The sequence below is a fragment of the Mytilus galloprovincialis genome, chromosome 2, assembly GCF_965363235.1.
Source record: "Mytilus galloprovincialis chromosome 2, xbMytGall1.hap1.1, whole genome shotgun sequence".
Taxonomy (NCBI): Eukaryota; Metazoa; Mollusca; class Bivalvia; order Mytilida; family Mytilidae; genus Mytilus; species Mytilus galloprovincialis.
The window spans coordinates 22,791,759-22,910,927 of record NC_134839.1 but is presented as its reverse complement, the minus strand read 5'-3'; the positions used below and the strand labels follow the sequence as shown (position 1 = coordinate 22,910,927).

The 119,169-nt window shown below is 31.7% G+C and overlaps 2 protein-coding genes across 8 annotated transcripts; one reads left to right on the top strand and one right to left on the bottom strand.

Annotated features, from left to right (window-relative positions):
- Nucleotides 1–7,146: 7,146 nt before the first annotated feature.
- Nucleotides 7,147–50,091, bottom strand: LOC143063163 (ribonuclease 3-like). Its single transcript, XM_076235152.1, has 29 exons — nt 49,927–50,091; nt 47,318–47,659; nt 46,233–46,780; nt 42,956–43,144; nt 42,262–42,448; nt 31,750–31,918; nt 30,775–30,917; nt 28,892–28,972; nt 27,966–28,052; nt 27,558–27,644; nt 25,554–25,625; nt 24,649–24,796; nt 20,437–20,606; nt 19,831–19,964; nt 19,148–19,276; nt 18,496–18,574; nt 17,410–17,517; nt 16,808–16,946; nt 16,089–16,209; nt 15,423–15,522; nt 14,688–14,790; nt 14,139–14,311; nt 13,668–13,771; nt 12,215–12,320; nt 11,873–12,014; nt 11,215–11,297; nt 10,322–10,428; nt 9,381–9,526; nt 7,147–8,512 (listed from the first exon to the last, which is right to left on the bottom strand). Exons 1-29 carry the CDS (start codon nt 49,966–49,968, stop codon nt 8,436–8,438), a joined length of 4,116 nt encoding a protein of 1,371 aa, XP_076091267.1. The 5' UTR covers nt 49,969–50,091; the 3' UTR covers nt 7,147–8,435.
- A 9,225-nt stretch (nt 50,092–59,316) lies between these two features.
- LOC143063162 (breast cancer anti-estrogen resistance protein 3 homolog) lies at nt 59,317–114,906 on the top strand. Of its 7 annotated transcripts, none has more exons than XM_076235148.1 (7): nt 59,317–59,339; nt 98,724–98,841; nt 99,362–99,473; nt 100,341–100,389; nt 105,667–107,319; nt 109,508–109,676; nt 110,481–114,906. In XM_076235148.1, exons 1-7 carry the CDS (start codon nt 59,332–59,334, stop codon nt 110,982–110,984), a joined length of 2,613 nt encoding a protein of 870 aa, XP_076091263.1. In that variant the 5' UTR covers nt 59,317–59,331; the 3' UTR covers nt 110,985–114,906. The 7 variants fall into 7 exon arrangements, with proteins under 7 accessions (XP_076091263.1, XP_076091262.1, XP_076091266.1 ...); XM_076235147.1 differs by lacking the exon at nt 59,317–59,339 and adding an exon at nt 68,517–68,618; XM_076235151.1 differs by lacking the exon at nt 59,317–59,339 and adding an exon at nt 71,052–71,106.
- Nucleotides 114,907–119,169: the final 4,263 nt, after the last annotated feature.

Below are 119,169 nucleotides of genomic sequence, written 5' to 3'. Positions count from 1 at the left end.
ACAAGAATATGGACGGATTTTGAAAATGACCCATATAATAATAAAATAATTATTATTATATATGTATCAATAGCTGTACGTCCATATTATTTAAGGTGCAACATATTGGTGACTGACACAGGTGAGTAAGAAACAAGATTTTGTTTAGAAATCTTTAAATATACTGATTACAGTGTGTTTAGTTTATATCATACTGAATCGAATAATACGATCAGTGTACCCCATAATGGAGTGATCGTAGTAAGTGCAATAATTATCCACAATTTCGTCTGCTTGTGTATCACCGCACACAAATGCATCTGTAAAAACGAAAAAAATGAATGACAATTTTGATCCATGTTTGTGGTTTAGATTGAGAGAATTTACTGTTGTAATCTATGGTTAATTTTTGTGGTCCTTAATTCTCTATTTTTGTCCATTATTCACTTTTCGGTTAAACTTAATATTCAGACCCTGAAATCATGCGGTTGTTTTTTTTTCCTGTTTCACACACAAAACACTTGTACTATATTCATTTTGTACAAACAATCAGAAGTTGTAGTGATAGTTTTCTTATAAATTGAATTCTAAGTTTTACAGCAGGTTTTTAAAATATTATCTAGTGTCTTTGATATTTGTGACAGATAGCGATAAGATTGAACAGACATAAAATGTATTATATGTCTCTGGTTTGAGGTACTCAAATAATTTTATTATACCGTCGGATTATACATTTTTTATAAGAATGAAATTGACGACCAATGGAACACGGAAGGCCATATTGGGGATTTTCGTTTATAAAATAGGAAAAATGTATTTGATAATCATTAGAGAATCAGATTCTTACATAGTTACTTGTGGATTATCTGATTTATCCAATCTCGCTTCTTGATATCAATTTTAAAGTCATCACCAATGCTCAGAATTCGCTAATCTAACCATCTCAATTGGATGAATCTGAGACTACTTTGACAATCTGCAGTGGTACCAATGTAAGAATCTATATTTCTATGCTTAAATTGTGAGCTCTTACACTTGTATCCCAAGTCAGGAGCCTCTGGCCTTTGTTAGTCTTGTATCATTTTAACTTTTAGTTTCTTGTGTACAATTTAAAGTTTAGTATGGTGTTCATTATCACTGAACCAGTATATATTTGTTTAGGGGCCAGCTGAAGGACGCCTCCGGGTGCGAGAATTTCTTGTTGTTCTGCTGTTGTCTGCTCTAAGGTCGGGTTGTTGTCTCTTTGGCACATTCCCCATTTCCATTCTCAATTTTAATTACTTGCAACACGGGTGTACACGCTGAAATGTCTTACCTTCTTTACTAACCATGAATCTTATGTTTATAGTTCTGAAATATAAAGTTTACTACAAATATCACATACACTAAAAATGATCCAGGAAAATGAGGTCAAGGTCATATAAACCAAACGAGAAATACATGTACAGCTCACAATTCTTCCGTACAACAAATACAGTTGACCTATTGCTTTATAGTATAAGAAAAACTGACCAAAACACAACTTTTTTTAACAAAACACAAAAACTTAACACTGAGCAATGAACCCCGAAAATGAGGTCAAGATGAAATAAAACCTGTGAGACACATGTAGTACATCATAAAATATTTGACCGATTGCAAATAGTATCAGAAAAATGTCATCTGCTTGACAACAATATTTTTTTTCATTAAATTGGGGATCATGGCCCTATACTACATACCAAATATCAAATTAATATATCCAAGCATAGTGGAAAAAAAATGTGAACAAATGAATGATACCTTGTAAGAATTTTAGAAATTCCAAAGACCATTATTCAATGAAAAATCATCCGACAGAAACAAAATTAATGCTTGATCTTTTACTTGTCATGGTGAAACCATATACCAAATATCAACTTATTTGCCAAACTGATGGACGGACAGACAGACAGATGGTTGGAGTGCAAACCTAATGTCCACTCCTACTTTCTGGTAGGAAAGTAAACTAGAGGCTCTAAAGAGCCTGTGTCGCTCACATTGGTATATGTGAATATTAAACAAAAGAAGCAGATAGATTCATGACAAAATTGTGTTTTGGTGATGGTGATGTGCGTGTACATCTTACTTTACTGAACATTCTTGCTGCTTACAATTATCTCTATCTATAATGAACTTGGCCCAGTAGTTTCAGTGGAAAATATTAGTAAAAATTTACAAATTTTATGAAAATTGTTAAAAATTGCCTATAAAGGACAATAACTCCTTAGGGGGTCAATTGACCATTTCAGTCATGTTGACTTATTTGTAAATCTTACTTTTCTGAACATTATTGCTGTTTACAGGTTATCTCTATCTATAATAGTATTCAAGATAATAACCAAAAACAGCAAAATTTCCTTAAACTTACCAATTTAGGGGCAGCAACCCAACAACGGGTTGTCCGATTCATCTGAAAATTTAAGGGCAGATAGATCTTGACCTGATATACAATTTTACCCCAGTCAGATTTGCTCTTAATGCTTTGGTTTTTGAGTTATAAGCCAAAAACTGCATTTTACCCCTATGTTCTATTTTTAGCCATGGCGGCCATCTTGGTTGGATGGCCGGGTCACCGGACACATTTTTTAAAATAAATACCCCAAATATGATTGTGGCCAAGTTTGGATTAATTTAATCCAGTAGTTTCAGAGGAGAAGATTTTTTTGTAAAAGATTACTAAGATTTACGAAAAATGGTTAAAAATTGACTATAAAGGGCAATAACTCCTAAAGGGGTCAACTGACCATTTTGGTCATGTTGACTTTTTTGGAAATCTTACTTTGCTGAACATTATTGCTGTTTACAGTTTATCTTTATCTATAATAATATTCAAGATAATAAACCAAAACAGTAAAATTTCCTTAAAATTACTATTTCAGGGGCAGCAACCCAACAACGGGTTGTCCGATTCATCTGTAAATTTCAGGGCAGATAGATCTTGACCTGATAAACAATTTTACTCATGTTAGATGTGCTCTAAATGCTTTGGTTTTTGAGTTATAAGCCAAAAACTGCATTTTACCCCTATGTTCTATTTTTAGCCATGGCGGCCATCTTGGTTGGTCGACCAGATCACCGGACACATTTTTTAAACTAGATACCCCAATGATGATTGTGGCCAAGTTTGGATTAATTTGGCCCAGTAGTTTCAGAGGAGAAGATTTTTGTAAAAGATTACTAAGATTTACGAAAAATGGTTAAAAATTGACAATAAAGGGCAATAACTCCTAATGGGGTCAACTGACCATTTTGGTCATGTTGACTTATTTGTAAATCTTACTTTGCTGAACATTATTGCTGTTAACAGTTTATCTCTATCTTTAATAATATTCAAGATAATAAACCAAAACAGTAAAATTTCCTTAAAATTACCAATTCAGGGGCAGCAACCCAACAACGGGTTGTCCGATTCATCTGATAGATAGATAGATTTTGACCTGATAACAATTTTACCATGTCAGATTTGCTCTAAATGCTTTGGTTTTTGAGTTATAAGCCAAAAACTGCATTTTACCCCTATGTTCTATTTTTAGCCATGGCGGCCATCTTAGTTGGTTGGCCAGGTCACCGGACATATTTTTAGCTCACCTGAAGGGCCAAGTGAGCTTTTCCCATCACTTGGCGTCCGGCGTCCGTCGTCGGCCGTCGTCGTTAACTTTTACAAAAATCTTCTCCTCTGAAACTACTGGGCCAAATTAAACCAAACTTGGCCACAATCACCATTGGGGTATCTAGTTTAAAAAATGTGTGGCGTGACCCGGCCAACCAACCCAGATGGCCGCCATGGCTAAAAATAGAACATAGGGGTAAAATGCAGTTTTTGGCTTATAACTCAAAAACCAAAGCATTTAGAGCAAATCTGACACGGGGTAAAATTGTTTATAAAGTCAAGATCTATCTGCCCTCAAATTTTCAGATGAATCCGACAACCCGTTATTGGGTTGCTGCCCCTGAACTGGTAATTTTATGGAATTTTTGCTGTTTTTGGCTATTATCTTGAATATTATTACAGATAGAGATAAACTGTAAACAGCAATAATGTTCAGCAAAATAAGATTTACAAATAAGTCAACATGACCAAAATGGTCAGTTGACGCCTTTAGGAGTTATTGACCTTTATAGTCAATTTTTAACCATTTTTCGTAAATCTAAGTAATCTTTTACAAAAATCTTCTCCTCTGAAACTACTGAGCCAAATTAATCCAAACTCGGCCACAATCATCTTTGGGATATCTAGTTTAAAAAATGTGTGGCATGACCTGGCCAACCAACCAAGATGGCCGCCATGGCTAAAAATAGAACATAGGGGTAAAATGCAGTTTTTGGCTTATAACTCAAAAACCAAAGCATTTAGAGCAAATCTGACATGTAGTAAAAGTGTTTATCAGGTCAAGATCTATCTGTCCTGAAATTTTCAGATGAATCGGACAACCTGTTGTTGGGTTGCTGCCCCTGAATTAGTAATTTTAAGGAAATTTTGCTGTTTTTGGTTATTATCTTGAATATTATTATAGATAGAGATAAACTGTAAACAGCAATAATGTTCAGCAAAATAAGATTTACAAATAAGTCAACATGACCAAAATGGTCAGTTGACCCCTTTAGGAGTTATTGACCTTTATATTCAATTTTTAACCATTTTTTTGTAAATGTTAGTAATCTTTTACAAAAATCTTCTTCTCTGAAACTACTGGGTCAAATTAAAATAAACTTGGCCACAATCATCATTGGGGTAACTTGTTTAAAAAATGTGTGGCGTGACCTGGCCAACCAACCAAGATGGCCGCCATGGCTAAAAATAGAACATAGGGGTAAAATGCAGTTTTTGGCTTATAACTCAAAAACCAAAGCATTTAGAGCAAATCTGACATGCGGTAAAAGTGTTTATCAGGTCAAGATCTATCTGTCCTGAAATTTTTAGATGAATCGGACAACCTGTTCTTGGGTTGCTGCCCCTGAATTAGTAATTTTAAGGAAATTTTGCTGTTTTTGGTTATTATCTTGAATATTATTATAGATAGAGATAAACTGTAAACAGCAATAATGTTCAGCAAAGTAAGATTTACAAATTAGTCAGCATGACCAAAATGAGTAGTTGACCCCTGACGGAGTTATTGCCCTTTATAGTCAATTTTTAACCATTTTTTTGTAAATGTTAGTAATCTTTTACAAAAATCTTCTTCTCTGAAACTACTGGGTCAAATTAAAATAAACTTGGCCACAATCATCATTGGGGTAACTTGTTTAAAAAATGTTTGGCGTGACATGGCCAATCAACCAAAATGGCTGCCACGGCTAATAATAGAACATAGGGGTAAAATGCAGTTTTTGGCTTATAACTCAAAAACCAAAGCATTAAGAGAAAATCTGACAGGGTTTAATTGTTTATCAGGTTAAGATCTATCTGCCCTGATGTTTTCACATGGATCAGACAACCCGTTGTTAGGTTACTGTCCTGAATTGGTAATTTTAAGGAAATTTTGCCGTTTTTTGTTATTATCTTGAATATTATTATAGATAGAGATAAACTGTATACAGTAATAACGTTCAGCAAAATAAGATCTACAAATAAGTTTACATGACCAAAATAGTCAATTGACCCCTTAAGGAGTTATTGCCCTTTATAGTTAATTTTTAACATTTTTCATAAATTTTTGTAAATTTTTAGAAAATATTTTCCACTGTAATTACTATGCCAAGTTCATTATAGATAGAGATAATTGTAGCAACAAGAATGTTCAGTAAAGTAAGATCTACAAACACATCACTATCACCAAAACACAATTATGTCATGAATTTATCCCGTGTCCATTGTTTAATATGCACAAGACCAAGGTGAGCGACACAGGCTCTTGAGAGCCTCTAGTTAAACTAGATACCCCAATGATGATTATGGCCAAGTTTGGTTTAATTTGGCCCTGTAGTTTCAGAGGAGAAGATTTTTGTAAAAGTAAATGACGACCGACGAGGGACGCCAGGTGATGAGAAAAGATCACTTGGCCCTTCGGCCCAGGTGAGCTAAAAAAAAGACAAATCATAAGAATCAAAATATTAGTGGGCAAGGGGTGGCACCACAAGAAATTTATAAAAAAACTCATATATTTAGCCAAATGTGGTAAGTTTTAACAAAAGTCATTAATAAATCACTAATGACCAAATTGGTTATAATATTGCATGACTGAAACAATTGGATATTTGAATATACCTAAAATTGAGAATGGAAACAGGGAATATGTCAAAGAGAAAACAATCTGACCAAAGAGCAGACAACAAGTATCATTAATAGAATTTTCAAAACATTATCCCAGTTAAAAAATTCCTAATTTTTAGGCCAAAACTATGAGTTAGTAATTTAACTCCTTCTCTTATCATGATCCATTATTCTGTAAGAGTTCATTTATGTCTTAAACAATGATATGTTTCTCTGTTCACTAAGTCTTAACAAATGAAAAGATGGACATATTAAATACAGAACATGTATCAATAATATGTAAGCCATCATAGATGGATCCACCCCCCCCCCCCTTTGTGTGAAAAATTTGGTTGATTATATAGGGAATCACTGAAGCCCTTAGGTCAGTCAGTAGTTCTGGATCCACCAATGACCATGCAATGGTTTCAACTTTAGTGTGCCAATGCTGATACAACTACAGACCAAAAATCATAGAATTAGCATAACTATCTTTGTTATTTGTTACAAATTAAGCAAACAGTTTTCAGTTTGGATAGTTCACATTTTTTAAGTTGAGCCATATTATAGCGGACTATATACAATATGAGTTATTTCTCATTGGTTCAAGCTGAATGGTGAACTTCAATTGTTTTAATTGACCACAATAGACCAAACTGGGTTATTTGGCAATAATACTATGTAACTATCCTTAATTTTCTATGCAAAAGTTTCAAAGTCAAAGTCAATGGACAATGACTGAGGAAGCAGGGTCAAAAAGTCTATGGAAATCAGATGAGCAAATGCTTATACAACTGCATAAACAATATCATTGACTTCATATACATTGTTGTTGGTGTCCCCACTTGTACTGACTAAATCACAAAATCTATTACAATTAATGACCACTCTGCTAGCACTTGAAACAGCATGCCTTTCTCTTTCTTCTGTAACTATTCTCATAAATGAAACAAAACTTTGTTAACAACATCAAATACTTTTTATTTATAAATATTCAGCACCAAATTGCACATTAAACATGCTACTACAGGGGTGGTCAACAATTTTGACCAGGGGCGGATCCAGCCATTTGAAAAAAAAGGGGGGGGGGGGGGTATGTTCCCAACCAAGGACAAAGTGGGAGTTCCAACTATATGTCCCCATTCAAATGCATTGATTGTCCAAAAAAAAGGGCGTTCAACCCCCAGAACCCTCCCCCTGGATCCACCAATGCTTGACTACCCATTACGGTCTCCAATCTAGAACTTGCTTAAATTTGGGTACATGAATTTTATAAATTATTGAAGTCTTGTATGAAAAGAAAAATTGTTGTTATGGGGCAAAATATTTTAGCCTGTATTGAAGGAAAAAGACCAAGAAGTCAAAACATCCAACACAAATTCCTATGACGAAGATTGTATATGTTATTTGACCATAATTCATGAATTGGTGTAAGCTTTAGACCTCTTGAACTGCATCTGGCTATTAAAAAAAACAGATATTTGTAAAGCTTATAGGAAGCCAATCAATAGGAATTTGTGTATAAAATTATGTGTTACTGCTATGACCTTTCATCTAAAGGATATAAATGCATTATGGGGTCACTAAATTTTAATTTTTCCGAAAAAAAATCTGTTAGCATCAATATGAAGTGTCACAAAACCTTAAAAGACAAAATCAATGTCACAGTACGAAATTGATTGTATCCATGTTTCCATTAATTTTTTGTCCAAATTTTATACTTTTTTTTGGCTATTAATTGTTATAGTTTTGAGTGTCACTGATGGGTCTTTTATAGACTTTTTGGGTACAAAATTATAAACCTGGTATTCTTTTATGAGTTTTATTATTCTTCATAAATTCATGCAAAAGTTATCATTAATTCAAAAGCTATGAAAAAATCAATATCATGGAAATCATAAATATTATAAAAAATAATTGCACATAGTATTCTACAACATACATTCTCTACAACAACTCATACAGGAATCACTTCTCTTTATCAATCTTCTGATATTGTTCTTCATCTGAGAGAAACAATAATAAATTCATATATAAAATTAAACTTTACAGAAATAAATTTGTTGCACTCTACTTTTTCTTTAGTCATAATTTTTGTTTAAAATCCTTTAATAGCACTACATAATACATGGTTCACAAGATACACAACACTGGTATTCTTCTGTTACAATCATAATTGTTTAGCCTCATACGAGAGATAATTTCATCATGAACAGCTTGAATAATTGTCTTCATTTCTTACTGCTCACCTTCTTTGATTCTCTATACTTTTATATTTCCTCTCCAAAAACCTCTTTTGATGAGCCAATATTGGAAATAATTCTGGAATAAAAACAAAATCAAATTTAACAGAGGTCTAAAATTCTTTAAAAAAAAACATTAGCCAAGGGCTTTTTGGTTTTGATATTTTACCAAGTCGACAAGAAAAACTTGAAGTACAAAACAAATTTTTGTACATGTGTTATCCTCATATACCTTGTCTGACAGATGAGTTTATATTTAATGTATCTAATAAGGCAGTGTTGAAATGTTAAATGACTCTGCATCTCTTCATCATATGTTACACTTTGAAGATTTCTTGTGCTCAGGGGATTCACTTAGCAATTTAAAAGAGGGACAAAAGATACCAAAGGGACAGTCAAACTCATAAATCTAAAACAAACTGACAACGCCGTGGCTAAAAATGAAAAAGACAAACAAATAACAGCACACATGACACAACATAGAAAACTAAAGAATAAACAACACGAACCAAGTTAAATGTATCTCATTAACACTTTTCATGAATATATTCAATAGAAACACAGGATATTTAAGTCTAAGTGGGAATACCATTAAGTACTTATTGTTGATAGACTGTTGGTTATCTCATTTGAATTAATTTGAATTTTGCCATGCCTTAACCTGTTAAAGCTTACTGTAAGGTATTGTTTTTACTCATTGTTAAAGGCTTTTCAGTGCTCTATAGTGCAGTGGTTTGTGAAGAGGTGTGGATTGAAGATATTTTGATCAATCAACCATTTAAAAATCTCAAATGATGTGAGCAACTTTCTCCAATCAAATAACTTTATTAATGGCATCATTATCACACGGCTTCACAGTCTAATTTAAATGCAAACCATTACATGTATATTCTAAAATCGTTAACCTCCTGCTATTGCTAGTCAGGGGTATAATAAATCTGCCTAACCTGATCGTTCTTTAAGAGAGTTATGAGCAGCAGCCATTTCAGCCTGTTGTATACTATGTCCAGTTCCTGTGGCAAGTCGTTCACCTTTGAAGTATACTGCTACCTTGTAACGTCTTGTGTTAGTTGGACCAATAGATTCAATCATTCTGAGAAAAGGAAATAAAAAAACAATCTATATATAAAACCTACCAATATGTATTTATATTTTCCTTAGTACCCATATCAAATACCATCCTATTTGTTTCTTTATGTTTAACATCATGGAAAACCAAATTAGATATCTGTACCTGGAGGCTAAATTCCTGGGGCTAAATCATTCACCAATATAATAAACTCAGCAGAAGTAGAAATGATTTTATTTACTTGAATACAAGGAAATCTTAATTTTGTTCATGGCTAATCAATGAAATATATTCTCTTTGACTACTTTTTGCTCTTTGATCGTTATTGTCTCTTTGACACATTCAATGTTTCCATTCTCAATTTTATCTTCGTTGTAAACAAATTTCTTAATTTAATTACCTTTATAACAAATTATAAACACTTTCTGACCCAAAAATAATTTAATATAGTACAGTTAACACACAATATAAATTAATCTCCTTCCTCTTAAGGAGGTTCAATACTCAGTTTCAAAATAACAGGCTTTTTATAACACTAGAATATATTGATAGGGAAATATTAGCCATTGAAATTTTTGACGAGAAAATGATCTCTCTTGACTTTTCATAGCTTTTTCATTGACAAGTTTAAGTTCCCCAAAACTATTAAAAAATAACAAAGATTTTATAAGACTAGATGGCTTATAATTATATATGTAAAAGATTTATAAAAAGAAAAATTGGGGTCAATGGTCAAAATCAGAGGATTCCAAAAATCTGACAAAAATTCCAAAACATGAGAAGCGACCATCGTTAAAAGTTTTGGAAATGTAAACTTACTTATAGATTGGAATGTCAGGTTCACCACCATCAAGATCTCTCAGAGTCAGACAACATTGTTGTAATTGAGATTTAGGATCATTCCATACTTGGTTCTTAATGAAGTCCTGAAATGAATGATTTATTTTTTTTTTGACAAAGATCAGGATGGGTATAAAAAGTATCTACAACAATGTAATAGATAAATTTACACTTGTATGCAAATTTGTCAGCCATTACCTAAAATCAAACAAGTTCCTTGAAATTTGAAGCAACATTTAACATATTTGATGTCACAATAAAAAAGAAATTATTGCTTGAAGTCAGAAGATTATTCGGAGCAGATCTAAGGTCATTCAAAGACAAAATTCATCTAAATAACAAAAGTGTTAATACTTTTATTTAGGACAAATCATTAAGATTGATTGTCAGTATTCTTGGTAAATCAGTAAATATGTAATATGATCACCTGCAGTCCTTAACATTCATTACACTTTTGATTTTAGGATCTCTTCTGTTCTGGCAAATGATTATTAAAATATTTGATTTCATGACATGCAGTCTTTGGAAAAATCAATTTAATCCATTCGATATGATTACCTGTAGTCTTAGACAAACTTTTTTATTCATACATGGTCTTATTGCTGTGTCACATATTTATTTTTTTGATTATTATTGTGTTCAATAATAAGCCATTAGTCTTCTACTTTGAATTGTTTTACATATGTCATATGAGGTTATTTTTGAAGGCCGGACGGTGACCTATAGTATTTACTTTTTGTGTCATTTGGTCTCTTCAGGAAAGTTGTCTCATTGGCAATTATACCACACCTTCTTTTTCTTATAATTATACCATCATTAAACAATTAATAGGACCACCTTTAGTCTTTACGGAAGATATTTTAAGTGATTACCTGTAGTCGTGGGAAGAAACAGACATGACAGAAAACTCGACAATAAGTCAACCCTTTGTCCACATACAGACCTCCAATAAATGCTGAAAAATAAATACAACAATTCATTTGCAAAGAACAAGTTAAAAAACACTTGATTTTCCACTCAGAATTTTTTTAATTGTAACAACCATAGTAAGAACAGCACCTTAAAAATATTGTATATTTTATATATTGTAATTTTACAGAATTTTAATTTTTTTTTATATAAATTTACTTGAAGTCCCATTTTCAAGCTGATTCTGATTTTTTTCCAACAGCTGATGAAATAGGTGCCATTGCCATTCTCTATAGCTAGCCCAGAATAACCTTAAAGGATTGTCGAACAATGCAAAATAATTGACATTGCACATAGGAAATAGTGCTCAATAGAAATTTGTATATTGTTGTTTATTCCCTGTGCTTTTTGTTCAAATGTTTAAGAACAAATGTATGAAATAGTTCATTGCTTTACCAGAGGAAATTGTTCTCTGATTTAACATGATCAGGTTTGAAAGTGTATAAACGTGGGACTAAGTCATGTCTAGATATCAAATATTGTTGAATTTTTATAATCCCTTTCATTTCCTTTGATAACTGTTGAAAGAAAAACATTTTTAAGGTTAGAAAACCTTCATACCTTCCAATAAATCTGCCTTTTCTTTTGTTTTCATATCAATGCTCTCTCCCCTAGTTTCAGCATGAATGATATGATCAGACATTCCAAGGTCGTCTGAGACAATGGACTGTGTTCTGTTATTTACCAAGGAACTCCGCAATAACTAAAAATTCATATGTAAAATTAAGTTTGCTGATTTAACAGAATAAGACGTGAATACGGTAATTCCACCAAAATATGTCACAAGGAAAATTAAAGATATATTTACTGTATAATTTTTCTTAAAATGAATATAAAATATATATTTTTCAGTACTGAATCAAGTATGCCAGCTACCTGCAATTAAATAAGAAATAAACTTACAGATAAATGTCCTTCATGATGGTCAGGAAAATGTTTAAATAAATACTCTGAAGCAACCAACTGTAAAACTGTGTCACCAAGAAACTCAAGTCTCTGATTATGTCCCCTGAAAAAAAACAATGATAATTTAATTATTTAAAGAAACTTAAATCTCTGATTGCGTCCATTGAACAAAAAAGATAATTTAATAGTTTACAGGTTTTTCAAAATTATGTTTTACATTATACGGAACTACTGATAAGAATATCAGACCTGCCAACTTTTGAAAATCCCCATGGGGGATTTAGTGTGGGACCAGGTTTTTAAGGGTTACAGTTTTTGCGGCATTTCTGCATGCACTGTTTTTTACTCTTAAAATAGTCTCATATCTCTTCTTTTTTCTTTTGGTATACTGATGATAAGCTTATAAGCCTTGATTTCTTTTATTTGCATGATTCTTGTACTTATTTTAAAATTGACAAAACAATTTAAGAAAAGAGAAAAATGACAATAAAAAATGAAGGATTTAAAATGAAGACCCCCCTTTCGCCCCTCCAAAGACCTGCTTGTCTTTAGACCACGACTCAAAAGACATGAACCTATATGTCCTAAAGTTAGAAAAATAAATTCAGATTTTTATTAAGTCTGCCAGTATTAATGAGAAAATGGATAAAATTTGAGTTATCTTTCTTTGTGTTCAGAGGTGCTCTTACCGGCGGAGGCTAATATACAGTAGAAGTGTATACAAAATGGCATCGATTTTAAATCAACAGACTTATGTCTGATTTCAAAAATTAAATGGATTTCAAGATAAACGATGTTTTCTTAAGAGTTCATTACACTGTTCTCATCTTTTAGTTAATATGATTTTGTCATGGAACTACGGTAAACGTTGCAAATTGTGCTTATATGATAAATTGGTTAAAAATCAAAGGCCGTCTGACTGAATTTCTGTTTACAAATATTAACTAATTTTGAGGATTGTTATGACCTATCAGGTAATCCGATTACTTGCAACAACAAAATATGACACCTGTTGTGACCGTTGATTAGCACAGGGTTAATATAAACTTGTCATAATATGTCCCCAGGTAAAATTATAGATTTTTAAAAGTTGATCAGAAAAACTTCAAAATCGGTAACCAATAATTTTTTCGGGTATATTTTGTGAAAATCGGGTTTTTGACTTGTTTTACGATCCCAATATCGGGATTCGGGTTGAGGGATGAAAATCGGGATGATACCGCGAAAATCGGGATAGTTGGCAGGTCTGGAATATTCATTGTTTTAATAATTGTACTTATTTAGCAATTTTAAAATAAAATAAAAACAACTTTTCTATTTTTAAAAACATTGCATTTGATTTTTCAGACGGCCTTAAATTACAAAGCACAACCAATGATTTGCTAGTTATGTGAATTCATATTTAATATTCAGTGAAGAAACTTTAACCACGCCTTAAACGGATACTTACAATGTTAAGTTATTATAACCAACAGATCTCACTGTAAAAGCTCTGGCTAACAGTCTGATGTGATCAAACTGGATCCCTGTAATTTCTTCAAATTTGATCAGCTTCTGAAATGAGTAAAAATATAAAACTACATTAAATCTAAAGAACTTAACTTACAAAATGATGCTTTTGGACAATACTTTTCAAATTGGTATAACAAATATTTTCTAATAAGAGAACTTGTTTTAGTGTAGATCTTTTATTCCTCTGCAATAGCCCATCTAAGAAACTGGTAGGAAAAATAACATCTATGAAAGTTTGAATAGAATTAATGATTGTTCATCAGGGTGGTAGCAAAGGAATAAAAGGTAAATATTCCTGGAGAAAGTATGTAATGTACCAATTATCTGCTTGACACTGAATTAATACCTGTAAATCATAAATCAGAACTGGACTCTATCCATGTTTTCATTAGCAATCAATAAAGCTTACTTGTAAAGCAGGACTAGATTCTATCCAGTGTCTGTCTCCATTAGGTTCATCTTCTTGTAAAGGGTGTAGTGGTATCTCTTTCCATGTCTGTAGTAATTCGTCACTATCACCAAACAAAGTGTTAGAGAATATTCTATCTGTAACCTCAATACCACCATCCAAAAACAATGCCCCTGTAAAACAATGTTATAACGTTGCATATACATTTTAACTAGATTTATGGCTGATTCTGATTCTAAGCAGACATCATAATCAAAGATCATGGCTACTCTATATATTAAACAATCTTTAATCTGCCAACCATGCCTATTAGTTGTGAAGGATGAAAAAACTGCTGACCATTCCTTTATATTTGTTTGGCTTCTTGTGGCTCATTTTTTGGTATTTTGGTATTCTGAGTAAAGTTTCATTATTGGTTTTCTTTGGTCTTTGTGAAATAATTCAAAACCATTCAACAGCACTTGCCAGTCCCAAAACAGACCATTAGACAGAAGAAAAAATACTAATTAAGTATAGATTAAACTATTACCAAGTTGAAGTTCTACATACCCATTAATGCTTCAAAACAATTGGCCATAGCATGTTTGAGATCTGATTCGTGACACAGGTCAGGTCCATGAGCATATAACATGTACTCATCCAAATGGAGATTCTGGAAAATAATCAAACAAAAGATTGAAACCTTCAGACTTGTCTGATCCATTGACACACAACAAACGTACATAATTAGAAATAACTATGAAACAGCATGAAGACATTTACTGCCACACTTTCACAATGTTATAGAAGTTGACTATTTTTGGACTGAAACTAGTCAAATACTTACCAATGCAATTTAACTTCTTATGAATAAAAAAAAATCATGTTACAAGTACAATGTTTAAACCTATACCAATATCTGAATGACTCAAAGTTACAAAATAACTTCAGCATCAAATTTGACATATATACTAAAGATTCAAGAAGTATGTGATATCAAAGTTATCTAAATCATATTGTAAACATGTAATCTCACTAGGTAACTTTCTGCAGAAAAGTGCTTAGTTTATTAATGTGTTTGACAGTTGCCAGTATATAAGACATGCATCTGTAGTGTTTTAATTTACATTCAGATTCAGGATCAAACAAAGGATATATTCCTATATCCTTTGAGCCCTATGCACAATACTTTACCTATATAACCTTATTTTTATTTGGTAAATATAATAGTAGATGAATACTACTTTCAAATCAAATATTACCCGTAAAGTACAGTACGGTAAAATAATTTCAATGGATACTAACTTTAGCCAGTACTGCTAAGTGTTGATTCTGTACTAAAGCTGTCCTATAACTTGTCAGTCCACCTTCCTCCAGCCAAGGGAACATAAAGAACAGATGTACACTAGAAAGAGTTAAATACATGTCAGTCAGATTTTCTTTTCTTTACTTACAAAAATAATAGTTTCAATGATCTTACATACTGGAAATTGAAACAGAGCTGGTTAATGTGCAAAAACAAAAATTAAACATTGTAAATTTTTTTGTAAAAATCTGTTTTAACACTTTTCATAAGATATGTGTGAACAGACAGACAAATGATACATGGTATACCATAATGAATCTGTTTTCAATGGGCTATTTTTTTTTATTCTAAGCTTATCTAAGAAGTATTGTGACGTCATTTTCATGAATACCAATTTCCATTGATGGAGGAAACATTCAGCTTTTGTGGATAGTTGATTTAGTGGTTTTGTCAAAGTTTGCATACACTCCTGTAGGAATATTGTACTTAGTATAACATTTAAATTCGTTAACATTTCCTGAGATAATCACTTCTAATAAGTAACCTACCATATACCAGATACCTAAAATGTTATGATAGCTTTTACTGCAGATACAAATCAATGAAAAATATCTATTCCATCAAATTTTGAATTCTGAGTTTGCATTAACACCCTGAAATCTTACCTGCTTATAAATTCTACGACAGCATCTCCCAGGAACTCTAACCTTTCATTGTGCGGTATTTCTGATAACATTTCCTCCTTATTTCCCATTCTAGACATGATATTTATCAATATATTAATTCCTGAAATGTAAATGACATCATGATAGGGCTATTTAGTTGTTAAAAAATCATAATAATACATTTCCTATTTTTTTTAAAAAGAATATTCTGAAAGCACTTATTTCCCCATTAATTTATGTGTAGTCTATATAAAAACTATCAATCAATACCTTAGGACTATCTATGGTGAGAAGTATGAGTCTTGTATGCAGTGGATGTCTTCAATGACTATAGTTTTCATTACTCTAAAAGTTGTTTTTAATTTCTTTACCAAATATCACAAACAAAATCCAGCCCCATTTTTGACAAAAGAAAAATTCCTTCTCAATTTTGAATACCCTCTTTATTTATGGAAATGCATACCAGATCAAGAAGAAACATAAATGAATTACTCATACAAATTAACTGATTTTTTTATCACTTTGAGTAAAGGAGCACAATTATTCTCACATTTCATAACCAAAAAAATTAAGTCCAATATTTCCAGTATCATGACCAGTTAATAATAAACTTATTATATAAAACACTTGTGCATTATATTTTTTCTCAAATTATGTGTAATATTATCGTGATTTCTTTTATTAAAAATGTTAAAAGTTATTTAAGCATTTTGCAGTACCTCTTTTCCTAGTATGTTGGAAATGTATTTTTCTGTCCCCATACTCTAACTGTCTCATCCCACAGTTAGATAATGAATTCCTGGCATGATCTGTGTTGGTTCCATATTTCACTTTATAAGATGTATGTGTCAGGGCAAGCTAAAAGTATACATAAATATTCAATATTAAACAAAGTTCTTTGTGGCACTAGAAGTGGTACCTCATCAAAGCAAGGCCAGTGGAAATGAAGATAAATTTGCATATACATTATGGGTTATAATCATTATTGTTCACTTCTAAAAATAAACTGTTAAAAATAAAAAAATGTATGCAATTAGCAACCAAATCACAACCAAATATCTTCATTTTTCATAAAACATTTACAGAACTTTGCCTATTTGACCTTATTAAGCAGAGAAAGATGCTTTAAAAATATAAATAACTGGTTCGATAAAAGTTACTTTTTGTTAGAATTCTGAAATTCAACAGTGGACAATTAGAAAAGTTGTGAAGACAACACTTATTTCTCACTTTTTTAGGAAATAATTCACTAATACCCAATGATATATAAAAATGAGTTGTAACAATGATGTGTACATACCTGTAATAATTTTTTACATACCTGTAATAATCCTCTATCTTGGAAGTTATATTGTATATCTTTTTCTAGCTTTGTCAAAGCATTGTGAAATCTTAAATGATCTAGGAGTACTGGTATCAACATAGTGTGCTAGAAAAAAAAACAACTTTTATACCTATTCATGACCATAGCTCTCTTTACAAGGAATTTATTTTTATGTATTTCAAAAAATTCTAACTGTTCTTTAGTTGGAAATTTGTGTGAGGGGTGTTACCCAGGTGTATGTTCTCTGATTTTGTTATAAAGAAAAAATATGAAGTACTAATCTCAGGTTAATTTTGTCTGTCAGATGATTGGAATCTATTCTATGTAAAACCCATACATACAATTCTATCTACCTGGGTGACATCTGACTTTATCCCTGTACGAACGAATCCTTTAGCACTGATCTCTATTATTTAACCCCCTTACCTGGGTGATATCTGACTTTATCCCTGTACGAACGAATCCTTTAGCACTGATCTCTATTATTTAATCCCCTTACCTTGGTGATATCGGACTTTATCCCTGTACAAACGAACCCTTTAGCACTGATCTCTACTATCTAACTCCCTTACCTGGGTGATGTCGGAATTTATCCCTGTACAAACGAACCCTTTAGCACTGATCTCTACTTTCTAACTCCCTTACCTGGGTGATGTCTGACTTTATCCCTGTACAAATGAACCCTTTAGCACTGATCTCTACTATCTAACTCCCTTACCTGGGTGATGTCTGACTTTATCCCTGTACAAATGAATCCTTTAGCACTGATCTCTACTATCTAACTCCCCTACCTGGGTGATGTCTGACTTTATCCCTGTACAAACGAACCCTTTAGCACTGATCTCTACTATCTAACTCCCTTACCTGGGTGATGTCTGACTTTATCCCTGTACAAACGAACCCTTTAGCACTGATCTCTACTTTCTAACTCCCTTACCTGGGTGATATCGGACTTTATCCCTGTACAAACGAACCCTTTAGCACTGATCTCTACTATCTAACTCCCTTACCTGGGTGATGTCTGACTTTATCCCTGTACGAACGAACCCTTTAGCACTGATCTCTACTATCTAACTCCCTTACCTGGGTGATGTCTGACTTTATCCCTGTACGAACGAATCCTTTAGCACTGATCTCTACAGTAACCTCTCTCTTCATTGTGCTGAAAATATATACAAATGTAAGCATTTCAACACAGAATCAGCCATCTTTTTCTTGATTTGCTTCAATTTATCTTTTCTTATGCAACATTCCCGTTTGGATAATACAATAAATTTCAGGGCATTTATTCAAAGACTAATGATAAAAAATTGTGCATCCAAGTTTTGATTTGAAGGCATTTACTGGCTAGACGTACATGCTTGTACTGCCAGCAACCCAATTTGCACCCAATTAATCTCTCATTGAGGCCAAAAATACATTACTGTTTGTCCTAGTTATCCAGTTTATCATAACAAATTGCCAGTAGAATTTTGTTTGAATTCAGTAAATCAACTAAAAATTCTACTGTATCAATTGTGTTTACTCAGAAATCATCTTCCTTCAAGTACAAATACAAAGTCGTTAATACTTTTCATCGAACTCGGTCTACAATTTTCACTACAACAATGTAATATAAATACCTTAAACATTAAATACTTTTAAGATTTGATATTCAATATTCTGACCAAAAAAATCCTCTTAAACAAGGATCAAAACTTCCTTTTCTGTCCACTTTGCAAGGGTCATAACTTACTTTTTCAATCTTAATTCATTCAGCTGATCTTCTTTCTGTTGTAGTTTTTGTTTGTCTGTGAATAAGATTTTGGGTTTGCTGTTCAGTAAATGTTTGAACTTGACAAATTGTTTCCACAATTTCTGATAACTGAAACAAAATAAGGCAATGTTAATGACAATCTATGATTAAAAGGGGCAATACCATGTGATGCATTATGAGAATCATGGGACAATTGCCGCAGGGATGTTAATTGGAAAATTAAACACAATCAATTAGTTCATCTTATATAGCTCACTAAATAATATTAAAGGATTTACATAAATAAGCTAAGGCCATTAGTTTTCTTGTTTGAGTTTTTTTACATTGTCATTTTGGGGCCTTTTATAGCTGACTATGGTGTATGGGCTTTGCTCATTGCTGAAGGCAGTACAGTGACCTATAGTTGTTAATTTCTGTGTCATTTGGGTCACTTGTGGAGAGTTGTCTCATTATCAATCATACCACATCTTCTTTTTTTATCATTAACTTTGAGGGTACCAATAATCCTTCATACTTCATTTGATGTCTCTTCCAAATTCTACATAAGAGATGCCTTTTGGAAATTTTCATTTGATGAACACTTTTAACATTGACTTTACTACTTTTTTTGAATCCTTTATAAAACCAAACCTAGATAGCTATGTTGTATTTATTTAGCATACTTAGGATCTCCTGCATAACTCAGCTGTGCCGGTCGGATACCAAAATGTATAATTAGTGGATAAACTGAACCATCATCCTCAAAATCCTCCCCATGACTTCTATCTAACTGGTCTATTCGTAATGAACACGGTTTCTGAAAATTATACACATCTTGTTATAAATAATCTATAAATAACGTACAAGTTAAGCATGATTGCTTGAAAATGGTGTGGTAATGATCTGATATTTCTATAAAAAAAAACAAAAATTTCTACTTGTGTCCTGTGTAATTTCTTCTGTCAATCAAATAGTGTAATGTTAAATGCATTTTTTAGTATAATACATAAACTAAAAACATAATTCTAAAATCTTCCTTGGAATAAGTCTTCTGCTACATTTCAAATTTCATAAAATTCCATGAAGGTTTGACAATGTTATGAAGTCTGAATTTTTTTTAACCACAGACAGTTGACAGCATTGATGACAGAAATAAGAATCTCTCTCGTCTTTTTCCCCCCACTTTCATTTCAGGGTAAAAAGGAAAATATTCTTTAAAAAAAATAGTTTTACAGCATTTATGTTCTTTTCTTTATATTACAGGAATTTTGAAGTTAGAAATAACCAACCATTCCAGGGTATGTGACAACCATTCCTCTGACATCATCAACAATATTCTGCCAGTCATTGGCATCGTAATCCTGGACTTGTTTCAGCATAGTTTCATCTACCATAGGCTTAGAGCTTCTTAACAGATAATTCAGTACTTCATTCATGGATAAAATTTCCTTCCCATTTTCTACAAAACAAAATGAAAGAATTTGAGAATTTAAAAATTTTTAAATGATGTAAAAATATACATATGATCATGAATAGCTAGATATAATATATTTTCATGTATAAAATTTGTGTAGCAAAAGTTGACAATATATCTGAACACGTGGTAATAAACCAAAACAGCATGCTTTGTGAAAATGTACAGAATTTTGTCTCAAAATGCATTTATTACACACTTTATCACTTAATCATATGAATTTACATTTACAATGTCGAAACTTACCACATATAATTTTTAACTTAAGTTTAAGTTGTTCGTGAGTATCAATAAAACGTATAAATTAATCAACCAGCCTCAACGGTTTTCATCAATAAGGTTAAAGGTCAATGATCATAAAGTTTTAATCTTTAGAAACAAAACCAGACAAAACTGTACACTTTCCGTAATCATGAAACAATATAGTTTGTAAAATGTATGTAATAACCATGAATTGTAAAACTAACAAACTATCTATAAATATGAATTCACTGAATAAATTCCCTGGTTATCCAGTGACTAATTCACAGGGATACTCGGCCAACTGCTGTAGGTCGAGTAATTTGTAACAACAGCAAAGAAAAATGCAATAAAGATATTATTTTATAAAAAAAAAAAAAAAAAAGAATTTGAGAATTTAATGTTGAAAAAATAAGTTGTCAATAATTCAAAACATTCTTGAGGTATACAATTTTTTTAACTTGGTTCTTCTGAAAAAGTTTGAAGGATTAGAAGAAAAACAAGAATGTGTCCAAAATACAGGAATGCCCCATCCACACTACTATTTTCTTTTTTCAGTGAAAAATGGGGTAAAAACTCTAATTTGGCATTAGATGAATGGTAAAGATCTTGCAAATCTTGGCATAAAGTGGAATCTATTACAATGGTACATGATATTTATCTGGTAAAGATCTAGCAAACTTGGCATCAAGTGGAATCTATTACAATGTTACACGATATTTATCTGGTAAAGATCTAGCAAATCTTGGCATCAAGTGGATTCTATTACAATATTACATGATATTTACCTGGTAAAGATCCAGCAAATCTTGGCATCAAGTAGAATCTATTACAATGTTACATGATATTTATCTGGTAAAGATCTAGCAAATCTTGGCATCAAGTGGAATCTATTACAATGTTACATTGGCATCAAGTGGAATCTATTACAATGTTACATTGGCATCAAGTGGAATCTATTACAATGTTACATGATATTTACCTGGTAAAGATCTTGCAAATCTTGGCATCAAGTGGAATCTATTACAATGTTACATGATATTTATCTGGTAAAGATCTAGCAAATCTTGGCATCAAGTGGAATCTATTACAATATTACATGATATTTACCTGGTAAAGATCCAGCAAATCATGGCATCAAGTAGAATCTATTACAATGTTACATCATGATATTTACCTGGTAAATATCTAGCAAATCTTGGCATTAAGTGGAATCTATTACAATGTTACATGATATTACCTGGTAAATATCTAGCAAATCTTGGTATCAAGTGGAATCTATTACAATGTTACATGATATTTACCTGGTAAAGATCTTGCAAATCTTGGCATCAAATGGTATTTATTACAATGTTACATGATATTTATCTGGTAAAGATCTAGCGAATCTTGGCATTAAGTGGAATCTATTACAATGTTACATGATATTTATCTGGTAAAGATCTAGCAAATATTAGCATCAAGTGGAATCTATTACAATGTTACATGATATTACCTGGTAAATATCTAGCAAATCTTGGCTTTAAGTGGAATCTATTACAATGTTACATGATATTTACCTGGTAAAGATCTAGCAAATCTTGGCATCAAGTGGTATTTATTACAATGTTACATGATATTTACCTGGTAAAGATCTAGCAAATCTTGGCATCAAGTGGTATCTATTATAATGCTACATGATATTTATCTGGTAAAGATCTAGCAAATATTAGCATCAAGTGGAATCTATAACAATGTTACATGATATTACCTGGTAAATATCTAGCAAATCTTGGCATCAAGTGGTATTTATTACAATGTTACATGATATTTACCTGGTAAAGATCTAGCGAATCTTGGCATTAAGTGGAATCTATTACAATGTTACATAATATTTATCTGGTAAAGATCTAGCAAATATTAGCATCAAGTGGAATCTATTACAATGTTACATGATATTACCTGGTAAATATCTAGCAAATCTTGGCATTAAGCGGAATCTATTACAATGTTACATGATATAAACCTGGTAAAGATCTAGCAAATCTTGGCATCAAGTGGTATTTATTACAATGTTACATGATATTTACCTGGTAAAGATCTAGCAAATCTTGGCATCAAGTGGTATCTATTACAATGCTACATGATATTTATCTGGTAAAGATCTAGCAAATATTAGCATCAAGTGGAATCTATTACAATGTTACATGATATTACCTGGTAAATATCTAGCAAATCTTGGCATCAAATGGAATCTATTACAATGTGACATGATATTTACCTGGTAAAGATCTAGCAAATCTTGGCATCAAGTGGAATCTATTACAATGTTACACAGTGATTTTGCTAGCGCTTGTCACTTTCGTATTTTATGAAAGTGTTTTCTCATTGACGAAAGTATTTCAAATCAATTTCGTCACTTTAATTTTGAAAGTGTAAAAAAAAATTCTCAATAAAAACTATAAATCTACCTGTTTTTATGTTTTTGACAAGTTTAAGACCTCCAGGTAATTAACATCTTCAACAGGTGTTACAAGTTGTGATACAACTAATCCGCTTATCACCATCGGATGGGTCACTAATCCGTTAATTATTAATAAACCCCATAATTGAAAGACCATCATAATTATTTCCTCAGGAAAATCAGTCAGTCGGCATTTCGACAACCAGGAATATAGTTTCGTCATTTAATCAAAAATGTAACAACCCGGACAGTTCTTTTGACTATTTAGAGACATTAAAAACATAAAATACGAAGTCATTTAGAGTCAATTAAACGAGAGATACAAATATATATCTCTTACTAAAGGAATTTCAATCGAAAATGATAATTTCCTGATGAATCCGGACTCGTTTTGAATTTATTATCCATGTGTCACTTCCCGTTTTTGTTTCATTTTAAAACCGAAAGTAGTAAACGTGATCTATTGTTGATTTGTTTACAACCTCCTTTCAGGCATTATAATAGTTTCAAAAAGGATTTTACACATTTCCAACTTAATAGAAATGATTTCCAAATATTGATTTAGACCTTTTATAAGGATAATGATTATGCAGTGAAATAATCATTGCAAGTTAATTTCTGCTGTGATTCCTTGTTTAAAAAAAATAGAATCCATTTTTTGTTGATCAGGATTGGAACAACCCCTGGAATAAACTGAAGAGAAATTGTGAACTCAATTTCTGGATTCCATGTGAGAATCTTTCATAATAATGGCCAAAACAGTCAAATCATACAATAACTGCCAATCATGCTGGTGCCTCAATCCCTTAAAATCTGACAAAGTCAAAAGATGAAGCTAGTAATAAACATCATTGGTCCCTTGCTTTTACACAAAATAAGGTTGATTTAAATAGCATGCAAAAGTGACTAAAGCCCTCAAAATTCTACCTTAAACCCTGTGTTACATGATATTTACCTGGTAAAGATCTAGCAAATCTTGGCATCAAGTGGTATCTATTACATTGTTACATGATATTTAGCTAGTAAAGGTCTAGCAAATCTTGGTATCAAGTGGTATCTAATACAATGTTACATGATATTTACCTGGTAAAGATCTAGAAAATCTTGCCATCAAGTGGAATCTATTACAATGGTACATGATACTATACTTACCTGGTAAAGATCTAGCAAATCTTGGTATCAAGTGGAATCTATTACAATGTTACATGATCTTTACCTGGTAAAGATCTAGCAAATCTTGGCATTAAGTGGAATCTATTACAATGTTACATGATATTTACCTGGTAAAGATCTAGCAAATCTTGGCATTAAGTGGAATCTATAACAATGTTACATGATATTTACCTGGTAAAGATCTAGCAAATCTTGGCATTAAGTGGAATCTATTACAATGTTCTGAATCACCAGGACCTTTCCAATCAATATCCACTAACTCTAATATCTCCGTGAATAAAAACTTACAGAACAAATCCAAACTCCTCACTGTAAAATTCTGTAAAAATATATATTCATTGTAAATTAAATGACTAATTTACATTTTTCTAAAATCTAATCTTAAAATAATCTTGAAAAAATTACATCTTTTGTTGAAGTATTTTAAAACAAAAATTTAACAAATTATACATTTTCAAACAACAATTTCTAGCAATGTATTATTAAACCACAATCCCTCCATGTTTTATTCTGTGTTTTAGGATGTGAAAATATGCATGGATGCAATTTGGGTACTCCTCTTAACAATCATGGATTGTTTGGAGGTCGGTTCAAACCATTTTTTCTATGATTCAATATAGATTCAAAATTAAATTGGTGGAATTATATACTATTGTAAATAAGGTTACATGAAAAAACAACGCCTACAAAATGGAAGCTTTTGTCTAGATCATAAATAAACGTAGTTGAAAAAACTGTCAAAATAGGTAATTTGGGTACCCTCACGTTAAGTAGACAAATGAGAAGATTCTGCACATTTTCTCATGTGAAACTGATTTCACCCCTTCACATTTATGCCTATATCAAGTCTGTCTACCTATACCATGTGTTGTTTTTCTTTGTTCTTAGATGTTTCATTTTTGAGGAGTCTTTTGCTGGTGGTTGATTTGGTCTGTTGAACTATTCAATTTTTTTTTAATTCATGTTACCATTTTGTGTATTACATTATACTTGTTTCATCAAGTGCAAAACAAAAATTATGTGGAAAATTTATTTGAAATATACTGTAATTAAAAAGTTCTTGTAATTAACCAAACCTGTAATAATTCTTGTTCTACTATTTGTATTGAGTACTCTATGTTGAATCGAATAACTTTACACACAGGAATCTACAAACAAAACATAAATATCTTAATTTACATGTAGCTGGATCCTTTTTAATCAAATCTAGTAAATGTTGACACAGGAATATGTCTCTCCTTCATGTAACTTTGATAGTTTAACGCAAATGTTGAAATTTAAATGGCAATACTTTAACATGCAAATTATGGTAAACATTCAAAGTCATTAACCATGACTGAAGGTCCAGGTCAAATACCCACATGGAAATGACAATTGGCAATGCTTATAAAAGTGCATACTAAAAACCCTTTCCTTATCATTTAAGTGGTTCCCTTAAAACTGACCTAACAAAAACTTGAACATACAAGTTTTGTAAATGTTTCAAAGGCAATGAACCATGGCAGAGGGGACGAGTTCAAATAATCTCCGCGGAAATGAAATGTGCCAATGCTTATACAGATGCATACCAAATAATTATCATTGACCTACCAAACTAATACATTATGACATCACAACTACCAAACAACATGACTCTGTCTCCCTTTTTCTTATTACCTCATGACAACACCAAAACTTGTTGTTTATTGTTAATGCAATCACGTCCCAAAAGCCTAAAGTATGTTTATACTGTACACATATCAAACTACCGGTAGTTTATCTGCACTACATCTTATGCCTGTACCAAATCTGGCAATTTGGACCATGCATTGTTTTTTGTAGTTTTGTCTTAGTTGGAATATTTATTTTTTCAGTGGGACAGTTGTTGATAGTTGATGTTGCCTGTTGTACTGTCCGTTTTATTTTGAAATATCTGATTTCTGTTATCCTTTTGATGCATTAGCTTTTCTTATTTTCAAAATGTTGCAGTGTGATTTTTTTTTAATGTGTGGAGAACATTTTGGATGTAAGGATTCATTATCAATGTGCAGAGAACCTCTGGAATGAAAAGAACTAGTTAGGCCAGGATTTTTTAATTTGTTGGTTTACGGATCCGCCGACCCGATTTTGCCCATTTCCAGAATAAAAATAAAATTGACTTTTCATGCTTTTTTATTCCTGCCGATCCTAACAAATGCATTATCCCTGCAAATAATTAAAATTTTCTTTTTTTATGAAATGAAATGCATTAATCACTAACTAAATAGATAACACTTTCTGTTGTGAAAAAAATAAAACTTCCAGTTTACGTTTCTAAACATAGACAAATGAATTTTAACTGACCTTGAAATGTTGTTTGCGCAAATAATTTTACGGAACGAAACCTATGTTTAAAACCTATTACACTATAAATTCGTTTCGCTTATTTGTCATCAGTCCGTAAGATGCATCATCTCATAGAAATAGACTTGCCCAAATGTGGACAGGTTGAAGACATCAAGTTAAAGTACTGAATATTAACAAATCATTTGGAATTTTCTTGTTTCATAGATAATAAAAAAAAAATATCGTCCATTTGGATAAAAAAAATAAAATGAATGCATGACAACAGATTAACCCGATATTCTCGTTTTTCCAGTGGACGAGTCTATTACGTTTTTGACACGTGTGTTGAAACTTATTTTCGTATGACTTTTTTACATTTTTTTTCTTAATCAGTTTTCGTGCTTGAAGATCATCATTCACCAAGTTTTCTGGAATAGAGCTACGCCAATCTGTTTTTCTTGTTTGTGAAATGACGATTTAATTTCATCTTTGTCTGTGCACACACCCCCCCTTTTTTACGGAAAATTATTCTAGACAATGTCATGCGATGTTTATGACAGCTGAGCAATAATATTTCATCGAACTAAAATTAAAGAAATGATGACAAAAAAGCATATCAAACATATTGTTAGAAAGACGAAATATATATTTATTTTGCATATTTTTCTGTCTTGAAAGATATTTTTTTTATTTTTTTTTGCCGACCGACCGACCCGACTTTTTCATGAAAAAAATTCGTAAACCAACAAATTAAAAAACCGTGGCCTTATACTTACATTCTCAAGTTTACTGTGGGAGAACAAAGAGTATCCTTCAAATATATACTCATGGTTGTCGTAGTCAATAATACTGGGACATTTAGTCTGAAAATAAATATATATTTTAATGGAAAATCATTGAAAATCTAAAAATATCCCCTAACCTAAATTTGATCTTTTACAAAGACTATAATATCAAAGACAGAATAATGGCTACATTTTTTTCTGTTTTATTTGCCCATAATCCATTCTTCAAAATATACTAACAAAACAAATTCTTCACAAAAGCAAAACACATCAAGGCTTTCATTCATGTGGAAAAACTGCCTGAAAATATTCATAGCACATGGTCATTACACTTGTATACAGAGTTCAAGGTCAACATTAACATCAACTTAAGTTCCTTGTTTGAGTATCAGTACTTACCAAAAAGTTTGTCGGTGGAGACATAGAAATTTTGTAATGATACAATTTGTTACTGTTGTTACTTTCTGGGTCACATGCAGATATTGCCTGAAATATTAATTACATAATATAGTTATATATAATAAATAATAATTTGATTAGTATCATTCAACTGAGTTTTTCCATTACAAAATCTTATGGAAACATTGTTGATAGTTTTGGTTTTAAGTTAAGTCCAGGCCTTTCAGTCATAAAAAGTTCGAACAAGATTATTGTACTCAGACTTAGAAATCAACCAATCAAAATACTGGATTTGATGTTTCGAGCTTTGTACTTTGAGTACTGATTAAAGTTTAAGACCAAGAGCTCTGCTGTCAAAGTTCCTTTTTAAATGTAGACCAGGATATGTAACATTATTTAAGGTCATTTGTCATCTATGAGGGGGGATAGGACCTTTATCAGGACTCCGGGATGGGATGTTTTAAGCGGGATCCGGGAATTCTTTTTTTCGAATTTCAGGACCTCGGGATTTCATGTTTTTAAGCCCGGATTTCGGGATCAGGACCCCTCCTACCCTCCCTCATCTATAAACATGAGAATTTCAGTAGGGAACTTTCAATATTAAGTTGCTTGAAATAGGTTTGACAAAATTCTCACTGTTAAAAGAAACAAAATTTTTAAACTATTTCTCAAAAGGATTAAACTAAAAGTTCCTTAAAAGGTAGCAAACAACTACTGTGAATTAATTTTATTTCGTGGATATTTCGTGGAATGAGGAAAACTCACATCTTTGTGAATATTTGATTTCATGGTTTTACTAAAGTCTGCTTACATACCTGTAGTAATTTTGTTATTTGTAAAATATTTAATTTGGTTCTGTACCCACGAAATACACGAAAATTGGTATCCAATGAATAATGAATCCACAGTACATTGTTTGGCCTTACCTCTTCCCCAGGATACTTGTTGTGTCTAATTCCTGTTTTTTTGGACTTTATACTACATCTACACAATGGACCTGCATTCATCTGAAAATATGAAATTGAAAAAAAAATGATTTTAATTTATATCAACCAGTCATCCAAGTTTCAGGAAAACTACTATAAGCACTTTTGACTTATTGTCCTAAAAACTGGAGATTTTTTTTTAATGATTAAAACCAAATAACTAGAAAACATAAAATTTAAAATCTATATATATAAAAAAAACAATTCATCATAGTTTCATGAAAACTTCTGAGTTATTGTGAGTTATTGTTCAGTAAACTGGAAAATCACCTTTTTTCAATGAATAAAACCCAATAAACCGTAAAATCAAAAAATTTATAAAAATTGATAGGGAACTCAAGTTAATAGATATAAATAAGCATGAAAGTATCATGCATATTGGTTAAAGTGTTTTTGAGTTATTGTCCAACATGTTGACAACTGGCGGACAGACAGACGGACAACAGTATCCTATAATACATCTTGTAAACAGGTGTTTAAAAAATATTACTTAATATGTTTTTCTTAATATCAGTAAAATCTGCCTGGAACAAATAGATAACCAGTTTACCCCAAAAATATGAGATTGGGGTGGAAAACTTTATTATTTCCTCGAAAGCTTGATAAAGAGATATGGACTGAACAGAATTTTACCCTGAAAGTAATAAGGTATTGAATTTTATATTTGTTTTCCTCATAGTACAAAAAGTAATTGTGATGTATGAAAGGCTGATTGGCTTACTTCTCCTGGATCGTTGTACCATAACTCTTCATGGAGACTGTATGGTTAATTTGCTTACCTCTCCTGGATCGTTGTACCATAACTCTTCATGGAGACTGTATGGTTGATTTGCTTACCTCTCCTGGATCGTTGTACCATAACTCTTTATGGAGACTGTATGGTTGATTTGCTTACCTCTCCTGGATCGTTGTACCATAACTCTTCATGGAGACTGTATGGTTGATTTGCTTTTCTCTCCTGGATCGTTGTACCATAACTCTTCATGGAGACTTTATGGTTGATTTGCTTACCTCTCCTGGATCGTTGTACCATAACTCTTCATGGAGACTGTATGGTTGATTTGCTTACCTCTCCTGGATCGTTGTACCATAACTCTTCATGGAGACTGTATGGTTGATTTGCTTACCTCTCCTGGATCGTTGTACCATAACTCTTCATGGAGACTGTATGGTTGATTTGCTTACCTCTCCTGGATCGTTGTACCATAACTCTTCATGGAGACTGTATGGTTGATTTGCTTACCTCTCCTGGATCGTTGTACCATAACTCTTCATGGAGACTGTATGGTTGTTTTTTTTACCTCTCCTGGATCGTTGTACCATAACTCTTCATGGAGACTGTATGGTTGATTTGCTTACCTCTCCTGGATTGTTGTACCATAACTCTTCATGGAGACTGTATGGTTGATTTGCTTACCTCTCCTGGATCGTTGTACCATAACTCTTCATGGAGACTGTATGGTTGATTTGCTTACCTCTCCTGGATCATTATACCATAACTCTTCATGGAGACTGTATGGTTGATTTGCTTACCTCTCCTGGATCATTGTACCATAACTCTTCATGGAGACTTTATGGTTGATTTGCTTACCTCTCCTGGATCGTTGTACCATAACTCTTCATAAAGACTGTATGGTTGATTTGCTTACCTCTCCTGGATCGTTGTACCATAACTCTTCATGGAGACTTTATGGTTGATTTGCTTACCTCTCCTGGATCTTTGTACCATAACTCTTCATGGAGTCTGTATGGGTGGTTTGCTTACCTCTCCTGGATCATTGTACCATAACTCTTCATGGAGACTGTATGGTTGATTTGCTTACCTCTCCTGGATCGTTGTACCATAACTCTTCATGGAGTCTGAATGGATGCTTTTTCTTTTTGTTCAGTTCCTCTATCCATTCATCATCATCGTTATCATCGTCATCCTCGTCACTAGAGTCTGAGCTGCTGCTACAGCTGTCCTCTATCAAAGTAAACAAAAGGATACTAGTGATTATTCTATTTTTCATGTTTTTCCAAAAGTTGTATGGTTTCATAAATTAAATAAATGGGGAATGTGTCCATGGTACACACATGATGCACCTGCTTGCATATCAATTAAAGCCATATAGGGACATCACTGACAAACAGTAAAAGTGACACTTCCAAAATTTGTACTTGATCTGTGTTTTGTGGTTATAAGTATTGTATATAAGTTTCATAACATTTGGTTTAGGCAGACTTAAGTTAGAGAAAAGAAACTAAAAATTCAGGATTTTTTCTATTTGTAAAGAGGCATAGCTCTAGAATAGTAAAAGTGGTGCCACCCAAATTCATACTTGATTTGAGTTTTGTGACAATAAGTATTGTGTATTAGTTTCATAATATTTGATTGAGGCAGACTTAAGTTATAGAATGGAAACGAAAAATTCAGCAATTTTTCCATTTGTAAAGGAGCACAACTCTAAAACGGTTAAAGTGACACCACCAAAATTCAAACTTCATCTATATTTTGTGGAATAAAGTATTGTGTATAAGTTTCATGGTTGAGGCTAACTTAAGTTATGGAACAGAAACAAAATGATTTAGCATTTTTTCCATTTGCAAAGGGACATAACTCTAAAATAATTAAAGTTACACCACCAAAGTTCAAACTTGATCTGTATTTTGTGGTAATAAGCATTGTGTATAAGTTACATAACATTTGAATGAGGCAAACTAAAGTTTGAGAAAGGAAACCAACTTTGGGACTTGCGTATGTGAGTATTGTAAAGAACTTTTGGTTGATCAACTTAGGGTCTGGAATTACTATATACCTGCTTGATGGCTGCAACACTGTTTATGTATATGTAGTTTTGGTGGTGGCCTAGATGGTAGATCAACTTTAGGTTGTGAATCCCTTATTCTCTCTGCTCTTAATATTACTTCATTCTCAAACTTATCTTCTAAATCTCTCATCCTCTTTGTTGCAAGGAGACATCCAGACTGAAATATAATATAATAACAGTGTGTGAAAAATAAGTGAGATCAAAAGTTTTGTAAAATATTAACTGATACAGTGTAACTTGTCTAATCTGATACCCACTGGGGGGACCCGTATAAAAAGTCAGATAAGCAGGATAGTTGGAATACTCAGGCTTTTACTGCAAGGATAGGCATATTTTGTGACCATGAAAATGTGTCAGTTAAAGCAGGATTATGGAATACTCAGGTGTCAGATTAGGCAGTTTGCACCAGGTTGCACTGTAGTAGTATTTTCCTTTAATCACAGCTATAAACCAAATGTTTGTTGGTCTTTTTTTTCTATTGCTTTTAAAAATGTACCAATAATACAGTGTTCTTTTGAACACAACTATATGATGAAGGCAAATAGCTGTATAACAAAAAGTGCTTTGTCCCTGTAGCCAATTTGTGTCTGTCCCTATGACCAATTGTTCTTGAAAAGTTGATTGACCAATAACAATCAAAAACTCTTCAACCTGTTAACATTAAAGCAATGGTAGACTTGCTCTGAAATTTTTCAAACGTGACTGGCTAAACTCTATCTACTATTCTTGAGACAATTTATCAAGGCTACTTTCCAAATTTTGTGGTTAACTCTAAATACCTTGTTTCATAAAAAAGATTGCCATTAAAAGTAGAAATGAATAAAAAACATGATATGTCCCCCTCCAAAAATGGTCCTCCAATTCACGTCTGTCTTATTATACCACTCATCCAAGGATTTGATAAGAAATCTTCATTCAAATTTAAAAGGATCTGACAAAAAATGGCAGTATTATCCTGGCAACCACAACAAATTAAAGTGTTAAAAGACAGGTTGATGTATTGGTCATTTAACAATCTTCGTTGGAATATATAAGTGTGAAATGTGTTTTTTGGTAAGGTTTTGGCTCATTTATATTCTGACCAATAACTATACGTGAAATAGCCAAGTAAATTTCAAATTTTTTAAAATGTTTATGACACCATAGTGACATCGGAAGTTACCTGTTAGCACCAATGTTTCAAGATGTAAGCAACTTGTTAATTTATTTGTAAATTCACATCATTAGAAATGGTTGAATAATTTTGCATTTCTAGGGGCCAAATAATAGGTGTTATCATACCTCCTTGTTGGAGATTGATGGAATGTGTATACTTTGAAACAAAATAAATATGTTGTCTAAATGATTTGGGAAGCTAAAATTGGCTGGGAACAAATGAAACTATCATTCAGGGTCTCAAATTGGATACTAGTAAATTAAACTAGAGGCTCTAAAGAGCATGTGTCGCTCACCTTGGTCTATGTGCATATTAAACAAAGGACACAGATGGATTCATGACAAAATTGTGTTTTGGTATTGGTGATGTGTTTGTAGATCTTACTTTATTAAACATTTTGCTGCTTACAGTTATCTCTATCTATAGTTAAATTGGCCCAGAAGTGACAGTGGAAAATATTTTGTAAAAATTGTTAAAAATTTACAAAAAATTGTTAAAAATTGACTATAAAGGGCAATTACTCCTTAAGGGGTCAATTGACCATTTTAGCCATGTTGACTTATTTGTAGATCTTACTTTGCTGAACATTATTGCGGTTTACAGTTTATCTCTATCTATAATAATATTCAAGATGATAACCAAAAACGGCAAAATTTCCTTAATATTGTCAATTAAGGGGCAGCAACCCAACAACGGGTTCTCCAATTCATCTGAAAATCAGATAGTTCTTGACCTGATAAAACGATGTCAGATTTGCTCTAAATGTTTTGGTTTCAGAGATATAAGCCAAAATCTACATTTTACCCCTATGTTCTATTTTTTGCCATGGCGGCCATTTTGGTTTTTGGTTGGCCGGGTCACCGAGACACATTTTAACTAGATACCCCAATGATGATTGTGGCCAAGTTTGGTTTAATTTGTCCAAGTAGTTACAGAGGAGAAGACAGTACGACGACGGACGACGACGACAACGACGACGGACGACGACGACAACAACGACGGATGCAAAGTGATGAGAAAAGCTCACTTGGCCCTTCAGGCCAGGTGAGCTAATTAGGTGTTAGGGCTTTAAAACATGCTTTTGTAAGTTTCACTGTTTGTAAGTTCATCTTAAGATATCTGATAAACAAATTTAGCAAAAACTTTTTCAAGAACAGAGGTGCAAAATAGATTATAATTTAGTCATTTCATTGTTCAAACTGTTATATCATTTTATGTTTTTTTGGACTCATGGTTTTGTACTGAACAAACTGCTATTTTACTTTCAGGATTATCCTCCCACCGTTTAATAAAATATACAACTGAAAGCATTTTCTATAGAATTTGATCCTGAGTTATTTTTGTATTGTATTTTTCCCAAAAAGTTAAGTTTGAAAAGTTCAAAATCAATACTTTTCTTTTTTTGTTTTTCTATTCTTTTATAAACTAAAATTTGTTCTATCTGAAAAGCTATGTTAAATGTTACATGGAAAATAAACTACACTATTGCTTGTGGCATTAATTTGCTTCCAAGGAGTAGTCACAATTAGCTACATCCAATATACATGCTATACTTAAAATATATAACAATGGGGATGAGAATGAAAAGAAATGAATTCAAAAGGAAGGAAAGGAATATTTTGTGAGGTAAAGATATTGTACAACATATAACATATAAAACTGTACAACAAAACAACAATAATGATGAAGATATACCTACCAACACATCGTTGTTAGTCCTTTGTTAAAACATCAATTAGTAGAACAATAAATCCCCAAGCAGCTTTGGACTTAACAACTCTGTCTTGGGACAGAAAAATGTCTAATATGTTGATCAGCCACCAAAAAATGTCATTCTATAGATGATTACATTAATGATGAAAATAATAATCCTTAATCTTGGCTGTTATTCTGTTCCTTTGGTTTTTTTTCTCTTTTCTATACAAATCTGTTTTGAAGTCCTCGTTAAGATGATCATTTAGGATGTATATTACAAAAACATCTCTAAATTTCACAGCTGCTAGTATTGTTCTGCATTCTGGCTGTATCTTCACAAAAATTCTCAAAATGCTGACAACTTTATTTTTCATAAGAAGTTTTTGTATCTGATTCAGGAAATCTTGTTTTGCAGTAGGAAATACATTGTACATAATACTAAAGAGGAAGTGTACTATACAGGGACAATTACAGAGACCCAAGCTATCTATACTAACATGCATATATCTTAATAAACAACTGAGTAAACCTTCTAAAATATGACTGATTTCAACAGTGGGTACAACAGGTGCTAAGAGTGAATTTAGGCATTAAGACATGCTTATAACTCATGTTACCAGTGAATAAAGAGTAATGAATTTCTCAAAACTGTAAATTTTGGTGTTGGAAAAATTATTGACACAAAATCCATCAGAACATTTAGTTATCTTTAATCGTTTATGGATATGCATGACATCTTACTTGGATGTTTTGTTAAACAAGAAGGATATGTGAAATGAAATCAAACTTATTTCATTATAATAAGGTACATAAGAAAACTGTATCAGCTATTAATAACAGGTGGGTTTTAACCTAACTTGTTGAAATAGTGACCTCCAGATTAAGGTATCTTTTATCTATTGTTTCCTCTTATTCATGTCTTTAAGGTTAAACAACGAAAAAAATGAATTTAACAACTGCAAAAAATATATATGGAAACAAAAGACATCTGTTAAACTATCAAAGATATCAATTAACTATGCATGCACGTCTTTTTTGCATGAGTACATTTTTGTATTGACAGTGTGAGAGCTTACCAGCCAGTTAAGGTAGTTAAAAGCCTCGAGTTAGTAGTGTATTTCCAGCTCTTCATATTGGAAATGTATGTTGATGTTTTTCCTTCTGCGATGACTATTTTTTATGCTGTAAGAGCTTATCTCCCTTCAGTTTTTACTTGAACACCATTCCATGCCTTCAACAAACTTCCCTTAACAGGACTCTGGGCAAACTATCTATGTTGTCAAACATTATGGCCTTTATTGTCCTAATTCCACTTGCCTTTGCGTTTTTTATGCATCATTTATCCCATTGGCCTATTCATATAACTTTTAAAATTTCCTTCATGAAAATTCTTTTTCTGTATATCAATATCCATTCTTTCAATTTAAGTCTTTTGTGAACTTGATCATTCTAGTAAGTATGTGTGTGTTCATGTGACTTTTTGTCTTTCCTTGTGACTCCATTGTACCTTCCAATTAGTGTGTTTTCATATTTCTTCGTCAGCTCCATTGCCATATTTCGTGTTGGAAATATTTACCATGCAGTATTTGTGTTCCTCAAGTACTCACCATGCATATAACTAGTAACTTAGCAATGTGTGTAGTGAAGAGATTTTGGAATTAAAAGACTGCATGCATATGCCATACATTACTATATCAACTAATCAAGAATTAGACCTATAAGTCACAAACTTTTGATATTTCTCATTACCCTTATATGGCATTAAAAAATATACCTAATAAAACTTAAGATATGTTTTATTCATAATGGGATGTGACAATGATATCATTTATATAATGTTATAAAAAACACTATTACATCTGATCAAAACAACCAATTAGCACTATCCTTCATTAAAGCACGGGCAAGGATTCAAAACACTACTTCTTACATCATCAAAAAATGATTAATATAAAAAAAGAACTCAAATAAATGCCAATATACATGATATATACAGTTGAAGTTATGTTGAAAAAAGCCAGCGATGGATACAGAAACAAGAAATAATGTTTGTAAGTTATGCATATTTCAGTATAAATGCCAATTTTAGATTTTGTGTAAAAAACTCACTTGAAAATTTACATCATTAGCAAAAAAAATATATTACACAACTGAACCTATTTTAATTTTAAAACCCCATAAGGATAAAATTTAAAAAAAAAGCAGTTCAAAGTATAAAAGTTACTAAATAGTAAATGTACAGGAGAATAAAAGTATTACACAAAGATAAGAACTATTTACAGAAAGTTTACAAAGTTGTTAAATATATAAAAGTCTCCTTTTGAAGCATCATCAGTGTTAGGTATAGGATACACTCCTAGGCCTCTTATTAACTTCTTAGATAAAATTATCCTGCTGTAGTCTGTAGATGAATCTTTTGCAGTATCAGCGTAAATGAATAAATTGTTCCAAAAATTTGTAAAGTATGAATAAAATATTTCATGTCCACATATAAAAATTAATAATGTTAATAACAAACATGAGTTGTAGCTCACAGTTAAAAATGTTGATGCCATAGAACAATCCATTTCTCTTTTTATTTTACATCATTTGTGCAATTTCTTTATTCTATTGTTCCTAAACAAATCTTAATCAACACTGCCAGCAATTGATTGTATATAGGCTATAGTCGGTAAAAAACGCTTCAAAATACTCAATGAAGAGATATAAGTTAAGTTCATCTGCATGTTAAGTCGTTTCTAAATTCTTAGTATCTACTGGTAATTCTATGTGTCTTCTGCCAGTAAAACTTTTAAACTTGTCTTTAATTCCACATATATCAAAGTCTTTGTAGAAAATATTTCACTTAATCTGTCAAATCTTAATTCCATTCTTATTGTAGTCATGTTCTCCTCAATTAGATGTTGACATTTTTTCTTCCTTTCAAATATTCTCACTTGTAATAAAAGATAGTTCCAAATGTTGGTGAATTCAATCTTCTTTAATTCTTCCTTGGTTAAAAAATTCTTGTAACTAAATGTTAAAATATTTTCCATTTTTAAATTCTGCAGCTGCCTGTTTTGTTCTTATGACTGACAATATCTCTATTGGTATCATTCACAGATAAATTCATTAGTTTGTACATTTAGAAGTTGCATTCAAAAACTGTTTACCTTGTTTCCCGTTTCTTTGTTTTATACTTCAATCAATTCTAAACTTTCAACTTGTAAGGCATACAGCTCTTTCTCCTTCTAAATATCTACTTTTATGATTTCAGCTATTTTTTTCAATACCAAAATTCATCCAATATTCAGTTTCAATCAACATTATCTATTGTACTACATCATATACATGGTCATTACACAACCTGATTACTAAACTGTGATTATCATCCCTCCTATTTTCAAAATAGGGTGTTAATTTATTACTAGCTTGATTGTCCTTCGCAACTGTATTAATAGATAAGTAAGAGATCATTTGAGACAGCATACAATGAGTAAATAAAAGAGTGCATTCAAAATTGTCTTCTTCTTTAATTCCATATACAATGTACGTTGAAGTCTTTTCTTTGGTTTGGTCAATTATTTATTGGTTCATAGGATACATATATTTTTTGGAGGAAGATGAACAACGACAAACTGTGTTGATGCTCAAAACAGATCTGGATTCATATACTTATCTTTATTTGATGGCTTTCGTTAAATTAGGCTTTACCCTATAATGTTTAGAAATGCAGTGTAATTAGCTGATTGGGTCTATTATACAATTAATGCCAGAGTTGATCTTATCATATCGATATTCTATGTTTAAAATTCTCCACTTTGCAAACAGTAACAATATTGATCAGTTGCATCAAACTGTCCTATTCTTTGCTGTTAAGAAATCTTCAATTCAAGGCATGGTGTATATATTCGTGTCGTTAGATAGATATAAGAAGATGTGGTATGAGTGCTACCATAATGAACAACTCTCCATCCAAGCTTGCCTTTATGTCTTTGATTTGAAACTCTGTTAGGTTTTATCATGAAAGTCCATTTTTAAAGTTCAGTTGTGACAGGAGTGTTCTTGTGTTATTTATTATTTTTCAGCTGTTGAATCTCTTTCCTCCATTTAGAAACAACTGTTTAGGTGATGTTCTAATGTATTTGTCCGTTTGCATTGACTTTCTTTCATTTGTCATATGCTTAGAAATGTCTGATTTTGCTTGTCCAGTTCTTTATCCATTTTCAATTCAGATATTACAGATATCTTACAGCTCAACCAATCAAATTCAATGTTTAAGTAAGTATTGTCATCCTTGTAAGTTTCCCAGCCTTAATAAACTAAATTAAGTCATGTTTTTGCTTGAAGTTGCCTGTCTGGAAATTAATGAGTACTCTCAGTAGCATTCTTTTTGACTGTTTGTATTTTGTTGGTTTGCATCTCAAAGTTCAATTCTTAAGATGAAGAAAAGACCATACAGCCAGTCCTTAAAGTTTCTTTTCACAAATATGCCAATATGCCCCCTTTTTAGTTCTGACATGAAGTGAAGTACTCCTAAGTTACTTTTGACATTTTTGCACACACAGCAAGATAAGCATGAACTATTACCCGGTAATGACATATATGTACAATGATAAATGATTTCAACGAGTTTTAACATGTGTGTGAAGTTATCTTTTCATCTAATACAGTGTCTATACATTGGTGGGAAAATCTTCCAATCAGCTGACCACATCATGCAATATCTCTTTTAAACATTTGGAGCCACTTAGCCAGAGTGACAACTCTCTTCTATACTAACGTCTAAGTATCCGTCATCTTCTCTAACAAAATTCATGGAAAACTTTTTGAAATCTTTATACTGGGTTTATACACTTATATACATTTTGCTAGGTTAATTGTTAATATTGCTGCAAGAATTTTGGTATCCCTTAAAAATTTTATAACGCATCATGATCCATGAATATACTGTTTCTAATCAGTTATAAACCCACTAAGCTTCAGTTAAGTCTCTTCATGCCGTTCCACACACCATTTATCACATTATCATCCGCCATTCATTTATAGTCCAACAACATCCTTATTCATGTTTGATATGCTGAAGATATGTTTGCTTTCATTTTATCATATTGTTGATAATTTCAAACTTATAAACATCCACTCCTACAACAAATGCAGTTACGAACATTCAAACTAACAGACACTCGATTAACATAACAAAGAGTTTCGAGGACAGTACCTAAGTTTTCCAATTAAAATCTGGCTTGGACATCATGATTTTATTCTTTAAGATTGTCTTGTTAATTGTGGTCCTCCATCCATCCACTATAGTACCACATGGATTCAGTCCATCCAAAAGCTTGTTAAGACGATAAACAGTTTTGTTTTTCTCCGTAGACCACTTGTTGACATGTGAGTGTATAAAGGGAGTTAATAACTTCTGTCTTGTATTAATAGCAGTAATTGTACTGTTAATCTGCTTCAGTAATCGATGGAGATTCTCCTGCATTTCTGGATAATCTTTCACAAATCTCAGTGTGTACGTCTTTCCCATCTTCTTGTTGTTCTCATTATATTCTCTCAGACTCATGGACGATATGGTACTAAACACTACATGACAATTGTGAAGTTTCAAGGCCAATTCTGTCTGTCGCATCTGACCATAAAATGTATCAAAGAGATTCTGGTCTTCAAAGATGGTTTCTTCATAACCAGGTGATGTAAGTGTTGTCAGGAGATCTGGTATACCTGCTATGAAATAAACAGTCTTGTGACCTTGAATCTGTACTGCTCTCTGGGCAGCCTCTACTGTAACCTGGGATACAATTGCTCCTGGTACCAGATGAAATTCATCACAATCCAGACCAACATGTAAATCTCGTCCACCAAGGCAGGCATAAATTAAAGTTGTGTCTTTTATCATCTAAAACAATAAGTAAGACCAGCAATGCTTTATGAAATATGCTCTATTAATTCTGTGAGATTCTTTACAGGGTCTGGTCTGATACTTGCGCACTAATCTTGTCTGGCTGATATACATCTACCTAATTAAGTTTTATACTATTGGAGATTATATGGGAATCTATTTTATTTTGAGCATACCAAAGCCACCATCATGCATTTCATAGACTTGAAATTACGAAACTTAATAATTTTAAGAGATCCAAATAAACTTCCCCATTGGCTTTTGCAACATATTTGTATGAAAAACTATTCAGACCTGATAGTAAATTGCCCATTGTGCCAATAACTTTTGTTAATAGAAATCATGCTAAAGGTTAGTAAATTTATTGTAGCCAGTTTATAAATACAAAAGTTGGCCTGATTGACCAAATGTAATTCCCAACGCTTGTTTAAATTTGATAGATTATTGCTCTGCTTTTGTAATGTGGCATGAAGTTATGGCATATCATATGATTATTTGTACCTAATCTTGTAACCATTCAAGAGGAGGACCTTATTAGCTGATTACCATAAAATACAATTTCTGACAAATGATTGTTGTTTTTAACTAAAATGTCTGATATTGGTATTTTTTCAAAATTCAATTTGACAAAAGTTGGTATTAATTTTAGTCATTTGAATTTGAATAGTAAAATCTGGCTATTGGGACATTTGCTGGACCCTCAATCTGTAGCCATCTTTTGACAAAAATCACTCATATAAGTAATAATAAACAACAATAATGGATTATAACCATCAATTCTGAAACATAAGTTATAACAATACATTTTAATTGATGATCAGATCTTGTCAGACATTTTATTTAGAGGTCAACTGAATCCTAAAAATAACCTTGACTTTTAATTCAGATTGCCAAGACTTATCAAAGATAGCAATAACTGTAAGTATAATCAATTTTTAAAAATATAAACGATTATCTATCAGAATCACTCATATTCTCTTTTCACAGAAATAGGTAATGAAATACTGCAAATTAGGTTTAAAATTATATAGCTGTAACTAAAAAAAGAGTTGTAACATTTTATATCTGTTTATGGGCAAATATGTAGATTTTTCAATAAAAGGAATGGGCAACATTTTCCAAAACTTTATTTTGAAAAACTTTTCTGTTATCCTTTTATTTTGATATTTAAATGAAAGCATACTCTTTCTGAGACTAAACACTTAACATCCGGAATGTGGGAGACTGGATTTTGTATCAACATTCTGTCATGTCTATCTGACATCAGGGTTCTTGCTAAAGCACTGAAATTTGTCCTGAATTTTCCCTTTTTAATTTAAACTGTCAAAACTTTTGACAAAGAGGATCAATTTAATGGTGGAAATAACCAAAATTTTGAAATAATGACTTTGGACTTATCACACTAAATTCCTAAAGAGAATCCTGTATCATATGTGTATTATCTTTGATTTATTGATTGTTTCTTTGCTAATTTTCCTTTTCTCTGAATAATACCAAAATGTTCTACCTAATCCTACAAAGTCTGAACCAATGTTTATATATTGTGTGTTCTTTATGTATACCACCAACTCTGTGAGTGAAAAACAATTAAAATCATAAAGGGCTAACACCTATATATTTTTTTTTATACATCTGTACCAAGGTTTGTTATAATATTGTGTATGTTCTAATATACCACCACTCTGTGAAAGGGTATAATAAAATCTATAATGGTTTTCATCTAGATCATGTTGATATAACAGAAAGCCTGATTAGAACCTACTTTATTGTCCCTGGTGAAGTACAGATCTGACGGAGAACACCTCAACCAAGCTGGTATCTCTTCCTCTATCACATCCTCTATTGTATCCTCCACATCAGAATAACTCTCCTGGTCTTCAGACTTGGACTTCTTTGAAGAGGTTGAGGCTTTTGTGCTGTCTTTTGTCCTCATTCTTTTCTTGTCTGGACTATAAAATAAAGTCCACAAAAAATTCCTTAATCATCTACTGATTATGATTTTCTTATACTCAAACTACCTATATCCTTTAATATACTAGTATTATAGTTTTTTTTAAATCAAAATTGGCTTACAATCTCTAACCAATATATCTGATGGAAGTTATTCATAAATTTAAAGTCTGTTCTATTTACATGTATACATATAAATAGTACCAAGGAATTCCACTCTCTTGAAAAGGAGTTCACTAGCTGATATGTATTTGTATTGAATATCAGCAGCACAAGTCATTTACACATTTTCAATACTTTTAGACGAATTTGGATTTTTCGAAGAAAAAAAAAAGATCACATGCAATCTGAATGTAATCTTTTTAGTATCATAAAAATGTTAATTTTGTGACCAGGCAAGTTTCTGTTTCCAAAATCATTGCTGACTCAAAATGAAAAATTATCTGGTAAAATTAATAAATGATGAATAAGAGTTAGATTTCTTTGTTGTGTGTTATAAATCAAACCTGGAAGCATTGTCTGATTGGTCGTCATCTCTACGAGATCTACTTCCTTGGTTACTTCTCCTCCCAAAATCTCTTGCTCTATCGTTATCTCCCTTTGACCTATCACCTTCACCTTTGTTCCTATTATCTCCCTTTGTACTTCTTCTATCAATGTCTTTTCTGTCACTGAATGGTTTTCTTTTATCTCCACTGTAAATGAAATATCAAAATATATTTTTGAAGAATATAATGTAATTCTTTCTATAATATTATGTCTGGTAGATATTTTTGGATTTTCTTTTTAAATCAAGGGTTATTTCCCTTTGGCAAAATGTTTCAGATTAATGTGCACAAAATCCTTCATAAATAAAACAAATTTAACTTGCTATATTGACTACTATCATTATTAACAGACTTGTAAAATGTAATCCACTAATTCACCATGTCACGAAGAATGATTTCATTAGTCAAATGTTAGTAGAACACACATTTACACATCATGACTGAATGTGTTCTACCAATAAAATCATTCTTCCTTCCCTTGAGCTGGTTTAGACTGCCTGTGTCATTTGCTCATATTCATTGATTCCCCATGAAAGTATATGTATATATATAACAGATTACAAATGTGTCGAGGTTTGTGATTGGATAACAACACAGAGATGTCAGTATATATTCAGGAAACTGCCGGGGTATATACGACGTTTTTATCCCCAATTGGAACCTCAAAAACGTCATCATAACACCGGTTACTATGTGACGTAGTCAAAAGCTATCAGACTGTCAGAGGCTCACAGAGGGAAAATAATGACATGCTTCAGTCAATAATACATTTTTGATACAAAATCACGCATTTTACACTTTTAATACTTAAATTTAATGTTAAAAGTGTTATTATAAATTATTACATACACGATAAAATTATGTTCACAGCAAATTAGAAAATCCTTCACGTATGCCGAACATATCAGGTTGGGTTTTTCAATATATATATGACAGTGTTGTCAACAAATACCTGCACTGGAAAATAACATTAAGTCAGGGGTAATCCGTAATATATGTGTAATTCAGGTCTCAGAAAGGGTATATACTGTGACATTCCCGGCTTAGGGCTTATATCCCCTTCGCCTTCGGCTCAGGGGATATAAACTCTAAGCCGGGAATGTCACAGTATATATCCTGTCTGAGACCTGAATAACATATAATATACTTTATTTCATCTTCAAGCCATTGTTCCACTACTAAATTGTCTGTTTTACTTACTAGTACACTTGGTACAATAAAAAACCTGATAATAAATTGTTCAAATAAAGCCTTTGAAAATAGTGGAATTAATTACTTTTGGAGTGTCAAAAACTCGTTGGAAGTACTTGATAAATTGCATGCATATATTGGTGATTTTGAATCTGTCCAAAGTTTGGATTTTTCTACCCTTTATACCACTTTGCCTCATATTCTTATTAAGAAAAAATTCACATCCCTTATTAACTGGGCATTTAATAAAAAGTCAGAATGCGAGTATATATGTTCAAACTCTTTTAGGTCATTTTTTAGTAGCGATAAACAAAAGAACTATGTCAATTGGACATGCTTTGATACTACATGTATATATGCGCTTGAATTTTTACTTGATAACATTTTTGTTCGCTTTGGAGATTCCTTATATCGTCAAGTTATTGGAATTCCAATGGGGACTAAATGTGCACCACTTATTGCGGACCTGTTTTTGTATTGTTATGAGTTACAATTTATGACTAAAATTAACAAAGACCCATCAAAACAACATTTGATACAAAAATTTAAAAATACTTTTAGATATTTGGATGATATATTGGCTCTCAATAATGACGACTTCAGTATGTATACTAAAGAAATTTATCCTGTTGAACTTACTTTGAATAACGCTAATACTAACAATGACCACTGCTCTTTCCTCGATCTTGGTATCTATATCATTAACGGGAAGCTTAATACAAAATTTATGGTAAAAGGGATTATTTTTCATTTCCTATCGTAAATTATCCATTTTTAGATGGTGACGTTTTTTTATATCTCAACTTCTACGATTCGCTCGCGTATGTTACAACGTATACGTATTAGATTTTAGCAAGAGAAATTTATGTATTACTGAAAAATTATTACACCAGGGTTTTCGATATCACAAACTGGTCAAAACATTTACTAAATTTTATCACCGGTATAAGGAAATAATTCGTAAATATAACTCAACATGCAGACATCTTATACGTTCAGGTATTTCACATCCAAACTTTTATGGTAATATTCTTTACAAAGCACAAAAATGTCAGTATTCACCTCAAAAGCTTACAAAACCTTTAAACAGACTTATTAAGAAGGGATATAGTTATGATACTGTTGTCAGGTCATTAAAGATTGCATATTTTGGCTTTAATATTGATTCACTTATAGGGTCTTTGCATCGGAACTAAACACATTTATTTTTTTAAAAACAGTTATTGGCATTACACGGGTTATGTTCTTCTCATATATTTTATGATAGTATGATACTAAACCCCTAAGGGGAGGGATTGTGCCTGATATTCATATGATGCAGACATAATCTTTCAATCAGTTTAATTGAGGTCTGGAGCTGGCATGTCAGTTAACTGCTAGTAGTCTGTTGTTATTTATGTATTATTGTCATTTTATTTATTTTCTTTTGTTACATCTTTTGACATCGGACTCGGACTTCTCTTGAACTGAATTTTAATGTGCGTATTGTTATGCGTTTACTTTTCTACATTGGCTAGAGGTATAGGGGGAGGGTTGAGATCTCATAAACATGTTTAACCCCGCGGCAATTTTGCGCCTGTCCCAAGTCAGGAGCCTCTGGCCTTTGTAAGTCTTGTATGATTTTTAATTTCAGTTTCTTGTGTATAATTCGGAGTTTAGTATGACGTCCATTATCACTGTACTAGTATACATATTTTTAAGGGCCAGCTGAAGGACACCTACGGGTGCGGGAATTCTCGCTACATTGAAGACCCATTGGTGGCCTTCGGCTGTTGTCTGCTCTATGGTCAGGTTGTTGTCGCTTTGACACATTCCCCATTTCCTTTCTCAATTTTATTTAGACTGCCTGTGTCATTTGCTCATATTCATTGATTCCCCATGAAGGTATATATATATATATGTGATCTGGTTTAGACTGCCTGTGTCATTAGCTCATATTCATTGATTCCCCATGAGGGCATATATATGTATACTTTAGACTGCCTGTGTCATTAGCTCATTGATTCCCCATGAAGGTATACATGTATGTATATGTATACTTTACCTTTTATCATCCCTTTTGCCCTCATCTTTTCTGAGGAAATTTTTATCATCTTTTCTAACATCTCGTCTGTCATCAAGTCTATCAATGTTCCTGTCATTACGATTTTTTCTATCCTCTCTGAAATCACTCCTCCTATCATCTGGTTGGTCGTATTTCCTATTGTCTCGGCTCCCATCCCTTCGTCTGTCAACATTTTTACTGTCTCTCTGATCATCTCCTCTGTTTGATTTTTGATCACCTCGTCTGTCTTCACGTCGTGGATCTTTTTTATCCTCCCTAATTTTTCTGTCTTTACTCTGATCACGGCTCCCTCTGTTATCACTTCTTGATCGATCAAATGACCTTTGATCCTTATTTCCTGAACTTCTGTCATTTGATTGACGACCACGATTTTGATTGGATGATTTAGAATTACGCTGGTTCATATTTGATTTCGGTGAATATTGTCCACTATTACCTAAGCCAGTTTGTCCTACATTTTGAAATACTTGAGGTAACTGTCCTCTCATTGGTCCTGCACCAAGAATCCCCTGTCCAGTAAAGGGCACCTGCAAATGTCCAAATTCTTATTTAGAATAAAATTACTGTCAGTACACAAACCATAAAACGATATGGTGAATCTAACAATCTTCATAAAGTTATGCAATCGCATAGATAGTGAATGACATTATTAGCTGTCTAAAATGGACGTCTTTAGGTTTTTTATTTGTAGCTTATTTCGGGAGTTTACATAGGTTGAATAACTAAAAAAATAGTTCATGTATGAATTTATGAGTACATTTCAGACCAGTTTTTCAGGTTAAAGTAGGATGCATTTAAAATACATTTGTATATATATATATATATATATCCTTAAAAAATATAGGCAATGCAATCATTTTGAGATATAATATTAAGCTTTCAGTATTGACAGGAAAGAGGATTTCTACGGATTTTGTGTGATCCAACCCTTCATCAGCAATCAAACTATTTTAAAATCTTTTTCTCAACACCATATCATCTAGAGTGATTTTAAAGTGATTCAGTGTGTAAGCACTGAAGTTTACAATAACGGAAAAAGGTCAAATCATAATGGCATACGGTACCTGCATTCCAACTCCTAGACCAGGAGTAGCTACTAAGCCAGCTGCCTGTGCCAGTAACTGTTGGTTAGCTAGCAATCCCATCATGTTAGCGGCATTCTGTTGAGGGTTGGTCATATTGGCCATTGCAGGATTCTGTAACCCTGCTGGGATAATCTGAGGCTGAAAGTTTTGTTGACCTGCCTGTACTGCTACCCCTGCTCCCCAGGGTGGCATTCCAGCTTGTACCGATGTCTGTAGTGGGTTGAACATATTTTGCATCCTAGCTGTGGAGGTGTTGGTAGTAAATCTGACATTTCCAAGCTGCTGTTGTTGGTTAAAGGCCTGAGGTGTTGATGCCTGAAACTGAAATCAAATCAAATTTTTAAAAATGTCAAAACTATATATATTTACAAATTATTCAAACTTAGTTATCATCATGGGTTTTTTAATTGTAAAAAAATCAATTACCACTAATTATGTGTATAGAATCAGTCAATCAATCGTATTAAACTGCTGTTTATCCTGATTTCTTAAAAGTTACTGTAACTAGTTTTGCCAAACCTTGACAAAGCCGTGACAAGGGGTCTTTGTTTAATTTGACATGTGGCTGAGAATTCTTCATAATTTCATGAGTCTATTGGTAGTTCAGGCTAGTTAACAATATTTATTTCAAATCATAACTTGATCAGGTAACCAACCGTAGGAATAACCATGGTTTGACATATCCTTCACCATGGATTACATCTCAATTCAGGTCCACCATTTAACATACATGTATATCATCATATTATGCATTATAGTTTGATAGACTAATTGAGGTATAATGCTGTTTTAATCACTTTTTTTTTTTTAAAGAACATGCACTTGAGCATCATTTTGCATATATCATTGTATACTATCTTATGCCTTGATGAGTACTCCTTGGTGACATGTAATTGCTTTGCTGCATTTTGCATGTTTTGTAAAAATTGGGTTTATAACTAGGCATCATCCACCAAATACTAGTTATTCCTGACTTATTGGGTTTATAACTAGGCATCATCCACCAAACACTAGTTATTCCTGACCTATTGAAAGGATTAATGCTTGATTTACATGTATTTAGAAAAATTCAAGGACTTCAAATAGACCTTATGAATTGCTATTTGGAAATCTATGCTGCTTGACCCAAGAATCTGCACACTTTGAACTAATCATAATTATGTAATGACATCTTACAATAATCACTTTTCCTTTGTGGCATCAGATATTTTCTAAAGTGATGTTAAATTTTACAGGAACCTTTGTACCACAGTGAAAATAAACTATTTCAGAGGAAGACATGTCCATTCGCCCTGATTCACGTTCACTCGAGTACCTGTTCGCCCAGGGTCCATTGGCCCTGATTTTTATTTTTTTGATTGATGTCTAGTTTATTTTATTTTTTAATAGAGTATGATATTAATAGATTGTAGAGAAATTTGCCGAATATTTGTATTCATTATATACTTAGTAGTAAATACAGATAAATTGTATGTGTAATACAATCATTGGCAAGCGTGCTATATCAGCCAGCCGTGATGATATCGATATCAGCATGGTTGCAAAAGCTTTATCACACCTTTAATCTGTATGACGTCACATCATCGATTGCAATCACTGTTGCAAAGTCTTTATCAAATCCCTAATCTGTATGACGTCATGTCAAACCTATAATCTGTATGGCATCATTTCAAGCCTCCTTATCTATATGACAACATGTCACATAAAAAACATCTACTTGAGGTATTATCAGATTATTACATGGCATTTTTCATATCGCATGTATTATCAGGAGGGACTGCCCCTCATTTTGACTGAGCTTTATTTTTATTCCTAACCTGATTTGGATTAAACATTGTAAGATTGATAACTGTGTATATCTACAATTCTTATCTGGAGTTTCTTAAGGTTCATCATAACAAATGGACAAATATGGACGTATTTTCACCTCAAAGACTACTCTGTGTACAGACACCTGTGCTGTTTGGAAAGTTTTAAGGCCTAGCATCCACTAGAAATATAAAAGTTAAATGCATTTTGTGTTTTAGAAAGATAAAATCTTTCTTGGTTTTTCATTGTTTTTGATGGGCATTTTTTTTCCTTTCTGCAGAAGGTGTAAAAATAAACAAACACATGAACTACTTTGATACTGTCCACTCACTGACTCAGATAAACTCTTTAACTCACCTATAGTTGTGAAGATACCTTTTGTCCATGTCAATTTTAATTAAAAGGACAATCAAAACAACACAAACCGTTTATTTTTCACATGAGGGAGCATCTCAAAGTTATACCACAACTTAGTTAATTTTCACACCTTTAGCATGAAGGAAACAAAATGCCCATCAAAATCCAAAAGAGATTTTATCTTTCTGAAACACAAAATGCATTTAACTTTAATATATCTAGTGGATGCCAGGTATTAAAACTTTTCCAACTTCACAGGTAAGTCTGTACTCAGAGTACTTTTTGACATGTAAATACAGCCATATTTGTCCGTTTGTTATGATGAACCTTAACGTTCAGACTGAAGTTCAGTGGCAAATAGTTCATGCTCATTCAGCGACAAAGCATATTAGAAAAAAAAGTTAATACAGGCAAACATTAACCTGATTTGGTCTTTGAAACATTTGATTATTCCTGAATGACATTATGGCATTAAGATATCCGTTTCCCAGAATTTAAGTGCAAAAAGAGAGACAAAAATAGATAATTCTGTTTCAGTCTATGGTCGTCGCCATTACATGGTGGTGTTTGCTTTACCCATTTCCGGTACGCCGGTTTTTACAACAACCGGAGTAATCTTTCTTTTCGGCATAACAGTAGCCAATCATAAGACTTACAAAGTGAAATTGTGTCCTGTGATATTATACCCTACTTTTTCTTTATTTTCTACCTTTTTGATTAATTGATAAATACATTGAATTTCATAGATATTTGTATTTACTTATCAAAGTTAAATCAAGTTTGCATTTTAATATTCAGTAACAAAATATTAAAAAAAACCTAATAAGACAAGAGAAGTTGATTAAAATAATAATTGTTTTTATTGTATAAAAAATACTTATAATCATAAAAATGTCAGCACTAATTTAGTAAGTATTGGTGACATTCATCAAAGAGTTGGACAAAGAGAGACAACTCAATCTTAATATTTCAGATTTGGATTTTGCAGTAACAATAATTGTGGATATTTTGCCTGATCCAAACCAAATTGACGATCCGTAACTTGTCTTTTCGAAACATTATAGAGGTATGCATTATCAGCATAACAGAATTGAAATATTATTATTTCTGAAATAAATATTGAGACACAATGCATAACATTCACACAACATGTTTAAACACTGTCCAGCAAAAAACAATTTGAAACGAAAACTGTGACAATTATTAGTATAGATCAGTATAATAGTTCATAAACATTGAAAATTTTATATTCAGCCAATGCAAAATTTGACCATGCATGTGGAGCAGGAACGGTTTACCCTTTATATCACCTCCTATGTTGATGGGGTTCGTGTTGCTCGCTCTTTGTTTGTCTTTTATGTTGATTTCGTTTTTTTTTCAAGAATTTAAAATTTTACCTTAGTTTAAACCTATTTATGTACTTTTTACCTTAATTATTCATCCTTTAGTCTTATTAACTATGTGCATTTGCATTGTATCACAGATCAAATTTATTCGTTCATTGTGTGTTACTACTGTTTTTTGATTGAGATAAGCCTTCCAATTGATATTTAATTGTGTGTCTTTCTATATGTTGTAATGTTATACTATTGTTTCAGAAAAGTCAGAAAGTTTGGTATCATTAAAACGTTTAACCCCGCTGCAATTGTTTGCATCTGTTCTAAGTTAGGAATCTGATGTTCAGTGGTTGCATGTTGACTATTTATGTGAATCATAAGTGTTTCTTGTTTCTCGTTTTTATATAGATTAGACCGTTGGTTTTCTCGTTTGAATGGTTTTACTCTAGTGATTTTGGGGACCCTGTATAGCTTGCTGTTCGGTGTGGACCAAGGCTCCGCGTTGAAGGCCATACCTTGATCTATAATGGTTTATTTTTATAAATTGTTCCTTGGATGGAGAGTTGTCTCATTGGCACCCATACCCCCATCTTCCTATATCTATTTGATGGAGAGTTGTCTCATTGGCACCCAGACCCCATCTTCCTATATCTATTGTCAGTAGAGTTGTCTCATTGGCACTCATACCCCATCTTCCTATATCTATTGTCAGTAGAGTTGTCTCATTGGCACTCATACCCCATCTTACTATATCTATTGGATGAAGAGTTGTCTCATTGGCACTCATACCCCATCTTCCTATATCTATTGTCAGTAGAGTTGTCGCATTGGCACTCATACCCCATCTTCCTATATCTATTGGGTGGAGAGTTGTCTCATTGGCACTCATACCCCATCTTCCTATATCTATTGGATGGAGAGTTGTCTCATTGGCACCCATACCCCATCTTCCTATATCTATTGTCAGTAGAGTTGTCGCATTGGCCCTCATACCCCATCTTCCTATATCTATTAGATGGAGAGTTGTCTCATTGGCACTCATACCCCATCTTCCTATATCAATTGGATGGAGAGTTGTCTTATTGGCACCCATGCCCCATCTTCCTATATCTATTGGATGGAGAGTTGTCTCATTGGCACCCATACCCCATCTTCCTATATCTATTGTCAGTAGAGTTGTCTCATTGGCACTCATACCCCATCTTCCTATATCTATTGTCAGTAGAGTTGTCTCATTGGCACCCATACCCCATCTTCCTATATCTATTGTCAGTAGAGTTGTCTCATTGGCACTCATACCCCATCTTCCTATATCTATTGGTTGGATTGTTGTCTCATTGGCACTCATACCCCATCTTCCTATATCTATTGTCAATAGAGTTGTCTCATTGGCACTCATACCCCATCTTCCTATATCTATTGTCAGTAGAGTTGTCTCATTGGCACCTATACCCCATCTTCCTATATCTATTGTCAGTAGAGTTGTCGCATTGGCACTCATACCCCATCTTCCTATATCTATTGGATGGAGAGTTGTCTCATTGGCACTCATACCCCATCTTCCTATATCTATTGGATGGAGAGTTGTCTCATTGGCACCCATACCCCATCTTCCTATATCTATTGTCAGTAGAGTTGTCGCATTGGCCCTCATACCCCATCTTCCTATATCTATTAGATGGAGAGTTGTCTCATTGGCACTCATACCCCATCTTCCTATATCAATTGGATGGAGAGTTGTCTTATTGGCACCCATGCCCCATCTTCCTATATCTATTGGATGGAGAGTTGTCTCATTGGCACCCATACCCCATCTTCCTATATCTATTGTCAGTAGAGTTGTCTCATTGGCACTCATACCCCATCTTCCTATATCTATTGTCAGTAGAGTTGTCTCATTGGCACCCATACCCCATCTTCCTATATCTATTGTCAGTAGAGTTGTCTCATTGGCACTCATACCCCATCTTCCTATATCTATTGGTTGGATTGTTGTCTCATTGGCACTCATACCCCATCTTCCTATATCTATTGTCAATAGAGTTGTCTCATTGGCACTCATACCCCATCTTCCTATATCTATTGTCAGTAGAGTTGTCTCATTGGCACCTATACCCCATCTTCCTATATCTATTGTCAGTAGAGTTGTCTCATTGGCACTCATACCCCATCTTCCTATATCTATTGGATGGAGAGTTGTCTCATTGGCACTCATACCCAATCTTCCTATATCTATTGTCAGTAGAGTTGTCTCATTGGCACTCATACCCCATCTTCCTATATCTATTGTCAGTAGATTTGTCTCATTGGCACTCATACCCCATCTTCCTATATCTATTGTCAGTAGAGTTGTCTCATTGGCACCCATACCCCATCTTCCTATATCTATTGGATGGAGAGTTGTCTCATTGGCACTCATACCACATCTTCCTATATCTATTGTCAGTTCGTTTCAGACTTTTGAATTTCACTATGATTTTAGTATCTTCCGCCTATCTTTTACATAAACAGTTAAACTGGTAAGGAGATTTTTTAGATTACAATCTATATAAGCCATATGCATCTTTGTATATACTAGAGACATAGTTTACTGATCATTGTAGGCATTTATGCATGGCTTTTGATTGGATGATACTCACAGTATTTTATAATGATTTTGTTTACAACCGACAGTATTGCTCATATTGAAAATTTCATGTATTTTTTTCAAAATATGGCGAAACTGTTGGTATTTAGTTGATTTGGAGTGGCAGTCTTCTTGGATTTTGGATAGAAAAGTATGAAAACCACTAACTTCTAACAGTTTATTTTTACAAAATGCTGGTCATGTAGAATATGTCCGTCAACCAATCAAATAAACTCAAATAACTTAAAAGAAAATCTAAACAATTGTCACGACTGGTTCAATTTGTGCTGAACGTTATTATTTGTTAAAATATGATTCAATATTCCGATATCAATATTAGTTTTGAATTTTCACAATGTTATCAAAACCCTTGATCATATATCGTTTATCGATACATAACTGAATATTTTAATATTTAAAATATGACTACAACAATAGGTGTTTTATAGTTATTATTTAACATTTAATTCCACCAATTATTGTTACTTACTGGTGAAGTACATTAATATACTGGTAGGCATTAGTAGCACACCGGTTTTCTTTTATTTTGTGTTACTGAAAAAGTATTGTCCATCGATGTACAATTTCTTGTTTCTGCATCTTATACAAAATCAAGTTATCAAATACAAAAACAAGAAGATGTGGTATGATCTGCCTATGAGACAACTTTATAATAAGTCAACTGGCGTCTATGTGGATATTAAATATTTGTACGTAAATTTCATAATTTCGATGAAAACACACACATTTTTTTTTCATTACTGTCTAAAATTCAAAATCTTGGAAGAATACAAGAAAAAAGTCGAAGGAAACATGTTGATTTAAAAAAGCAGCCTTGCAGATAGCATATAGATTTTCAAGTGTCAAAGACAAACTGACAATGCTACAATACGGGATTATTTCTTGGTACAATTTACCAGTGGTAACCTGCATGAAATCATTATTGGAATCAAACTGTTTTTCTGTTTATTCATGAATTTGTTCTAAACAGTTCTGTCTTTTCTGTTTAGGCCTGTTCTTTTCTTTTATGTCACATTGTGTTACTGTAGTCCTTCGTAGGTTTTATTTAGCTAGCTGTTAAACCAGGTATAATCCTCCGGATTCTCTGGAAAAAAATCCTGTACTAAGTCATTCTTGAGTTACTCGGCAAATTTAGGTGAAAAAACCCTCAATGCTGCGTTTTCAGTGAAAAACATAACAAAGTAGAATACATAACAATCATTAGCAAATAGGAAATATATATGCGTAAAATCAAATAAAAAAAAAAAATAATATGATAAATGCAATTTTCAAAGTTTCCAGCATAATTCAGAAAGTTACTTTACAAATGTTGACTTTTCCAAACAGTGTTCATTATGTGTTGTTTATTTTTGTTTATCGCCAATATAAAAATATGGTATACTGTTTTTCTCCTCTGTTGAGGCATATGAGATAAATATTTCATATCGGATGTATCCCATTTGGCGTCCGACGTCCATAAACTTTTCACTTTTTTTTTTAACTTTTACTTGAGAACCACTTTAAAAAAAGGATCAATATATTAAAATTGTTATTTTTCTCCATTGTTGAAGCATATGACAAAAAGATCATAACAAGTCATTTTCATACAGCCTTCTGCATATGGGCTGATATTGAACTTTGGACTGATACGAAAAATGCCATGTTATAATCCGACAGTATACATTATCCAACAACACTTCTAAAAAATCTGTAAGATATTACTGTAGTTGGAAACACATTTTGGATGATCACTATAAGTAAGATATATTGAACACTATACAGCACGTCTTGCTGAGAGCAACTTAATTACATAGGTATATACTTAGTGGATATAAGTAATACTTCACATCACAATACCGCAGGATAGATTTTAAACATTCCAATTACAGTCTCATTCTGAAGGACTAAGACAAACATATTAACCTAAAATAACTAATAGTAGTGGATTTTTGCATTTGAGGAAAACTTAGCTAAGGGTTATAACTATTGCAGTGTTATACAAAGACAGAACGATCCAGTTAAGGTATGTTTAACTTTTAAAAAAAGTATTCCTTTTAAGTTCAGAAATATTTAACTTTCAAATTATTTTATGAAAAATATAGAATAACTACGTGACTGTAGTTAAAAGAGTTGCGACAGAAAATTGACACTGAAATAAGACATGTAAGAAGTAGAGTTTTCTCATGATTTTCTAATGCTTAAAATTGATATGTTACTGCTATGAATATCATTTTATTGATATGAAAGAGGTTTCGTCAATTTTCCCTGAATTAATTTCACATCCCAATATTTTTTTCAAAAAGTCTTTCAATCTTTACTAAAGTATAGAATTCATGTATTTATTCATGTAGTAACAACAATGTGGCATATTTCTCAGGGAACTAATTAAAACTAAATATTTTACGACTAAAGATGGCCCCAAACTTATATATTGGTAGTTTAACTTTTGGCTTATCATACTTATTACAAACATAAACTAGAGGATCTAAAGAGCCTGTGTCGCTCACCTTGGTCTATGTGAATATTAAACAAAGGAAGCAGATGGATTCATGACAAAATTGTTTTTTGGTGATGGTGGTGTGTTTGTACATCTTACTTTACTGAACATTCTTGCTGCTTACAATTATCTCTATCTATAATGAAGTTGGCCCAGTAGTTTCAGTGGAAATGTTAGTAACATTTTACAAATTTTATGAAAAATTGTTAAAAATTGACTATAAAGGACAATAACTCATTAAGGGGTCAATTGACCATTGCAGTCATCTGGACTTATTTGTAAATCTTACTTTGCTAAATATTATTGCTGTTTACAGTTTATCTCTATCTATAATAATATTCAAGATAATAACCAAAAACAGCCAAATTTCCTTAAAATTACCAATTCAGGGGCAGCAACCCAACAAAGGGTTGTCTGATTCATCTGAAAATTTCAGGGCAGATAGATCTTAACCTGATAAACACTTTTACCACCGTCAGATTTGCTCTAAATGCCTTGGTTTTTGAGTTATAAGCCAAAAACTGCATTTTACCCATATGTTCTATTTTTAGCCAAGGCAGCCATCTTGGTTGGTTGGCCGGGTCACCGGACACATTTTAAAACTATATACCCCTAAATGATTGTGGCAAAGTTTGGATTAATTTGGCCAAGTAGTTTCAGAGGAGAAGATTTTTGTAACAGATTACTAAGATTTAAGAAAAATGGTTAAAAATAGACTAAAAAGGGCAATAACTCCTAAAGGAGTCAACTGACCATTTCGGTCATGTTGATCATGACTTATTTGTAAATCTTACTTTGCTGAACATTATTGCTCTTTACAGTTTATCTCTATCTATAATAATATTCGAGATAATAACCAAAAACAGTAAAATTTCCTTAAAATTACCAATTTAGGGGCAGCAACCCAACAACGAGTTGTCCGATTCATCTGAAAATTTCAGGGCAGATAGATCTTGACCTGATAAACTATTTTATTCCGTCAGATTTGCTCTAAATGCTTTGGTTTTTGAGTTATAAGCCAAAAACTGCTTTGTACCCCTATGTTCTATTTTTAGCCATGGCGGCCATCTTGGTTGGTTGGCCGGGTCACCGGACACATTTTTAAAGCTAGATACCCAAATGATGATTGTGGCCAAGTTTGGTTAAATTTGGCCGAGTAGTTTCAGAGGAGAAGATTTTTGTAAAAGTTAACGACGACGGACGACGACGGACGACGGACGACGGACTACGACGACGGACGCCGGACGCAAAGTGATGGGAAAAGGAACATTTTAATAAAAACCAAAATTGTGATGCTTTTTCTTTTACTTAATTGATTTTTGTATAGGTAAGGGGTGTCATGAAAAAAATATCAAGATAAACCTATTACCTAATTCAAGAAATTATCAGGGTTGAGTTCAATATCATAGCAGCTACGTAGCTGCTAGGATATTGAACTCAACATAGCAGCTACGTAGCTGCTAGGATATTGAACTCAACATAGCAGCTACGTAGCTGCTAGGATATTGAACTCAACCCTGATGACTTCTCATAGGAGTTACTACCCAAAAATGACCTTTTTTTTCTACTAATTTTGGTTTGTGGCCTTTTATCTTAAAACCATAAATGCACCGGTGTATCAGACACCAAAAAAAATCATCAATACAAGAACTAGAAACCTGCAAAAAAAAAAATCGATACCATTGGATGATAACTTGTAGGAGTTATGGCCCTTGAAAAACTATTTTTTTTTTGTTACTTATTTAAGCGTTTTTGTCTATTATCTTGAGAACTAATAAAGATAGAACATGTAAAAAGGATAAAAGATCAGCAATACAAAATTTATTAAAATTCTACTATGACCGAAATTATTGGATGAATTCTTATGCCGGAGATATCCCTCTCAAAGTGGTGATTTTTTTCGACAGTTTTAAGTGTATGGAATATTATAAAATATGATAGATACGTAGAAAGTGTAAACATGAACATCGATGCATTACAATAAAAGTAAAAATAGATATCGAAATGACGAATTAGTATTGGTTTCTAAGGAAACAAGATGCTCTTCTGTTAATAATTCGTCATTATTATACGATTCGAATTGTACCTTTATATTGAATAAATCCATACATAGACAAATCAACGATAGGTCACGACAACGCATGAATTCAGTAAAGAATCATTGTATTAAAAAGTTCAGTGGCAAATATTACACGAACCAGAACATATATATTATTTATTTCCTGTCGCAGGATCTGTATTTTTAAAATCTGATCAACACGATGATTTCTTTTTATCTTGCTAAAAAACTTTCCACCGTATTTTGAGCTTGGTTTCAGAAACTGTGCATTGTTATTGGTTTTTGTGCTTTTGTCACTTAGTACCTCGTTATTTTAGAGTTTTCCGTATCTATCCATCATGTTATATAGGTACCATTGGAAATACATATATAAAAAAGAAGATGTGGTATGATTACCAATGAGAAAACTCTCCACAAGAGACCAAAAAGACACAGAAATTAACAACTATAGATCACTGTACGGCCTTCAACAACGGTCTAAGCCCGTATACCGCATAGTCAGCTGTATAATTTTTATAAGTTCCGTAAAAAAGCCTTCAAAACTGTGATACAAAATACATTATTTATGGTGTCAACCAGCCAATGTGTTTCCAACTTTTACTTGATGAATGTTCTCAATAACCATACTTAGCACGATAGTCGGGATATAACATGTCTAATTATTTGAAAAATATTACAAATATGGTTATGAATAAATTTGTTATAAATTGTTTTTCAAATAATCGGTTTTCTGGAGAAAATTAACGTAGTGATCGGAAATTACGACAGAGCAGCAGGAAAATTGAGATATAAATTGAAGCGCTGCAGGTGCTTTTCATATGGATACATGTGATAAGAAGAATATCAGGATTTTCCCTTAAATTTTGTTAATCATGTATAAGGCAATTGCATATATCTGACACAATACAAAAATATATTGAAGCTCCAAAAGGAAGCAATGTCTACATGTTATACCGACAATTAAAATGTAAAAAATGTAAAAATTGTAATAAAAGATATGTATACAAATATATGTATACACAATTTACATCCAATTTTAGCTTAAAAAATCGGGTCGTGTGTGGTCTTTAAATTTTATTTAAAATCCTCTTGTCTCTTAAACAGATCGTTTATGCTGACTAAAATAATAGATGTTAGGTTATTTTGATGAATGGTATATGTGAAGATGATATGGTGGACTGACAAAAGACCCATCATCCAGATCAATGAACATGTATTGATAGTTCAGTTTCTGTGTTAATTCGTAGATCATATAGAATACAGTTGGATCATTGGATACTCTGTGACACCATGCTTCCCGAGTACAAGATGAGAAGGTAATATTGTGCATGTATTTATTTGTATTTGATGTTGTGGTTGCTTTTAAAGTCCAAGCTAATTAATCATACAACATTTGACCAACGAATGCTAAAAATATAGACAGGAATTGGCGGAGGCCTATAGTTATCAAAAAATGTCAAATCTGGAATAGACTAAATGGTTAAAGTTATGTTGGTGCAATTTGCTTTTATATGTTTCATTCTTATGTATATCTGTATGTCAGGTGTTATCGCAAAAATATAAGAAACAAAAAATTCGAAAAACGAAGTCCCGGATCCCGGAAGGGTCAATCCCGAAATCCCGAGCTTAAAAACACCAGATCCCCGAGTCCCGATAAAGGTCCTTCATCCCTCGATAATGCTTAAACATGTTGCTTTATTATTTTATAAGAACAATATTATTTAAAAGGGAGAGAAGCCGATACCAAGTCGAAAGAAACAGTCATAAGTCGAAGGAAAAAAAGACACCACCATATAGCAAAGCATGAAAAAGAATGCCCAGTATACTTCTTTACACTAAATCCCTTGGATGTATACTGGTTGATAAATTATTCTAGGAAAGCAAAGTTCATTTATTAGTTGATATTGGCTTCGACTTACGATAACAGCTCCCCTGAGTAAACTTCCAGTACTCAATATATATATATATATATACGAGTCTAAATTGAAAACTACGTTCAAACCTATGATTGCGTTGGATAAAAACCGCAATTTTTATACGTGTGCATGTAAAACAAATTTCGTTGTAGAAGGGTCTAAAAACAGCACAAACAACATGTCTCTGGTTCTTCTTCTTCTTCTTCTTCTTCTTAGCTGTCTGCTTATTCTGCCACTGTGTGTTGCGCATGAAAGTCCAAAGAAAATTTAATTATATTTACATTTTGTGAAAGTTAAAATCCTATATACAGGTGCTCTTTAAAAACAAGTGTTTTGTCTATTTTGTTAGCCGAGCCTTAAAGCATTCAAGACTCAGGGCGGTGGTAGTGGAAAGTGGTAAGGTATTCCATTCCCGTATTGATTTTTGGATAGAATGACATTTTCCTTATATCAGTTTTACAAAGTGGAACCTGGAAACATCCAGGACGAGTTGATCTTGATGCTCGGCTTGTTGGAATAAGCCTTAATGTTGCATCTATATCAACTAGGCAATTAGTAATTTTGTACTTCATGCACATCATTGTTGTTGATCTCCTCTCTTCTAATTGTTGCCACTCGAGTTGCTATATATCATGGCGTCTACTGATGATGTGTTACGGTATTTGTTGGTAACATACCTAGCCCCTCTGCGTTGTACCATCTCAATTTTTTCTTGTTGTTTTGTTGATGGGGGTCCCAGACTACGCTTGCATATTCTAGTGTTGGTCTTACTAATGACTTGTATGCATGTTCTTTCAGTTGTTTGTTGTTGATGTTTAGATTTCTTTTTAAAAACCCAATAGTTTTATTTGCTTTTTGGCAGATGTTATGTATCCGATACTCTCTCCAGTACATGGCCATGCAGGATATATCTTTTGTGATTGGATTTCTTTTCTTGCTGATGGTCATGACATTGCATTTGTCTGCGTTGAATTTCATGAGCCATCGTTGTTCCCAGTCTGATAATTTGTTCAGATCCTCTTGCAGTGTTGTGGTACCTGCATCTGATGTTATTGTTAGATAAATGATTGTGCCGTCGGCAAACTTTCAATCGTGTTCTAGATCGAACCCCCTCTGGCATATCATTAATGTAGTAGAGGAAGAGTGCTGGTCCAAGGGCTGAACCCTGTGGTACACCTGATTCTACGTCAATGAAGCCAGAGCTTACACCTTTAACCACTACTGACTGTTGTCTACCACTTAGGAAACTCTGGATCCATCTGCTGGTTTTTCGATCAATCCCGTATTGCCTTAGTTTATGGATCAGTAGTGAATGGCTTACTTTGTCAAAAGCCTTGTCAGAAGTCCATGAATAAGCAATCAGTTTGCTTTCCTTCGTCCAGGTTTTGTGTGATATCATCTATGAACTCGATAAGTTGAGTTTCGCATGATATTTTTTTGCGGAACCCATGCTGCATAGGATGTAGGGTATTATGTTTGTCCGAGTGAGTCATGATGTTGCTGGTAATTACGTGTTCCATGATTTTGCAGGCTGTACACGTTAACGATACTGGGCGGTAGTTTTCTGCTTTGTATTTTTGGCCTTTTTTAAAGATAGGACAGACGTTGGCTGATTTCAAGTCTATTGGTAATTCTCCAGATTCATATGACTGTTGAAAGATGATGCTGAGTATTGGTGCTATTTCGTTGGCTAACTCGTTTAGAACCTTAGATGTAATTTGGTTTGGTCTGAGCTCCTAAACATAGTTCGTATTTAAAAGACGATTTGCAATGAAAAATTTACAATTATTTTCAAATCCACTGTAAATTAATACAGTTTTACCATTGATAAAAGTACATTTGACCTTTGATTTCCGGAATTTTAAAACCGACACTGACTTTACAATTATATACATCAAAGAAGACCTAGAAGAAGAATGAAATTTAGTAACAGGACTTGTAAAATCATTTATGTAATATAAACTATGTATTATTGATTTCAGAATGGTGGAAATGATGTTTCATTATCTCAGTGGATACATCTGACCCTACCAACTGCAACATATTGATTGGACATGGAGTCACTATGCATCCTTCATAAATTTTTGTAGAAATAATACCCCCCCCCCCTTTTTTTTTTACAAAAAATAGAAAAATAACACATTGATAAAGGAAATGCATATAACAAAGAGGGGAAAATATCAGTCTCTCAAGGTCTGAAAGATAAAGAGACATCCATGCACTTCCATAAAAAAATATAAAAAAATGGGGAGGTGCTGTGGGTCCATATGCCCTTCTTTCTTTTAAGTACAGACTTCAAGTTCTCATGGTCAGACATAAGCTGTCTCTCACCAAAACTTTAACTTTAAGTTGATCATACTCAAGTAGAGTGATCGGTAAAATTACAAGTTAACAAAAGGATTTTATGGAAAAACCTTTGTGAGAGCTTTACTCAGTTCAAGAATTGAGATGACCAGTTCCACTCAGAAATTTTCTCATTTTCTCAACAAATTTTTAGCAGAAACTCTATGAGTAATTATTCTTATAACATATGAAATTCAGGTTGAGCACCATAGTCTCAAACTTAATTTTCTCTTGTAAGGGAGCTGCCATTTGATTTAAAAGGGGGGGGGGGGGGACTTGTTGCATGGAAACAAACTCCCTTACAACAAAAAGCAGGTTAATAGTTAAATGCTGATTTTTTAGGTAAATTTTACAGGTATGATGACTATTGAATCTTGCCAATAAGTGATAGAATTTACATTTAATCTTGTATTTCGCATTTGTTCACAAGAAGGAAAATATTCATCATAATTAAACTGTCTGAGCACAATAACATGGAGTAATGCAGGCATCATGTCAAAAGAAATTGGGAAATTGCTTCCATGGGTACCAATGTATAAAAGTAATTCATGTATGACTAAAAATACAGACATGAAGTTTTAAATATATACACTAGATACAATTACATTGTACTTGTTTTCTCTTTTATTAACTGCATTTTGTCAACTTTCGATGATAAAAACAGCATTGCATTGAGACATATTTACGTTATAGTATATGTCCATAACGTTGTAGTATGGTATTAGTTTTCTGTTTTGCTTTTTCCAATCATATTGTGTTGTAACACGATGCCCTTTATGGGTTCTTGATTAGATTAATAAAATTCTTATCTTATCTTATCTTATCTTATCTTATAGTCCAGGATCAGTAATGCATCTGTACATGCCAGTGATATTGCAACACAATGACAAGGGAAAAAAGGACATTTAAAGGTCAACATATGGTTTTTAACAACAGAGTATTGCCTATACAAGATGTCAAGCCAAAGATATTTCATTTATACTATGAAAAGACTTGATTTTGACAGATATTTGATAGTCTCTACTTAGTCCTAAGATTTGACACACTTTGAGCATGTACATATGTTTATTAATGAAGATCATATTACCATTCAGACGTCTTTATTTTTATGTTTTAACTGGGTTGCTGTCTCACTGATGCATGTTTCACCTTAATTTTTTTGAAGATCATAATAGAAAATTATAGAGTATGCAAATAATTGAAATTTATCATTTACAGAACATACCTATAGTAATTAATACTTTTTTTTAAAGAAAACAAAGGAAGAACACATAGTCAAATTGTTCTTGGATTATAAGTATTTAGATATGTCAATCCCTATTGCTGATTCATTTTTTGTTGGGGGATTCCATCTACTTCTGAAATTGACTGGACCACTGGTTTATGTGGTCTGTTGAAATCATGCAATTATGTCAATCCCTACTTGGTCATTTATTTTGTATTGGTGGCTTAAAGTTCAGGTGAAGATATATACAATATTCAGGACCATATTCTGTGTTTCTCACCATGTCGGTAGGCTTCAATAATTTTGATTAGAATGCCTTTGAAACTTATCCATCAGAAAAATGTATTTGAATTATGAGTGCACTATTAAGTGAACCTGAGGTGTTTGGTTGTAGTTATCTGATGGTCACAATGCTTCACTAACCAGATATTTATAGAACACAAAACTTTAAAGGAAGGCAATCTTTTCATTATTCATTAGTATTGACTATTGTATAAAAATGTATGCCAAGTTTACAGCGTATAAGGTATAAAAATTAACCTATATGATACTAGTTTAATCTGGTAGGATAAAGTGGTCCAAGGACACAGTTATCGTCCTTTGGTTTTCGTTGTCTACGAATATAGTCCCTAGTGTAAACAGTGTATAACTTGCATGTCTTATTTGATACACTTTCCCAATTTATTTCTTGATATTAAATGCATGAAATATCAAGTAGGGGGATGTAATTACATGTAAAAAAAAATTGGGTGCTGAATCTTTATGTTAAGAAGTAAATTGGTCCAGTTCTAAAAGGTCAAATTTTAGCACGTCTGAAGCTGTCAAACTGAATTTTACACCCCCTTAACACAGAATTGTCAATATTTTGAGTTAGAGCTGGTAGAAGTTTCTATAATTTTGATATTATTTGTCTCACTGGTAGTACACTACACTGTAAAAATCTTTTTGAGAAAGAGCAGGTGCGATTTTTTTAATTTGAATTTATTGTCTAAAAGAAATGCACTACGAAATAACTGTGTTCTCGGGCCTAAGAGATGGATTCCTGAAATCTAGATTCTGTACTTTGGCAACTTTCCTGAATGATTTGCTGGTTTCAGTTTGTCAAAATCAATCAAAGTAAAGGATTTACATCTTTGGTTTACAGAAATTCTGTTAAAATGTGCCATTTTGGCATTCTACGGCTATAATAAGCATTTTAAAGCAGTTTACATTTTATGGCTAAGAGGCATGCTGACTTTCTATCTGACAGCTTTTTTGTTCCTGATATTTGTGTTTCTATGATTAAATCAAATTTAATTAACCATTTGTGAACTCTGGATATAGAGAAAAGTAGATTATCACAGAAAAAAAGTGCAGATATTTGTATTCACGGCCATGGTTAAACGGCCTAATAGATGTATGTAAAATGTGAAGAGCTTTGTACATCAAATCTGTAGTCCATCACAAATATTTCACTAAATCTGTAAAAAAAGCACTTTATTATACTCAGTACACCTTACTCCTTTCATAGGCTACCATTTTTTTTCTCTGTATGATAGTAAGTGGTCCAACTTTATGCCTATTAAGGCTAAAACTAAATGCAAGTTTTCCATTGAAAAGTGAAAAAACTGGCCATCAGACCATATTGTTTCTAAAAAAATTAAAAGCAAGAGTCCTTTTGCAATTAGACTTCTTGTATCATAACCCCTTAGCATAGAAATGAGCAAAAAGTTACACATTTTCATTTCTAATAGCTTCTGTGTGCATTTTTATATGTCAATATGGGCTACCGCCTAAATCGACTCTAAATAATTCTCAGTACTACATGGCCCAAGACCATTTTATACTCATGTGGTATGCTTTTTGACACTTTTCTATACATTTAAAGTACATTTTATATATATGAAAGAATAAATTAGGCATAAAAAACTTCAAAATCTTCAAATTGGCTGAGAAAAATGCATATTTATATAAGGCGTCCCTAAATTGGAAAATCTCTATTTTCAGGCATAGGCTTATATAAATTTAACTTTGGAATAATTACAATACATCTGATAAATAAAAGAGTGTTCAGATGCTTTTAATACTTAATATTTGATATTCAAGAGCATTTAAAAAGCAAATTTTTGCAAAATTTAAAATTTTAAGGCCAAAATCTTGACAGTTGAAGATATTTGATTTACACGTCAAAAATAAACATTCAAATGTCTATATTAAAATGACCCTAGTGTCTCTAATATATGTCATATGGCCATGAAACTTGGCAACCTATCTCACAATTGCCTAAGCTTAGGTTATGCAAAGTTTTATAAAGATTGGTCAAGTCTTTCTGTCCTATTAGGTCCAAGGACACAGTTATCGTCCTTTGGTTTTCGTTGTCTACGAATATAGTCCCTAGTGTAAACAGTGTATAACTTGCATGTCTTATTTGATACACTTTCCCAATTTATTTCTTGATATTAAATGCATGAAATATCAAGTAGGGGGATGTAATTACATGTAAAAAAAAATTGGGTGCTGAATCTTTATGTTAAGAAGTAAATTGGTCCAGTTCTAAAAGGTCAAATTTTAGCACGTCTGAAGCTGTCAAACTGAATTTTACACCCCCTTAACACAGAATTGTCAATATTTTGAGTTAGAGCTGGTAGAAGTTTCTATAATTTTGATATTATTTGTCTCACTGGTAGTACACTACACTGTAAAAATCTTTTTGAGAAAGAGCAGGTGCGATTTTTTTAATTTGAATTTATTGTCTAAAAGAAATGCACTACGAAATAACTGTGTTCTCGGGCCAAGTGCTCCACATGAACTGTAACCTTCTTAAAACTCTAGTCCATGTATCACAGGTAAAATTAAAAAGGAAGGAAGTGACCAATATCATGAATAAATTACTTTTTGAATTTGGGATTAAAGACAAATTGCAAACACTAAAAAAAAAATAACCTTTACTGTACACTTCAAAGTTGACTTTCATAGAACATACTTTTCTGTTTTTTTCTAACAAAAAAGGAGAATTTTAATGAATGGGCATACCTTGCAAGAAATTTTTGGAAAAGACATTACTAAGTTGTATACATTTGTAACTTGTGTCGTATCAATTTGTCATTTAGAATATATAGTTGCTAGTTTTAACATCATTTTATCTTTGGTGGAAAGTTGTCTCATTGGGTTTTGATATTAATATCTTATTATTATATAGAATAGGAAGACCAAAACTTATAAAATCTTCAATACTAATTTGTTTTTTATTCGTTTTGATAGTTATTGTTAGATTGTCTTGTTGACAAATATCTTATTTTATTCATATAAAAAAATAAATGTATTTAATTGCTCATACATTACTTCATGTTTGATTTTTAATATAGATCTAGATGTATGTAGGGAATTTCTCGTAGTTGTACTTGTTTAATATAAAGGTCACCAGGTTAGTAGGGACACATTTATTTTGGGAGGATGATTTGTACAGTATACAAACATTTTAAGTTTTCATATTTTAGATTAAGGCTAACATTAATAACAAAAAATGTTAAATTATTAAATCAAATAAAAATTGACTTAGATTTTACCTTTGATGTGACTGTCTAATGGGGGGTAAAGGCAAACTATGACATTTTTTTCAACAAAATCGTAATATCAGAAACAAAATATGTGCATTAAAAATACATTAATTATAACAACATAAAAACTGAATAAAACCTCTAGTCTTTAAAAAGTATTTAATTCAAAAAGTTTGAAAGATATACATAGAGCCTGGCATTGTCCAATTGCAAAACAATACGATAAAACTAAGTTTATTTAGCATTCAAATGTATTCTGTCACATACCAAACAACAATAAATTGAATTGTATGACTAAATAATTATCTTACAATTTTTATTTATACCTTTTAGATTATAAATTTTTCTCCACAACTTTATTGTTGCCATGATTCAATTAAATTTATCAGGTTTTATAAAAGTTTAATTTAAATGGAATGTTGCGAGTGCATTGGTTAAATATAGGAGTTTTAAAATTTTAAAATTTGTGATGTGGTCAGATAGGTGAAAGAGTTATCAGTTCGACATCAGACAAAATAAATAGAATTAAAAATGTGGAAGTGTCCGCGATGTCTGGGGTAACTGGTTTGTTATCTCATGTTAATGTGTCTCCAGGTACTTTTTACAGATAATTGTGTAACAGTACTGATATTTTCATATAAAGGTCGTCAAACTGGACTTTTACTTTCTTTTGTGAACATTGGATTAATTTTGTGGAAACTACTTTTACAATTCACCGAAAAAAATGATAAATGCATTTTAGGGAATTTTTATGAATACCTGTTGGGAGAGAGGATTTATTCTGGGTAAAATGTGGATCTAACTGTATTGTATTGTATTGAAAAGTGATTGAAATATAGGATTTAATGATAAATTTTAATATGTGTCACTGTGGTAACTTTAGGTCAACTGGAGTGGTTGTTATAATAGAGTTATTCATACAAAAAATACTCTAAAATAGATAATTTGATAACCTTTATTCTTGATGATTAGAAACTATTGAATTTTATGTACACTTGTTAGTAGATAAGCTAAGTGCTCTTAATATTATCTTTATTTTTTATGAATGAAAAAAGTACAGTTTAATCCCCTAACAGGTGGATTAATTTTACATAACAAAATAAGTGAATTATGACATTAAAAGCTGTAATATCTCCAAAATTAAGTCATTATTTGTGAAAGGACATGGATTTACACCTCAGGGTGCTTGTTGTGCCAAGACACCACGATTTTGTAAACAATTTTGATATCAGACATATATTTAAAGTAATTTACACTTTAAAATGGATTTAATGATGGATTTTCACCAAATTTGACAGCAATGAAGTATCATTAATGGAGCTGATTTACAGATCATATTACTATGTATTAGAGTTGAAATAATGTGATAAAAGTACAGTTCAAATGTGAGGTTATAAATATCTTTTATTGGAGCATAAAGAAGGAAACTTAGGATAAAATGTATTAGAGTTGAAATAATGTGATAAAAGTACAGTTCAAATGTGAGGTTATAAATATCTTTTATTGGAGCATAAAGAAGGAAACTTAGGATTCTTATATCTTCATGATGTATGCTGTAGACAGACTAGAGAAAAAGTAAGACAATTCAGACATTATTGGGTACCTTTGGTCGTTATTCTTTAATGCATTTATGTAATAGCATCTTATTGGGTTTATACATTGTATTTACCACATGGCTTGGTGGCCCAGTGGTCTATGTAGTTTAACTATATATAGCTACTGTATCACTAGCCAGTCAACACTGAGGTTATGAGTTCCAATCTTAATTGATGAGGATTGGAAGTTTTCTTACCAATGTCAGTGGTTCTGATTGAGCACTCTGGCTTCCTCTGGACACCAATAAAACAGTCAGCCACTAAATAGCACTAGTAGTGTTGAAAGTGGTATGAAACGCAAATGATTGTGTTTCTCTAGCTATATATATAAAGTCTATTAGAAATGGAATGAAAATGTTGACTAAAATTTTTACTACTGAATGACAATGTTAATCTGTTAATGGCAAATCATGTATGTCAACATGGTCAAGATTACATGTTTGATGAAATTTACTCATTGAATTGGGTTCTTATCTCACATTCCTCTTGTTAATGATATTTTTTTTCAATATATAATGAATACAGTTAGTGCTAGTTCAAAAACCATGAGTTGAAAACAAATGCTTCAGAATTTTAAGCTTTAGAATTAATTTTTCATATGTGAAGGCATTTATTGGATAGTGTTCCTAAATGTAATTAAGAGATTCAAAATACTTGTTAAAAGAAAGCTTAAATACTGAATGACTGAAACTGATGCTCTGAATCGCTTTGTTTTTTCTATATGTATATGCAGGTACTGCATCCTGCCTACCCATGGCCAACTAAGTTTCAGAAACTGACATTATCATCAGAATTCTCCAGGAAAAGTTATGCCTCTATTAAACACAACTCAAAGACTTAATATATAGCTCTCTCTCTCTCTCTGGACAGAATACTATTATCAGCAACAGATTTAGTACTTTAGTAGGTGTGTAGCAGGCCTGTAGCCAGGAACTTCCAAAGGGGGGTATTTGGCCTCAAAAACTGGACTTTAACAGTCACAATTCGAACAGAATGTTGACTTTAACAGTCATTATTTGTTTTAACATGGGATATGGTACAAACTGTAGGAGCAGATAAGTTTCAGTAAATATCACTTCTATGATTTTTTGGATTAATATCTAAAACTTTCCTCAAATTGATCTGATGATGTTTTTTGTTGATCAGCATATTATTGGCCAAAGTACCATCTTAATGACCTTGTAGACTACAAGATAGATTAAAGCCACTATTAAGGTCAACATAAGACTTCAATAATGAGCAAACCAAAAGCTCTAAAGTTTGTGACATGACAAAATATGAAATAAATCTACACATGATCTAAGAGGTTATAAAAAATCACAAAAGCATCCGTCTGGATACTGATTGTCTCCTTTTTACAAAAGAATAGCACATACGTATGAAATGTTTTCTTGTTGTTTGGTGTTGAATTACTTTTATGCAATAATAAAGTTATGATAATTATTTCTATGTTAATATTTGAAACTATTTTGAAATTTTTGATAACATTCAATTAGAATTATCTCCCTTTGATCAACAAGTTGAATGCTTTTAATGATGGGACAAACAAATGAAAAGATCTGGGGTAGGGTCAAAGTAAAAGGTCATATCAGCAAAAAGATAGACTGTGTAAGAAAATTTGGTTTTTAACCATGTATATCCAACCATTACCTGTCTATGAATATAATAGTTTGATATGCCTGCATCTTTGGAAGATAAAATCATTTTATGTCAACAAGGTCAACAAGATGGTACTTTGTCTTATGGCGTTCCTGAAACTTTTAGTGTTATCTATTCAACCTGATTTGACTTTTAAGATACTAAATACTTAGTTTAATGCAAAGTCACAATATTTACCCCAATACTGTGAATTATTACCGTAATGCTAGAGCACTATATCTTTCTTGGATTCTGTTGGTATAAGCTAGGTGAACAACAAATTTAATTGTTCATTAAAATGCAAATTTTCCATAGGCTTGTACGCAGAATATTTGAAAAACTCAAATTCTAGTACATTTGTATCCATAAAAATATAAATGTACCTGCATCAACGAAAATTGGTACCTACAAAAAATAATGCATCCACATAATAGGGACAAAAAGTTTCATGTTTAATGTATTGATGAAAATGAAGATGACTAGAAATCTCGCTAGAAATTCATATTTTAATATCACCAAATCATTTCACTTTGGGCCTGTTAGTCATATATCTTAACAGACAATACAGTTATTTAACTTGTAAGTGTCTATCATGTCTATACTTTAACAACAAAACTTTTAATCTTAAATAGAATGTTTTCTTTCAATATACGTGTTAAATGTTTAATGTCCTTACAAGACATGTGTTTGGAAGCCTTCAGGCTGTCTTATTTCATGTTTCCCTATAGTCTGCAATAGGTGTTATATTTATAACTTCAGTTAAATCCATACTGAAGATCAGACAAAGGGTTTTTACTTTTTATGGTGGTCAGTTTTATGAGGTGTTGAAGGTAATATTGTTTTTTTAGTTTTATTTTATGTATACAGTAATTTGAAACCTTTCTAAATGAATCTCTTTTTGAAAAGGAATTAATTGATATTGTGCTGTCATTTGTTTTAGCACTCAGATATTTTAAGCTTTCAGTATTAATAGACGTTTGGTGTTTAATCTGTTTTAGGTATACATAATGGTTGTTTCACTACATCAAGTGTGATACCTTTTAACTCTGAAACAGCTAAATTTTAACATAGATTAAGCTTGCACAGGGTATTTTAGAAAAATTTAAATTTCAATCTAAGGAGAATTATTTCTTATTTTACAAGATTCTGTGGTGGCATCTGTTTCTCTTCTGATTGTAAGATAATATAAAGACAAGCAGCAAATATTATCTTTCTTTTCCAAAGATCTGCAAAAAGGAAGTGTTCTTTATAAGTGACATCATCTAGCATTTTGTTGTGACTCACAATAGCAAATTAATGGGAAAGTAAAGTAATTTGATTATTAATTAGTAACCATTGAAAATTTGTTTAATTTTGTTACCAAAACTTGGGATCACAATAAATTTCTTTTATAAATTTCTGTAAATCAAATCGTAAATTTAAAAGCCAAATTTGGTATCACATAGTTTTGAAATTACGGTTGAAATGATATTGAGCAATGTGGTTTTTTTTTGTTTTAGATCAGGAATTGTAGTCTTACAACTTTTTAAGGTCTGACCAAATATCTGGTACACTATATATATAGCTACCATATAATTAAATGAGTATACTTTTTGCAGAGTCTGTTTTATTTGTCACATTTTCAGGGTTTCTCAATTGAAAGAAAAAAAATGTGATGTTGAAATTATTGGCATATGTATTATTCAAACAGGTCCACTTAACCTGTGATGTGAAAGATTAAACCTTCATAATTAGTTCACTTGACCCAGAAGTGTAGAGACCTTTAATCACAACACTGAATTTGTCTTTGTCCAGAAACTTTTTAATACATTCCTTTTCTCAACCATTGGACCAATTTGAAACAATCTTGGGCACAGTCACTCTAATAAGGTAATTTAAGCAATTTTTAACATCCTTATGCAGTCTTTACATTAAACTTTTGTAGTGACAGGGGGGGCGGGGTGGCAGGGAGCCTGGCCTCCCCTTTTTGGGAAAAAATTTGATTGCTTATTTAGGGAATCACTGAAGCGTGACTGGAGCGGGCCCCCTCTTATGAAAATTTCTGGATCTGCCACTGGAATATGCAGGTTTTCAGCAATCCATGAAAATTTATACACACGAAAAATAAATGAATCCCCAGTAGATTAGGAGAAATTTTTACAGACCAGAGAAAGATTGGATTTTAAGAAATTAAAAAAAATTGTTAATTTGGATGTTAACTTGCTGATGTTGGGAGAGTTCTGCCTTCTGCAGTCAACAAGTTCTAGAATCCTTAAAATAATTCTCTTTAAGGCGAAGTTCCCTCTTACCCTCATTCCACCTGACCCCTTTGTAGAACCATGGAAGTAATATTTAATATTACATCCATGGTAGAACCTACCTTAACTATTCATTTTATGTTTCTTCCTTATTGTGCATGAACTATTTGTCACTGGACATAAAGTAAGCACCAATCAATCAATTAAATAGACTCTGCAATATATTCCGTAAAATCTTTCTGGGACGGACTAATGTTTAATCACAACTATTTTATCAGTCTGCACTTGTTCTGTGTACTCAGTGGGTCAAGCTTTTTATGACAGCTTAGTAGGTGTAATATCAATGTTATCAGAATATTTCTAAATATTAGATTTGAATATTTACATAGTATGATAATAGGTTAGAAATGGTGCTATTTTATGGTCATTAAACCCAATAATACTAACAAATTACACTTTAATATCAATACACAGTATGACTATTATTATAATTTATAAAAGTGAATTATTTTTTAATATTAAAATGGATTATAAATGCCTTTGTTCAGATATAACATAGATAATTTTTTGAAATATTACATTGTAATTGTTAAAGGTATGCTTGTACAATGAACAAAGGTAAGAATCAATTTAACATACTGTGGATTCAGATATTTTTAGTGGATACCATTTGTTATGGATTGAAGAAAAATTGTTTGTTCAAAGGTTCATGGTTTGGCAAAAGTTAGCATGCGTAGGCCTAAAGAAAATTTACATATTTTGCTGAACATTTGAATTTGTGATATTCATATCTACAAGATCAACCGTCATAATATTGGTACCAAATGAATTGATAATGAATCAAGCATACACAGGCAATATTTTCCAACGTGTGTTTCATGTTTGTGCTCATCACGTGAGAACAACGTTTTTCACACGTGTGTATCACACCGCCGGTTAAACGTTTATATCACATGTATTTTACAAACATGATATTCTCACACGATATCACGTTAATATCATGTAGCAATATACACAACGTGAATATCACGTGTGACCAACATTTTGATCACGTGTGACCAACATTTTGTTCACGTTGTGCTCATATAACTTAAATATTACGTTTCTGCTCGTTTCACGTTCTACTCATGTTGTGTGGACAAAGTGAATATCACGTGATTCTCATGTTAAAATCACGTTGGAAAATATTGTCTGTGTAGTGTAAAGATTCTGTTTTGTCCCACCAATATAACTATTACTTCAAACTTTTGAAACAGGTTTAGTTAAACCAACAGCTGTCTGTTTTGAAGTGATTTTCCAAAGTGTATGCAGTCACTTAAAAAAAGGGTCTCTCATAGACCACTGTATTAAAGTACTAGCAGATCAAATAAATGGTATATTGATCCAATATTTGAGGCATTTATCTAGAAATTCTTAAAAAAGGTGTTTTCTAAGGGTTCCATCTGGAAAAGGGGGAATGCCAATCAGTCAATTTTGCAATAATATATACATGTACAGTGAAAATTTTCAGAGTGTATTTTCCCTTGCAGCAAAAATTACCCACAATGAAACTTTAACCTGCCTATTTTGTAAACAAAACTTGAAGAAAAGCTGACATCCCGAAAATAATGATATATATTTTTTGGATCAAGTATTTGATTCCAAAAGCAGCCAACAATCACTATGTAAATAAGATCTAGATCAAGTCTTTTAATGGATACTTAACCTTGCAAAATTAATGTTTAATTGCACTTTATAATCCCTAGTTTAAGATTAGGTGTAATCTAGGGTCAAGTTGTAATATTAGGTGTCAAATCGTTCAATTTGGATTGTTCACATGCAAGATAACAGCATGGAATTATCAAGGTATGTTGGCAAGCTTTGAATTCTTATGGAAAAACATATTATAATTCTGAATTCATATAGAAAAAGTGTCATAGTTATGAATTCTTATAGAAAAATTATATTCCGTGGTATTTGTCATATTTTTGAGCTTGAGCAAAACTGAAGTAATTTAAATTACAACCATTTAAGAGATAGGACCTTTGGTTTACTAAACAAATCTATGCTTCATGATTGGTGTAGGAAGCCAGTCTAGACCAGAATGCAGAACCTGTGTCCACCCTTGTCTCCTTGTATTTCAGTCAGATTGGCTGGATGCCAGAGTAACAGCTGAAGACATACCTAAAACACTTATGTCATTTATCACTTTGTGAGCTAAAATGAGAAAAAAATCAACCCACTAAATCAAGATATATTTATAAAAAAATAACTTGTTATGGTACTGAATATGCATGTAATAGTTGCCACTGGGCATCAAGCAACATGCATGTTTTTGTCATTGTCCAATGAAAGTCAAGTAGTATAAGTGATTACTTAGTGCACTGTTTGAAGATATTGATCAGCAGTGCTATGCTAACAGACATGTGCAAACATGCAGGTTTAAGTTAATTATAAGCATGCACTGATTTATAAGTTGTTGATGTTTCTGCAACATACTATAGGTTAGAATTTAATCAGCATTAAACACATCAGCTAGTAAATAATTATCCTCCTTGTTTGTGGTAATGTTTTCTTTCAGTAGAGTTTTAATCATTGTGCCGGATATCCTCACATCAATTAGTTCATTTTTCTTAGATGATAATGTTCTTTTTGAAGTTACAGCATATAAATATGTCGATGAGGAGGGGGTTATTGAAATCAAGGTTATACAAACTGAAATTTATAAACTAAGAAAAAACAAACTTCTGTATACTTGTGTGTGTGTTTTTCAAATATACATGCAATGCAAGAAGAAAACTTTGAATTGTATTTCTTAATTTAACATTACCTAGAGTTGTAATACCAATAAAATTATTGTTGTTTGTAATTTTGATTATGGTATATCTAAAATTCAATAAATCAAGGCAGGGATTCAGAAAGCGAAAATAGATTACTTTGAAGAATCAAGACTATGGAAGGGAGGAAGTTTACTCCATTCTTTCACATTCTCTGGGATCTATAAACTCCCATCTTTTCCATCATACTTTTGATTATTTTCTCTATGTTCTAGGTTCTTCAATGAAGATACTTTGTACTTTCAGATTATTTTCCTTTGTGAAGCATGTTTTTGGTCACTCAATGTTTGAGGGGGAGGGGAGCTTCTATCCAAGATTCTCTTTGCATTCACCTATTTAAATTGATGTATTACATATGCTGCGATACGTGCAGATTTCCATATAATGTTTCAATGTAACAAATGGCTTGTTGTTAAAACATCATCTTTTTTCTGTTTTATCTTGTACAGTTTTGAAGGCTCATTTTTTTCATTTAAAGATAAGTTCATCTCAGTAAAGATTAAGCAAAGAAAGAACTCTCATCCCAAATTTTAGTGTCCTATATCATCCATGTTAAATTTACCCAAACTGAATATAAGATTACTTAATAAAAATTTATAGCTATTGTCAAATTTTTATTTTTTTCATCTAATCTCTGATGTCTTTTGTTAACTCCCTTTATGTATTATAATATCAATTACATATAAATACCTTTATGTTAGGGTAGGCTAGGTCAATGTTTTAAATGTGATATCATTTTGTAGAAAATGTCATTAAGTAAGCACTGATTTAAGGAGTGAGGGATTTGGATTCATAAGAGTAAAGGGATTTGGATCCACGAAAAGGTTGAGGGATTTGGAAACAACTCAGTGTTAGGGGATAAGATCAATCAACAGGTTAAGGGATTGGGATTCACAAAAAGGTGACGGATTGGGATATACCAAATAATTCAGGGATTTGGATACACTTAAAGGTAAAGGGATTGGGGTCCCTCAAAGGGTTTAGGGATTGGAATCCACCAAAGGGTTTAGGGATTGGGATCCCTCAAAGGATTTAGGGATTGGGATCTACCAAACAATTGAGGGATTTGGATACACTTAAGGGTAAAGGGATTTGGGTCCCTCAAAGGGTGTAGGGATTGGAATCCACCAAAGGGTTTAGGGATTGGGATCCACCAAAGGGTTTAGTGATTGGGATCCACCAATGGGTTAAGGGATTTGGATTTACCAAAGGGTTACAAGATTTTAAAACAACTACCACAAAACAAAAATATTGTATAAAATTGACATTTCATGCAGGCATTTGATCAGCCTTCTGGTTTATCTTGTTTCAACTAGATTCTGATAGGGTGTGGTATATATTGATGCACATGTCTATCTGTGTATTGATGTAGAGGATGAATAGACAACTGCTGCACTTAAATATTTTTATTTTTTTGGTTTCCTTTAGTCTGTTGAAGAGTTGTGACTGGTTTGGATGAAGTTCAAAACTGGCTGAAAGTGTGGCAATGTAGGTCAGACGAAGAAAAATGTTTACCTAATATCGTGCAATCAACTCTTCTTACAGTTTTCAACCCAGATCCCTTAAATTTCATAGAAAGATTACATATATGTTGAAGACATTATTATAGAATTGTTGCCTTTTTTGAAATGCATCAAGCTACTTTGGAAAGAAGGAAACACCTAAAAACCATAAATCACTATTTTTTAAATGAGAAGAGATATATAGTACTACATTGAGGTAATATTGTGACTGTCAAAATAGGATTTCACAAGATGATTTACATGAGAACACAAGCATGAAGTTAATTACAAATTTGAATTTGCAGTAATTAATAAGTTCAGTATTGCAGTATGGCATTCACAGTGATTGCATGAAATCTGCCTGATAATCAGAATGTTTGAAAAGTGATGATACCCAAGTATCAAACTGTACACTACTTCCAGTCTTCTTGCTGAAGGTTCTGGTTTTCTTTCTCTATCAATGAAAACTGACCGTCATAGAAAATGGCTTTTATTCGTTCATTGTGTGTTAATTTGCGTTTTTTGATTGAGTTAAGCCTTCCAATTGGTATGTTATAGTGTGTTTCTATACAACCGCTTCAATTTTTTGGTTGTATATTGTTATCACGTTGGCATCAGCGTCGTCGTTGTCGTCGTCATCGTTGTCATCGTCGTCCGAATACTTTTGGTTTTTGCAATATAACTTTAGTTTAAGTTAATAGAAATCTATGAAATTTAAACGCAAGGTTTATGACCACAAAAGGAAGGTTGGGATTGATTTTGGAAGTTTTTGTCCCAACAGTTAGATTAAGGGGCCAAAAAGAGCATAAATAAGCATTTTCTTGGTTTTCACACTATAACTTTAGTTTAAGTAAATAGAAATCTGTGAAATTTTGACACAAGGTTTATGACCACAAAAGGAAGGTTGGGATTGATTTTTGGAGTTTTGGTTTCAACTGTTTGGGAATTAGGGGCCAAAAAAGGGCCCAAATAAGCATTATTATTGGTTTTCGCACAATAACTTTAGTATAAGTAAATAGAAATCAATGAAATTTTAATACAAGGTTTATAACCACAAAAGGAAGGTTGGGATTGATTTTGGGAGTTGAGATCCCAGCAGTTTAGGAATTAGGGGCCAAAAAGGGGCCCAAATAAGCATTTTTCCTGGTTTTCGCACCATAACTTTAGTATAAGTAAATAGAAATCTATGAAATTTAAACACATGGTTTATGACCATAAAAGGAAGGTTGGGATTGATTTTGAGAGTTTTGGTCCCAACAGTTTAGGAATAAGGGGCCCAAAGGGTCCAAAATTAAACTTTGTTTGATTTCATCAAAAATTGAATAATTGGGGTTCTTTGATATGCCAAATCTAACTGTGCATGTAGATTCTTAATTTTTGGTCCCGTTTTAAAATTGGTCTACATTAAAGTCCAAAGGGTTCAAAATTAAACTAAGTTTGATTTTAACAAAAATTGAATTCTTGGGCTTCTTTGATATGCTGAATCTAAACATGTACTTAGATTTTTGATTATGGGCCCAGTTTTCAAGTTGGTCCAAATCAGGATCCAAAATTATTATATTAAGTATTGTATAATAGCAAGAAATTTTCAATTGCACAGTATTCAGCAATAGCAAGAAATCTTCAATTGCACAGTATTGTGCAATAGCAAGAAATTTTCAATTACAGGAGTGAGTATTGCGCAATAGCAAGAAATCTTCAATTGCACAGTATTGTGCAATAGCAAGTATTTTCAATTGCACAGTATTGCGCAATGGCAAGAAATATCTAATCGAACAATGTGCGCAATAGCAAGAAATTTACAATTGGAGTTATCTTTCTTTGTGCAGAATAGTAGTTGAATCAACTTAAATCATTGTTTTATACAATATACAATGTATATTCACTTTTACTACCAACTGATAAATTAAAACAATCTTTACCATTCAGTGATAACAAGCACTTTTTTTACATTTTAATATTTTATGATGTATTTAAATGAGTAGTTATCGTTGTAAACTCCATTAGAAATTTGAATTGAGATCAGTTTTGGAATAAGGAAAAGGGGGATGTGAAAAAAAAATCTTTCTCATTTCAGATTTCATAAATAAAAGAAAATTTCTTCAAACGTTTTTTTGAGAGGATTAATATTCAACAGCATAGTGAATTGCTCAAAGGCAAAAAACAAATTTTAAGTTTATTAGACCACATTCATTCTGTGTCAGAAACCTATGCTGTGTCAACTATTTAATCACAATCCAAATTTAGAGCTGAATCCTGCTTGAATGTTGTGTCCATACTTGCCCCAACCGTTCAGGGTTCAAACTCTGTGGTCGTATAAAGCTGTGCCCTGCGGAGCATCTGGTTCTATGTTGTGATGTTATACTATTCTTTCAGAAAAGGGAGAAGGTTTGGTCCCATTAAAACGTTTAATCCCGCTGCATATGTTTGCACCTGTCCTAAGTCAGGAATCTGATGTACAGTAGTTGTTGTTTGTTTATGTAATTCATACATGTTTCTCGTTCCTCATTTTTATGTTGGTTTTCCCATTTGAATGGTTTCACATTACCAATTTTTGGGGCCTTTTATAGCTTGCTGTTCGGTGTGAGCCAAGGCTCCGTGTTTAAGGCCGTACCTTGACCTATAATGGTTTACTTTTATAAATTGTTATTTGGATGGAGAGTTGTCTCATTGGCACTCATACCACATCTTCCTATATCTATTAAACACAAACAATCAAACGTTCAAAATAAACAAATGTAACAAGGGAAGTAACTGTTGCACATGGATGCAATTATGAATGAGCTATTGTTTTGTTAATGAATTGTGACATATTATTTGAAAACTTTTTCTTAGTATGTGCATTTTAATTGGATAAGCTTTATAAACTTTATCAAATAGAGCATTTAATATATTTTGGTTGATGAATAAATTTCTTTATGATTTCCATTGTATGAATTGAGTACATAGAATTTACTGTAATCCTTTTGAGCAATGCTTCCTTTAAAAACCAAATTAAACAACTACGGCCTTTCTGTAACCTAAATGGTGTTTGAACAGCTATGTTTATAATTGATTGTATCTATAAAAAGATGATGGCTTTTAAGAAACCATAAAAAATATACCGTTTGACTTGTTAAGAACTTTCTCATGAGTTTGAATTACTGAATAAATGGTAAATAAAGAGTTTAAAATCAGTATGCAAACACCTATTTCTTGAGTATTTACTACAATGCTTATAAGAAGGTCATGTAAATTTATGTCTATGTTGATTTTTGCCTTATTATTCATTTCTTTTCACCTGAAATATCATACTGTCACTTTTTTGCTTAATTCATCTGGTACACATGTAAAATTTTCATTTGAAACCTACATATTTTTGTGGTTCAGTTCACAAAGGATGTTAGTTTGCAATTACCGTAATTTAAATTGTATCTAAAGATCTAATGAAGGAATGAAGGATCGCATTCCATTCTTTCTCTTTTAATCTAATTGCATTTGAAGAATTTTATACTTTTCTTCAAATTGGCATTTAAAATGGAACTTGTTCTGTCACTGTGGCATAAACAAACCAGAGGAAAGATGTTTAAAATAATAAAAGTTAGTGAACTTGTGTACATCTGTGAGAAAAAAAAATGTGCAATTCAATAGGATTTATTTTTGAAGAAAAAATACGGGAAATTATATAATCTGGTGCACATTAAAACAGAATGGGAACATAAGAGGACAGTATAATCTCAAGTTATAAGATAGTACCTTTTTATGCTGCAGATGTTTAATCTATTTTATTTCCTGCAAAGAGATTTGCACATGTTGTTATGCGACTGTTATTGTTTTCTTTAAAGCATATCTGTCATATTCCAGGAAGGAAAAAATCTGACAAAGTGATACAATTACGGTATGTTGAGCAATGTCAACAATTTTTTTCATCTTGTGTCAAGGATTGTGCAACAATTGAGCATCTTTATTCATTATTAGATTGAAGAAACAGATGCATTTTTCACTTTATGGGAATTTCAATTAATTCTAGCGCCTAAAGTATTTCATACTATCTTTTCGTATGCTATAGTTGAAATGCTTTTATTGGCTGGTAAAATCTTGACTGATTAAATTTGTTTCAAAATTAACTAAAATGAAAAATGATTGATAGACAATATGGGTTGCTTAGATAAGAAAATATAAATTAAACATAATTAAGTACTGTTTAATTGATGGGAAAATATGAATTTTATCTCTAAAGTTAAGAAATTTGAAGGTTTTTTAAGAAATGATTAAAGATTTTTTGTTGATCTGTGTAAATAATATGGTGTAAACTAGACTTTATCTTAAAAACATTTAATTGACCATCATAAATTTGACTCAGATAATTTAAGTACATGAAATTTGATGCTTTAAATACTTCAGTTAAAAGATGTATAAATATTGTCTTGCATTTATTTGAAATAGTATCTTTGCATTTATTATGACAAAAAAATGAATTTTAAGTTCTGTTGATTTATTATACCAGAGAATTTTTGTTTATGGCTTTAGAGGTTTTTTTCTCATACTATAAGATACACTTAATAACTAAAGTGGAAAATGTCTCTTATTAAAGCAAGACCTATGAATAGGAAGTCGACAGAAACATTTGTTTACAGGAAGCTAATAGAGTTCTGTAAAAAATAAAATCTTTGTTAATGGAAGATTTCTGTATGCTCTAAGACTGCCACCCAAAGAATAAACAAAGTGTAGCTTTCACCAGTAACATCTTTCATATGGATATAGGCATTATATATTATAAAAAGCGTTGAGTGAGGATACTGTATAGAATTGTTAATTATCATCCGGAGAAAAATGAACATGTTATTTCATTAATGAGTAAGACAGCTGATTTGAGAAAATTAGAAGAAAAGGAGCTTCAAATGATGAAATAATTACTTCAAGACAGAAAACAAGGAAATATAAACTTAGTAGACAAGGGAATGGAGATTGACAGATGAGCTCTCAAATGTAAAATTGTAATTGGCTGAATTAGAGGCTTGCTTTTAATATTTAATGGATTTTTGGTAATTTTGATATATGAAAAAAGTTGCTGAAGTTTAGAAAAGTTGATTTCTGAACATTTGAATACAGCGGTGAACAATGGACAACTTTATCTTTGACTGGGGTGGTGGATATGGGTAAGTTTTATAATTTTTTATATAAGAAGTCAGACTTTTGCAATTAAATCTTTTTTAATTATTATTGTACTATTTTGCATTTTATTTTAACTTTTATTGAAAGTTTTACCATATTTTTTTTGAGATATTTCAGATTTTGTTGTCCACAAAATAAGCCAAAAAAGTTATTTTTTGTTAAAAACTTTATATGTTGTTTCTATGTATCTGATGCCATAAATTCTGATGTTTTCTTTGTTAGGATTAAATTAATTTATCATCATTTCAAATGCATGTCCTGATCTGATTTATAGAAACAAACTTAAAAGTATGTAAGATATAAATTGGTCAGATTAGTAGGTAGGTTCCAGCCAACATGAATTATATGCTTAAAAAAGATGTAAGATTGTTTGTGCTTTATGTTGTTTTTTGTAGTTGTCCATTTGTTTAAGGATAAGCTTTGTATGCCCCACCTAAGATAGTACAGGGGCATTATGTTTTTCTGGTCTGTCTGTCTGTTCTTCTGTTCTTCCATCTGTCCAGCTTCAGGTCATAGTTTTTGGTCCAGGTAGTTTTTGATGATGTTGAAGTCCAATCAACTTGAAACTTAGTACACATGTTCCTTATGATATGATCTTTCTGATTTGATAGTATGATTTTTACCCCAATTTCACTGTCCACTGAAGTTGACTGAACATAGAAAATAATAGTGCGAGCAGGGCATCAGTGTACTATGGACACATTCTTGTTTAATGGATGTTTTGATAGACATTAGAGTCCAAGCCCCTCTTATCACAGAAATAGAAACCAAACTTTAAATGCAGTATTTGTGTAAATTTTAATGTTCCTATAAAAAATAATAATACATGTTTAAGGAGGACAAAGTATATTTTTATTGGTCCTTATTTCTAAATTTAAAAAAATTGGTAAGCATTTGGAACTTTAGGGTACAATCAATTTAAAATATGGTCAATAAACCTGTATTTGTATAGAATGCATTTAAAAAATGCAATAAATGAATTGTTTCTTTTAAAGAAGAAATATATCCAACCTAGTCCTGACTAAAACTTTCTTGATCTTATGACATGCTAACTGCTTAAAGGTTCTTTACCATAAGACAGTGTGTAGCTTATTATCATGAACTTCAATGGACCTTGAAGTTTGAAGTCAAGGTGAAAATGATTAATATTTTTTTTGACATATTTACCACCAAAACACAATTAGAGAGGCAAACAATATTTGGCAGATGGTTGAAGCATTTCAAGACAACTGTCATTACATCTATGATGACCTCTGACCTTGACCTTTGACCTTCAGCATTTAGTTATAGATTTTCATATGTTAATCATAAATCATACATATTCTTGCTTTATATGGCAAGGCCTTTTAAATGCACTTACAGTAAGGTTTTTTTCCTAGATTCATCACTCCTCTAAAAATAAATCCTTTTTTTTAAATGTTCAGATTCCCACCTCTAAATCATGTATAAATATAGGTCTGATGATTAAGATTCTGGATTGTGTAACCTTCTAAAATACATGTTACATGCATGTAACTTCTTAAGAAATATAAACAACTTAAACATGTTTTCTCTTAAGTTAGGGGTACTTGTGAAAACAAAAATAAATCTTTATTTTAGTAAAATTCACTATCAAAAGCAGAAACAATTAGAACTACATGTTTTTAACATTACCACTTAAAATTTATCATTTAGAGTGAAGGCACTCTAATGCACTCCCAATAAAGACCAAACTTAAAACAAAAATAAGTTATAAGATCTTGAATTATTTATGGGGTTTTAACTTAATGAGGATTGGATTACCTCCCTTCTTTAAGAGTTCCTGTGAATTCCATCAGACTTAGTTAATCAGTCATCCCTAATAGCCTTTCATCAAAAAACAAATGTTTTACCAGAGACCATAGAAACTAACACCTATCTAGTTTTATTACCACATAATTGCAGGTTATGTTAAAGCCATTACCTCATCTGCATCTTAGGGATGTTCTCACTGAGGTTGAAATGAGATGGATAAATCACTAAATTGATGCTCCTGTAGATATTTTTGCTGTAATTTAGTCCTTAAAAAATGAAAGAAGATAGATTTTTTTCCAAATTGGATGTAACTGCTGTTGATTATTAAGATGGATAACTGCTGAACAAATGAATGCACCAATATGATTCTTTTTTAACTGTTAACCAACTTACTTTCACTCAGTTTAGTTGTATCAAGGTGGCTTTGTGTTTTTCTACTGGTTTATTTATATAAGACAATTTCCAGGTTTGTCTTATCTTACAATTTACATTTGAATAAATTTTCTTCTCAACAAAAGTTGCTCTGTAAAATACGTCTGTTTAACAGCAGTAAGTTGTCTTAAAACTGTAGTAAAGCCTATTCAAATGTCCCCATTGCTGAAAATACTTGCAGAAAACCCCTAAAAATGTTGCACTACATGTAGTAGGACTCCAACATTGAAAATCTCTTAGTACACCGACTACTTGAACCATGGCATTTGCACCTATCCATGAAAAAAATAAATTATATAGAGGGTGATTATAAAGAGGTAAAAACAGTTGGTTATTAACTTATTTTTGAGGCCCTGAAAAATAAATGAAGAAACATCTGAAATCCATAAAATTGTGGAGGCTAAAATAACAAAACCCCAGCATTATTTATAACTTTAATAAAGTAGTGACACCATACAGCTATGTTCTTTGTATTATTTAAAGGGGGAATGGTAACAGGCATGGGAAAGTCAGAAATCATATATTCAGTTGATAGAAACTGAAAGACAATGTCTTTTCATTTTCAAGGCTCTATTCTAAAGTTTATACAGTTTGAGAACCTGGCCCTACATTAGATGTACACTATTTTACATTTGCCCTGAACCTAAGATTTGGAATGGATTCCAGGTTAAATGTCTGAAGTGCATGACTTACCTCCCTTGATATCATCTAAAATTTGGAAAAAATCAGCTCATTTTAATGTAGAGACACAAAAAATTATAATCAGGTTAATACACGTATGTGATGAATCTTATTAGCTACTGAGATCCAAGTATTGGTATAGTAAAACTTACTTTACAAATCCTTGAGATATGGTATGAAAAGTTGTCATGTTATAGCACGGTATTTAAAAGGCATGCAGTTTACCAGTTTAAAAGGTCCTGTTGTATCTGTTTTTTCTAGAGATTGGTATTTTATGCAGAGGCAGATTTCGGAGTGGGCAGGGTGCCCCATCTTTTTGTGTGAACAATTTTGTTGATTTTTTTAAGGAATCACTGAAGCAAGACTGGAGTATGCCCTCTCTTATGAATCTTACATGTATGTAGATGAAAGGCGTGTCTGGCGTATTTAATTATAATCCTGGTACCTTTGATAACTAATAAGCCTGTCATTGGGCCCCCCCATATGTAGATTTCTAGATCCCCACTGTCTATAGTGTTGTAATTTCTCATCAACTCAATAATGCTGTTGTATAATAATTGGTCTACAGATCCTCTCTGTGATTATCATTGGTGGTTATAGATTACCTACAGATTTGTGATTTACCAGATGTATAATTAATTTGTATTACACTTGACTGCAGTTCTGGTTAGACATGAAATGATAAAACAATAAACACATTTAAAGTATGGTAATTCAAACACAAAAAAAAATGAGTTGAATGAATTTCACCTTAGTATAACAAATGCATGGTGGGAAACTAGCAGGAAATTATAAGTGGATCATTGATTTTGTGTTGATAGCGGAGGGAAGGGAGTTGGTCAACCTATAATTTTTTAATAAACCCTTTTAAAACTTTAAAATGGAACTTTTGATTTGTATTGGATTTTATTATTTAGTATGGATATTATGCCTGCTGTTAACCATGTTTTCAAAGATTTTTTCTTAAAGAAAGGGGCATAAAAAAAAATCTGTCGTGTTCCAATTCATAGTTAAATTGACTCAAACTCTTAGCATTTCATGTATTTTAGTCAAGTCTGGTTTAATTAACCATCATTGTATCATGATATCTGAAGACTGATCACAGTCATATGGTCATATATAAACACAATATGAATATGAATAAAAATATGAATAGATTGGGAGCAGGTACAATTGGATTTTTCTAGGTCTGTTTGATTACATATTATATGTTAAAAAAATAACTTAATGGTTGTATTTACCTAATAAAAAAAAACATTTTTTGTGATTCAAATCAGTCAACCAAATGTTTCATCCGGGTTCCATGTTGACATTCTTTTCCTTTTATAGCTGAACACACCTAGTACATGTATAACCTATCTCATTTTTTAAACCAGAAATGTTATTTATTTATAAACAAGCATATCTATATAAGGGGTTAAATTGAAGGTCACTTGAATATGGATTCAATGAGTTCAAATTATTGATTTGCAAGTTAATAATACATCAGTTATGTTTGTGAGCTTATGACAAATTTGGGCCAAACTGACAGCTTGTCACTAAATTTTATTTCAAAATTCCCTCTTTATTTATACTGGAAACAAAGAGAAGCATAATTCAAGTTGTTGTCTAAATTGAAGCTTATTAAATGCCCCTAAAAGGAGAAAAACTTTTTTTTATCAAGTACATTTGCTGAATGTGTTTTGGTCAGATATTTTAACTATACCAGTTGAGATGGAATGATTGTGGTAAGCCACTCCATACTAATGAATGATATGCAGACCACTTAAGTGGTTAATTTATTGTAGTTAATTGTCTTTATTAGTTTTACCACAAAGATCAAAGCAAGGTTAACGTAAACATGCAATACATATTGTTTCTTTTCAAATTTAAGTATTACATCATGGCTTGAAAACATCGAAATGCACTTAAAATATATCATACTAATTGATCAAAGCATACCAATTTGTTACTACACATATATACCTGTGTATCAATATACACCATACATCATTTCATTCAAACAATGACACACTTTGCAAGGTGCGTAATTTTTTTACGATCAATTATGATACTTGAAACCTACGTCTATACAAGGGTGTAAAATTGAGGACTGGTTACAGTAAAGTTACATGATGGATTAACCAGTGTCAAATTTATCAAGTTGATTAACCTAAACATAAAACCTACACCACTCATTTGCATATTTTATATTTGATTTGGACTTAGTTACATTTAGAGTGTTTAATTTTTGTAGTGTTTTTATATACCTGGATTATCTTTACTTCTGGTAAGTCAAGGAAATATTAATAGTTGTGCTAATTTAATATGACATAAAGATCAGTCATAATAAAAGAAATCTGTCTCTTCAGATCTGGGACCTTATACATTATATAACATTTAGATTAGGTCCAAGCTTAATTAAAAAAGTTCAGATAAATTTAACCTGTATAATTGTGTTTCACTCTGTGAAAGCAAGGACTTTCTATACCAAATTAGTATAGAAAGTCCCTGCTGAAAGTATGTCTTAAAAAAACTTATAATCATACATATTTAGGCTAATTTCAGACTATACATGTATATAAATATATATGGAAATAAATTGATATTTCGTATACTGATAAATTTATAGTATCATAGTAAATCAAGGATTAGTCCCACCTCATATCCTCAAAATGAATAAATGCTACTATACATTTACCTAAAATAATTAGTAAAGTGCACCACAAAACACTGTCATAAACTTCTGTTAAATGTACTATAAATTAAGTTAATTAACTTTACATGTACAATTTAATTTCTAATCTATATACATCAGGTTCAGAATGAACAATTTTTTTTTTAAAGCTATGATGGACAATGTACTGTTATCATTTAAAATTATAATTTTAATATCTTTGATAGACATACATGTAGAAATGAAATTGAAATGGTTGATGTTTTGATGTGTTTAGTGTACAGTACAATACATGTATAGAATGAGGTTGTTTTGATGATTACAATTATTAATAAAGTTGACGCACAGGTAAACAGGTCGTCCTAATATAATTTATAAATCATTTGTACACATGGCAGGATTCAAATGAAATAATAACTCTGAATGTATTTGTCGAATTAATGTATGATGTCCTTGAATTTCAACTGTGCAAAGAGGTAGAAAATTGTCCTTTGGAAAAGATTTGACTTTGTGACGGTACAATGTTATCTAACACAGACTATCTGCTGACATAATTTGTGTATTGAACAAACAAAAGAGACATAAATAATCTTTAAGTAGTATAAGTAGACCCCAGAGGGTTGGAAGTCTTGACACTCATCGGTAAGTTTCAAATTGTCTTAAAAAGTCTACTTGAAAAATAGGAATTTTATCATTTTTGCATAAATAAGGGGGGATAATAATTGAAATGAAGTAATTCTAATCATCTGGGTAAAATCTGTGAGGATTTATTTTTCTTTTATAAAGTATTATATTTATAAAGATATTCCATATTTTAACTATTTTGAGTACTGAATTGTTTACAGACAAGTATTTTCTTAAAAAATGTATTCCTTACTTTTGAAAATATATAGCTAACAATTTTATGTACCAATGTATCTTATGAAAATAGATTAAAATACATTAATATCATTTTTACCAGTTTTTTCTCTTACAATATTCAACATATAACATGAATGAATTTATTGACAAAACTAAAATCTAGTCCTTGTTGTGGATTCATTATTCATCAGTGCGTTCTAAAGTTTGTGTGGATTCATTATTCATCAGTGCGTTCTAACGTTTGTGTGGCTTTATTATTCATCAGTGCGTTCTAAAGTTTGTGTGGATTCATTAATGAACAGGATAATTAGCTCAATGAAATAAAAAAGTTCTTGATGTTGTATGCAGAACTTTTTAATACCATGGAACCAAGTTTTTTTGAAAATTTGGGGAATTTATAAACAAAAGGCCTAGATAATTACTGTAAAATAAAGTTATTGAGCCTGCTGTGTTTCTTGAATAATTATCAGTCACTTATAGAAATGCACTAGATAAATAAATATAAATTATGTAGGTGTTAGATTGGTGGCTACTCCCTAACATTAAACATAGTAATTTGATCATATATAGGATTCTAATTTACGTTTTTTTTCTTAAATATGAGTCTTGAGTCGAGTGTTTATTTCCTTTTGTGTATTAAACCTTTAAATGAAATTATGTATCTTCATATCATAAAATTTATATAATATTAATGTTATTATGAAATTTATGCAGAAAATAATATTTTTTGACATTTGTTTACACAGGAATTTCTTGAAAGAAACCAGACAGCCCATTTGGCATTTTATAGTGATTTAAAGTTGTTTCAAGGGAGATAATTCATAATTACAACCTATTCAAGCTGATAAATTGCCACTAAATTTGTTTACATTAGGACCATTTATCATGCCTAGCTATGTAAATAAATAGTAAGTCTGTTATGTAATGTATATAGGTAAAAGTAAGAAAACCAATTACAAGTGATATTTATTTTTGATTTAGAAAATCTGGAGATTGCTTCAGTTTTTGTCTTATTTACCACCCATTCAAAGTTTATAATAACAAATGCAATGGCAACATTAGAATACCAAAATATCTCAATTAGTCCCTTGAAAAAAGTTTAACCATACCAAAGATAAATAAATAGATTTATTTCAATTAAATGTCAATAATGTTACATAATGTTAAATACACAAATGAACAAGGACAGCCTGAAATTTAAATGTAATTAATTTGTGGTATATAATACATGATGGATTCTAAAATATAACTGACATGCAGTCAGGATTGGGCTTATAGAAAAAGAGAATAATGGGCCAAAAATGTAATTAATAGAAGAAATGGACAAATGGAAAAGGGGAGGGGTTTCAAGAAAATAAAGGGTGTTTAAAGAATTAAAAAACAAAACAGAAAAATGAACATTCCTTAAAAACATAAATGTTTTGTTGTAAAGTGGGTAGGAGTATTCAAAGGTGAAAATAGCAGGGTCTTTGCACTAATCTGTTGTCAGTTATATCAGAGTCTTTGCAGTAATCTGTTGTCAGTTATGTCAGAGTCTTTGCAGTAATCTGTTGTCAGTTATGTCAGAGTCTTTGCAGTAATCTGTTGTCAGTTATGTCAGAGTCTTTGCAGTAATCTGTTGTCAGTTATGTCAGAGTCTCATCTGTTGTCAGTTATATCAGAGTCTTTGCAGTAATCTGTTGTCAGTTATATCAGAGTCTTTGCAGTAATCTGTTGTCAGTTATGTCAGAGTCTTTGCAGTAATCTGTTGTCAGTTATGTCAGAGTCTTTGCAGTAATCTGTTGTCAGTTATATCAGAGTCTTTGCAGTAATCTGTTGTCAGTTATGTCAGAGTCTTTGCAGTAATCTGTTGTCAGTTATATTAGAGTCTTTGCAGTAATCTGTTGTCAGTTATGTCAGAGTCTTTGCAGTAATCTGTTGTCAGTTATATCAGAGTCTTTGCAGTAATCTGTTGTCAGTTATGTCAGAGTCTTTGCAGTAATCTGTTGTCAGTTATGTCAGAGTCTCATCTGTTGTCAGTTATATCAGAGTCTTTGCAGTAATCTGTTGTCAGTTATATCAGAGTCTTTGCAGTAATCTGTTGTCAGTTATGTCAGAGTCTTTGCAGTAATCTGTTGTCAGTTATGTCAGAGTCTCATCTGTTGTCAGTTATATCAGAGTCTTTGCAGTAATCTGTTGTCAGTTATATCAGAGTCTTTGCAGTAATCTGTTGTCAGTTATGTCAGAGTCTTTGCAGTAATCTGTTGTCAGTTATGTCAGAGTCTTTGCAGTAATCTGTTGTCAGTTATATCAGAGTCTTTGCAGTAATCTGTTGTCAGTTATGTCAGAGTCTTTGCAGTAATCTGTTGTCAGTTATATCAGAGTCTTTGCAGTAATCTGTTGTCAGTTATGTCAGAGTCTTTGCAGTAATCTGTTGTCAGTTATGTCAGAGTCTTTGCAGTAATATGTTGTCAGTTATGTCAGAGTCTTTGCAGAAATCTGTTGTCAGTTATGTCAGAGTCTTTGCGGAAATCTGTTGTCAGTTATGACTATTTGAAAGAACACCTCACTGTTTATGAGTTTAGGCATTGAGTAAATCGTAGTTTCTGCTTCTTGCACTTAAATTTAACCAAAATTGGCTGAAATTTAGGTTTATTGTAGTCTAGAACTAATACATGAATATCTATTGGAGCCAAGCATGATGTAATAGACAGTATCTAGTCCAAACTATATTCCTGACATGCAATTCTATTCTATTTTTTAAATCCCCCATTATGACAACCGACACCAGTATTAATTTATTAACTGGAACATTAACTCAACTGTCATAATCTGGTGTCCTTTTACAACCTTATTATGAATTACTAAACCAGAAAATTTTGACACTTTTTGTAACTTAAATAAGTAGTTGGTATACACAGTTAGGTGTGTCTGTCTGGGTCCTGTAAATAAGAGGTAGGCTTACATATACATATAGTTATTTTAATGGCAATTTTACTAATGTTAAGTAGGCAAATAAGATATTGCCAATTAACAAATATATTTAATGTTTAGCGTTTATGATGTTTTTATATGTGCATCAAAGCTTACTCCATTTTTTTTTATACAATTCTGGATTTTTTTCTATGTGTTTCAAAGCTTATTTTTTTTTGTTATTCTATGGGCATCTATACTAATTCAACTTTTACTACATGTAGTAATGGTGGATTTTTTTTTCTACATGCATTGTGACATTTCAAAGCATGTAAGCTATAAATTGTTACACACTAGTCATTTTAGAGTAACATTTTGTGATATTTATTCAATTGCAATTTTTTTATTATTCATGCAAATTTCCTATTCCTTGGTATACAACTAGGATTTACTTTGATATAGGCCTACTTGTGTTATTTCTGCTCTTGGAATCACATTCTTTTGTAAGTAACAAATATGCTTTAGTCTGAATTTACTTTCTTCATTTCTTTGTTTTTGATAAACTATTTCATAAGCATTAAAGTTTCAAAAAGGATTTATTCATGAAATGTAACTGCCCATTTATTTCACCCAGAAAATTACATGTAAGCCTATGTTTTCTGTGCCAAAAAAATACATTTGTAGACTTTTTTGTTTTGTCTGAAAATGCCTGAAATCATACTGCAACGACTCAAGATTTATTTTGTATAACCCAACTGATACCATAGCTGAAAAAGCTTAGATTTTGTACAAAGAAAGATAACTAACTTGAAAATAAATCCTATGCAAGGTGCATTTGTTTTGAATAATCTTTTAAAAGTAGATGTTGGAGATTATATAGCAGAAATAGATCCAGCTAGATGTATACAGAAGCACACCTGGAAGTTTTTACAGAAAATAAAACTTTTCATTAAATTGAGAATATACATAGTAACTAGCAGTTCTGTAAATATTTGATTTAATGTGTCAATAAATAATCTGTTGGTTAAAGTGATGAAACATGTATGTTTTAATATATTGTAGACTGGGAGACACCAGTCTTTCATTTTTTGTTAAGGGAAGAGCTATCTTTTGTTATGTTTATCCTTTGATTCTATTTTTTTGTTTTTAAAGATGATAACTTGGCTTTAGAAGGGAAGTTGAAAAAAAGTTTGTTTCCATAGAAAAATTAGAAGAAAAAAAAAGTTCTTCAAAAATAATTCCTGTACAGTAAATGACTTAAAAAAAATTAAAGTTGAAAAAATAGAGAGAGCATCCCCAACCTCCAAATACTACAACTTATAAAATGTTAGGTCTAAAATAGGCTGCTTTGAAATTAGACATGTTAAACTTAACAGTATCATATAACACTAGAGTAATGAAATACAAATACTTGTATTGGATTGTACCCTTTTCTATTTCAATCACTTCAGAGGCAGATTTAGGGTTCTACTTCAGACCTACATATTTGGTTAATGCTTAGACTTTGTACATGTCCCATCGACTCAAACTCCATACCTTGCTTAGTTTAGGTTCCTGGACCATTTTAAAAATTCCTGGATTCACATCTGCATTTTCCCCGTCACTTTAAATGCTTCAGATGTAGATCCAGATGAAAGTGACAGAGAAAAAAAATCCAAACAAACATAGAAAGGGCAACAATTATGCAAGTGCTGATCGTATAAAATCAGGCCACAAGTTCTTCTAACCAGGGTAAATCCCTATCTTCTCAAATTTTGTATAGTGAAAAATAATATCATTCAGAATGGGAAAATGGAGGATGTTTTTTAAAAGCCTCAAGGTATAAATTTTTATTACCAAAATTTGTTTTCCAATTTCTAAAAGATCTCATTGAGCTCCTCCAAGCTGAATAGATAGATATTCAATACATGTATCTCAAAATTCCTATTAGTTTATCTTATTGTAACAGAAACCTCAGGTGTTGGACAATATAATAGATAATGATATTCATCAATGAACATCAATAATACACCTGCTTCATTACAGTTTAAACCGCAGGTGTGAGACTCTAAGGATTTGAAAAAACTACATTTTAGAAAGTTTGTGTTTACAATTTAAACAGATCTTTTCAAAGTATAATACCTTACAAAATGTTTAGATAACTGTCAATGGGAATTTTAAACCATATAAAGTTTTTACACTCTACTAAGTAAAATCTCAACTTTGAACATATATTTTTATAAAGAATCTATCTAAAGATACTTTTTTAGTCGTTCAAAATTTTATTAAATGTCTATACGATTGATCTTCTGAAAAATGTATCCACTTGGTCTAGATTTTTTTGACAAGATTTGATATAGTTCATGTGAACATTTTAAATCTTTCTCATAACGTAGTTGAGTAACCCAAATTATCTTTTAATGATGTGAATTTACAAAATAACTGTTTATTAGACTTTTTTTATGAAACATTTCTCATAATAATGTTTACCTTCTTGAAGTATATGGTTTTTAAATCTTATATAATTAAATTTTGATCAAATTCCTATCAATTTTATCTTCCGAATAAAGAAACCTTGGAATTAAAGAGATATCATAGGGGATAAAAAAAAGAGTTCCCATTGAAAGGATGTTGACCGGTTGATAAGGAAAGCAAACAGTGACCAAAGTTTTGTGTTCCATAGTTTAATTTTGACGAATTGAACAATAAAACAAGGCGGTCACTTTTAAAAAAAATGTAATAATACAGATGAAGTGCTGAGTCAATGTGTATGTTTATAAACGTCTGTGATATTTAATGGATTTTTAATTTAATTGAATTGTAATCAAACAAGGTTGAAACAAATATAGAATAATATTACACGGGATTGATTTGGATTAAAGGCAGTTTATTTTATAGTCATAATCAGTGTGATAAACTTTGTACATGTATACTGCATGTTTAAATTACTAAATGGTAGAAAATTACTCTAGAAAGGATTTAATGCACTATAAACTGTTTGTGGATAGTTGGACAGGTTCAACTTTCTAAATCGGTAAAAGTTATTTGAAGTATAAACTGCTGTTCAGGATCTCAACTAGTTTTGATAAAGAAGTGTGCTTTTTATGTGTTTCAATATTTCTGAGTTATTTAAAACTTTTGGCTGACTGTGGTCTGATCAAGTGATGATATTCAGGATTAAAGTTATCTAAAGATCAACCATTGTGTTTATGAAGTCTTTCAAGTTTATATTTAGGGTTCTATATCTTAAGTGATGTGGATGATAAGACACTATAAAGGTTGAATAGAAACATGGTGTTCTGGTGTTCAATTTGCACAAATAATTATTTAACGGATAAAACCTTCTGAATTAGTATTTAAAATCTTTGAATTGATGTTACAACAGAATTTTAATAAAGTCGATTTTGTAAACAGACACAGCTTTTGCCAGTTATGAAAATTGTGACAATGAATTTAACGGAAAATAGCTTGTATCTTTTAATTTGAAGTGTCAGTAATTTGATGATTTATCGGATATACTTGACTATTGGATACAACAGGTTTTCCGAAGCTTTTTGAAGATTGATGCTTGTAGCTTTTCCCAAATGGATATTATGACTAATCCACTGAAAAGACAAATGAAGATTATATAATGTGTGTTCATATTGGTGAAATTTGATGTTTTGTCAAAGTCCAACATAAAGGGCAATGTTATTTTTTATATAAAATTTCCAGTTACATTATTGTATGCCTAAAGTGATGATATTAAATGAAGTGAAATATATCAGTGACAAACATACCTTGTTTGTACATTTTACACATTTTTAACACTCTTTTTCTGAAAAAAAACAATTTTAATTTTTTGTTTTGCATAAAAAAGACTGATATGTTCAAAGAAGATGCTTTTAGATGATAATGATAAGAAACTGATGCCTAAGATATAGTTCAACGGAAATAGATATTATAGATTATGATTATGAAATATTGTTTTTTTTTCTGGATGAAATATAACAAGGGTTTGATTAGAGGTAAAGAGCTGAATTGACTGGGATTGTTTTATTCTATACACCAGTGACATAATATTGCAATTAGAAGATAAAATTGTCCATTTCAAGTATTGGATAGTGTTATGATTAGAAAACGTTCTTTTGACTGTGGGAAGAATTAGTTCGTAATTGATGATTTTTTATGAAGGATTAATGGAAAACTATAGTTAAATTGGCATGTGGTTTGATGATTTGAACAAATATTTGTTGAATCCGTTTTGACATGGAAAAACCAAAACTAGATGCATGGTGTGCAGTTGTATAATGTAAATAACTAAAAAGTGCAGCAACTTAAAAAGAATGTAAAGCTTTTGTTATAAAGTGTTAGTTTGTTTGGAAAATAAATAAATTTGTATCTGAAATGGAATTAACAACCAGACAATTACAGACAGGGAGGAAAAGATTGGATGAACTTACACATAACTTATGCAGGTAATAGGCACTGTTGCATAGAAGTCTTTTAAATATAGTTAGATATTGAAAAAAAAAGGGGTTAGGGGTTTTATTAGTATTTATTATAAACTTTAAATTGGTTATTTGAGAGCAAATATTTTAATAGTGATGAGATATGAAGATTATTAGGTTGAATAAAAAATCTAGAGGGTATCAGAATTGTATGGTAAAGGGTATCATATCACTAACAAATTATATATATCACTGAAGGTTTACATTTTACACAAGTTTTAAGAGATGACATTTATTCATGGTGGAAAGATCGTTATTGTTTACCTCAATGACCAAGAAGTCTGAAAATGATAGTTGGTTAATGTAACATGTGAATCACAGGGGTCTACATAATTATCCAAATTGCACAATCACAAAGTTTATATATATGTGCATCAATTAGCTTTATGTACTAGAGTATGTCAGTAACTGGTTCAGGTTTAAAATCCACCTCTTTTACACCTCTTTTTTTTTTCTTTAATGAAACTGCCTAAGAGATAGTGGAGGGGCATTTAATAATGTATTTCTGTCAATTTGTATGTTTGTCCCTTTCAGCAGTTAAGGTTTGGGTTAATGGTAGTTTGTGGTCACATCTCAACTTGAAAACTTAGTATGCATGATCGTTACGAATTGAATTTCACATCAATTTAGTATGCCAAATTAGGATTTTTATCCAGATTTCATGGTTTACTGAATTTGGAAATACGATTGTGTGATTGGGGCATGGTGTCCTATGGACAAATATTCTTATATTTCATTAGAAGTTTACTTCTCAAAATATTGTGAAAAAATTGTCATTTTTTTGAAAACCGCAGACTCTCTGAAAGAAGTTGAAGTTAAGAGAAAAAAAAGATTGAAAAAGAGTTATAGACTTCAGAACCTCATTCAAACTTATGATAATACAAGTTAAAATTTATTAAGCCCAATTTACGCCCTATAAAGGGTCAATGTAATACCAGTATACAGATCACAACAAGACAATATATAACCTAAACAGTAAATACATGTACAGTATGCATAGGCAACAATGATATTCAGAACATAGGAAACAATAATATTTGGTACAAATAAAATTTAAATGCCTCTTGTCCTCAGTGCTAGCAACTTTTAAAAAAGGAAATCAAGTAATTTCACTTTTTTTCTTGTTACTACATATAGAGTTTAGTATTTTCATTATTTTGTTTTCCATGGATATATCCCTATTAAATTATTTATTTAAAAGTGTAATTATATTTATATGTTCTAAGATTTAAAATTAAAAAAAAGAGAAATTAGAGTAATCCTTTGTTGCATTACACATTTTAAAAAGTTTTTTTTCTCTCTGTGTAACTTCTTGTACCCTGTTAAAGGTTATAATTAATGTTGGTTTAACCGAATAATGAAATATTACTAATACTATATTTGATGAGCTATTAAATTGATTTAAATTATTAGTATATGCCCTAACTGAGTACAAAACTCTTTTGTATAAGAAATCTTCATAAAATACATGTACCAATGTTTGCCTTTGAAAACTGTGTTTGAGAGAAATTTAAATTAATTTAAATATTTGATAATTAAAAAAATTATATATGGTCTAGAGTTGCTTCCCCTATTTAAAAGCGATCTCTGAGAAAAGATATAAAAATCATTCATATAAATGTTATTTAATGCTACATAAAATACTAATGAAGCAACTAAAATAACTTCCTATCAAAATAATAAGACAACTCCCCTGGTGTGTCTTATCCAAAAAAATAGCTGAAATGTTGTTTATCAACTGTTTATCAAAGTATACAAACATTGCTTGTCTTTTTCTGTGAACTGTGTGAAGTTCTACTCTATGAATGATTAACTGCTGATTAGAGGCTAACAGTCTGATTTCCTTACTTAATTAAAATGTGACTTTTGATTTCTCACCTGTTGAGGAAATGATTTGATGTTCGTCTGAGGTTTATAAGTAATTGAGGTAATAAGCAGGTAACACAAGATTTTTGAAAAGGTAAATTTAGGATTAAATTTCGGTGATTTGTTTATTGGTAAAATACATCAGACATCAAAAGATGTAAAAGGACTTTATATGAAGGTGTCTATCGATCTTGTGCTATTGAATTTGAGTTATTTCCTATTCTCCAGAAAATTAAGTTTTCAGTACCACTCACATTGAAATCTGGTTTCCTTTTAAACCATTCCTTTTTATTTCATCTTTTCTAAGGATCCAGAAACAGGTCTGTAAAACAAAACTGAATTTCAGAATCTAAAGATTTTGATATTTTAATTGATGCAGTGGCGGATCCATAACTTTTCCTAAGGGGGCCCGCTGACTGACCTAAGGGGGGGGCCCTACTCCAGTCATGCATCAGTGATTCCCTATATAATCAACCAAATTTTTTCCATGAAAGGGGGGTCCGGGCCCCCCAGGGCCCCCCCCCTGGATCCGCCTATGTGATGATGCATTTTTTTTTTCTATTAAAATTATTCTTTTAGATGAGCAAGATCATTTGCAGCCCTCAAAAACTGCCTATCAAATGTTCTAACTTTCACTTTTGAAAAAAATCCATTATCTATCAGGACTTTTACAGGACTTTTACACAAATAGCTAGTCTTTACATTCTACTGTGAGTGAGTATTTGGTGAGACCCTCATAGGAAGTCAAAGGTCGTAAAGAACCCATAGTAGCAGTTGTACCATATGGCTACATTAATATGAGAAGAAGAGTATAGGGAGGGTGTTATTATTTAGGTTATCAGGACTGAAACATGTTAATTTTGTCAATGTAATGTTATGTAATAAGCAACTTGACTATATGTTGATAGACTGAGACATGTATTCTTGTCTCTTAATTGGCTTGCTTAATGTCACTAATGAATAGAACCTTCAGTGGTTTGGGAATTTTTACATTTGATATAGCCAGTAGATTAATGTTTTTTATTGAATTTATTTGAGAATACATATGAAAGTCTGCATATAAGTTTGAATGTTATAAGTAAAAAAACGTTGTATTTTCTAATTTCAGGATAGTATTGGAACGACAGCAGGTGATGGCCCACAAACATATAGCCATACCAACATGGCTGGAGGCCTTGGGACTGTCAGAGTATAACGGGCTGTTCCATCAATATAATGGAGTAGAGGTAAGCTTGCATACCCAGCCACATTGATCAATGCTCTAAAACTGTTAGAATATAACATCCGTGCCATGATTTGAAATATAGATAGTAAGCGATTTTAGGGATATAATATTTTGGTAGTTTCTTTCAGAAATTGGACTTCATGAATATTATAATTTAATCAAATTTGCATGATTTAGTTAGCATACCACACAATTGCACACAACACACATACATTCTCACCCATCTAACCTTTCCAAACTTTTTCAGTAAAATTTACTAAAGACGGTTCTATTTTTTGTAATCTTGACAAGTGTTTTCAACCCAGATTCTTAAAACTATACAGATGATGCACATGTATGACATGTTTGCAACTTCTAATATATGGTGCCCGTTTTTTTCTTCTAATTGTCCCCTTTTAAAAGATAGTAACATTTTTTTTCTTATATTATATATGTTTGTTGAAATCAACAATAAATTGAATATGTTTAAATTATACTATAAACAAATATTTGGAGAAATATGTCATATAAATCAATTTCAGGATTTGATCTACCTTGGTGAATCAGATATTAAAGATTTAGGATTGAAGAATGGAGCCCACAGAGCTAAAATTGTGTCTAGCCTGAGACTTCTTAAAGACAGATATGAGAGAGGTAATGGCATATGCATACCTTAGCATAATCAAATAAGAAAATATTTCTGAAAATTTGACTTCATTTTAAGCTTACCTGTTTGTAGAAAAGTGTGATTAGATATAAAAAGATGTGGTATGAGTGCCAATGAGGCAACTCTGTTTCTGTGAAGAATGAATTTACAATCTTGTTTATAGTAAATTTTTAAAGCTAAGTAATATACTGTGGATTCTCAACTGTTGTTGTGGTACCTATTTTTGTGAATTTTGAAGGTATACAGTCTTGCTTCCATCTTGTGGTATAGGTAAACCATACATTAAATGTTCAAAGAAATATATATACATTTTCTACAGGCTGGTTAGTAAACTTTTGCAAAACTACAAAATCAAATATCCACAAAAATACAAATTTTCCACAATCCACAAAAATTGGTGCCCACGAAAATAAATTAATCTAAAAGTCATAAGTGATGCTTTAGTAACATGTAATATTAAAAACAAAGATCTTGGTGACTTTACAATCAAGTATTTGATCATTGGTATTGTGTTATTTGAAATGTTTTGCCATAAAATTGTTAGGTGTACTCTGTGCCAAAGAAAAATATGAAAGATACATGATAAATTTGAATTAAAGAGTATATAGTAACAAAAAAATGCATTTAAGACTCTTTAAAATTTTACTATTAAAGTAAGACATAATAAGCTCAAATAACATCAGAATTTAATTCCCACAGAAGTTATGCACCTTGGGAATCGTATCCAGATTATACTTATAAATTGCACTAAACAAAGTGTAATTTCTCCTAAGGATTCTTGTTCTAAATAGGAAATATTTTATAAGAACTTCATTTACACGACTGAGACAAGATCTGTTTTTTGTTTATTCCAGGTCATAAAGCAACTCCAGTTATACAGAGAAGTAACAGTGCTTCAGCTCAGTAAGTTTACTGCTATTGTGTTTAATTTGATTCATTTGCATAAATTATATATATTTGTATTTTTTGATGACAGCAAGTTATTGGTAGCCCAGTTTTTAGTATAAAATTACACTGAGTAGGTATTAAAAGTTAGAAGATATCAAGGGCCAGGCAATCAAGAACCAAAAGTCTAAGAAAAATAAAGATAACCAGCATGGCCAAAAGGACAAAATGATTGTAAAAGACAAACAAGTCTGAAAAACATTGAATAAAATCCTGAAAATTCTAGTTTTGAGAATGGCATTATATTTTTCTTCATGAAATTGTCTAGCATTATCATTGTAATTTGATTTAAAGCATAGAAGGTCCTGGTTATCTGTGGCCACTTAGTATGGAGAAATTATACCTCAAAAAATGGCTTGTTGTCTCTGAAATGTTCTAACCTTAACATATAAACAATTTTGTCCCAAGATGACCCGATTAATTATATGCAAGAATGTAAATACTAATGTACATATTTATCAGTGTGATGCATTGTTTTAATACCTGCTGATGATCTTTATTGTAAACATAAATTATGAAAATAACATGCATTCAATATAAAGGTTTATGGAAAGCAAAAAAACATATTTGCCAAAAATTCAGGATGATTATTTTTCAAATTATTTTGAATGAGTTAGTCTGAAATTAACACTCATGAAAAGGTTTAAAAAATAACTGAATTAGTATATAAGGCGTTCACTGATTTCAACCATATCTTTAAAAGTATCTCTTTAGTTTCACACGAATTTTCATGCTCTTTTATTTCACCAATATTTGCCCTTAATATAGAAACTGTTATAAGCTATATTTCTAACTATATTGTCCCCAATTGTTTGTTTCAAAAGATGTGAATAATATTTTTCTACATTTTTAACTAATTGAAGGATAGAGTTATTTGTACTTTAACTTTGGTGGCCTGATTATCACTGGATATTTATCTATATGTGAGATACACTACTTTTACATGTTGAATGTGAAGGTGCTGTCAACACAATTCTTGTTCTATTATTGTTAGATATTCATTTAAGAGTCGTCAGATTATAAAAAACACAACAGCAAGTTGTGATTAATTAACCCCTAAAGCGACATCATATCATAAAAACTCAACATGTGGTAAAATTACTCCTTAATTTGTACAGTAATTGGATAGTGGTTAAATGATGAAGTCAGTAGGATACTTTTATGGTCATCTTTAATCCTCGGTGACAGATATGATTGATGGTTGTAGGTCACATGACACTTCCCATCAGCATTTACTCACTAAGTTTCATAATTATTACTTTTTAGTACCTCACAAGAACAGGTTATATACATGTTGATCTCTACTGTACTTGGGATAAATAGAAAATTTTCATGTTAGTACACATGTTTTCCTACTGTTTACTAAATATAAAAAAGTGGAAGAAAATGATGAGTTTTTTTTTAAGGAGAACAAATTTTATTTGAGGTGGGGGGGTGGAGGGGGGGGGGGGGAAGGGGGTACATGTTGATGATCTGCATTTTAAACATCAATTTAAGAAAATAATATGCATTCTATATATTCTATATTATTTACTTTTTAAAGAGGAGGCATTTGACCTTATGTCCCTTCTTGAATATACTGTATTGAAAATTGTTTCAAAACAATATGATTATAGACAAAATATATGTAATTATCTTTTGTCAAAAAAAAGATAAACAAAAAAAACTGTAAATTGAAATTATCTGAGTTTACTGGCTACTCTTACAAGATACCAAATTACTATTAATAGATGCATTAAAAAATGTAGATTTTAAGAAGTAAGTCTTATTTTGAACTGAATGATGAATTGACTTTAATGGGTTGGACATTTTTATTTTAACTATGTAATATTCCCATGTATATATCTTGTTACACATGTTTTCAACATAAAATATACAAAATTATATGCACATATTTCTCAACTATTAAAGATGCAGGTTATGTGACAGTAAAATCAAAGTAAACTATAGAAAATCATATAGCATATGACATTTTTGAGTTGTATCACTTTTTCTGAACACACTCAAAAACACCAAACAAAAACATAAAAAAATGAAATTTATCTTAAAAGATACTATTTCAGTATTTGTTAAAATAAAAAAATATATTATTACTAATTTGTTGACAGCTGTGCCATATACTAACAATCAATACAAGATTAACCTTTTGACCCTAAAATACCGTCCCATGATAGCATGTTTCCATTTTATAACTAAATATAGGAGAAACCTCAAGTGGTCGCCACTTATAGTTTTATCATCCTCTCAGAGTAAGGATATGGCTTGAAACAAGTATTTGTTCACTTAGGAAGTAATATTAAACTTGAAAGCCCAATTGACATGACAACTTACTGTATGTACCATTAGGTTGGAACTCGAGGGTTGGATATTACAATATTCTCATGTGATATAAGGATAAGCTTGGTTCATTTGAGGTAAGGACTAAAACCTTATTATGGGAAGAACCCAATAATTAGATTTAATTTTTCAAAACTTGATTGAAATACAAATTAAAATGGAAAAGTGTTTAAAAAAGTACGCACCGGATGTTTTATTTATTATTGATGTCAATTTATTTCTTATTTTGTAAAGCAGTTCTAACTTGTGAGGATAATTTGAAATATTTGAAAAAAAATATAAAATTTGTTGGCTTGCTTTTCAATAAGGAGCACTGACCCTATAGAATTGTACTGATAAATGATTGGAACATATTTATCCCTCAACAGACTTATTAGCATGACCTGAAGTAGCCCTGATTGTCATTAGCAAAGAGAGTACACAGCTACTTTTGCATAGGTACTATTTCTGTACTAAAAATTTGTAGTACTGGAAATCTACTTTTAAAATTCAGTACTATTTTGTTACTCTAAAATGATTGTAATATTTAGGTACCTGTATTTTACAGTACTTTATTTGTACTAAAAATTTAGGTACTACAAATTTTTGGTTACCGGTACTATACTGTTACATTTTCAGCATTTTGAAAGTTTTTCTATTTCAAATCTCTTAAAGTTATGATTTTCAAACATATAGAATATTGTATTATTTCTGTACCAAAATATTTAGTACAAATCTACTACTGTTAATTACAAGTACCTGAATATTACAATAGTTTTAAAGTAAAGAAATAGTACTAAATATTAAAAGTAAATTTCTAGTACTGTATTTTTTAGTACAGAAATAGGACCTATGCAAAAGTAGCTGTGCATACTTTGTTACGCAACAGATGACATAATTTGTAACTACTGATAAGTCCCTACATGTTTGAAACATTCTAGGCACAGATGTTATGTGTCATTGACATGATGTTGACAAAGCAAAAAATTTCTGACCAAATTATTTATTATTTTTTTTGGAGGGGAGGTGGGTATGATTTTAGGTCTGTTTTCATTCTCATTGTGTCATTGAAATGAAGAACAGCAATAAAAGGGAATATTCATCTTCTTTCGGTTTTGTGAAGTTATTTAAAGGAATTATTTTGTCATGAACTGACATGTTCACCAAATCCCTACTATAATTTAACTCCAATCATAGGCAGATCCAGGGGGGCTGGGGGCCTGCCCCCCCCCCCTTTCGTGGGAAAAATTTGGTTGATTATATAGGGAATCATTGAAGCATGACTGGAGTGGGGCCCCCTTAGGTCAGCCAGTGCCCCCCCTCCCCCATCCCCCTTTGGGAAAAGTTCTGGATCCGCCACTGCCAATTCCACAGTAGAAGCAAGTTTCTTGTAGATTATGATATTCAGTTAAAAAGAAAAATGTGTCTGAAGCCAATAACACTAAGAACTACTGACAAAGTAAGATTAAATGCTGAAATCTTGAAAACTTCTAGATAAATTGAAATTGATAGAATAAAGTAAGGTGTGATTGATTATATCCCAGTGGTTTCTTATAAAATTTTTAAATCAGATTATTACGTGGGACATCTGCCAGAAATTTGATGTTTTGAAGTCAGTGTCAGTTAAATATGATAAGAATTTACAATCTCCATGTTTATTTACGATTTTATGACCAGTTTTTGTCCTCCAGCATAAATCATATGTTATGATACCAAAATCAATGAAATGTGTCGCTCACATTCAACTCTATACATATACACAATTATAGGTTATATATGTATTGGATAGTCGGGTTCAAAGTAATGTATTATGTTTCTTTTACACTTTTTACCATTTTGCGTTTATTTTTCATTCATATTGATTTTTGATTTATAATTGTCAAATATAGATATTTTAATATGTGCAGCTTGTTACTGTTTCTTTATTTCATTAGTTCACTAGTTTTCATCAAGGATTTGTACAGAATATTGGCTACTATACAAATCATTGTTTTGATGTACAAGAAAAATAATTTAAAATTTTCAATTTTTAAATTAGCATATATTTTGTAATATGACAACTGCAGGGTGACATTAAAAAAAAAGGGTTATCTTAAATTTCAACAGAATTTTAAAGAATATTAATGTTTCACCCTAGAATTCAGTGTTAAATTTTTATATAAGTTACAAGCTAATCAATAAAATTGAGAATCGAAATGGGGAATGTGTCAACAACCCGACATGGAGATTGTAAATTCTTAAATGAATACTTGATTAACAGTACTATAATGTAAAGCAATTGTTATAATAATATACTGAATCTTCATTAATTTTTAGTTACCCCTGGTTTTTGGTGGGGTATGAATTGCTGACTCTTTAGTTTTCTGTGGTTCTTTTATCTTTGACCATGGTGTTGTTTGTCTTTCTTCCTCTAATAGGGGTTTTATCTCCCATGGGATCTTATCCCCCTTTTTTACAAATAAAAAAAATCTCACATAAGTAATCATTTAATTACCAACATAAATATTTATAAATGTAAGACTTGATCATTTTGAATCCTTAGTTACCTATGTAGATGACACACACTGTCCACATTAGGAAGGTGTTAAAGATCAGGTTTTAAAGGGAAGACTCATTGAAGACATAAGAATTAAATGTAATTAACCATTTGCAATATGTTGTTTAGTTCTTAAAGTTTAAAATTTTGGTTGTTAATAAGAAGATTTTCTCTTTTAAAAGGTAGTTATAGCCTTTTCGTGTTTTAAAGTTCAAGTTGATGTTGTGTCATAAATTTCTTTGTCACGGTCTAAGTCTGTTTACGCATCATTGTATGTGCATTAATTTTATACAAAATATTTGGATATTTTTCATTTTTAGGCCGTCAGTGTCATTGTGTGTGCATTAATTTCATATAAAGTGTTATGACATTTTTCATTTTAGATTGTCAGCATCGCCCCCTACACCAACAGTGTATTCACCTGACTATCAGGTAGTCAACGTCGCACCTGGAAGATTGGAGCATGATTTAATAGCAGAATTACAAAGTGAACCTTCAGAATTGAAACATTGGCCTTGGTATCATGGTAGTATTTCTCGACAAAGAGCTGAACAATTGACTAGTAGGACTGGGGATTTTCTTGTGCGTGACAGTAGTTCTCATCCTGGTGATTTTGTATTGACTTGTAGTACTAAAGGAGTACCGTTACATTTTATGATAAATTCAGAAGTGAAGGAACAAGAAACTCACATCCCTTTAATATCTTACCGATTTGAAGACGAGCTTTTTGGATCTATTCAGGATTTAATACAATTCTATATGGCGCATAGGAAAAAAATAACAAAATCGTCAGGTGCTGTGATAAGTAACCCAATAGCTAGAACAATGCCATTGAGTTATTACGATACAAAATATGGATTTATGAGTAGTCTGAATACGACAGGACATTACACACCAAGTGGTGGTACTACTCCAAAACCTAGTCCGTTTAATACTCCTTCTGTTACTCCTAACACAAGTCCTCGTTCACAAAGAAGACATCCAACAAGATCAGGAAGTCACCCGTTATTGCCTGTGGACAGTGAAACATTTGTCCACCGTGTTCCACATATTGACAGATCTGACAGCCTACCTGTCATACACGGCAGAACAACTCCACCAAGAAATAATCAGACTATACCACATGTTGTTATCCCCCATTATCATCAGCGTGCTGGCAGTGAACCAGTTCTTGGACCTTCTCCTGGTTACAGTGTCATTCAGAATAATGGACAGAGTGATAAATTTTTAACTCCACATCCTAACAAACTGTCAAATTCTAATTCAGATAGTGATTTAAATAAACCACCACCGCCAAAACCAAGTAGGATTCCATCAATAAAATATAAACAAAAACCATTGGTTGTAAAACGTACTGAGGTTCAGGTCGAGGATGATAGAGACTATACTGATTATATGCAGGTTAAACAAGCACCATCTTGGTTGAAAAATCCTGCATTTGAAAGAAATAATAATCATACTCAAGATACAAACGACAATTTTATAAAAAATTCTTCAGAAGATTATGATAATAATTTTGAAAATGAAAAACAATATCCTAAGGAAAATGGATTGTCTGAACATTATAAAAGTGTTGATTCTAAATCTAGGAAATGCTCAGATACTAGATTTAACTTCCTGGATCAAAGAGATTATTCTGAAATTCCTGATATCCCAGTGACTCTAAATGAATCAGATAACACTATGGCATTACAAAATGATAATCGGAATAGTTATGCTGATTACGATGCACCTAAAATAATGGACAGACAAATTTCTATTCCTGAGATTGATATACAGTCAAGTTTTCATCCAAAATTATTTTCTTCTTCATTGTTGACGGATGAAAACAAGCCATTAGAACCTGCAGTTTTAATTGATGTAAAAAATGTTCTGTTAACTGGGGACCCTAAAACTTTAGCTAATCATATTACAAAACTTGACCTTGACCTTTGTAAGGTCGTTGAGGAACATGACCTAGGTGTTGGTGTTATATCAGGATTAGAGTTACTGACACTTCCACAAGGCAGCCAACTGAGACAAGATATAATAGAAAGGTATGATAATTAATAAGTTGCTATGAAAGAAAGAGGAAATGTTTAAAATATGCTGAGTAAATACCCTTTGTTATGGGCCTCAGTGTCTGAGTTGTCTGAGAAGCCAACTACTGTACCACTACCTTGTCAACACTGCATGTTGTAGGTGCTGCCACATGCATTGGGATCCTATTTTATATCAGTACTGGTTCAATGTATTATTGTCAGTTTTCCTACAGAAGGTCTTGGTGATTTCTTGTCTCTCTGGCTACCTACACTGATAAAAACTGACCACCAAAAAATAGCCAGCAGTACCATGATTACTGAAAGTGTTTTTTTTTACAAATATCAATCAATCTATCACTCCATCCTTTTATCATGTTATTCAGTCTTCATGTTAAACTTAAAGGTCAGAGCTCAATTTTTAAAAAATCTTTATTAGATTCTATTGGAATGTAGGGATGATTTTCACAGGCCCATCAGCATTTTACAAGCCTGGGCTACTGTACCTGTGGTTATAAGTGGAGACTGCTTCATGTTTTCCTGAGAAAAAAAAACTATAGATTTTGGTAATTTCTTACATTAAATAGGATGTACAAACTAAATAGTTCACCACAATGTTTGAAGATATGAACATGTAAATATTTTTATGCATTCAATATTTCACACTTACAAATGTGTATAAAAATATGCAAAAACTAAAACCACCTGCATTTGTAATATTTTATTATTGTAGGCCAAAAAGAGCAATTTCAATTCTTCCAAAAAATGACACAATTTGGAAGTTATTGGGCTTGAGGGTAATAATATTATTGTCTCCTGTAAGAAAATTGTTAATTTTGTGTGATTGTCATTTTGCCAATCAGAAAATTCCTAACTAAAAGGTTTGATAAATACTTTTGTTAATGTCTATCATATTACACTTATTGAATTGGAAGTATGTTATATCAACTATTTCTCATCAGAATGAATATGATTCATACATATTAGGATTTATTTTGAAGATATGAATCTTGTTTAAAAATGGTAGAATAGAATAGAGAAATGATATTTTACAACCAGCTTTTAAAGGCAATTTTATGCTACAAGTTTTGAAATTGTTTCATATTTTTATGTTCCCGCCAAACTTGAGGGAGCATTATATTTTAACCTTGTCCATCTGTGAGTCAAGCTTCCTTCCGTTCATCAGGATGTCACAAAATTGGTTTATGCTCTGTAACTCTCAATCAAATGTTATGAAACTTATACACTCTGCTTATTACCATAAAACATAGATCAAGTTTAAATTTGGTAGGTGTCTCTTCGATCTTTCTAGAGTTACATCCCTTTAGAAATAGAGAAATAGCAGAATTAATGTTCGTTTCTATTCTGTAACTTAAGTTTGCCTCAATCAATTGTAATAATTGATTTACTGCTGTTTTATTTCAACATTAATTAAACTGGACCCCTGTTGTGTTCACTTATCGCTTCACTGACAACAGGTATGGCCTAAATCCCGTGGTCAGAATTCTGACCACGGGATTTAATAATTCGACGAGACAAGTACATCATGGACTATGTCTAATTATTTATTATACTGATATCAAATCAAAGAAAAATTAGCACATTTATTACTCTACTGAGTTTTTAAGGGAACAAAAGATACCGACTCAGTTTGTCAAGAACGTGTTAACACGCTTGTTGGTCATTTATCTGCGCTACTACCATGGGGTTGATTAACAGATACTTGTTTATTTTGCGGCATCGCAGTATTAACATTTGAGGTCAATTTCCTATCACTTTAATTGGCCAATTTTATTAGCGATTCGTTGAATTTGTAAGACTCGTCCAATTAATGCCAATGTGACAATAGCTCCAACCCGTTCCTTCGGTGCAAAGCTATAGATAGAACGGCGGACCAGTTTAAACATTAATGTGCTATTCCATGGTGTTCATTTTTTATTGTTGGAGGAAGCTGAGGTCCCTGGAGAAAACCTCTGACCTATAATAGTACATTTTGTAATAACTATTGAAGTAAAGTGCACCTGCACAAACAGGGTTCGAATCCAACAACCTCAGTTTTAACTGGTTAGTGATAACAGTAGCTGAACCATATAGACCACTTGGCCAGGGAATTTGCACATAGATAGATATTCCCTTATTACAGTTGCATTATACTTAACTTTATCTCAAAATGTATTTAATTTAAAGGATTTTTTTTTATAAACAGGTGTTACTGCACAAAGATTTTCACCATGGTAATGATTTTGACTTGTCCTAAGATTGTGGAGAGAGCCTCCATGTTGAGTCAGTGGATCCAGACAGCAGTACATCTGAGATCTACACTAGGCAATCTTTTGGGGTTTGCTAATATTATGGAAGGGCTGATGAGTCCTCAGGTAAACATATTTTCAAGAAATATTTTTAATTTGAATATTAAATTTTTCATTTTCTATGTATTTCTAAGGAAAATATGGGTATTCAGGAACATAACTTGTACATGTATGTTAGGATGTCTGCTCTTTCATATTTAATGTTTGTTACTAATAGCATAGTACTACTATTCTTTGGCTTTTTCTTAGGCTTTTGCGGTAAATTCATGTTTATTGTTTACCCTATATTATCTCTTATTCATTCTTCCATTCTTCCATATTGTCAATTAACTGGCTATGTTCAAAATCAAGTTAAATAATACTTTTACATTTATAAATCTAAACTTGTTCAAGGTTTTTATACAACAGATGTCTTCATATATAAAAAAAGAAGATGTGGTATGATTGCCAATGAGACAACTATCCACAAAAGACCAAAATGACACAGACATTAACAACTACAGGTCACTGTACGGCCTTCAACAATGAGCAAAGCCCATACCGCATAGTGAGCTATAAAAGGCCCCGATAAGACAATGTAAAACAATTCAAACGAGAAAACTAACCCTCTTATTTATGTAAAAAAATGAACGAAAAACAAATATGTAACACATAAACAAATGACAACCACTGAATTACAGGCTCCTGACTTGGGACAGGCACATACATAAATAATGTGGCAGGGTTATCATGTTAGCGGGATCCCAACCCTCCCCCTAACCTGGGACAGTGGTATAGCAGTACAACATAAGAACGAACTGTAAAAATCAGTTAAAAAAGGCTTAACTCATCAGATGGACATTATTTTAATCTTTTGAATTTATTTTTCAGATACAAAGATTGAAAGACACATGGTTAGTTTTACGTCAGAATCACACCAACAGTGCTTTTGTGTTTGACACTAAACTCAAAACTGCATTTAAAACTCTGAATGATGGGAGTGGGTTACTTCCCTTACAAAATGTCTGTATTCCTGACATTGCACCACTTGTTGTTTTACTAGAGAGAGATATGGACACTACATCCATGCAGCTGCCATGGGAATCATCTGATCCTAACTCAGGACTGGACATTCTATTGACACATTTAGATACTGCAAGGCTCGTAACAGCACAGTGTGGAACTTACAGAATTAATGGACAATCAATCATCAAGAACTTTACCGAAGATGTAAAAACTTGTGATATATTTAGAACAGAATTTCATATGAGAATATGTTGGGGTGCTAAAGGAGTAGTAGTAGGTAGAGAAGATCGACAATCAAAATTCGAACAGTTGTTAACAGTGTTGTCAAATCGTACAGAAAGTTCAGATGATGATGGTACGGCTGTTTAATTATACTCCTGCTAAGTTTATTGAAATGTGAAAGAGTTATTTCCCTTGACAGTGTTATCAAATCGTACAGAAAGTTCAGATGATGATGAGACAGCTGTCTAAACATCATCCTGCTAAGTTTATTGAAATGTGGAAGGGTTATCTTTCCCTGATAGGGTTATCAAATCATACTGAAAGTTCAGAAAATGATGGTGTAACAAAGTGTTCAAGAGTTATTTCCCTTGACAGGTTTATCAAATCATATTAAAAGTTTAGAAGATGATGGTGTATTAAAATGTTGAAGAGTTATTCCCCTTGATAGTCTAGGTTATCAAATTTTACTAAAAGTTCATAAGATGAAAGTGTATTAAAATGTTAAATAGTTATTTCCCTTGAAAGTTGAAAGTCCTATCAAATCCTACTAAAAGTTCAATAGACGATGGTGTATTCAAATGCATAACAATTATTTCCCTTGACAGTGTTATCAAATCTTACTTGAAATTCAAAAGATGATTGTGCAGTGGTATCAATATTAAATAATTTAATTTTGGATGTAACACATCTTCTGATTGGCTGACGTTATTTTGTTATGAGCCCATAGACATAATTTAGTCATATGACCGTGATGTCATCAACGTTTTTTCATGGTTTTCTACGGTTTAAAATGGAATTTAGAATTAAATTATAAGAAATGACTGTAATATTTTTTCTGTCTATTCGAAATAACATAAAAAATGTGGTGCACACTGTTAAATAACCCGCTACGCACGTTATTCAGTGTGCACCACATTTATTATGTTATTTCTTCATAGACAGAAAAAACAGTCATTCCTTAAATATTAGAATTTAAAGTAGTTATTTCCCTTTAACTTAAAAACCCGATGTGTTATCTCATCTTGTAGGTAAAATAACTGAATACATTTTTTTTATATCACTTAATGAGTTTCCTTTCTAATCAGTTAAGTGAAGAAAGTTCGGGAATTGTTACTACTGTAGAAGAATTGAATCAAAGAAGTCAAATCCAATTGACCTGGTAATGATGATGTGTTTTGATAATGAATTCCATACATATTTTCAGGCTTTTCCTCCCATAACCTTTATATTTTTGTTTAGGGTTCAGAACTTTTCAAACAAGTAATTTTTTAAAAATCTGTATAGATATTTGTAGGTGTACTCTTTTAATATAACAGTGTGGATGAGGTCTTCAGAATTGAGAATAATTGACCAAATCTACATAAAAATAAAGAATAGAAAACTTTAGGCCAAAAAAATAAAGAATAGAGATCAATGACCTGAAACCTTACATAATTCAAGACCCCCTGAACTGGACTCTCCTATATTGCCTTTGATTTTCATGCTAAGACTGAATCACAAGTTAAAACAAAAATATTGTAGGCATCATCTAATGTTTGTGACCACTTTTCCTTATATTGTAACGGTCTCAAATAATGTATGAATAGTGGTTTGAATATGGGTCAGATAGCTGACTGAAGGACTGACGGACTCAGATTATGTTTCATTTCTGAGCATTCTGCCAAGTTTTTACTCATGAATTCAGAAAAATGATATTTAAATCTTTACTAGCTCCTGTATATATATTTTTTGGAAGAATTCTTTGGTTTATTATTGTTGTATGTTTGCAATGACATAATATGTTAACATGTATTTCCGATGCATGCCAAGTGAACATGAACATGATGAATGTAAAAACAGAAAGGAAGACAAAAATGATAGTATTTGATATGTAACACAATGTGATTAAAATCAGATCTTTCACTCTGCTCCAATAGATTGTTGCCCTTTTAAGATCTGAAGAAATCCCATAAGGGACCATGTTTATTGACCTTTTTATTTATCTGATAAAATCTTTCCCTGCCAAAGTTTTAATATTTTTACTATCAAAACACTTGTTGGTAAACTGCAAAGTATTTCCTAGTATAATTCTGAAACTAGAACTTCCAAGTTGAAACTATATAATTTCTTGATGTTATTCCCATTTAATGCACCAATCTGATTCCTGTTGAGGCAAACAGTAAAGTGTCATTGTTTTCCTCATTTTTATTTTATAAATCATAAATTTAAAAAAAAATGAAAACCAAAAGTTTTATCAGAATGTGCTAATCTATGTTTAGGAAAATATTTGCAATCAAAGTGCCAGCGTGTCACTCAAAATGATTGGCTGATTAAAAGTTTTCTAAAATTATATCTAAACATTACCCGTACAGGATGTTTTCAGATCTTACATGAAGTACTAGCAAATCCGAGCAAATCTATCACGGCAAAGTTAAAATCTAAATTTGATCAGTTTGTATAAAACACAACATATTATGATAAAAATTGTGTAAATGTGTATGCATTAATGTATTTTTGTTGCTTGATGTTTGCATGTTGTGCAACCAGGAAGCTGGACTACTACAGGATAAGGTAGACATCTATACTGGTATATTGATTAGCAACCAGTACTGCTGAAGTCTTAGAGAAAAGTGTGGTACAATTTAAACAAGACATATGTCAAAATTACTCAATTTACCTATTAATTAGCCCTTGTGAAACATTTCACATGATGTTATTTTTTTCAACCTCCACATTGAAACAACAGCTATCCCAGAACTTTCCTTTTATAAGGCCAAAGTACAATGAAACATTCCTATGGTGGACCAAATTTAATGTAATCTACAAAAAGTCTCCTGTAAAACTCACATCTGCATTTACATCTATAATTATATTTGCCTTTTGTTAAATCATACATAAAAAAGCAATGAAAAATGTTTCTGAAATCTAGATTTATTCTTGGTTTACAAACTAATGTTTGCTGAAACTTGAGTTTAAAATATATTTTTTAAACTTGCATAACTAGAGACCAGAACAAAATTTGCCAGTACATTTTAAAATATTATTTTTTGTAATAAGAAAAGAAAATTGAACTATTATGTATATCAAAGAACTTATTTGTCCTGTCTTTTATATATCATATTTAAGTTATCCAAGAATGGATTATTTTTAGTGGCTTTTGATATTTATAATTTTATTTGTTTTTACTCATGCAAGCTATTTTTTCAGTGGATGATCTTTTATTTTTCATGATGAGCTACAATGTTTGTGAATAATTATTATATTTGATGTAAACATGCTGAAATATTCACACATGTTTAAATAAGCTGGTATTTTATTATTTTGTCCCTAGATGCGTGTTTTTTTATTTTCAGGCATGATAAAGTTTACAGCTAGATATATACTATAAACGGTGAACCAACTTAATTTCTTTGATAGATTTATTCACGTTTAGACCTCCTGCCAATCTCCATGATTTATTTTAGCCATTTCCTTACTTTTTCAATGTATTTTTTAAAAGAGTGCATCCTATATGGGAATATTTGTGACGATTCTATACTCATGTTTTATTTTTATTCTCCAAAGTTTTGAAAATAAGTTTGTTTACAGAAAGGAAAGTTGTATAATTTTCTTTAAAATAATGAAGCTCTATAAATAAAACACAGTCATGTATTAAAAAAACTTTAATTTCATAATTTATTTTATTTGCATATCTTAAAAGGAAATTATTTCAAATATGTATATAATTGTATACTATTATAGATTATTTACCAGATTTGTAAGTTTTAGTTGTGTAAGGGAAATAACTCTGATCAATTCTTCTATAGTATTGATAAGATTTATTGAGTTTTAATCAACTATTATCTGACCGCACAAAATATTAACTTGTGCACACAATATGACAGGTTTTAAGTTTTTATGAAACCATCGTGAAGACTGAATTGATTGTTTTACAAAGGCTATACATTTTTATGTTGTTTCTATAATTGTAGATATATAGATAGTAATTTTCATCAATATCAGCATCAAAACATTTATAAAAACGACATTGTTGAGTCTGTTATTGCTTATGAAAGATATTATTATAAAGATATTAAAGAGTGTCAAAATATATTGATGTATCTTGTTTTATAATTTTCTTCTCAAACTCTTTGTTTTCAAACTTATTTATTTATAAAAAAAAAAGTACCTTTCCTCATGACCTTTTCATTTTCTATTTGTCAACTTTTGTTTACTTTACCTTAAGTTTCTTCTTTGGTCTAATTCATATTGCCTTGCTGTTAAAAAATGCCATGCCAGGTTACACAAATGGATTGATTTTATTGAACATTTATGTTAAACTCCACTTACAACCATTTTGTTTTATCATGGCTGACAGTTTAAAAAGATGGATAAAGCAGGAGTACCTTGAGAGAACCTTGTCCTTCAACAATCCTAGTCAATTAAAATAGAGTCGAATACACTTGCCATAAACAGGGTTCAAAATCACAACCACATTGTTGGCATGTTATTGGTCTCTGTAGATAGACCTGTTGGCATAAAGCCCCTAAATGACACTGAAAGAATCTATATTTTGTAGAGACATGTTATCAGAAAGCAGAGTCATAATTTACCTACTGGTACTGAGAAATACAAAAAATCAAAAAAAAAAACAAAAAAAAAATCAATAAACTAGCTTAACAACTATCACATACAATATGATCTTAATCCTCAGCAGGCAGTAAAACTTCAAATGGTAGCTTTACATTTTTGATCTTTGAAAATTTGATTATCTAGTTTAAAAACCTTTTATCTGGCTAAATACCATGGTAGAGTTTAAGTTCATCCTGAGACTATGTGTTAAAGTGTTCTTAGGTTCAACAAATTTTGGTTGAGGAAGTTATTTTTTCTCAGTTTTCAGCTTTCTTGTACAGTAATTAGGATATCATAATTTTTAAACATTACTATCTTTCAAATGGTCTTCATGTTTTAAATCTTAAAAAACACAAAAGGTCACACAACATTAATCTCCTACGCGTCTTCATTATATTCCTGCTTCTTTTCTGCTTCTCCAGGCCATTGATTGTCTTTTTTCTCGCACATTTTTCAGCAAATACAAAGTTGGGCCTCTTGATATTAGGCTCCGAGATGTATCTAGTAAAAACTAAAAATAGCAAAACACTGAACTCCAAGAAAATTCAAATGGCGAAATCAAAAGCTCAAATATATCAAAGAAACGGAAAACAAATGAATTTTTCGAAATACCAGGAACATATATATTGATAGATATACTTTTCTAAGGAAATACTAAGGACTCTTATCCCAGGCATAGATTACCTTAGCCGTATTTGGCACAACTTTTTAAATTTTGGATCCTGAATGCTCTTTAACTTTGTACTTGTTTGGCTTTCTAACTATTTTGATCTGAGAGTCACTGATGAGTCTTATGTAGACAAAACGCACGTCTGGTGTACTGTGACAAATTATAAGCCTGGTACCTTTGATAACTTATATATTCTTGACTTAATACAGGTATTTTCTAATGTAGTCCACTTACGGTTACTTGTATCTTCCCTTTAAAAGTTTAACATGTTGTAAAAGAGAGACGAAGGATAAAACAGAAACATTCACACTTATAAGTCGAAAATAAATTGAACATACCATGGCAAACTGGTAGAAAGAGACCAAAACTTTCTGTTCATATTTGTTCAGCGATATCATGATACTATAGAAACACATGAACTTCCGCGATGACCATATTACATTTTATGATGAATTTCAATCAAGAAAAAAAAACTTTCAACCTTTTAACTATGTTTTCCCCATTCCTAACTTCAAGACCTTTTCCTTTATTCATATTAGAAAGACTGCATACATGGGCTTCTTAGGAAGAATGAATGAAAAAAAGCATTATTCCTTAACTTCACGTAAATAAGTTAAGAACAAAATCTGATACCTCACACAGCTTTGATATACGCAATTTATGTACTCAACATCGTAATCTTGAGAGTTCTGAAAATTAACCTTCTCAAACTAGATATTGAATTCTTTTTTCGGCAATGGAACGATATCAGATTCGATTCAGTTGATTGAAATATCATTTAAACCCCAGTTTTTGGGATACGATTGCTTTCACGCAATCTGTAGACTTATACCAGTGGCTCAGGACAATGCCCTCACGTCAATCGTTTTATTCTAAACATTAAGGACCATCTCAGATTCTTATGATTGTCTTGGTTTAAAAGGGAAAAACAAACAAAGGTATTGAACTCAAACAACTTTCCTATATTTTTCTTTTCATAACCTTCGTGTTTAATATTTCCCTCGACTTATATGCGTGTTTTTAACAACACGGAAAATCAGAATTAAGCAGTATTTATATTTAGTGTTTTTATAAATTTAGAAACACGTCAGAGGGAATTCCCCAGTTGTGATAAAAATGCGAGAGTTCTCTGAATTCCGATAAATCTATTTCTGTCATATAAGAACTGAAGTGGGGTTTTACTTATATGTCACCGTTATTAAACTGATATTTGATATTGTACTTCCATATAAAAAAAAAAAAAAAATAGAGAACCATTTAGGTTTAATATTATACGTTCTTACTACAGGGTTTGTTTAGGTAATTATGCCCATGTGTATAGTTTTCTTAACTTCAAGGGGTACTAGGTTAAATGGTTGCTCTGGATTCCCCACTAAATTGATTAATTTATAACTCATGGGATCCTTTCTATGTATGTCTGCTATTGAGGATTATTGTTGTTGCATAATTTTAAATCATATGCATCATTTAAATTAAAATAAATAAATTTGGTGTATTTACTGTCTTCTGATTGGTTAAAAGAATTAGCTTTATTTTCAATGTTATCAATTTTTATGAAGACACGCCCACTCTAACGTTACATGTATCCATACGCAGACATCTGTGTACGTTGTTATTCGTATTAATATATATCTTTGAGCCTAATTTTTGATAGAAATTTATTTATAATGAATGGCAATAATTTATTTTGAATTTATTGAACCATAAAATTAATTTTTGACTCTTCACATTTAACATAATCCGCTTCGCGGATTATTCAATGTGAAGAGTCAAAAATTAATTTTATGGTTCAATAAATTCAAAATAAATAACAGCCATTCATTAAATAAATTTAGTCCACATCGTAAAGATTTACTTTAACACCCCTTTAGGCGAAATAGAGTCTTCCATATTATCGTTTCGAGTTGTCTCCCTTCCGGAAGTCACTTCCGTGAATTCTGAATCAACAACATGTTCAGAAAAATTAACTCGTTCTGTCGATAAACGTCGTATTATATTAAAAAACGATCGCAATTTAAACCGAGGGATGTGTACGGAAAGGAGTCATGATCACTGACCTAAAGGAAATTAAATATTTTAAAGAGTTAGGAATGGGGTTCCTCCTAGAATTAACGTAGGAAAATAGGTGATAAGATACGAAGTGAAAAATTATACTTCTCTCACGCTGAGTCTCAGTGACTGCTGTGGAAAGTAAACTTGGAATTGATAGTACAAAAATAAAACACAATAGGCGTAAGTACATTGTTCATCCACTTTTAACCGGGATTGGCTATTTTGTTACTATTCAGATTACGTAAATTACATTTTACATTTGCAGTTGAATTAGTTTTGAAAATAATATTATCCAGCTACATGTACAAATGTATACATGTGTCAATGAAAACAATGACAATCGTATCCCTCAGAGCAATCTGCTCTTTGATTAGATTCATGTTTTCAATTCTGTTAACATGATGTTATAGATTTATTTTACCGTTTTAAGCCTTGTTTTAACAGTTTTGAAAGGCTAGTGATCAAGAAGATGAACTATCACCAGCCCAGTAGTCAACATTTCGATGTTGACATGAATATCAATAATGTGGTCATTTTTATAAATTTCCTATTAACAAAACTTTGAATTTTTGGAAAAACTAATTCCAGGCATAGATTACCTTAGCCGTATTTGGCACAACCTTTTTGGGAATTTTGGATCCTCAATGCTCTTCAATTTTGTACTTGTTTGAGTTTATAAATATTTTGATATGAGCGTCACGGATGAGTCTTATATAGACGAAACGCGCGTCTGACGTACTAAATTATAATCCTGGTACCTTTGATTCAACTATGATCCTATGGGAACCGTTCATAAATTGTGCGAAAAATCTGCGATTCAGTACAAAATATGGATAACGAAAGATAACTCTAATAATTCTTCAACATAATTCACGAAGGTAAAAAAAACTGACATTTTAAATTAATTGTCAGAGGATTAGTACGTAATAAATCAACTTTTGTGTAAAGTTATAATGGTTAAACTGTTAAATACAGCTAGTAAATCTGTCATAACACTCACATTTCAGATTTTGCTTGCAT

Bases quoted from the DNA above. Each gene is read 5' to 3' on its own strand.
- LOC143063163 (XM_076235152.1), bottom strand. From the start codon at position 49,968: ATGTCATTCAGGAATAATCAAATGTTTCAAAGACCAAATCAG. The intron at 31,919-42,261 runs GTAGGTTCTAAT...ATTATATTTCAG, and splicing joins ACTTCACCAGGGACAATAAA to TCTGGATGTCTCCTTGCAAC. The intron at 12,321-13,667 runs GTAAGTATCCGT...GTTTTTTTTCAG, and splicing joins GGTTATAATAACTTAACATT to GGGACATAATCAGAGACTTG.
- LOC143063162 (XM_076235145.1), top strand. From the start codon at position 95,646: ATGGAATTAACAACCAGACAATTACAGACAGGGAGGAAAAGATTGGAT. The intron at 95,717-98,723 runs GTAATAGGCACT...TTCTAATTTCAG, and splicing joins CTTACACATAACTTATGCAG to GATAGTATTGGAACGACAGC. The intron at 107,320-109,507 runs GTATGATAATTA...TTTTATAAACAG, and splicing joins AGACAAGATATAATAGAAAG to GTGTTACTGCACAAAGATTT.